This window comes from Sciurus vulgaris (genome assembly GCF_902686455.1).
Source record: "Sciurus vulgaris genome assembly, chromosome: 1".
Lineage (NCBI taxonomy): Eukaryota > Metazoa > Chordata > Mammalia > Rodentia > Sciuridae > Sciurus > Sciurus vulgaris.
The window spans coordinates 204506051-204650229 of record NC_136461.1 but is presented as its reverse complement, the minus strand read 5'-3'; the positions used below and the strand labels follow the sequence as shown (position 1 = coordinate 204650229).

Here is a 144179-nt window from a genome sequence, read left to right as displayed (position 1 = left end):
TATCAAGTCAAATATCCTTTAAAAGACAGCATTTGATTATCTGGCCCCAATTAACCTTTCCACATTTATTTCTCAAGTTCTGTGTTCCAGAAAAGACAAATTACTTACAACCCCATCCACACCAACCTCTTTATCTCTGAATCTTAGCTCTCCTGATTTTTGTCTGAAATGCTGATGTTACCTGATCTTTCTAGCAATGTCTGGTCATCTTGTTCAGATTACAGCCCAGCCTACGTCCACTTGCACAGGGCACTGCTTCCTGACTCTATGGGCACAAAAGGCCCCTTTGTGGTGCATGTTCCCACTGCTCTGGTAGAATCCCATCCCAGTCCTCGATTGCCATGTGTGGTCATCTTTTCCACTTGACTCTCTAGTTTTTGTATTCCTGTGTTTAGCTCAATGGAGTTCTTCAATGAATACTGGTCTAATGAATGCATAAATAAATAATGTATGGAGAAATATGAGAGGTTCACTATTTCCTTTTTCTTCCAACCCAGGCATTGGAAGGGGCTGGCTAGAAAATTATACTTGTCAACCTCATATATCCTCCTCACGTGTCCCTGGGCTCTGAATCCAGATTACAGCAATTACTCAGGCTCACTGCCCACTGGGCTTTTCTCCCTACCCACTTGCCACCCCTCATTTCCCTCTACATAATCCATCCTTCCCCCATTCTTCCTCTACCCACCTTCCCCATTATGTATCATCATCCACTTATTGGGAAAATCATTCAGCCTTTGGTTTTTGAGGGTTGGCTTATCTCACTTAGCATGATACTCTCCAACTCCATCCATTTACTTGCAAATGCCATAATTTTATCCTTTTATATGACTGAATAATATTCCACTGTGTACGTATACCACAGTTTCTTTATCCTTTCTTCTGTTGAAGGGCATCTAGGTTGGTTGTGCAATCTAGCTATTGTGAATTGAGCTGCTATAAACATTGATGTGGTTGCATCATGTAGTATGCTAATTTTAAGTCCTCTGGGTATAGGCCAAGGAATGGGATAGCTGGGTCAAATGGTGGTTCCATTCCAAGTTTTCTAAGGAATCTCCACACTGCTTTCCAGAGTAGCTGCACTAATTTGCAACCCCACCAGCAATGTATGAGTGTACCTTTTTCCCCACATCCTCACCAACACCTATTGTTGCTTGTGTTCTTGATAACAGCCATTCTGATTGGAGTGAGATGAAATCTTAGGGTAGTTTTGTTTGTATTTTTCTTATTACTAGTGATGTTGAACATTTTTTCATATATTGGTTGATTGCTTATAAATCTTCTTCCGTGATGTGTCTGCTCATTTCCTTAGCTCATTAATTGATTGGGTTATTTGTACTGGGTTACTCGTATAGTTTTTTTGAGTTCTTTGTAAATTCTGGAGATTAGTACTCTATCTCAAGTGCCTGTGGAAAAGATTTCTCCCACTCTGTAGGCTCTCTCTTCACATTGTTGATAGTTTCCTTTGCTGAGAAAAAGCTTTTTAGTTTGAATATATCCCATTTATTGATTCCTATTTTATTTCCTGTGCTTTGAGAGTCTTATTAAGGAAGTCTTGTCCTAAGCTGACATGATGGAAAATTTGGGCCTACTTTTTCTCCTGTTTGGTGCAGGGTCTCTGGTCTAATTCCTAGATCCCTGATCCATTTTGAGATGAGTTTTGTGCAGGGCAAGAGATAGGGGTTTAATTTCATTTTACTGCATATGGATTTTCAGTTTTGCCAGCACCATTTGTTGAACAGGTTATCTTTTCTCCATTGAATATTTTTAGCACCTTTGTCTAGTATGAGATGACTGTATTTATGTGGGTTTGTCTCTGAGTGCGTCCTCTATTCTGTACCAGTGGTCTATTTGGCTATTTTGGTGCCATTACCATACCATGTTTCTTACCTATTGGTCTATAGTATAGTTTAAGGTCTGGTATTGTTATACCTCCTGCTTCACTCTTCCTGCTAAGGATTGCTTTAGCTATTCTGTGTCTCTTATTCTTCCAAATGAATTTCATGATTTCTTTCTCTATTTCTATGAGTTACATTATTGACATTTTAATTGGAATTACATTGAATTTCTATAGCGTTTTGATAGTATGGCCATTTTGACAATATTAATTCTGCCTATCCAAGAGCATGGGAGATCTTTCCATCTTCTAAGGTTTTCTTTAATTTCTTTCTTTAGCATTCTGTAGTTTTCATTGTAAAGGTCTCTCCCCTCTTTTGTTAGATTGATTCCCAAGTATTTTATTTTTTGAGGCTATTGTGAATGGGGTAGTTTTCCTAATTTCTCTTTCAGAGGATTCATCATTTATGAAAAAAAAATGCATTAGGTTTGTAAGTGTTGACTTTATATCCTGCTACTTTACTGAATTCATTTTTTAGTTCTAGAAGTTTTCTGGTGGAATTTTTTGGATCCTCTAAATATAGAATCGTATCATTGGCAAATAATGATAGTTTGAGTTCTTCTTTTCCTATTTGTATCCCTTTAATTTCTTTGGTCTGTCTAATTGCTATGGCTAGAGTTTCATGGATGATGTTGAATAGAAGTGGTGAAAGAAGGCATCCCTGTCTTGTTCCAATTTTTAGGGGGAATTCTTTCAGTTTTTCTCCATTTAGAATGATGTTGGCCATGGGCTTAGCATGGATAGTCTTTACAATGTTGAGGTATGTTCCTACTATCCCTATATTTTCTAGTGTTTTAAGCAGGAAGGGGTGCTGTATTTTATTAAATGCTTTTTCTGCATCTATTGAAATAATCATGTGATTTTTAACTTTAAGTCTGTTGATGTGGTGAATTACATTTATTGATTTCCGGATGTTGAGCCAACCTTGCATCCCTGGGATAAAACCCACTTGATGGGTGATGTGCTATCTTCTTAATATGTTTTTCTATGTGATTTGTCAGAATTTTGTTAAGAAATTTTGCATCTATGTTCATCAGGGATATTGTTCTGAAGTTTTCTTTCCTTGATGTGTCTTTGTCTGGTTTTGGTATCAGGGTGATACTAGCTTCATAGAGTGAGTTTGGAAGCATTCCCCCCTTTTCTATTTCATGGAATACTTTGAGGAGCATTGAAATTAGTCCTTTGAAGGTCTTGTAGAACTTGGCTGAGAACCCATCTGGTCCTGGGCTTTTCTTGGTTGGTAGGCTTTTGATGGCTGCTTCTATTTGATTGCTTGAAATTGATCTGTTTAAATTGTTACGTCCTCCTGATTCAGTTTGAGTGGATTATATGTCTCTAGAAACCTGTGAATGTCTTCAAGATTTTCTGTTTTGTTGGAGTTTAGATTTTCAAAATAGCTTCTAATTATGTTTGTATTTCAATAGTGTCTGTCGTGATATTTCCTTTTTCATCACAAATTTTTGTGATTTTTCTCTACTCTTCATTAGTGTAGCCAAGGGTTTTTCAATATTGTTTATTTTTTCAAAGAACCAACTGTTTGTTTTGTTGATCTTTGGAATTGCTTCTTTTTTTTTTTTCAATTTCATCATTTTAGTTCTAATATTAATTATTTCCTGTCTTCTACTTTTGGTGTTGGTCTGTTCTTCTTTTTCTAGGGCTTTGAACTGTAATGTTAAATAATTTAGTTGTTGACTTTTTCTTCTTTTATTGGATGCACTCCATGCAATGAACTTTCCTCTTAGTACTGCTCTCACAGTGTCCCAGAGATTTTGGTATATTGTATCCTTATTCTCATTTACCTCTAAGAATTTGTTTATCTCCTCCCTGGTGTCTTCTGTTATTCATGCATCATTATTTAGTCTCCAGGTATTGAAGTAGTTTCTGTTTTTTATTTTATCATTGATTTCTAATTTCATTCCATTATGATCTGATAGAACACAAACTAGTATGGATAGATCTTCCAAACAAAAACTAAACAAAGAAAACATGGAACTCAATAACACAATAACTTCGACTTAACCCACATATATAGAACATTTAATCCATCAATGAGCAAATACACTTTGTTAGCAGCACATGGATCCGTCTCTAAAATAAACCATACGTTGTGCCACAAAGCTACTCTTAGCAAATACACAAAAAATAGAGATATTCCCTTGTATTCTATCTGATCATAATGGTTCATTTTCTTCCTCTGTACATATGGAGGTGAGATTTAGTTTTATAATTGTCTCTATAAGGTATACAATCCTCATGGATATTGGCTGTGGGCAGGTATCCTGATTGTCTTGGATGCCGAAACACATGTGCATGGGACATGCTACATTTCTCACTGAGGTTAAAATGAACTGAAACAGACTGAGATCTCTTTTTATCTAGTTTTTAGAAAATCTCTGTTTTTATTCCCACTGAATAATTTAAAAAATTAAAACTTGTATATTGTAAGCTTTATTGAGCACTCCATCTTCTTCTCCAAATCATATGATTCTAGATCCCTTTCCAAGTTGTTATGTACTGGCCCATTTTCTAAACAAGTCTGAAATGTAGCTGCGTTACCACATGGCAGAAGAGTACCAGATGACAGAGGCTGTAGCTCTGGGGCCCTGTCTCACTCTCTTGCCGGTGATCTCGATCTTATAAAACATTTGTTTATTTGTTTATTTTTTATGTGGTGCTGAGGATCGAACCCAGTGCCTCACACATGTGAGGTGAATGCTCTGAGTCCTCTGAGCCACAATCCCCCAGACCTTCATCTTACACATTTCTTTACCAATCAAATTAATTTTTCTCACTTCTTTTTAACAGGTCATGACTCTTCCCTCAGTATTGTGGTAACTCTTACATAAAATAATGTTTGTGATGTGTCTGGTTTTATACCTGACACAAAATAAGTGCCCAAAAATTATTGGTTCCCTGTGTGACAGGTATGCTTCTTTATGTATCCAATCTACCCCAGAGGAATTGGGGATCGCAGTCATAGAAGACTTCTAGTGATTACGATTATTTTCTATTTTGAAGAGCTCAGTACCTCTGATCATGACGAGAGTTTCGAGTGGTCTGACTTAACATTACTCGAAACAAGATAACCTAAGGATCTTAGGAAAATATGGAGTCCTGACATGAGATCTGTTTCTGCCTTTCTGAAAAGGTCCAGGTGTTGCCAGGACTGATAATCATGGTCCCTGCTTCGAGGCCAAGAGTTCTAACAAGGTGCCTTATTTGGGGCAGACTGGCCAGATGCTCAAGTACCCCATTCTCTCCTTTGGGATAGCAGGGGTGCCTGCCACATGGGCCATCCCTTTGGTGTCTGGTCAGTGGAATATGGGGGGCAGTGGTGGATGCCAGCCTGCAGCATCCTGTGATGCTCTTGGTTCCCTCTCCTTGCTTAGTAGCAGACTGTATGTGACTCATCTCCTGGGAGATTTCCAGCAGAGCTAGAGGAGGGCAAAGCCACAGGACAGCAGGAACCGTCACCCCTGAGCCACTCCTTAGGACACCACTTGCTACTTAGAATGCCTGGTTAGACAAGGACCCAAATAAGAAGCAAAGCCTGCTGGCATTAGTCTGCTGAGAGTTTGGCTGAGAGTCTGCTGAGATCCCTGACTGCAGCAGATGTGGGAGCTGTGCCTGAGGCCTCGGGCTGGGATTCCTGGGAAGCTGAACTTCTGGGCCACCCTCATTCGGCTTCAGGTAGTCTCAGCTAGTCATTCCATTGTGTTGGAGATTATTCATATTTTTTTGGGTCCATAACTTGGAAAGTTGAGAAACACTGAGAGAAATGGGAGTGACCTCGAGCATGGGAGCCAGTGGCTCTGTGAGTGCTCTTGATTTCCTTGGGTCCCTCCCCCGTTTTCATTGCCTTTCTTTGCCTGTTTTCTCCCACCTCCTGCTCCACATAACGTGACCCTGTTATAGCGAAATGATAGAAAGATTCAGTGAGCTTTGTGGTGTTAAGGGAGAGCAGATTGAGGTTCATCGTTTGACGGGAACAGAAGAAATTCAGCCATTGACAGAGCCTGCTGGATGGCAGAGGCCAAAGAACAACCCAAAGACTTCTCAGCTGGATTTACAAATGAGAAATGGAACTCATTTTGAGAAATCAATTGGGTGTCATGGAATATTTATGGGTCCCTGCTCCTGGCGAGCACTTCATTCAGCTAACGTGCCCTGGTTTACAACCCCGCTCGCTGGGCCTGCACACGCTCTCTGTCTCCGTCTCCTTCTTACAGTTACAAGCAAGGTTGCTGGCTACTTTCTGATGGAATTTTTCAATTCTCCTTGAATGTTCTGGGATAATGGATTTTTTTCTCGATTATCAGACACCCTGGCATTTAGCTAAAGTTGGGTGCTGTCCTTGTGGGTGGAATCATTCAGTTACTGAGCTTCAAAGGCAAAAACATATTTCATAGAAATCGTAGAATCATAGACTCACAGAACAGGAGGCTTAGTGCCTCTGTGCTTGACCTCTTCATTTTACAGATGAGGCTCGGAGGAGGAAGTCATCTGCCTGAATTAGCTTCAGAGTCGGGATGGGACCAACTCTGGGTAGTTACAGAATCTGATCATCATTACAGTTTGACCTCTTTTCATGGAGAACATTGGCTACCCATGATGGGCTTCTGTGCAGGGACATCTCTCTAATAACTGCCTCTGGGTCTCACCAGAACCGTGCACGGTAAATGCTGCCAAAGTTCAAATCACTGCCTTTATTTGGTTATACAGCAGGTTCATTCAAGTAGGTGTCCTGAAATATTTAGAAGGTTATAGAACGAAGGTCTATGGAACATTGAGTAGAAGAAGGGGAATAGCTCTTCGCTCCACTTTCTAGAACTAGGTTTTTAAAACATCAGTTCTTCTTCGAGAGCTTCCTCAACATCAGGAGAACAGCCAGAGAGCCTTGGTGAATGAACTTGGCCTGGGGCACTGCTGCCAGGTGTCAGGCCCCTCTGCACCTCACATATGAAGTCAGGGACTGTATCTTGGTGGTCTTGGATCTCCAGCACTGACCACAGGAACTGGCGCACAGTAAGTCCTCAACAAGGGTTTGCAGAGTGAATAAACAGAAGACGTCTCTGACTTCTCTGATCTGGAGTTAAGACATGGCACTTACATAGGACTGGTTACTCATCTGAATCCAGTGTACTTCAGGGATCAGGTGAGTCGTTCCAGAGAGATTCCTATTCTTGAAATGGCACATCTTTGCCCCCATCCAAATGTCAGGATCTTGCTTTGGCCTCCCACTCTGCCCATGCTGCTTGGTCAGGGGACCAGGACCTCAAGTCACTCCTGCACACTGGGATCCATGGAGGAAAAGTGACCCTCTCCAAGTCATTCTGAATTTCCCTGTCTGACTATTCATTACTTTAATAATGATCTCAGCTTGAGATGGGAAAGAATAATGAACCATTAATTCATTCGAGACACTAATTAAAAAGGTAGTTTTGTTCCCAAGAGTTGTGCTGACGACTTAAGGACAGCAAGACTGTGTGAACACAACTGCTCATTTCTGAGGATTAAAAGTGACTGTCACTTGAAAGCACACAGTCTCTGCCATGGGCATGTGGGAGGATAGGGAAGGAGCAGGAATCTAGAAGACAGGGACGAGAGGGGACCAGCTTCTAGTCCAGGTTCTTCTTGGAATTGGCTGGTTGATGGCAGGCAAGCTACTTCACCTCTCTGGTCTGGTTCCTACCTGAAGTGCAGATGTATGCAGCCGTTGGAACACTTCGCTCATTTTCTGGGAGGCGCATGTTGACCTCTGCAGTGTCATCCCTGGGGGAGCTAAACTCAGCCACATACTGACTTGTGGAACCTGGTCTGTCAGACAGACACATGAAGGCACTGTGGCTGTGCTCAACTCTGAGTGACTGCCCTTTGGAAGAGGACAAGAACATTCTTGGTTGGATCATAAGTTTGAACTGGAATAAATGGGTGCAAATGAGTTGGGACTGACAAATACTGAGTGCCTTCCTGAAGCCAGGAACTTCCTACAGCCTTATTTAACCTTTTCATAGTAACAGGCCTGATCTCCCCATTTTACAAATGAGGCATCCCAGGCTCTGTGGGTGGAAGCAACTTGCCTGGGAGATGCAGACCTGAGGTTAGGATCAGGGCGGTGCAACCCTGTGGTGGGCGCTCCTTTACCACAGCCGACGGCCGCAGGCTCATCCGACTGATAGTGAATCCAAAGCACTTCGTAATCACTCCACGCTCCTCAGGACAGAATGGAATGCCGCTCCTAGCAGCGTGCTGAATGTGCTTCAAGGTGCTCCGTCTAGGGTCAGCTTCCCTTCCTTAGGCCTTTGGGAGCACTGGGAAGCAAAATAGGCCAGACTACTCTCCGTCCATATTGTAAGTGGACTCTTTGCACCTTCCACCCAGCATCAGGGAGGAATTTCTTTTCAAACCTCCATTCATTGATAAATTCACTCATTTATTTAACACGTGTTGCATGGAAAGTTCAGGAAGTCTCTGCTCTCCATTCGTGGAAGAAGGAGATGAGTGATATAGTCACCACTCTCAAGAAGATGGCAAGCTATAGGCTTTGAAAGGACACCAGAGGACATTCTGTTTAACAGCCTTCCTCTCCCCTCCTGCTGTGGTCGAGCATCTTATCAGCAGCTATGAAGTCATTTACGAATTGCACCTCAGTGACTCCCACAGTTCTCTTTTTGTCCTTGAACTCTACTTTGATACGATAGCAAAAGGCGGCAGGAACAGAAAAGGACTTTTTAGCACCAAATTATAATTACAGAAATAGCAGGTGTTTGTTTTGATGGGGGAACCTTCCATTTTGCTCTTCAGCAAAATCAGCCTGGGACCTGCAACAATAGCCTAGGAACCGGGAGAGGGTGATGCTCAGGAACGGGATGAAGTCCGCGTGATGCAGCCATAGAGACTTAGGATAAGTGCTGGGCAGGAGGACGGGACGTCCCCCACGTCCCCATCTTAGACGTCATCTGTGGCTGTCACCTGTGCATGGTGACATTTGGCATGCAGGCACACGTACATACAGGGGCACAGCATGCCACTTCTACACAGTGACTAGTAGCATTACTTAGGATGGCGATGAACCGCTATTGAAGCATTTATCATTCCAGGTGGCGCTTCGAGAGCAGCCGCCTCAGCTTCTGCCATCATGGAGCCCTGCTCTCTCTCTTGGCCAGGCCATATGCCTTTCCTTCTTTTTGTAAAGTCAATATAATGGAAATCTCTTTATTCAAAAGGACACAGAACAATAGGAGGAACCAAACATCTGATTTTCCTTATGAAAAAAGTGTCCAGACATCACTTGCGAGGTTTCCAGCCTTCATCCTACAGATGGGGTTCCTCAGTGTCCAGATGTGCCTGTCACAGATCCTGCCATCCCTTCTTGGTGACTAGGGGTAGATGACAGAAGCGTTTCTTACATTCGAATCTCTGCAGGGTCGCCAAGGCTACCTCCCAGGGGGATCAGTTTGTTTTTTTTTAGGGTGTTTTTGTCCTAAGGCAGTATTTTTTTTTTTTAGGGTGTTTTTGTCCTAAGGCAGAAGCAAGGTTCTCTGGGTGACAGCTCATCCTGCTTCTTTGACCCCTCCCTTCTCCTGGTTCCCCCATTCTTATTTAGAAACAAATATCCCCTTGCATGTGGAATGTGCGTGAGTTAAGAAACAGCGATGAAGTGACACCAGGAACCGACGCAACAACTTCTCAGCTAGCGTGTCACCGGTGCCACCAGAATTGGCCACGTCCTCTCTCCTTGTCATGCCTATCCTTCTCTCTCCTGCTTAAAAATAACCTTAGACACCACAAAGTCATCCCTCCAATGACTTATCATTTTAGACTTGTTAAGTTTTATAAAAGATAACGTACTACAATGAACTTGGGTGGCTTGCTTTTCTTCCACTGAACATCTGTTTAGAAAATTCACTTTTTTATTGTCCATGATTCCATTTCATTCATTTTACATCTGTAAATGCTTTTTTTGATGAACAAGCCATTATTTATTCCTTCAACTGTTGATGGGCATTTGGATTGCTTCCAGGTTTGTGTTGGTGGGTATTTGGATGGTTTCCAGTCCTTATTGGTAAACATTTGGATTGTTATTGGTGGATATTTGGATCATTTAGGGTTTGCTATTAAAACAATGCTTTCATGAAAATACTTGTATTTATTTTCTGGTATGTATGTGTGTGTGTGTGTGTGTGTGTGTGTGTGTGTATATATATATATATATATATATATATATATATGACTTCCCTGGGTCTTTCAGGGTATCCAGGAAAGGAATTTCCAGTCTGATGATGTATTTATGCTCAGGTTTACAAAACATTCCAGAGACCTGCTGGGCGTTCACAAATCTCCTAATTTTGATGATACAAGATGACACTTCCCCCAGCCTTCTGCAGACAGGATGGAGTCATGTGACTTAAGTTTTGTTAATGTAGCCTGAGTGGAATAACCAAGCCCTTTGTACACCCAGCCACAGAGCATTCCAGACACTCTTTCAAACCTGAGTCTCTCAGTCTTCTGAGATGGCAGAACCATTGGTGGATAGAACCTGGATACTTGAGTCACCACCGGGAGGAGAGCTGTTTAATGAGAACGCTCACATCAAAGGCTGGAGACTTCGGCATGAGGCCTTCATTGTGGTAAGCCACTGAGACTGAGGAGTTGCTTCCTATAGTCATTGTCCTCGTTCATCTAAGGCACAGAATAATTCCACATTGTTTTCTAAATTATTCTGCTGTTTCTAAGAATCTTGCTGAGTTAGATCCTCAATACCATTTGTTATTTTAAGCCTTCTTAGTTTTTACCCATCAAATGAGCACTATACATCGTCTCATTCTGATCCCTATCTGCACTTTCTCGATTGCCCCTGAAGAATGTTCAGTGGTCGCTTATATTTCTTCCTTGGTGGAATATCCATGTGTGCCTCATGCCTATTTTTCTCTTGAGTTTCTTATTGATTGGTATGAGTTCTCTCTAAGTTATGGATATGGATCCTTTGTAGACCCTGTGGATCCGGGAGGCGGGGTCTGTGTGGCAGCCGGTGGAGGGCAGACCCCAGGTCTGGGTGGTGGGTCTGCTCTGCTTCACTCTTACCTCCTCTCACCACTTTCAGACCCACCCAAGGCTGCTTGTCTTTCTTCATTTCTTGCCTCTCTCATGTCCTGCAGTTCAAAAATGCTTATTTTTGTTAGCTCTTGACCTTCAGAGATTTAGGTTTCCTTTCTTATGGTCTGTTATGCCAGTCATTAGCAACATCTTCGATGCTTGTCTTTGAAACTGTGTTTACTGGTGTCATGTGCCCTACTTCCTTTTCCATTCTTTTTGTCCTAGGGGGCTTATGTATCATGTTTCTTCATTGATAATTTGTACTTTAGTAAAGGCTTCATGAGAAAGTGAAGAAAAGCACATTTGTTCTCATAATTTTACCAGAAGGTGTCCACACTTTTCACTTAGAAGAAAATGAATTGTTTGATACTTGGGATTGAGTTGATACAGATATTTTCACTTGACTCTACTTTCATTCTTGTGTCACAGAATACATACTGCATCAGCACTTAATTGATGTACCACAGGATATGCACAGGTATACGTTGGTATGTCATTAATTGGTTTACATATGAACTTGGACATGTTCCTGCTGGAAAGTGTTCGCTGATAGAAGGCATGAGCAGAGAGTCTCAGAGCCCCTCACTGTTCTAAGACTTTGCCTCACTAATTGCACTTGCTTCCAGGTCTCCTCAGGGTTAGGGTGGCAATTCCATTTACTTCTGTTTTGGTTTGTTTGGAGTAAACTGAGAACACAGGTAGAGGGGCCAGCCCCAAGTACACTGGTAATTTTTCCTAGTGTCTTGCAAATGGAAGCTGCAGCATCATCCTCTGACAAGCACATGCAAAGACAAATGTCAATCAAAGAGATTTGAAAGCTACTGGCCTAAAACCAAGGCACCAGGTGGATGCTGATAGTGGCCAGGTGGACACTGATGTGAAGATTAAGAGGCTGGAGATTGTGCTCAGCTCTGGGGACTTGGCCACTGAGGAGTCTTGATTTCATTATAGACATTTGAGGGCTTTGAGCTGAGGACTGGTGGGTGACCAGTTGTGCTCCTGTTGGGGACAGGTGTATAAAGAGGGACTAGAAAAATGCAGGCAGACAGCTCAGTCAGCCAGAAGGGAGGTCCCCCGACCAGTGTTCCATGGGAAGAGGAGGACAGGGCAGAGCCCCTGTGGCTGCAGACTGGAGGCCAGGTCGTTAATTGGGTGGTCTCACGGGACAGGCCGTGGAAGGTTGCGTGGTGGAAAATGGGTACAATCGTTATTTCAGGCAGGTTCCACTCTGGATGTGGTTGAAGTGATCACAGCATCTGCTCGGTCGGGAACAGATGGCAGGCAGGCAGTTGGACTATCAGCGGTGGCCAGCGTCAGGGACAGCTCCCAGCAGGTAGCAAGGACACAGCCAGGAAAACAAAATCATGGAAGAAAGCTGTTCCTCGGGAGGGAGGGAGCAGCATGGGGGAAGCAGGCAGATGTTGGCCCCAGGGGGTGTGCGAGGAGGAGCTGGGCTCCGGAGTCGAGCTCCCCAGAAAGTAGAGGGATCCTGTCTGGGATGCTGATTGGGCAGCGTTTCGTGATAAAGCCTTGAAAGGGAATAAAGCCGAGAGCCGGCAGTGCTCTCTCCTCCCGCCTCAGCTCCTTCCAGCAGCCCCAAGGCCAGCTCTGTCTCTGGTGGTGGTTCTGGTTCCCTCTTCCAGCTCGCTCTTCCCCTCATGTGGTGTCCAGTGTACAGTACTGCAGGCCTTGCTGACACGGCCACCAGCCAGCGGCCCACATCTTCCCTGCAACATTCATCTGGGTGCATACTCTCTCTCTCCCTCTCCCTCTGCGATGCTGGGGATAGAACACAGGACTTTCCATATTCCAGGCAAGTGCTCTGCCATTGATCTGTACCCCTAGCCCCAATTCCATTTACATTCTCTTCAGAGCTTGGTGCTTTCTCTCCAGCACGGCTGGCTGTGCACTTTGACTTGCCTGCACTGCTCTGCAGTGCAATACTAAGAAAGCAGTTTATTGTGGCCTTAGGGAAATTAGGTCTTGTGATCCAGCCCGGTTTTGCACTGGAGGATGGCAAACCCAAACTACAACTCATGCAATTAGGCTTGGCTTAGTGGGGTGGACTGTGTGCATGGATCTTTCTTAAGAACCTTGCAGGGTATGGGAAAATGTCCTGGCAGGATTACTGAGTTCCTGGGACTCTGAATAAGATATCATTTAGTAGGGCCTTTATGTACCTCAACTTGTGAGCCGAGTCTAGGGCCCAGTGACCACAGGGTCTCCCAGCTCTGTTCTTGTCACAAGGTTTCTAGGTCTTATGCTGCCCTTCTTAGGTTGCCCTGCTACCCAGTGTACTTGTCTGGAAAATGAGCATCAGATACCTTCTTGCCGATGTTATTGCTGTTGCTAATACCCTACGACAGAGATATGTATAAGAAAATCCTCCGTAAGCTCCACGTGTAGAATAAGGCTTCACACTGCGTTTCAGATTCGCCAACAATTAGAGGTCTTTTTATTTAAATCAAGACTTTTTTAGTGACCTACTGGGCAAATAATACAAGAAATTATAATAGGAAATTCAAAAAGCCAGATGTGTAACTGAGTTTTATTTTCATGTTTTTAATAGTCTGTGTTTACCACCAGGATCAGTATGAGGTGGAAAAGCAGAACAAAATACATTCATTTTAAGTTAAGTGTAATTATATCTGGAGTCACTGATGGGGAACAATTTATATAAATTCTATCTTTCCTGAGAGATACGTGTCATAACTTCACATGATTACCTAAAGCACATTTCACAATTTGAACTTCTATGCAGACACAGAGGGTAAAGGCAGCTGTGTAATGAACAGCTTGACAGCAAGGGACACCTTGTCTCTCTTCACACTGGATGGGGGGAAACCACACAGAAACCCTCTGTGAATGATAAGGGAGCCCTGCCATTATAGCTTTCTCTAAGAAGTTTGCTTTCATCTTTTTAGTTAGAAAATAAGTTTTTGTTTTAGGTCCTGGAGTCAAAACATCCAGGTATTACTCCCTTTCTCCCAAACAGCCTGCTGCGACAAACCAGAATCTAAACTTGCATGCCATTTTAGCTCCCAGTCCTCTGCTCTGTGGTTTATCTTTAATGAAGTCCTTCGCTTTTTAACTGAGAAATCCTGTAAGTGATTGTGTCTAGGCAGTGGGAGGGAGCCTCACCATAATGGCCATCAGTGATGATAATTGCCGTCCGTATCAGTTATCTACCGCTGCGTAACAAACTATCTCAAAACTTAGTGACTTAAAGTAACAATGAATATTGTTACTTATAATTTCTGTGAGTCAGCAGTTTAGAAATGGCTTCATGACATCGTTCTGACTTAGGGTCGCTTATAAATTTGCAGTTAAGCTGCAGTTTGGGGACACAGGCCTCTGAAAACCTGGGTGGGGCTGGTGGACCTGTTTCTGTAGTGGTCACTTGCATGGCTGCAAGTTGGCATGGGCTCTTGGCAGGAGCCTTGGTTCCTCTCCATAGGTTGTTTGAGAGTCCCCTTGACGTGGCAGCTGGCTTTCTGTGGAATGGGCAATCCAAGAGGACAAGCAGGAGTGGCAGTATCACTTTGCCCTGACCTTGGAAGTCCTGCACCAATGTTTCGTTGAATCCTCTTGGTCACACAGGTCACCCTTTCAGCAAGTGAGGGGTCTGAAAACCAGAGGCATGGCTTACTGCAGACCACCGTGGAAACGGTCTGCACGTCACCATCATCCGTGTTTGAATGAACGAATGGCCTAAGCAATAAGGAACGAACATTAAGTGCCCTCTAGACAGACTTTCTCCAAAGGAAGGATTTTATTTTTCATTCCTGACGTGCCATTCTTTAGTTTTTAGTTGGAAGGAGGCAACAATAATTTCTATCTAAACTTACTGTCAATTAACACAGTAATTACAAGACAGTAGCTAGTCTTACATGATAATTGATGATAATTGCTTCCTGCTTTAATTGGTATATAAACAAGACTATGCCATAGGAACCCAAACACTTCCTCAAAAGGGGGAAAAAATCAAGCAAGAGAATGTGTCGAAGTCGTTTGTAAGCTGATAAGGAGCTGACAATCCAGCCTATGTGTCTGCGAGCCATGGAAGCAGCTGCTGGCAATGTGGACCTCCTGGGAGCTGGCACGGGTTGCGTGGGAGTGAGAGCAGAGGGCTGGCTGCCAGCGGCGTCGGGGTGCTGCTGAGCCGAGTGCCGGGCCAGCCAGCCACAGCCGTGGGCCAGTGTTCTGAAGCACCGAAATGCTGCCAGCGTCCGAGACCACAGCGGGCCTGCGATGGATACCGGGAGGAAGCCCCTCCGCCATTGCTGCCTGTGCCCCCTGGAAAGACGGGCCCCAAACGGAGACTGGTGCTGTTTTCTAGTGAGACGCTCCACGAGTCTGGGTGTTACAGCACCCCCCTGCTTACCCTTAGTTTTTTGACGCCATAATGCACAAACTTCTAGAAGGAAGACACGCTCAGCTTCCTTCCTTGCCATCTTGTGTTGAGCCCATCTTTTCAAGAAAAAGAGCTTGGGGGAGCAGAGGAGAGGCAGCGCGGGAAGGGCACGTGGCAGAGGTCTTGGTCCTCCCTACTTCCCTGGGGACAGGAGCCTCAGCATACCCACAGCACTTTCTGTTATAAACAAATCCAAAGCTCGTTCCCCAGTGGGAGCCAGTGTGGGAACTAGGCGGGGAAATAGCCTGGGAAGCTTGTGTCTCAGATCTGAGCAATTCCAATCAGGAGGCAAGCCTGGCAACGGTGGGGACAGTCACATGAGTGGAGTCACGCTCCCGAGGCTGGAGCGATGGTACAGCAACACTGGAGCACGTGTCCACTCTAAACCAGGCTGCCGGATCCCAGGAAGGAAGGAGACCGCAAGAAGATTGATGACCCGGGATGTCACCATTGTCAAATCTGAAACTGTGCCAGGCAGGCAATGGCGCCTCAGATGCTGCTTTGGGCAGATGAGAAAGTGAGTGTAGGTGGATCAGGCTCCCTAACGTGGAAAATGGGGTGGTGACGTTGTTCTGAACTTCTCTGCCTTGGTGGCTGCTCCCAGCTGTGTTGGTTTCACAGATCTCGAACCCCAGCCACAAGCTCCCTGCTGTGTTTGGTTTTGTGGTCGCAAACACTCAGTAACCATCACTAGAGTGGGCAATGACTCGCTCAGGATGAATCTGGGGAAAACCCTTTCCTCTCCACCCTCTTCTCAGCTCCATCTTTGGTGGCTTTGATTCTTAGGTCCTGGCAACATCATTTTCTTGGTAAAATTCCCCTAAGAATTAGGAATTTACTTGTTTACTAAGTTTGACGAGTGTGGAACCAAGGCAGTGATAATCTTATGCATTCCCTTAAGTAAAGTTTAAAGTATTGAATTAATGAAGCTCAAAAGAGATTTGTTTGCTGAGGTTCTAAATGAACAGATGTCTGAATGAACAGCCCAGATGGAAGTCTCCTGAAGGGACCTCAGTCTTATCTGTACTTCCCCAGGCTCTCTGAATGAATGTCTAGGCTGAGCACAACGAAACAAAATCCAGAAGTGCCGAATTTTAGTCTTCTCTGTCTTTTAACTTTCTCTTGATCATGTTAATGCTAGTTGCTGTAACAAATAAACACTGGACTTTTCACATGAAATTCCATCTCTGGTGGTGATGTGTCTTTCGGGATGATGGAGATTTGGTTACCTGGGTGCATGGCCTTTAGGGTTATCCTTGGTGTCACTATTCAGTAGGCAGAGGACAGAAGGGAGAAGTGAGAGAAAATAGAAGGTCCTATCCAGACATTATTGAGCCTGGCCTGGATATGTGGGAACATATCACTTCTGCTCCATTTCACTGGCCAGAACTCAATTACTGGCCACACTTGGATGAAAGAGGGTCTGGACCACACAGTGCCCATCAGGTTCATATAACAACTCTCTATCATGAAAGCGGACCTTGAATCTCCCATGGAAAGCTCTGCCGTGCTCTCAGATTTAGCTAACAAAGGTGAGAGAATTTGATTGTGGCTTTCAATTCTTTTGGACAATAAATTCTCTAGGTTTTATCTTGCAAAAGAATTTTATCTTTAGAGTTTAATTTCTTTCTGAAAATATAACAGGGCTGGTGTTTTATTCAACATCAGGACATTTCTATGAGATTCATTTAAAGTTATCAGACTATCTTTCTGTCATTCTTAAATCTTATAACAGGAGGTCCAATGAGTTATATTAGACAATTTATCTGAAGATAACTGGAGGTGGGAAAAAGAATTAGAAGTACATTTTCAGTTTGCATATACAAGTTTGGGAGTTCATGTAATGAACTGATTCTTTCAAATTATTTCGGAAACCTGGGGAAAGTCTGAACTAAATCTGGATTCCAAATTTGAAAAATTCACCTGCAATACCAATTGGACCTCATACAGTGGTGGCATTGGAGGTGGGAAATCTATCTGAAGGGTATAGCCTCAGTCCTGCTTGGGGATCAGCAAATCAAGCCCTCAGGAATTAGGATAACCAAGTCCAGGGAATGTTTGGATTGATCATTTGTTTCTTGCTCTATTCTTTGGCTTTAGAACATCCTTATACAGTACTGTTGGCCCCTGGGGCCCTACTCACTGCACACTGGGTTGGAGAGGGCCTGGCCTTTGATCTCCTTTGTCTTTGGGGTACATTTTGAAATGTAAAGCAATCTAATGTGAACCCTCTGGTAAAGTGCCCTGGGCAGCAGAGGCCTACATTTTGAAGAGAGGGTGGCTTCAGTTTAGGAGGGCATGGTCAACTTGCTAGGTGGCACAAGGGAGCCATGTCCTCCTTCCTACTTCTTGTTTGTAATTAAACTGGCATTGTGATTTCTATTTGTCCAACTGGTTTTAACCCACAAACTACAACTCCAGACTGGGTAGTGATCCTGGCTGTCCTGTCCACTATCTGTGTAGGACTGAGGAATTGATTTGGTCTCCCTGAGCTTCTGTGTCCTGCCTACTAAGTAATAATGACTTCTTCACAGTACTGTTGTAAGAACTGTTCTCCACAGGGTTGTTATACAACCACTGGAGAGAGGGGAGGCCCGAGGAAGACTTCCAATTTTTTAGTTTGAGCAACTGCACGCCACCTGGCCTGTGATACGACAGTGGCTGACAATGTTTTGCACAACACAGGGCACAGAAGACTCAGCACTGTAGGCCTTTTTAAATCTCAGCTCGATTCCAGGGTGCTCTTACCATGTGTGCTTTGTACATGCACTTGGAAATGGCCAGCCTTTGCTATTTCTTGGGTTATTCACGGAGGCCTATTGCCTTAGTTCCATTTGCACTGCTATAACAAAATCTAGGTAATTCACAAACAACAGAAATCTGCTCTCACAGTACTGGAGAGTAGAAGTCCAAGGTCAAGGCACTGGTGAAGGTCTGTCTCTCATAGTTGGCATCATCTAGGTGTCCTCAGACCACCAAAGGGACAGAGGGCAAAGGGGACGGGTGCTGGGCCCTCGCCTGGGGGAGAGCAGAGGAATGAAATGGGACCTTGGTTAGCTTCTGCTGCAATGTCTTCTTTATGTTCAATTTCTTTTTGCAATTTCTTTTTCTTTTTCTTCTGCTGCAATGTCTTCTTCTTTTTGTGACACTGGGGATTGAAACCAGAGGACCTCCACCACCAAGCCACACCCCCAGTCCTCCCATATTTTAATCTTAGTGAGACAGGTTCTTACTAAATTGCTGAGGCTGGCCTTGAACTTGAAATTCTTCTGCTTCAGCCTCTGGAATTGCCAGGATCACATGAGTGCACTACCTTGCCTGGCCTTCTAGGCCTCTTAAGGTGCTGATCTTTCATCTTTTATAAGGCACTGATCCTTTCATAAGCACAGAGCCCTTACAACTTAATTGCTTCACCAAAGGCCCCACCTCTAAGTAACACCACAACAAGGATCAAGTTTTTCATAAATTTTAGAGGACGTTCTGATCATAGCACATATAAAAACTTACCTGTATTTTCTACAAGTGCTAGAAATAACAATGGAGAGGGAGGGGAGGGTGAGGAAGACTTTCGACATTTTAAGGTGCATGTGGGCTGAGCAGCTGCACCCCTCCCAGCCCAGTGAAAACTGCTCCCAGGTCCCACACCGGCGCTCTGTCCTGTTTTGCTCCCTCCCCTTTCTGGCGTTCCTGTTACAAGTTCGTGTGCCCTCGTCAACTCTGCTCCCCGTCAGGAATGGAGCTGTCATGGTCTGCGAGCCCTGGATGCCAGCAGGCAGCACTGGGGGCGAGGCAGACTCCGTGAGTGCCAGTCAAACTGCAGCAGCGACCTCCTGCCCTCTCAGAGCTCTGACACGATTCAGCCATCCATCTTCACATCCTGCCCATCATACCCACGGGCGGGATGCACCTCTACCCGTGCTTGGGGATGATTAGGGGAAGGGTACTTTCCTAAGGGCTATATGGAAAAACTAGAGCCCAGGCATGGTGGCAGGAAGGCGGTGGGTGGTCATCTGAGTCACAACTTCCTAAACAACTTAAAGTCGCTCTTCTATGCCCCAAAGAGAACTGCGATGCCTCATTTTTTCCTTCCCAGGTTCTGGAGCCTAGCACAGTTCTGCGACGTACCTTTATTGAATGAGTACGTTCTTTCCAAATACTGAAGGCCAGTGAAGGCATGGTGGGCTGTGGGGGGTAGCGGGAAGGCTGAGGAAGAGTGACCTAGGGGTCACTGCACAGGACGGCCCTTCTGCAAGCCATCTGCATACACCTTCTTGGCATTGCCCAAACATTTGTATTCCTGACTCTGGCCATTTTCTTTTTTCTTGCCCATCTTTATTCCATTCTCTGCTTCTATAAAACTTCACTCTCTATGCAGCATCCATGTGTAATAATTAATCTCATGAATTGTTTAAACTCAGAGGTTTATATTAAATAATCCCTTTATATAGATCATGTGAGAGATTGTGATGTCGACAGACGGAAACAAGGGTAGGAGCTGGAGTCTCCTCCTAAGCATTCAGAGTGCTCCTGGGGGGCCAGAGTAGGCACACAGACACCCACTGCACCTGTGTCAGCAGGACACCATGCAGGGACCTGAGAAAGAATAATCAGGAAAAACTAGACATGGTCCCTTCCGTCATGGGATACTGGGCATGAAGAAGATGGCCAGTTTGAAAAACACAACTCTGAGGGTGACCCCTGGTGCTAAGTGAGTGAATGATAAAAACTCGATTCAGAATTTGGGAGTCAAAGAAAAGGGTCCCTGAAGAAGCCGTGACTGAGATGGAAAGAAGGCGTAGGCGTTGACCCCGGGAAGAGCAGGTGTTGAAATACCTGAGCAGAGGTAAAGTCACTGGTGCGCTCCTCTTGTCGGAAGAAAGCCTGGCATAGTTACTGAGCTGGAGAAGAGAGATGTCGGGGGCAGGAGGCTGGAAATGCAGGTGGAGGATGACTGTGGAAGGCCAGGCTCTAAAGAGCTTGGTCTCGAACTTAAGGAAGAGGAGCAATATCTAAACAGAGGGGGCAGTGCCTGGCACGATCACAGTTGTCTGTGAGCTCACTCTGCAGCGTGGTGAGCAGGCCAGCGGGCGGCCGTGAGGGTGCATGGGAACGATGGGGCTACTTTGCAGGCCATCTTGGTGAATCACCATGGTTTATAGACAGTGTAGTTGGAAAGCCCACAGTATGAGCGAGGAACGTCAGGGAAGAAGCAGCTCACCTAGGCAGATCAATATTTCCCACATATGCACAATGACCAGTTCACAGACTGAATGAAGGAATGGTGAATTTAACCCAGGCGACATCCCAGGAGAAATGGTGAGAAGCAAACTGTTCTGAAGAGCTGTGCGAAGAAAACCAGAGGAGCTCAGCGATGCAGAGGACTGCTCGAGACCAAGAGATGCCCGCGTGCTCTTGAGTAGGAAGGTCACCATCGTGAGCACATGAGTTCTCCTTAGAAAAGTGGTGGAGGTTGTTCCCATCATGGTACAGAGGGGGGCTTTCCCTTGGCTTTGCACTTGCCAATTTGGAAGATCAAGTAGAGTAATTCTCAAGAAGAGAAAGCAAAATACTAAAGAGAGTACTGAGGGCCAACTACCCTTATCAGATAGGAGACCCACCGCCCGCCCTCCCTCCCCCCCTCCCTCCCTCCCTCCCTCCCTCCCTCCTTCCCTCCTTCCTTCCTTCCTTCCTTCCTTCCTTCCTTCCTTCCTTCCTTCCTTCCTTCCTTCCTTCCTTCCTTCCTTCCTCCTCCTTTTTCTTTCTTTTTGGGCAAGACCTTAAAACACTTGGGAAAAAATTAAAATGCAGATTTTGCAAATCTTTCCTCAAACTTTTACATTGCTACACCCACATTACATTGATGGTTTACTATTTATTTATTTCTGGTGGCCTTCCATCACGTTTCCAAGCATTTCATTATGATGGTGGTGATTTTTATTTAATTAGAATTACTATTCCACAAAAACAGGAATTCATCTCTCATTTACTGGTGTACACTAGTGCTTAAAACTGAGCTTAGGATATACTTAGAACTCAGTAATTATGGTGTAGTGCATACATGAGTTAAGAAAATAAAAAACAAGGACGTTGAATGAAATCCAAAGTTTGGAGAAAAACTGGAGTTTTTTCATTACAGGCTGGTTTTCAGTAGGATACAAGTGTCCAAGAATGAGGGAGAAGGAAGAAAAGGGCAGGGAACTAGGCCACAGAGGGGACGTGGCGGCCGGCCGGTGTCCTTGCCCAAGTCCCTCGGTGACTGGCTTCTTGGCTGAAGCTGGTGGTCCAAGCTCTGTGCAGCAGCCTCCCAGCTCACAGCCTTGCTCCCAGGCCTTTGCTTCATGGAGAAGTACAACACACCCCCGGGGGTGACCTTTCTTTGCTGCTTCCTTTGTGGGGTGGATGGCTGCGGGACAACTTGGCCACCAGGCGTCAGTAACGGACAGTATGCCCGGAAGGTCCGTAGTGAGCAGAGAGCCTGGCAGGTCAGGGGGAAGCAGACTCTTCCTCCTCCACAGCAGAGGGGTGGTACCCATCTTCTCTGTCTAAATTAAGGCTGGTCCTAAGGACACACTTGATCTAGAGAAGCTTCCGTGATTCTGAGGCCAGGTCAAAAGAGGACTTGCAATTTATACTCAGGAATATGATATTAATGTTATAGAATATATGATATAAACATATATTATAAAACCTATGTAATGTAATATTAACATTTTTGGAATGCTCACTCTGGTAAAAGAGAGCATCACGCAAAAGGTCTAACTCTGGTCTAACTCTGTGAAAAGGCAGTTGCTTCATTTCCTTAAAGACATTAGTGGGCACCTGTTGGCGCCAAGCCCTTTGATTCACGTCCTCTCAATGATCTGTCTTGACAAATCAGGCAACCCTAGGCATTTCCAGGTCCAGTGTGTGTGCAGGGAAACTGAGGCTCACTGAGTTGGTCTGAGCTGGGGTGCAAACCCAGTTCCTGCCCAAAGAAAGAAAAAAGCACAGCAAAGTCAGCCACTCCCTGACAAAGTGGGTCGAGTTGAGCTGCAGAGGAGAGGAGCCTGGGGGTACAGCAGCTGCAGAACCCCCCCAGGACTGCAGTGGAGCCCATGGACGCAGTGGGCCGCTGGCCCCAAGATGGCAAGCAGCAGGTCACACTGCAGATGCCGCTCCTCAGGGTCCTCTCTTAGGACTTTCTTTGGGCCAGGTGAGGTGCAGGAGATAAAGTGGCAAACAATTTTCATGAGAATGTTTGTAGCGATTATCTGGGGGGAAAATCTGTTTACTTGGAAATTCGCTAAACCCAAATCCGATTTTTATTCTGTGCGCAGGGAAGCCTGGTCTGTGCATTCACGCCTAGTAGACTTGGTCCTTGGGAGCAGCCCGAGGGAGAGGAAGTGGCCCCTCCTGGGCCAGCAGGTTGCCCAGGTTGTCACACCTCCTCACGTTGCCAAACCCTCATCAGGAGCCACGCAACGCCCCCTGCTCCAAAGTCCCAGTCTCCTGCCCTGGAACCCACAGCTGGTGCTGAGCCCCTCACCCCGTCTGTCTTCCTGGTGCTCCTTGCTTTACGCCCTCTTTGCCGACTAAAATTCCTCTTTTGCACTTACAACCCTGGTAATTCTAACAAAATGAAGTTCTCTGCACATGCTGTGAGGTTTTGTGTGGCCATGTGCTTTTCCCTGGCGACGATCACTGGTTCACTTTTACTAGCCCCTTAAGACCGCTGGGGTGTCTTCAGAGAGCTCCAGAGCGCCGGTCACATCCTCTCCTCTAATCAACTGGGGGGAATGTCAACACAGGATTCAGAGAGCGAGCCTGCGTCAGCATGTGGCTCGCACAGGGATTTCTTTGTGGGCGCCTTGGTTCTTGTCAGACGTGAGCAGCTGGAGCCTCCCCGGGCATCCAGTTGCTCTTGAGCCCCAATTCCCTCTTACGTTCACTCTGGGGTTCAGACTGGCTTTGACTATACAGATTCAAGCTGCATTACTTGGTACGGTTGGTTTTAGCAAACCCAAAAAACCAACCTCCTTCTTCTGGTTCTATTCCTAGGCATCTCTGTCTATCTCTTGACTCGTTCAAACAGGAAGGTAAACAGTACGCATGTTGCCTTGGAGACCACCACAGGAGGCAGGTGGAGCTGAGGGAGAGGCCGAGCACCTCTTTACCAACTTCCATCTTTCTTGAGGGTTCCATTAACTTCCACAGGCAGCCATGCTGGTCCTCTGCGACCTGCTGAGCCCCTGGAAAGCTGACTTGCCCCAGACATCCTGGTTTCTCCAGCATCTGGCAGGACCCATCAGGCAGGGCAGGTGCTCAGCAAGCACCTGTTTAACGTAGCTGAACAGTGCTGCTGTCCCACGGCCGCTCTTGGGCTATGGTGCTCTCGGCCTGATGCAGGAACTGTTGCTAATATGGCCCAGGATCCATCTGCCCCATCCCCAGTCGCTGCCTCTACCATTGGACCAACTTCTCTGAGAGACAAAGCCATGCCCAGGAAGTGCCCAGGAAGTGCCCAGGCAGTAGTCAATTGAGGAACATCTGCTCACTCCATTCCTTGACAAGCAAAGCATCTGTTCTGTTCCTGTACCAAAGGCGGAATATTCTCCCTGTTAAGAGGATGATGATACATAATGGGGGTGGGGGTGAGAGAAGAATGGAGGAATTTTAGATTATGTAGAGGAAAAAGGGGGGAGGGGAGTATGAAAGATGGTGGAATGAGACAGATATCACTACCCCATGTACATGTATGATTACATGAGTGGTATGGATCTACATTGTGCACAACCATAGAAACGAAAGTTGTACCCCATTTATGTACAATTTATGTACAATGAATCAAAATGCACTCTGTAAAAATAAAAAAAAATATATAAAAAAGTGCACCATGGTGTCCCATGGTGTCCTGGACCTTCACCTTGCTCCCCATTTCCTCAGACACCCAGGTCCACTGCCGGTTGGCAAGCACCGTCTGTGAGAAGTGCGCCATGCAGCTGTACCATTTTTTATCTTTGATGCCACACTTTCACTGTACCTCTCCTGGGTTTAGACACACAAATGCAATTCATTGCGTTACGATCACCTCCATGATTCTGTGCAGGGCGGTGCTACACAGGCGTGTAGCCCGGGCAACAGGTCCACCCTACAGCCTAGGTGCAAGCAGGTCCCCCACCTGGGCCTGTTAGATATGCTCCGTAGTGTGCACACAATGGCAGATCACTTAATCGTGCGTTTCTCAGAACACTTCCCAGTCATTAAGTGACACACGTCTGTATTTGGGATTTCTTTCACTGTCGTATTAGGTTCGTAGGGATATCTCATTGTTTCCTCTATTTGATGTCTCTGATGGCTGATGATGTTCAACATTTTTCATGTCCTTATTTGCCATGTATCTATCTTCTTCAGTGACATGTCTGTTTCTGACTCTTGTCCATTTTCTAATTAAACGTTCTTAATGTTGAGTTTGGAGAGTTTTTCATAAATTTTAGATTTCAGTCTCTTGTCAGATAGGTGATTTTCAAACACTTTCTTACAGTCTGTCGTTTTTTCTTTCATCTTCCTAACAGAATTTCAAGAGAGGAAATGTTCTCAATTTTGATGAAGTCCAGTTCATGACTATGCCTTTGGTGTCCTGTTGAAGAATACCTCCTCCAGTCCTGTATCCTAAAGATTTGCCTAAAGATGTCATCTTCTAAAAGCTTTTAGTTCTATGCTTCACATTTATGTCTAGGAGACCTTCTAGGTTGATTTTTTATAAGGCAGGAGATTTAGATGGACCTGTATCTTTTTTACTTCTGTTGTCCGACTGCTTGAGGACTATTAGTTGAAAACTGTGCTTCTCCACTGAATTGCTTTTGCAGTTTGTTGAAAATCAATTTTTCATACTTGTGTGGGGACTAATCCTCTGTCCTTATCTCTGTTACATTGATCTATGGTGTGTCCCTTGCCGATACTACAGATATCTTCATTAGTGGAGCTAGCTTTAGAAGCCTTGATATTGAATAGCATAGTTTCTTTCATTTTATTCTTTCTTTAAAAATTATCCTAGCTATTTGCATTAGTTTTCCAAGACTTCTATGACAAGCTACCACTAATAGAATAAACAGTGTTCAATTAATATCTTATACTTCTAGAGGTCAGAAATTAAAATCCAGGCGTCAGCAGGGCAGTGTCCCTGTCGGAAGCTCTAGAGGAGAATCCATTTTCCTGCCTTTTTCAGCTGTTAGAAGGTGCCCACAATCCTTGCCTCATGGCCTCTCATTCCTGTTTTCAAAGTCAGCACATTGGATTCAATTTCTCACAATGCCCTTTCTTCTTCCACTTTTAGGGATATTTGTGATTATACTGGGCCCACATGGATAATCCAGTATAAAATCCAGTATAACTCAATACTTTAAGGTCAGTTGCTTTCCACCCTTAACTCCATCTACCTTAATTCCCTGTGGCACATGGGCTAACATGCTTATAAATTCTTGGGATGAGGAGAAGAAAGAAAAATTGTGGGTAAGAAAGATGGAGGTCATCTTCTGCCTAACATGCTCTTCTAATTACTTTGTATTTTCATATAAACTTTAAAACAATCTTGTCTGAATCTACAAAGATTATTCTGAGATTTTGGAAAGAATTACTTTAAACACGTATGTGAATTTGGAGGGAATTGACATATTTACTATGTGCTTTCCTCCAATCCATGAACATGGTATTTCTCTCTATTAATTCAGATATTCTTTGATTTTATTCATCAGTGTGTTGTAGTAGTCAGCATGCCTAGCCTGTACATGTTTTATAAGATTGACACCAAAGTATTTAATTTTTTTAGTAATTGTGAAGAATATTGTATTTTTAATTCTGATGTCTATGTACATAGAAATGTGATTGACTTTTGTATGTTGATGTTGTATCCTTCAGTCTTACCAAAGTCACTTATTAGTTCTAGGAGACTATAGACTCGTTGGTATGATGATGTAATTCCTTGGTATGATGATGGTTATGCCCTTCATAAAAAGGAATATATTTTTTTCTAAACTGTATGCCTTTAATTTCTTTTTGCCACCCGATTATCACACCAGCTAAAACCTTCAACATCATGGTGGATAGCAGCATCAAAGCCCCCTTGCCTTTTTCCCACTCTTAGGGGAAAAGCATTCAGTCTTTCACCATTAAGTATGATATTGGCTATAATTTTTGTTGATATTTTTTTATCAAGTTGAGGAGATTTCTCTTTATTCTTATTTTCAAGAGTTTTTATTTTATATCATGAATAGGCATTAAATTATGTGAAAACATTTTTCACATAAATTGATAATGACCATTTGATTTTTCTTCGGCTGCCTGCTAATGTGTTGGATCATATTGATTTATTTTAAAAAATTCAGCTACCTTTGAATTCCTGGAATAAGTTCCATTTGGTCATGGTATGTAATTCTTTTTACATATACTGCTGGAGTCAATTGTCTGGTTTTGCTATGGATATCATACTGTAATACTGGCTTCGTGGAATGAGTTGCGACGTGTTTCTACTTCTTTTCTAGAAGAGATTGCATAGCACTTGTGTTATTTCTCTGTGTAACACCCGGTAGAAATCTCCAGTGGAACTCTTTAGGTCTGTGAATTTATTTTCATGTTTTCTTGTTATGAACTGAATCCATTCAATTCATGCTGGTGAGCTTCACTAGCGAGTCCTTTCTGAGGACTCAGCCACTTCACCCGAGTCGCTCAATGTGCGCAGACATGTTTGTAGCATTCCCTTGTTATCCTCTTTGTGTTTGTAGGGTCAGCGGTGATAGTCTCATTTTATTCTTGATGTTGATAAATTGTGTTTTCTCCCTCTCTTTTTTTCTTTGTCGATCTTGATAGAGGTTGGTCAATCTTATTGATCCTTTTAAGAGCTGTCCTTTTGTTTCACTGATTTTCTTACTGTTTTTGGTTCTAAATCTAACTTGCTTTGGCCCTTATCTTTATCATTTCATTCCTTCTGCTTCCTTAGAGTTTATTTTGTTCTTTTTCCTTTCTCATTTGTTGGGGTAGGAGCCTTGATTGAGGATTTGAGAATTCTTTTTTCCTAATGTAGGCATTTAATGTGACAGGTTGACATATTTGACTCCATGGAAATGCTATAGACTGGGCTTTATGGGCAATGACTGCACAGACTCCATTTCACCTTGAGACTCCATGTTATGTAGGAACTGCTTCTCCCATGGGAACACCTCGCCTCTGTACCTGTCAACGGTTGCTTAGCACGACCCGTTTGGCAAGACAAAATGACAAAATAACAATTCTTGTATAACGAAAAATTGTTCTCTTTTTGATTCCTAGTTTCCTAAACAATGTACCATGTCAACAATGATGTCAACAGCGATTGTCTCGATGTTAGTAACCATTTTTCAATTTGTACCTAAGTAAAGCCATTTTGAACCTCTTCCCCCTCTGCTAACGATTTCAGATCCCATGATGTTAGTTTGTAATTTTGAATCATAGCCACAGACACTTAACGATTGGTGTACTGATTTATGGTATAAAAACCCTGCAACCCTATGGTCGGGGCTGTTCTCCCAGTAGCCATTTTTGGGGCATTGTGTGAGACAGTCAGCCGGCCGGCTTAATAAAGACTCCCCAATTCGGACTTCTCAGTGGTGACCAGTCTGTTCTTAAGTTGCGCCCCACAGCATTAACGCTATGCATCTCTCTCAGCTCTGCTCCATTCCACCCATCCCCTCTTACCTGTCACGTTTTTATTCTCCTGCATTCCCATGTCCTTTTTCATTTCTGAGGCTTCCCTTGTGATCCATGGTCATTTAGAAGTGTGTTGTTTAAATTTCAAGCATGTAAAGAAATTTCTGTTGGTTTCAATTTTGATTTCTAGTTTGATTCTAGTTTGGTCTGAGAACATAACTTTGCATGATCTCCATTCTTTATGGCGTGTGGGTTTGTTTTGTGTTCAGGGTTTGGTTGCGTTTATGTTCCTAGGTTTCACCTATCAGAAGCTTGGTCCCTGGCGTGGCAGTGTTAGGAGGTGAGCTGGGGAACTTTCAAGAGGCCATGCCTACTGGGAAGTTATGGTGTTTTGGGGTCACTGAGGGCCCTGCTCTTGGAAGGAATCAGTGTAGTTCTTAGGAGGCCCTGAGTTAGTTCTTGTGAGTGCAAGTTATTATAAAAGACTGAACTTGACCCCTGAATCACTCTCTGGTTTCCTGACTTGTTATGTGATCTCTCCCTCTCATACACATTGCTACCATGATGCTGGAGACTATGATGCGACACAGTCAAAGGGGGCCCTCACTACGCAGCTGAAGACGTGCTGTTGGGACTTACTCTTTCCCAAACTGTGAGCAAAATAAACCTGTTTTCCTTACAAAGTACCAAACCTCAAGTATTTTATTATAGTAATGGAAAACACAGTAGTACATCCCTGATATCATCTATCTTGGCATGCATTCTGCAGACACATGAGAAGAATATGTATTCTGTGGTTATTGGCTGAATTGTTCTATAAATATCATGGTATATTGTAGACTGGTGGTTTTTTGGACTTTTTCTACATTCTTGGCAATTTCTCTAGTTATCCTATCAGTTGCTGTGAAATGGGTGTCAAGGTCTTTGAGTATAATTTTAGATTTGCCTATTTCTCCTTTCACTTCAACTAGTTTTTGCTTTCTATATTTTTTAAACTTTTGTTTAGTGTATACGTATTTAGTATTGCTGTCTTTTTAGTCAATTGGTCCTTTTATAATTGTATAACTGCCCTTATAAATCCGTGGTGATTTTCTTTATTACAAAGTCTAGTTCATGCAATATTAACATAGCCTTTACTACTTTATAAAAATCAGTGTTTCCAGGGTATATTCTTTTTAAATTTCCAATATACGTGTATCATTATATTCAAAGTGATATATTATAGACAGCATATTTGGGTCATATTTTTTCTTGCCCACTTTCCTGATCTCTGCATTTGGCTTGGTGTAATTAGACAGGTTGTATTTTGTAATTATTAACATGTGAAGGCTTATGTCTGTTTTCCTCTCCATGTGTTATGGTTTTTGTCATTTTTTTCATGATTATCTATGGGTCATTTGAACATTTTTTAGAATTCTATTTTGACTTATTTATAGTGTGTTTGAGTCTGTGTCTCAATTGGACACAATACCTTTATTTTATTTATTTATTTTTATGTGGTGCTAAGGACCGAGTCTGTGTCTTTTAATAGCTACTTTGGTGGTTACTCTAGGCCTTACACCGTATAAACACAGCTTATCAAAACCTACTGGTGTGGAACCTACCTCCTTTTATGTTCCTCTATCTTACCTCATTTATAATATGATTGTCTTTGATGTTCCTTCCACATACATTAAGAGCTACATTAGGCAGTGTTATCAGTTTTGCTTAAATCAGCAAACAATTTAAGAAACTCACGAAGGGAAAGTCTTCCTGTGTAGCTTCTTTCTTCCTGACCTCCAATGAGTCCTTCTTTTGCCATTACCTCTGTGTTGAGAGAATTTCTTTAGCTGCGGTTTATTTTTCAGTTCTAAAATTTCTGTCGTTTCTTTCTTCTACTTGTTCGCTGAGGGGTTCCACTTATTTGCTGAATCTTTTCACGTTAATTTTTGTTGTGTGTTCGTCATCGCGCACTACATCATTTTGTAGGAGTTGCTTTAAAATTCTCCTCAGATCATCCTAACATCATTGTCACCTCAGTGTTGGCATCTACTGGTTGTATCTTACCCGGTTTGAGCTTTTTCTCATTCACGGTATGGTAGATCATTTTCACTTGGAATCTGGACATTGTGGGCTTTGGGCTTTACTTTCTAAGGCCACCACCCCTTCCTTCTGTCTGAGCAGGCACCCCCTGAGCATAGCCCAATGGGCAAGGGGTGGGACTCTCCTTACTGCCAGCTGAGGTTGACTCACAGCCTCGCCTGCCAGCCTCCACTGACACAGGTAGGTGAAGGAGGCTCTTTGTTATTGCTGGGTGTGTGGGGGGAGGTCTGGCTCCCACTGGGGACTTCATCACTGTCCCCCATCTGGCTTCCCCTGACTCTGTGGTGAAGTGCCACCCATCAGCAGTGTCAAGGCCCCAGCTCTGACCCCACTGCAGTGGAGGCGGGGATTCCGCCTCTTGTTGCTAGTTGGTGGGGGTGGAAGGCTAGCCTCTACATGTATCCCCAGTGACACCTCAGAGGAGGGCAGGGGAGCAGGGAGAGAGGCCCCCTCATTACTGAGTAGTGATGAAGGCTGGCTCCCCACTCTGCCATTTCTGATGGTACCTCAGCAAGGGAGCCAGGGTGCGGCCTGGGAAGGGTAGAGTCGACGTTCTCTGCTGATAGGTGCTGGATGGGTCGCCAGCAAAGTGGTGCCGGGCTGGAGAAATCATTGCCTACAAGTTCTCTATACTGCCGGGCTGCTCCTTTCAGATACTTGGGCTAGAAAGAGTGGTCTTTCCTGTGGCTCGTTTCATGGGTGTTGGTTGGCATTTCTGGGTGTGCCCTCTTCTCCAGTAGCCCATCTGGGATATGTCAGGCCAAAACAAACAAGCAGCAGAAACAGCCAACAACCCATTAAACAAACACTAAGCAGGAAACTCATCTTGGGGTCCTCTGGAGGTCACGGGGTTCCTGGTTGTCTGTCTTCCTCCCGCTGCCCTTCAGAGTCTTTTTCTGTTGGTCTTACAGCTTGTCTGGGGGTTTTAATGACAGTTATGGAGAAATAGGATAAAGTCTGCCTGCTCCCTCTCCTTGAAAGTGGAAGCTCTGCCTTTACTGATGACTAAAAGTGGCTCCAGACTAAAACTCGAATCTGAACACGTCTTCACCTTTGTGTTGAGAGACCTGGAATCGGGAGGATGGTGGATCCTGCCGTTCACCCTGCCTCTTTGGAGTGGTGGGAGAGTGTGTGTGTGAGGGTGATGGGGGCTCGTGGCCCGCCTGTCACGGGAGACGCACGCCTCCCATACCCTCCCTCGGTCTCGCAAAGGTTCTCTTGGCACTTACCATATGCTGGGGAGACATTCCTGGTCCCCCTGGCTCCGTGTGGGTGGACCTGCTCTCAGCTCGTTTCCCTAGACAGCGGCCTCTGGGGACTGTGCCTGGAGGGGCTCAGCATCAGCCTGTCCGTCTTGGGGGACAGAACCACTCTTACTGAAAACACTGCTCTCCTCCAGGGTTTCCAGATTTAGAAAATAAAAATACACTCCAACCAGGCAAATGGGAATTTTGGTTGAACAACTAACAATGTTTTCAGTAAGAGTCTGTCCTGAGTAATGGACGGAACATGCTTACAGGACTTACTTCTAGTGATCTGAAGTTCAGATTCAACGCTGTGTGCTGAGTTTTATCTGGAAGCCCATCTGGAAGGTGAATTGCTCCTGCCCTCTCACTTCTTCTCTCATCCCTCCCTCTAACAGCAAGGGCACGTTCGAAGGCTCCTACGGGGCAGGCTCTTGCCTCTCAGTGAGCTCTCAGAGAGGCCAGGCCTAATTGCTTCCGGCTCTCTTTAGAATGGGGGGTAATTAGGGCTTCCTTGTTCTCAGTTCCACGTCTTAATTCTTAGGAGATAGGAAAGCTCTTATTCAGCACACCATTACAGAGAAAAGGATCAGACACCCTATAATCAAATGCTAAACTAAACGTAATCATGTTCCAAAAGAGGTAATTCAGGTAATGAATGTTGTGGACACTGAGAAGCGGAAACACCAGGGGGTCTGGATTTGCCTCTCGCACCCCTGGGTCTCCATCTCCCCATCAGAGGATGAAGAGGTCGAACCAGGAGACATCTGGGTGATGTGTGGCATAAGCAGGTGATTTTCTGCTGCTTCAGCGTTCCGGCTAAGGACCCACAGCTGTGGACAATAATGTAAACAATAGTTAACATTTATAATTGTGGACGAGACGCTGCTGTTGGAGCTTTGCATGTATTCAGTTGCTTACTCTGTACAGCATTCCCTGGCCAAGATCACTATGGATAACACTTGCTCCCTTGCAGTCTGAGGACATGTCCCCTTAGGCTTCACCAAGAGGGGCTCACACAGACCCCAAGGACATCAATCCTGCCTGGCTGAGGACTCTTTGAAGGCAGTTCCAGAAACAAAGTCTTGGCCATTGCTTCTTCCTCCAGAGAGAGAAGCGAGGTGCTGTCCCCCATGTAAGCCAGCGATGAGGGACCTAAGCAGACATAGGCTCGATGCTTGGTGAACTGTGGGCTCGCACTGTGGGGTGGGTTGAGCAGCTCCGGATCCTCCTACAGATCCTCCTACAGGAGGAGTCAGCCACTGCATTCTTGCCCTAACTGGACATTTAACAGTCAACAGAGGGCCTCACACCCTTAGGAAAAAGGTCTTGTCTTCCTTCTACTCTCATCCCGCGTGGATACCGCGAGCCCCTGGAGCCAGCTGAGCCCGCCCTGCGGCTCCTCCTGGCTCCCGCGCCCAGGACCAGCGGGAGTTTACCAAGAAGCCGAGATCAAAGGATTGATTAGTGAGATCAGATTTTCTGATACCTGAAAATGGAACTGTTCTTATGGCTGAAAATGACTAAAAATCTTTAGTTTCTGCTTGAGACGCTGCTAAAGGGATGATAAAGGAGATCCAACAGAAGAGGATAATCAGGGCTCAAATAACACAAGGAGCGACTAACCAAGCCGCTGTCCCCTGACGGCCCGCCCGAGTCACCTGCTGAAGTGCTCTGTGGACGTCTGGGTCTCCATTTCCTCATTTCCCAGTTCAAGTTTGTGAAGGAAAAGAAACCAGCTCAGTGTGAAGCCCAGAAATCTGCTTTCCAGAGGTTTCATTTTCACCTCCTAGGAACACAGCTTCCTTTAAGGCTTAAACACAATTCCCCGAGTCCACGCACCATGCAGCTGGTCCCTTGTCCAGGATTTCTGGGATTCCTGGACGGGGTGCTCTCACGTCCTGCTCGCCCTCAGCCCGGGGAATCACCGTCCTGCAGTCCCAGACGCAGAGGTGACCCTCCCAGCTGCCCTGTTGTCGGGTCTCCAATGCCACCACACCGACTTCTCTCTGCCTCTTTCTCTCTTCTCCTCTCTCCCCGTCTTCCTTCATTTCTCCTTCCTTCTTAATTTCCCAGGTTCTAAAGTCTTTCTCTCTACGTTTCCTGTTTTGAAACTCAAAATTCACTTCCACTTTGGAAGCTGGGTGATTCCTCTCTTCGCCTCCCCTTCACCTGTGGGCTCAGCTCACAGGGGACTCACTGTGTCAAAAAGACACCTGGAGGTGTTTCAGGAACAATGGCACCTTCCTCTCCTTGTGCCACTCCCTCGGCAGGGAGAGGCAGTTTCTGTCTTCAGTAGCATTTCTGTCCCTCTGCCCTTGCGTGTTGTATGAGACTGAGAAGGGACCGTAATGACGATGACAATGACAATGAGGAGAATAACAATGGCCACAACATCCCAGAGTCACTGCTTTCATTGATGGAAGCACTTACTACTTCTGGTGTCTTTAAGCTGATTCCAGCCAATGACCACTCATTACATATTTCAAAGAGGACTTGCAATTTCTGGAGATCTGGGTTCTTTGGAATAAGCATGCTATGAACATGGTGGCTCCGCTTCTTATCAGCCTGGATGCGCCTTAGCACAGCGCTGGACAGGCAGAGAAGCATCTCACAGTGCATCCTTGCCCCGAAGCACTCCCACGGCTGCTCTCTCATGTCTTTCTCAGTGCAATGCTGTGAGCTGCATTCCGCATTAGTGCCCAGTCCACATAGGAAACGGCTGAGGCACAGACCCTGGGGTCTGTAAGAGGCAGGTCCAGTTTGGGATCTGGGTCTCCGGTCTGCAAACCCCATGCCACTTCTGAGACAAAAATGCAAACAAATCTCTTTTGCATGTGGGGCAAGAGAGGTGGACCTACTTCTATGGGACTTCGCTTGAGAAGTCTACATGGCGGAGAGAACATTGGCTAGGTCTTGGGGGAGGGACATTTAGTATGCTGATTATCTCAGAGGGGGGCATATGTTACAAGCAGTCTGGGAGCCTCAACTTGCTGCAGAGCCTTGACAAAACATTTTATTGTCAAGCACCGTGGAACAGTGTCAACAGGCTTTTATCAGGTTAACACATTTCAACTGGAATGGGAAGGGCACTGTTTATCCAGTGCTGACCATGTGCTGAGTCCCTTCCATACGTTTTTCTTACTTACTCTCTGCACTTATTAATGACATTTTAAAGATAAGGGAACTTAAATAATAGGCTATATGACTTGTGGAAGTAAAATATCCATTAACGATTACAATAGCAAACATTTATTGAGCATGTAATATGTTCCAGACACTTCCTGCCTTTATTATCTCAGTAATCATTCCTGCAACGGTAGGAGGGAGGCACTGCTGTTACTGGGGCATGGGCACACTAGTGAGCAGTGCCAAGCGAGGAGCAGATAGAAATCAAGGACCAGCACAAGGATCAGATTCGGGGTGAAGCTGCACTCCTGGGTCCTCACACACAGCAGACTTTGGAAAAGCCCCCTCGGTGGATGTTTGGTCTGCAGGGCAGACACACGTAGGTGATGCCCTTGCACTTACCAGGTGAGCCAGGGCGTAGAGATGGCAGCTTTTGTACCTACCATCAAGTATCATTCAACAACCGGGAACGGGTTCCCTCACTCATTGGAAGGAGGGAGGCTGGAGCAGGAGACCAGGCATGCTCAGGGACACCGTCCTTTCTCCTGGAAACCAGAGGTGAAGGGAGAGGCCTCTCCCTGCACTCTTGATGATTTCCGGCATTTGACTGATTTAGGGAGAGAGGGGAAGTAACTTGCCTAAGGTCACAAGACTTTGGCAGAGCCAGGAAGTCTGACTAGGGCCAGCGACCCGGCCACACCAGCCTGCTGCACACGCACCCAGAGCTCTCTGGTCTGGATTCTTCCTCCACCGCGCATTTTCTGGCTTGGATAGCTAAGGCCACAGATGGAGGTGTGTTGGCTGCTGAGCCTTTGAAAGCATTCTGGAGCAACTCTGTCCAGAAAACTAGATGCCTCCAGCTCTCACCTGCTTAACCTTGAGATCAGTCTCTGCTGGCTGTGAGTGTGGCTGGCAGCCACCATCCCGCCTCGGACCCGACACTGCCTTCTCTCACTCCCTGGCCCCACTCAGGGCTTTCCAAACCCCCTGCCTGCCCAGGGGTCACGAGACTCTTTGCTTTAGTCAGCTTTTTTGCTGCTGTGACAGAAAGATCTGGCCAGAACAATTTTAGGGGAGGAAATGATGATTTGGGAGCTCATGGTGACAGAGGTGCCAGTCCATGGACAGCAGGCCCCTTTCCTCAGGGCTTGAGGTGAAGCTGAACATCGTGGTGGAGGAGTGTGGCAGAGGGAAGCAGCTCACATGGTGATCAGGAAGCAGAGAGTCTTCACTCGCCAGAGACAAATATATACCCCAAAGGCACACCCCAATGCCCACCCCCTCCAGCCACACCCCACCTGCCTCCAGTCACCACTCCCTTAACCCCATCAGGGATTAATCCACAGATTGGGCTCAGACTCTCACAACCCAATCATTTCTCCTCTGAACCTTCTTGCACTGTCTCACACATGAGCTTTTGGGGGACACCTCACCTCCAAACCCTAACACCCTTTCAGGTGCCCTGGCAAGTTCATGTCAGTCCCAACAACAGATGACACACACATACCACAAGGTAAAGATTTTGGTTTAAGAATAATCTGATTTCCATCTAGAAATCGTAAAGATATAGGCAATTTATGAAGTGCTAGCTAAATGAATGCTTTGCTGACACAGCTCCTTAGCACAGTGGCTCTATGGTCCTACCATACTGTTATTTTTCTCTGCACTGGGGTAATATGTCAGCGTGTGAGCTGATGCTTTTCTTTTCCTTATTGTTTCCATTGCAGAGACTTTCTGTCTTCCTAAGAGGAGACCTTGCTTACCTGTGGCCTGAGGAAAAGAAGGGATCATTCTAGAGGGATAGCAAAAGGGCACCTGGTGTCTGAAGCATCTAATCCAGACTCCAAAAGATCCCTCTGCAGTTAGGGAAGAGACTGAAGTGGGAAGGAGGGAGAAACCGGGGCTCCCTGAAAGCAAGCAAGAAGGATGATGGCAGAGATAACGCTCTTTGCCTTGTGAAATCCAAGTGCAGAGGCCGCTTTTCCCAGATGGGTCTGGGGGAAGTGACAGTAGGTCAATGAAGAGATGGCTTCAGGTGTGTGTAAGCAGGAGGGCCTGGGGAGGCCTCCTCTCAGCAGGTGCACAGCTCAGGATGGTGGGTGTAGGGATGCAGATTCTCCTTTGTCCTTAGAGGGTCCCCAAGAGCTGAGACAGAGTCCAGGCCCAAGTGGCCTTGATGCTGGAGAGAGGGAAAGAGCTGCATTACCCTTGGGCCAGCAGCCTGGGATGAGGCAGGGCTAGGTCTCTCCATCAGAAACTGGTATGGACAGTACTTCCTGCCAAGTCACAAAATGCAGGGGAGTTATCTCAACCTCCTCTCTCAGTGTTATGTAAAACCCGGGGATCATTTTTGTATCCGTAAGAGACAAGGTCAGAGACCTAAATGTAACACCTGACCCATGAAACTGCTGGAAGCAAGCATACGCTTCAAGACCTCAGGAGAGATAACAATTTTGTGGATAAGACCCCCAAAGCATGGGAACCCAAAGCAAAATTAGACAAATGGGATTATATTACATAAGAAGCTTCTGCATATCAAAGGAAACAACCCACAGTGAAGAGACAACCCAGAAAATGGGAAAAAAAAATCTACAACCTATTCATCTGACAAAGGCTTAATACCTAGCATATAGGAAACCTTCTAGAACTCAACAACAACAAAAATCAAATTAAAAGATTTGCAAAGGATATGAAAGACCTTTCTCAAAAGAAGACATTAAAATGGCCAAGAAGAATACTCAACTTCATTAGCCACTGGGGAAATGCAACTCAAAACCACAACAGCATACATATGGCTACTATCAAAAAGACAACCACAGCAAAAAGTACTAGTGAGGGTGTGGAGAAAAGGGAAGACTCATAGGCTGCTGATGGGATGTGAATTAGTCCAGTTACTACGAAGAGTAGGATAGGTGGGGGCTCCTCAGGACACTAAAAATAGAATTAGCATGTGATCAGCAAAATTCCACATTAACTACTCTGATTTGGACCTTCCATGCTATACATGTATATAGAACAATCACACTATAACCCATAAATGTGTATAAAATAGTAAGTAATGGAACAAAGAGAAAAATCCCCTCTCTTGTGCAGTTTTAGGAGATGCAGAAACTCCCTGAGGTCTCCCTGTGGACCCGAAGTGGAAAACCACACTCCACATTGTGTATTCCCATCTCATTCCTTCCTGTTTTCATTTTTTCCCCAGAGCAGGGAATTTAACCCGGGCTTCACAGGAGGTAGGCGGCTGCTGCCCCCGCTCTGCACCCCAGCACCACCTCTGTGCACGTCTTTCAGAGACCGTTTCCTCCCTCATCACTCCCACTACTGCTAGGGCGGAGGCACTGCTGGGGCTCCATGGTGAGGGAAAGCATGAACCGACCGTGGGGTGGCGCAGCAGAGCCCCAGAGATGGAACGCGCAGCTCCGTCTTGTTTTGACAGAATGATCTTGTTGCTTCCTCCAAACTCTTTTTGATTATGATGAAATATATATAATAAAATCTACCATTAAACCATGTTTCAGTATACAAAAAACAATGCAAAGAAACCAAGCAACCAGAAGGAAAATGAATGGCACAGTCTGAATTGAGCGAGAAGTTTCTCACACTACATGGAGCAGGAGCTTGAAATATTTAGGTTAAGTTAGAAGTAATAAATTAAAGAATTAGGTTATGGTGACAGAAGACAGAGTATTAATTTCTTGCAGGTGTAGGGATTGACTTGGAGTTCAGAGAACTTTCTGAAGGTGATACATATGTTGTGTGTCTTGTGAGGGGTTTCATTACATGGGTGTCTGTATTGATCAAACTGTTCGCTAAAGATCTGGGTATTTGCTGGGCATGGAGGCACACACCTGTAATCCCAGCAGCTCAGGAGGCTGAGGCAGGAGGATCGTGAGCCCAAAACCAGCCTCAGCAAAAGCTAGGGGCTAAGCAATTCAGAGAGACCCTGTCTCCAAATAACATACAGCATAGGGCTAGGGATGTGGCTCAGTGGTCGAGTGCCCCAGAGTTCAATCCCCAGTATCCCCCCCAAAAAGATCTATTTCAATGAATATAAATTGTGCTCCAACTTAAAAAAATTAATGTCACATTAAAAATTTTTCAAAAAATAAATGCCACATTTCTGGCATTCCTGAATTTGTGACACTGTTAAATGACCTTGTGCAGAGGGGTCCCTTTTGTCTGTCCCATGTGCTCCTGATTGAGGGGCAGCAGGGCCTAGAGTTGGAACCCAGGCCCAGTGCCTACTGCTGGGTGAGCAGGGGTGAGTCTTTAAGGACGAATGCCTCAGTTTTCCTATCTGTCCCAAGCAGAAGGTGACAGCTCCTACTTCAGAGGGGGCTGTTTTAATCACATCTGAGGTCCTGAGAAGGGTACTGGCAGCTCGTCAGAGCAGTTGACTCTTAGGACAGAGTCCTTGCCAATGAGCTGGAAAGCCTCAGACTGCGTGGGAGGGTTCCCAGGGGAGGGTTCTCAGCCAGGGTGCCAGGCAAGTGCAGGTCAGCTCGGGAGGACTCCTAGCCACTCCTTCGAGGGGAAGGCCAGCTTCAAACGCTTCACACTCCGTACCAGACAGGGAGACTGGAGGGGAGAACTTTCTCCTCACAAATCCGCAGCGATATTGTGGAACTTCTTGAAAGATAAGCTATACTGAGAGGAGTGTATGACCTTTAAAAGCCGGAAAAGAGTCCAAAGAAGGTTCTCAGGGAAGATGGAAAAGAAATGTTACAATTCTTTCAGGGTTTTTCAGGTTAGATCAATAATTCTGATAAGCTTTCAGAGGGCCTTCTTCTGCTGCTCTCTCTGGAGAGGTAAGCTATTCCCCTTTGGGAATGAAAGCCAGCAGCGCTCAGGTAACATTAAGTTACCATCTCCTCCATGTATTTATGGAGGGCCTATTATTTTCTAGAAATAGCCCAGGGAGTTGAGGACAATGTACAGAGTAGGAAGTGCTCTGAGTGTCTAGTTGGGGATGAGGAATTCTGAGTGGGGAGCTGAGTTGGCTCGGGGTGCACGCCTGGCGAAGGTCGAACATGAGGGTGCTACAGACACAGAGCCCAGGAGCCACTGCATCCTCCCTGTCCACCCTTCTGAGAGCTTCAACCAAGAGAGGAATGGACATGGCATGGGGCAGGAGTCACCCCTTTTTGCTGGGAGTGAGAGGCCTCCTTGGAGCTCCCCCCAAGGCTGAGTCCAGCGCACAGCCTGGGCTCGAGGCAGCCCTGTGGCTTCTGTCACGCCCTCCGTGCGGTCCTCTGTCTCCACCGCCGTGGCTGGTTCTTGGCACCCACACACTAGGTCTTTGTGGGGAAAGAGAGACCCATCATATTCAAGTGGACTCGTGGGTCCAATCACCCATCTACCTATATGAAAGCTGGAAGAGGGGGAGAGAATTCAGCCAGTCTGCCCTGAGGTGACCGGGACCTGAGGGTCACTGGCCACATTTGGGTAGCTCTCTCCCGGTGTGGGTTGCTGACTTCCTGGTTGTGCGTCCTTGTCCACCCAGCCCAGTGAAGGTCTCCATTGTTGACTGACAGGTGGCAAGCCCCGCCATAGCTGGACAAGGCTGGGCTGAAGCTCCACTTCTACTAAGAAGGGGCAGAAGGGAATCCCTCCACCCCTCCAGTGAGCAAGGGGGAGAAAGGCCACCCAACCTAGAGGAGGAATCTGTGCTTCATCCTGGGTGTCTGAGGGAGCCATTGATTCGGAGCCAAGTGACTCTCCTGGTACCAGAAGGACAGGAAGTACACTGGGTGGTGAGGGTGACGAATCTGGATGTGCAGAGCTAGCTGGGAAGCAAGACCGCTCCTGCTCATCAGCGTCTCTGCGGTGCAAAGGCTCTTTCAAACGCCTTGTGTTTCTTCGTTCATGTTTCACGTGTATTATAAAATATGGATTCTTTATTATGAATTGTATTATTATCATGAATTTTATAGGAATATATATCATAAAGTATGAGATAATCTATAAATAAGAGTCCTGGAGCTCAGAAAACCCGAGGGCTGTATCCCAGTGCACACAGCTGGAACGAGACATCAGGCCACCTTTCCCTGTCCAACGCTGTGTCCTTCATCCATTCCGCCTCTACATCAGAACACCCTAGTTCATTCAGTTTTAGGGGCACAAACATACAATACATGCAAACTCTTTTGACTAAGGATGATGGAGGTTGGCTGTGGTCACCCTACTTTCTGGGTCTTTCTTGAATTACACCTGCTGTCCCAATATTTCATCAGATTCACCATCAGTCCTGGAGTTTTTATTTTTAAGACTTTAATAGTTCCAATGAAGTAAGCTGGGGTATGCTTGATAACCTTCCATTTATATCCGCAGCATCTGCCGAAGCCTCCTGTGTGCCGCAAACAGGCCTCTCTCGATGTGTGGTTACATCTGAAAGACTCCGCTGTGGCTGTCCTTCCTGTCCTGACCTTCTGCAGGGGCAGGTGATGCTGAACACACTCCACTGGGGTCTGGCCAGGGGCAGGAATGGAAATAAATACTCGAGCTGTCTGACCTTCTGGCTCCACGAGGTACTGGTTCATGGTGCTGTGCCCACCCACGGAAGGCGCAGAGCTGCTCCTGCCAATAGGGAGGTCAGCGGGAGGCCGGGAGGACCTGGTTGGAAGGCAAGAGCTGCCCGCAAACCCTCCCAGAGAGAATGTGACAAGCATCCAATGCCATTGTTCCTTTGGCTCTCACTTCCTGTTTGTGTATAGCTGCAATTATTTTATTGTCTTGTGTTTGCCATTTACTTTATAATACACTTTTAATTCCAGAAAAATTTAAAACTAGAGGGTACATTCAAGGAAGTTTAATGTTATTTTCTCCCAAAGATGGTTAATAATAAATATGGACCATACACACAGACACGGGCCAATGCTTACCACCCACCTCAGGTTGATTATGGAATCATTCACCATGCAGAGTCCAAAAAGTACTGACTTGCAGAAGCTTCAAAATCCACTTTGGGGATTAGTGATCCTTTCGAAAAACCAGCTTCACCATGATGACTCTTCCTTTAGACCAAATGGATTCCAATTGTATTTGATGCTATGTTTTCCAGTGAGTGTATGAAAAGGGAAAATACTTTAAAAAGACGAAATTATATAGAAAGTCAGGCAAAAAAAAAAAAAAATCCCAATAAAATTTTATTTCTTTTCTAAATGCAAGTCAGAGGAAAGTTTTGGAAGTTCACTTCTTCAAAGATGAAACAATTAATACTGTGTATACTATTGCAAATTTCATAAACATTTAATACTGAAGACAAAAAATATTTTTTGTGATAACATTGGAAATATATTTTGTGAAAAACTGTTTTGAGTTAAAACAACATTAATAACTTTTAAAAGATGAATAAGGCAGCTATTTATTGCAGAACTACAAAATGAAAATGTCATTCAAAAAACAAGGTAGAATTCTCAGTACTTATGAATATGCTTTCATTCATTGCTGACTAAAATTGATCCCATTTAAAAACCTGTGGCACTTTGAAGAACTACTTTCTAAAGAAACCTAAATGTCTTAGAGGACTTTAGAATGATTATTATATACAAGCTCTCTAAATTACGGTATCATTTTGCTCAAAACCCTTCAGCATTTGAAGCTTAAAAGCAAATTGCAATTACTGAAAACAAAGCTTTGAGCATGGAAAGAACCAAAAAAATGAAATGATGAGAGCTCAGAGGGCATACAGTACTTCACTTTAAAGTGTTAGGATCATTCAATTTGGGAGCAAACTCTTTTGATGCAACTTCTATTTTTAATTGGATAAACTGATTTTGTGTATTAAGATGGAATTAGAGTAAAAAAAACCTATAATTTTACAGCTTCTAAATTTAGCAAATTATTAAAAAGAATAAAAATCCAAACAATTTCCGTGACAGATTTTGTCTTATGAAAATAGGCAGGCTGTAGAAAGGCACAGTATGGAGGCAAAATGACTGGACTGATAAAAATATGCCAATGCTTTTACATATTTCAGTATAAAAATGGAATGAAGAATATTCTTCATTGAGCAGAATTTCTGAGTTTAACTTGAATATCTTTTACCTGTAGCAAAAGTTTTCTCCATTGAAATTATAATGGTCTCCAGAAAGGAGTCCATTTTTAATTGCTTACCAGATTTATTATCCATAGGACACACCTTTGAAAAAGATTTCATGAAAACAAAACAAAACAAAAAACCCTTCAAAATTATGACATTCTTCAGAAAATATCAGTCATTTTGCAGTAAAAATTATATATGGCTATGCATCTGATTTAAGTTGTGAGTACATGCTAAGAGAAATGATTATGCTATTGTTACCTCTTAATATTTAGATAACATATAAATATATTTTGAATAACTACCTTAAATATATGGGCATGTGTTATGGAAATATTTTTAGAAGAGATTTATTTCTAAAAAGAGTTTTGATTTAAAATTCTTTGATTTAAAATTCTGTTTTACATCTACAAGATAGTACTCTCTCTCCTTATGTATACACACATAACATATGCATATACATGTGTATGCATATATGTAATATGGCTGTGTGTGCATATGTTTGTGTGCTTTTAAATGCAATTTCGTTTTCAAAAATTTTGTGGTATGGATGATAAAGTGTAAGAATTCCAAAATATTCTAAAAATATTTGTCCTCTGGCAATCTCTACAAAACTGGAAAATCTAATCCAGCATCTCTGCAGCTGTCCTTCTGTTATAGGCACAAGGAAGCATCTCGCACATCAGGCAAACTTGTGCCTCTTCTCCAAGAAGCAGTGGTGCCTTGAGTGAATCCCCTGGCCAGAGAAAGTGCCTCCTGATTAATTAATTAACGGACCTTCGAAGCCTTCCTCTTTTGGGGGCACTAAGTATGTAATAAAGTTTATTATAAATATATTAGTATAAATTTAACCAGTAGAGGGAAATTCAATCTTTTAATAAATAACAGAAAACTTAAGAGTGAGAAAGCAAATGCAATAATTTTACATAGTGAATTACGATGACTTGGTAGCCAGATAGGAGTCAAAATAATTGGTGGCATGTTGCTATTATTGCTCTGAGACTGTTGTTTGTATATTGGGGAGCGAGCAGATGAGTAAGTATGTAATACTCCAATACTCTTTTTTTTTTTTTAACTGATGTTATTGGAAATCTGGCTTCTTAGCATGTAAGAAAAGAGCTACTAATAAGTTAAGAATTTAAGTCCAAGTCCTGGAATCTGGAATATGAATCAGAACCAACACTAGGTGTTTACACAGTGTTCTATTTTGTGGACCATTCCCTACCTCAGATCTCTTAAAAGGCTTGGAAGTGATCGATCACCTGTCCAGTGGCCATGAGCATTCTTCATAATCAGGTAGCTGTTCCCAAATACCATTTCTTACTAGAAGGAAGCACAGCTCCTTGGAAATGTCCAGGACAAGCCCTGAGCATACTTCACGTGAGACACCCTCACTTGCAGTGTCTCCCACTGGCTAAAGACCTGGCGACTTGATCAACAGTCGAGGGAAGTGAGTGGAAGGAGAGAGTCAATGTGTTCAAATCCTTGAGTTTGCAGGACACAGAACAAAAGTCTTCATAGACTACGTGTTGGCAGACGCCAGGGAATCAATTCATTACTTGACCATGATAAAGGAAAAGAATCCAGAATTTATTTTTGCTTTTTCTCCATGATTATATCAACGAGTTACTAAATAGCCGACGAGAAGGAGTTTCTCTATTGGAAATAATTTCAGCTAATACATGTAGAATAAATGGCAAAATAGAATATGATCATTTTTCAAATGAGTTCGGGTGCTGAACATTTGTGTTTGTTAGCACATAAACGAGGCCACCAGACAGGATGGGCCCTTGATAGCAGAATACAGAGCCACCTGTGAAGTCGTCTTGCGGCAACCATGAACTCTTGAGTTCCAACAAGCTTTCAGATCCAACTACAATTTACAGAAAAGGCAGAGGGCAGAGAAAAAGATTAATGAACATTGTGGGGAGGTAGCCGTCCAAATCTATATTAGGTGAACCTCAACAGGATACCAGGTCTGGTGCCTTCAATAACCACTGTCCACGGTGGGAGATGGAGAGGAAGCCCGTGACTTGAGATATGCACCAACCTCTTGACATGCAGGGACATTGCTTATATCCTGATGGAGACAGGATCTTATTTATTTATTTATTTATTGGTGTTGGGGGTGGAGTACAAGGTCTTGCATGTGCTAAGCATGTGTCCAATCACTAAGCCCGTAATTGCTTACATGTGTGTCTGTGGGTGTGTAAATATATATATAAATATATACATACTATATGCCATATATATGTATACACAAAATTTGAAATAACTCTATATTTGATGATATTAAAGAGTTCTGTTAGTTTTTAATGAGTATGTTTCTTTAAACATTTACTCCTTAGCAAAATACATTCTAAAATACAGAGAAAATTGAAAAAGTTACATTTAGTCATATACATAAGCCATCATTTTTGAAAATAACTAAAACACATTAAATCAGAATAGTCTTGGAAAAAAATCAAGAGTCTGGGCTTTATGAGTAGGTTGGTACTTGGATTTCTAGACACATTTTGATACGTGATTGCTTTTCAATGTGGAGTCATTCGCTTATAGAAAAGATGTGTGAACGTTCTGAGTGGGAATGCAGTCACCACTTGAATCCCACTTTCGAACCTCAGTCCTGCTTCTGTGAGAGAAGGGGCTTTATGTGATTAACTCTAGATGTTTCCCTAAGTTGATGGCCCCTGGAACCAGGCAAAGACTTGCCACCCAGTAGAGGCTGGGCATAAAACAAATCTGTGCACAGCATTTCTTACTGTCTGAAACAGAACAGAACATTCATTGTCCTGATTCTCAGGAACCACGTATGGAATTGGTCCCTTCTCAAGAATGAAGAATCTGAGCACGGTGTCCCCACTTTCCCAGACTCACAGCTGGACCTACCTTTTTGGATCCTCTGTCCAGCCAACAGTTCTGAGGTTGAAATGGCCACCACAAACCACCACCAACATGTCTTCATCTCCCTCCTCTCCTTTGATTCCAAACTGGACCTTGAATCCAGGAGGAAATTCGCCAAGACCTTTCCTGGTCTATTGTAATCTTGTTTTTGATCTGGAAGGACAGGATCACTGTGAACAAAGAAATAACCTAACAAGGAAGAGAATAGGAAGGAAGGAGGAAGGAGGGGAGAAAAGAAGTGAGGGAGGGAGGGAGGAAACGTGCTGGGGCTGAGGAAGACATATTTACAAATATTGGAGATTTTCAAACATTGGCAGACTGGTGACCTGGGCATTGCTGTCCCCATTTTACAGATGATGGAATGGGGCTCAAGGGTAAAGGGTTGCCAAGCGCCCAACAGCCCAGAGACAGCAGGGTCTTAGGGTTCGAACACAAACTCCTTACGTCAGGTCTCTGCCTCCCACCACAGTTTTCTCAGGAACGCCCATCTTAGCTGTCCCCAGAGCCCTGCCGCTGGCCCCCGCACCATGAGATCCTCCGAGTGTGATCTTCACGCCCTCAGGAGTTGGCACTCTGATTCTAGTGTCCCTTCTGCTGCTCCTTGGAAACCACAAGTTCTGATTTTAGAAAAAGATCTGTCAAAGACGTGGTGTTGCTGGCTGACAGCAGGGAGAGCTTCTGTCGGCTTCCATCTGGGAGGCAAGCAGTTACAGATGGGAAGACTTGCTGCAACCTTGAAGATTAAAATAAGAAGGCTTCTGCTCACAAGGTTAATGATTAAAAAGGAAGGTATAGCTAGGACTGCCAGGCAGGGTCATACATCACAGCCACTTGAGATGAGGGCCGAGCTGGGCTAATGCGCTCCATATCTGCTCCCACCACACCACCCTCCACCAGTCCCCTCCATGTCCATGAGACACAGTGACTTCAATTTATAAGTTGCTAGCGGTGCTCGTAAAGCTATGGATTTGAGGAAAACATGCAGGAGGGCATTATAACAAGCCATCCCTTTCCTGATTGGAGAGATCTGGAAGGGATATAAAAACCATTCAGACATAATACAAAATCATCAACTTTGTTTAAAGTTTTAAATATTTCACAGATGCAAGAACTGAGATCAGGAGAACCGAGATGATGTGCACAGTGTTGCACGACAGGCAGATGACAGGCAGCTTGTTTCAGCCCAAAGAAGTCTGAGTCATAAGTCACAAGCACGAGTTCCCATTGCCTCTTGGATAACAATCATCAGAGTTTCTATCAGCAGAAAGGGATCCTACTTCAACTCAGTGTGCAAATGTGTGAACCTTCCTCACCAACTTTCTCCACCTGGCAGAGTTATCGAAAGTATAGATGATGAGATCCGGGTCTTCTGATTTCCACTACTGCATGGAGGGCGCTTGGGTCATCTTTTATGCTCATGCAAGGAGGAAAAGAGGGACAAATGAAGAGCCAACGATTCTTCTTGGATCCACTAGAGGACTGAGGTTATATGGCAAACCAGTACCCCCACAAACTGAAGGGACAGGTAAATGCAAAGAGTCCCAGCTCATTGGAGCAGAATCCCAGGGTCAGAAAATATAGGAACTAACTAGGAAAATGGAATCTATAATCGAGGAATGATTAGAAGTTTAGTGTGGACAAGTTTGAGAGTTAAAAACTCCAGGCATGTCAAGAGAATGAGAAGACAAGACACAAACTGGTAGAAAACATTTGGAAAAGACATATGATAAAGAAATAGCGTCTGAAATATACAAAGAACTCTTAAAACACAACAACAAAAAATTGAACAATCAAACTAAAACTAGGCAAAAATCCATGAATAAATGCCTCCTCAAAGGAAATATATAGATGACAAATAAATATTTGCTCAATATTATGTATCATTGCAGAAATGAATGATGCTGGTAAGTGGCTGGAGTTAGAGAATATCATGCTAAGTGAAATGAGCCAAACTCAAAAAAACAAAGGCCAAATGTTTTCTCTGATATGCGGAGGCTAATTCACAATAAGTGGGGTTGGGGGGGCTAGGGAAGAACAGAGTTTCTTCATATTAGGTAGAGGGGAGTGAAGGGAGGGGAAGGAGTATGGGATAGGAAGGATTGCAGAGTGAAACAGACATTATTACCTCATGTACATACGACTGCATGACCAACATGATTCTGCAATATGTATAATCAGAAAACATGACCAACATGATCCTGCAATATGTATAATCAGAAAAATGAGAGATTACACTCTATGTATGATCTAAATGTTTAAATGCATTCTACTGTCATGTACAACTAATTAGAACAAATAAAATTAAAGAATTAAAAAAGAACATCAACGCCCCCCCCAAAAAAACAACATTAAGTAGCTACTATGTAACTGCGTTCATAGCCCAGATCCAGAACATAGATGGCACTGAACACTGGTGAGCAGGTGGGGTAGCAGGGACTCCTGTCCTTGGTGGTGGTAATGCAAACAGGGCAGCCACTTTGTAACAACTAGGCAGTTACTTGAAAAATTAAATAGACCCTTACCATATGATCCAGAAATCATGCTTAGCCTTTTCCTAAAAGAACCAAAACATAAAGGCCCAACCAAACCTGCAGGTGAATGCTCACCACCACTCTGTTAGTGATTGCCAAAACGTGGGCACAACAAGCAAGGCCCTTCAATAGATGAGGGGAACGTCCAGACAATGGAATAGTATTCAGTGTCTAAAATGAATGACCAGTGACATGGAGACATGGAGAACCTTGAGTTCACATTGCTCAGTGAAGGATGCCAATCTAAAAAGGCTCCGTGCAACTCCCACCCTCTGACACTGCAAAAAGACAGAACGATGGATACAGTGGAAGGATTGTTGTTGCCAGGGTTGAGGGGGAGGAGGAACTCAGAGAAGGAGCACGGTGGATATTTAGGGAAGTGAACCGATTCTGTACAATACATGTCAAAACCCCTAGAATGGACTGCACCAAGAGAAAATCCGATGCAAACAGTGGGCCTTGGGTAGTAGCCATGTGTTCATTAACGTAGGTGCACAGATTTCAACCCTATCCAGGGATCACTCTACTGGGGGCTATTGAGAGCACAGGCAGTACTTTGAGTAGGCAGGGAGTACATGGATCTCTTTACTTTCTGCTCAATTTTGCTGTGAATCTAAAATTTCTCTAAAAAAACGTGAAGCAGACATTATTACCTCATGTACACGTATGACTGCGTGACCAATGTGATCCTGCAATAAGTACAATCAGAATAATGAGAGATTACACTCCATTTATGTATGATCTATCAAAATATATGAATGACTTCTACTGTCATGTACAACTAATTATAACAAATAAAAAATAATTTAAAAAAAGAAAACAGTTCCGGGACCCAAGCTTAGGAAGCCCCATAGTTCATAAGCATTACTATTTGGAGGTCCACTATCTTCTCATAGTGGAGGCTGGAAGAAAGAAGGAGAAGGGAAAGTGGCTATTTTTTTAATCCACCCAGAGCATCCTGATCTTAGCCTCCCTTAGAGAGCAGCCTCTATTTATTTAGAGCCGAAACCTAACTGACCTGGAAGAAGCGAATGCCCAACCTGACCAAGGACAACCCTGAGGACTTGTGAAGGCCACAGTCCCAGGGCACAGGTTCTCCCAGATACTGACCCTGAGTCACTGACACCTAGAACACTTCCCCTCCCTCATACCTCATCACCATATCAGTCAGGGAATGAGATCACACACACAGGTATAAACTGAGATTGTGAAGTGCATATAAATGAAAGTTCTGCCTTCAGGAAATTGAGCATGTAATATAAAATGCTCATTCTCCGCTGGACAATGACATTGAAAAGATGAGTAGGCAGTCGTGCAGGGTCCAGGGTTTCATCCTCAAGCGCTGGGGACCATGACGTTCACAGGAATCACGGTACAGTATGACAAATTGCACCTAGAGAGCTTATCTCGTAAGGGGAACTGTGTCGGGTGCTGTTCGCGTGTCTACTGCTCTTCCCAGTAACCTTAGGGCGCAGACACTAATATCCTCCCCATTGTACAGACAGGTTAGCTGGTTCAGAGAGGCCCCAAGGTCATAAAGCTAGCAAGTGGTAGGGCCAGACTGTGAGCCCACCTGGTCTCTCTCTGAAGCCGCAGCCCATAATGACCATCTAAAATATTTATCATAGAAGATGATGGGAAAGGATAGGCAGGAATGGTTAGCAGAGGTCCCAGGTGCCCCAAAGGAAGGACCAGCTGGGAAGAATCTTTAAGGATGAATCAATACTTGCTAAATGGCTGTTTTAAAAAATCATATCTTTTCATTCTAGACATTTCTAGGTTTATCTTAAGGTCTTTATTTATTCCACACATATTCACTGTGCCAGGCAAGAACTGGACATGAAGATGAAGCAGCACAGTCATAACTACAGCAGACCCAGCCTCTGGATGCCAAGGGCCCAGCCAGCATTTGTCCCCAGGGGACTCTGAATGAATCAGACAGGATGTGACACAAGGTGGCCCAGAGCCCACCATGTTGCCTGTACAGGGGGCACATTCCCAACTCTGTTCTCCATCTCCAGATTGCCCAGTGCTTTGGCTCTGACAGGCCATCAGTAGATGGGAGTGCCAACGGTGACGGATGGCACGGCTTTATCTGCCACACAGCACAGCAAGCCAGAGTATCCCATATTGGTACCATGTTGGCTATGCAAATTATTCCCACTAATTTATCTTTAATGGAAGAGTAAAGCTCCCAAATTAAACTTTCTTTCACTTAAAAGTTAAAGTCCAATGAAACTAAAAAGACCAACATTATTCCCTCTTAACCTCGTATTTCAGTTTATCTCTAAGCCAGACCTGCAAGATGGGATTAAGTATATCTACCTCATAGAAGTTGTTGTGAGAATTAAAATTCATCGGGCTTGAAATTGATTGTCTCTCTTGATGATATGCTTCGTGAATGGCAGGAATAGTGATAGCTCTACCTTCAAAAGGGATCCAGTGCCAAGTGATTTACCAACAGGTAGGGGACCCACGAACTGGAACCTAGTTCAGGGGTGGGACCCTGGATCGGAGGACTAGAATTCCACCCGCCTAGCAGTGAAAGCTGGTCAGACATGGCTGCTCAGAGACCAAGAACAAGGCAGCGAGACTTACGTTGAGATTCAGTTGTCCCCCCTTACCTGATGGATTCAGTTGTCCCCCCTTACCTGATGTTTCCCTTTCCATGGTTTCCATTACCGAAGAGCAATCACAGTTCGAAAATACCAAATAGAAGTTTTGAGAAGTAAACAGCTCATAAATTTTAAATTGCCTGCCATTCAGAATAATGTGAAGAAATCTCCCGTTGCCCCACTGCATTCTGCCGGGAACACGAGTCATCCATGGGTTCAGTGTATCCACACTGTATACACTACACACTTGGTAGTCACTTAGTAGCCTCTTGGCTATCAGATTGACTGCTATGGCCATCTTTGTGTTCAGGTAACCCTTACTATAGTTTAATGTGGTCAAAATTCCCAAGAGTAGTAATGCTGGCAATTTAGATGTGCCAAAGAAAAGCTGTAAATTACTGTTTTCAAGAGAAATGTAAAAGTTTTTTTTTTAATAAGGGGGAAATTGTGGAACCAACTTAGATGCCCTTCAATGGACGAATGGACAAAGAGACTGGTACCATGGAATGTTACTCAGCCTTAAAGAAGAATGAAATTATGGCATTTGCAGGCATATGGATGGAGTTGGAGAATATCATGCTAAGTGAAATAAGCCAATCCCCCAAAACCAAAGGCCAAATATTTTCCCTGATAAGAGGAAGATGATATATGATGTGGGGAGGGAAGAATGGAGAAACTTTGGATTGAGTCGAGGGGAGTGAGGGGAGGGGAGGAAGTGCAGTGGTGGGAAAGATGGTGGAATGAGACAGACATCATTACCCTGTGTACATGTATGCCTGCACAATGGTGTGACTCCGCACTGTGCACAACCAGAGATGAGAAACTGTGCTCCATGTGTGCACAATGAACCCAAATGCATTCTGCCGTCAGGTAAAACCAATGAGAGCAGACAATTAAAAAAGGGGGGGAGGAATTATCTCCTGAAGTTGCTGAGATCTACGCTAAGAAAAAAATTCACTGTGAAATTGTGAAGAAGGAAGAAATTCATGCACATTTTGCTGTTGCACCTTAAACTAAAAAAGTTATGACCACACTACATGATACGTGTTTGGTTGAGATGGAAAAGGCATTAAGATGCAGGGTTTGGTGGTGTCTGCATTTCTAGGCGTCCAGTGGATGTGCTGGACCACGCCTGACCCTGGGGAAAGGCGGCACAGATCTAACAGCCAGGTTCCAGAGCCCAAATATGACCGCAGGCAGGTACTGGGACTGAGTCTGGCACCTTAGATGCATTCTTCTTCAGCAGTGGGCTGGCCTGGAGACCTGTGGGCAGGGGAGAGCAGGAGCCAGGAGGCAAGTGGGCCTGAAAGCTTCCTCCCTCCTTTTACCTCTTGGGAACGAGCTGCTTGTTTCAAAAGGAAAGGCGGCCACCGTGGTCTGCCACTGCCTCAGACCTGGGGCCTCTGCACGGCCTCTCTTTCCATGAACAGCTGAAGGCGTGTCTGCGGCTCAGTGTAGGAGCCCTCCCCAGCTCAGAGGCAGGGGCCCAGAGGCGCTGGGAAGCAAAATCAAATTGCAAAAGCGGGAGGGGCTCCAGGGCACAGGCCCGGGGAGGGGCGGCCTGAGCCCCCTCAGCTTTCGTTTTCCCGTGGGCCTGAGCTTTCCAAGGGAAAAAGGTCGGTGCCCCCAGACCTGCTTTGCCTTTAAGACAACGCCTGCTCTTCCCGTGCCTGCCACCCACCGTATCTTGAGTGCTCTTCTCCTCACACCCAAGTCACGACTGCTTTTCTGCCTGCGTGCTTCTTTCTTTCCTTTTTCCGTACCTAGCACAGACGTCAGGCACTCCACGGAAAAAGTCCTTCTCTGAACCAGTGGCAGAAAAGAACTTCCCCATTTTTAAACTCGAAGGGTAGTCTTTGCCGCTCACTTTGACACCGATTGCAGTCCTAGACACTGTGCTTAGGGAGCAGGCTCCACGCACATCCCTGCCCCTGCTCAGCCACCTACCCCGGTTATAAAAGAGCCGGCAGACCCCGCGAGGGCAGTGCTATCCTGCTGTGCAAACGTGGTGACGCGGCTTGCACCACAGGTAGGGTATCCTTGTTGTGGACAGGACTGGCCCCGTGGGGCTGGCCCAGAATGACCCTGGGGTGTGCCTGTTCCAGCCAGTGCTGTGCCTGTGCTACCTGCGCGTGTTTCACGAGTGAGCCAATGAATGGCGCTGCTCCGCCCTTCAGCGGATAACCCAGGAGCCAACATGGGCTGGCAAACTTTGTGTTCCCCTTGTCACATGTATTTGGCATATCCAGGTGGATCCTCTCCTTCTTCCCATGTCACTTTAAAACACGATCTATCAAAATATAAATGCACTCTGCTGTCATGTACAACAAATTAGAACAGATTAAAAAAAAAAAAAAAAAAAAAAAAAAAAACATGTCCTACACAGTATCTCTTGGAGGACAGGAAGAGAAAGGAAAGAAAATTCCAAGCAAGCAAGGGAAGAAGATGAGCGTAGTAGGCAAGGAGCTTACCTTTCCCGGCGGTCATTCCTTCCTTCCTTCCTGTCTTCTCTCCCTCCCCTGCTCACCTGCCCAGCGGTAGCTGTGTACTGGGCCCACTCTGAGCATGCCATGTCTTCCAGGACTCAATTTTCTCCCCCAAATACCTCCAAGTGAAATGCCCAACAGTAGGATAAGGCAGGGAGAACGTCTGGCAACATCTCGGGAGGTGCATTTGTTAGTGGAAGGCTCAAAGCTGGCAGGGACTGCTGCTGAGCCAGGGCCAAGGCCCTCCCTCTGCCCCAAAGGCAAGACACACTGTTCCCTTCTGTCACTTCCCTCCCCTCCCACCTGCCAGTTCAGCACCTGGTCCTTGGGTCATCTGGAAAGCCTCTCTTTCCGCTGTGCTAGGGAGTCAGGCCCTCTGCGTCCCCTCGCTGTTGAAGCGCACTTTCATGCTGTGGCCTTCGCCCGAGTCCTTCCTCTCAGAAGACCTGTGGTCTCCAGAGCTCACCCCTACATTCTACTCAAATAGAGCCATTCTGACTGCGTTGACATTTTGCTTCTTTGCTGAGAGGCACTTTTTAGAAAGTACGTTCTAAGCCTTTGATGATCCAGAATCTTACTTGAGAAATTGATGAGCCATCTACTTATCAACTCTTTCTCTTAATTGGGTTCTTATCATTTAGCATTTTAATTACCTGAAATAAACGGGGACTTTACACATGATTGTGCTACTGTATACTGAGGTTAACTTAAATGCAGTGAGATGAACTTAAAAAGTATCATCCCCACCCCAACACACTACCTATAGAAACGTGTGTTCCTGGCCTGGAGATAAGGACTCCTCACGGTTCCCTGAACTAATGCTGCTGGCCATGGGTAGTTAGAAAGGGTAGGCAGGAATCGCCATGATTCCTGACTATTAAAACTGGTTCATTTTCTCTACAAGGCAGGACTGTGCAAGGCTCAAACAAACAAACAAATAAGAACTAGTAAGGAAGAAGTGACTTTGTAAGATGTAATCCCACAGTTAAAAACATCTATACATATCACAAGTACTATTTTCATGGATGATTTTATATATATATATATATATATATATATATATGTATGATTTGAAATTATGACTTTAATGGTTATAATATAAAGTTAACTTAATTCCTACAAATTAAGATAGCATACTATAGTGACACAGTCACATCAATGTTTATATCAGCTCAATTCACGATAGCCAGATTGTGGAACCAACCTAGATGCCCTTCAACAGAAGAATGGATAAAGAAACTGTGGTATATATACACAATGGAATATTATTCAGCCATAAAAAAGAAGAATATTATGGCATTTGCAGATAAATGGATGGGATTGGAGAATATCATGCTAAGTGAAATGAGCCAGTCCCAAAAAACCAAAGACTGAGTGTTTTCCCTGATAAGTGGAAGATGATATATAATGGGGGTGGGGGGCGGTGAGAGAAGGATGGAGAAATTTTAGATTACATAGAGGGAAATGAGAGGGAGGAGGTGGGTATGAAAAATGGTGGAATGGGACAGATATCATTACCCTATGTACATTACACAAACGGTATGAATCTACATTGTGCACAACCATAGAAACAAAAAGATGTACCCCATTTGTGTACAATGAATCAAAATGCAGTCTGTAAAAATAAAAAAATAATTTAAAAAGTATTCATATAAAGCTTTCTAGCCTATATTGTGCTATCACAAAACAATTCTTCTTACCTTTATTGAAACCATGATAATTTTCCAAATTCTCTTTTAAAACATGCATCTGTGGTTTAGAGAGACTGAGATGTGCTCAAGAGAGTGGAATTAGCGTAGGTGACAAGAGCGCAGTCAGTTGGCCTGATCCAGGGTCGTTTCTGCTGTGCAAGAGAATTCCAGTGTGCCTGTCAACTATCCAAGGGTACTTGGAGGCAAATGCTAAACCAGTTTCTTTAGAAGACTTTCTTATTTCCAGATTTCCCATTTGCCTGGAGAAGAGTCTGGAACACAGTGCCAGCAATTCTGTTCTCCACTCCATCCAAGGCTGCATCAGGGACCTTCTGGGCTTCCATACTGACATCTCATTTCACCTCCAGAGAGCCCCTGTGAGGTGAGGGTGGCAGGACACGCATGCTCGTTTTCTAGAGGGGCAGTAGAAAGAGGGGCAGGCTAACACTGACCCCAGAGTCACTCCTAGTTCACAGTAGAACCAAGAGGTGATGAGGCACTCCACTCCGTTCACAGGGCCAAGGTCAGGCCAGAACCCGGGCCTGTGGGGCTGTGGAGCAACCTGACTTCTGTGTGGACTTCCCCATCCTACACAGAGCCAAGGCAGGGATCTGACGTCAAACCCTAAAAGTCATAAAAGGAAGAACTGCCAATGTGTTGTCATAAAATAACACAAATCCAAGCAAAATAACCACAAATATATATTCTCTGATACAAGGTAGTCCAAAACGTTGACTAGGAGATACAATTTTCTTACAAAACATTGATAAGCACATGACCGATAGGTTTCCCTCACATCAACCAGAAAATGAGAATGAGCTCACTGGACAAGGAGCTCAGGAAATGCAGAACCAGGCACTAAATTTGGGTGTGATTTTCCGAGAGTAGAAGAGTGTTCAGCATTACTAATTCATTAATGATCACACCCGAAAAGAACTAAACAGATTGCTGCAACCACCTCTGGCGTTGAGTAAGAAAACAGGCAATCTTGTGGAGATTATGTCTTTTGAAGGAGCAAGTTGGCAACATCTATTAAGATTAAATGCTCAGCATTCAGCTGACCCAGCAGTTCTAGCCAGCTCATATATTCTTTCATTTAATCAAAAATTATTTGTATATGCTATGTAGATGTTGAAAATACAGATGTGAATAAAACAACGTGCCTGCCTCTCTTCAACCTTCTACTCTAGTCAGGGAAATAGTAAGGATGAAAATAAATAAGATAATGTTGGAAAGTAATAAATGCTCTGGCTAAGACAGAGCAGAAGAGCTGTAAGGAGGTGGAGGTATTTCACTGTAGATAATGAGGTCAGGAAAGCCCTCTGAGATCTCAGAGATGGAGAGTTAGGTAATTTCTTGGGAGAAGAACTTTCTAAGAAAGTGGAAGAATCTGACTGCATGGCCGATGTGATCCTACAATACATACAATCAGAAAAATGAGAGGTCACACTCTACTTATGTCTGAGCTGACAAAATGTAGACAGGCTTTCTACTGTCATGAACTAATTAGAACAAAAAAAAAAAAAAGAATTTTTAAACAGTGGAAGAATAATGGAAAAGTTCCTGAAATTGGAATTCATTGATGTGTTTGAGAAAAACCAGTGGGCCAGGGGGCTTGGGAGTGATGGTTGTTTATGTAAATATCTGTGTTAAGTGAGAAAAGCAGGCATCTGTGAAAATTTTCATTTGGTTGTTGTCTTGGTTCATTTTCTGCTGCTATAACCAGATACCTGAGTCTACGTAGTCTATAAGAGAAGGAGGATGGTTTAGCTCATGATTTGGGGACTGAACGTCTAAGGTCAGACCTCATGCCTTTACATTTGGCAGATGGCCTCACAGGCTGGGAGTGTGTGCAAGAGTGTGAATGGCAATGGGACAGGGTCATACAGTGATGGCCTCATTTGACAGCAGACCACTCTTGTGGTAACTGAGCTAGTCACATGGACCAGATCCACTCTCTAAGGGGAGAAAGGCTTCATCCTTTTCAAAGGTGGTGCCCCAATAATCTGATCATCCCCACCAGACCCCACCTGTTAGAGGTTTTATGATTTATCAATATACATGGCACTGGGGACCAAGCCTCCCACACATGAACTTTTGGGGGGAGAAATCATACCCAAAGCAGAGCCTCTGCAATTCCAAGCTACAAATGCCCATCAGTAAGAACTGTGTTGAGTAAACCACTTTGTATGCATCAGTGGAAAATTATGTGATGGTCGAAAAAAAGAGGTAAATCAAAGAGCATTGACATGCAAAGTCAATCACGGTGCTTTGCCAGGTGGGAGGGAGAGATGCTCAGCACAGTGTGCGGCTGCTCATATTAAAAGATGCATGTTCGGAAACAAAATTAAAGCTATGTGTGCATATCATAGAAATAAAAATTGTAAACTAAAATAATCATAAGTTAAGACTGAGTTATAAATAGCAGGAGCTGTGTTCTAATTTATTTTAAAAGTTTCTATAAGGGGAATGGACTGGTCAAAACTGGTCTCATAAGAATGCTGAGGGGCGAGTTAGTCAAGGTCATTTCAATGTCATTGCTTCTACCCTCTTGGCCTTCAAATGCATCTGCCTCTTCTCCTTTCTTTCTGGTGAACTTCTCCTTGTCCCACATCATGTTCTTTGAATCATTTTCCAACATCCAAATCAGACTCCTTTCCCCTGACCCTCCACCCCCTTTCTCTGTGTTCCAGGATCAGCTCCTTGCACGGTCTCCACGGTTTTCATAAACCCATTTTCCGATGAAGCAGGGTCTCCTACACATTCTGCAAGCTTTGAACCATGCCACGTGGCAGGGAGCCCGGGTGCTGAGTGCCTTGGTGCCCTCAGCAAGGTTCACAGCAGCAGAGCGAATGCGTAAGTGAACCAGCACATGGGTGCCCAGGTGGGTCTTGAGGTTGGCATTTAGGGGATGCTCATGTCAACTGCTCTGTGCATGAGATGGCGTGCACTCATTCCTCCTTTACCAGCAAGCAAACCAAGGCTTCCAGCAATTCCACGACGTTGATTCCACCAGCTTTCGGGATGTGCTCTGGAGGGACCCTGCTTCCTAACACTTCTACTCGTATCTGGATCCTTGAGAACAAGCTCAACTTTGAACGATCTCCTGATAGCACGACCCTTTCCAGAGCATCCTGGCTGAGCGTTCTTGAGTTTCACAATGATTAAATGAGCTCGTGGATGATGACTCTTCTGTGACATAAAAAGTGCCACAAGTTGAAGGTGTTACCATACAGGCCTACTCGTCTCACCTGCATGGGAGGCTGCTGTTTGTGGCAGAAAGAGCACTGGATTTGGAACCGAGGGATCGGGACACGTGCTTTGGAACTCGTTAGCCGGGGGCCTATCCTCCTCTTCCTTCCTCCTTATCTCAGAGCTTGAGTCCCGTAGGAGCAGGATGAAGATGCTGCCTGTAGTTGTCATACCACAGCTCATTTCCACGGCAAGCGTCCGCCTCCCTGTTTATTTCATCTTTGTTGATCGCTGATATTGCCAACATTTTCCTTTTGATAAGCTTCTGAATGTGAATGATTTCTCATTCTGTTTTCATCTCCGTTTCCCTAATCGTTATTGCAAAGAAATTCTGACTCAACTACCTGGAGTTAGACCAAACCTCACAGGTGAGGAGCACAGTCTTCCATAAGACCTGTTTCCAGTCACCAGCAACCAGCCTAGGGTCCTCAGGTCACTCGCAATTCTGCCCAACTGACTATAACAATGTGGGTTCCCCTTACTCCTTCAGGCTTAATAGAACCCAGGAAAATGAATGAAGAATGACTTACAGAACTCTGGAAAAGACTACATGATTACAACATTTTGTTAGCATCTGTTGATTTTTACTTATTTATTTATTTTTGTGTTTATAATTTTGTTATAGTAAGTGAGGATACAAATCAAAAGCATCCAAAATAGCATAAGATCTGGGAGGGTCTCAAATGAAAAGCTGCTTCTCCCATGGAATCAATATGTGTCACCCAATGTGTAAAAAATGTCAAAATTACCCAACTCTGGGGAGCTCCCTGCATTTCAGTGTCCAAAGATTTTATTGGGGTTTCATTATGTGAGCCACAGGCCAGCTCAGCTTCCACCAGCTCTGCGTTGTGCTGGGGTGAGGGGCTCACGTAGCTTAGTGCTCTACCTCTGTAATCCTGCATTTTATGGCAGCAAATGAATTGATTTCCTCCCCAATGTTATTTTTATCTCTTGTCTAAAAAATCATTTCCCATACCAAGATCACAAAGATACTTTTTGTTATCCTTTTTAAATATTTTCAAGTCTTAAAGTTTGACCGTTTTTCTGGTGTGAATAATAAATTTTTCTCATTGCTTTTCTGGGCCTCTGCATCCTATTCTGTGAAATCTAGTGGGTTGGATTAGTTCATCTTTAATATTCTGTCCAGCTTTAACTTCAGTGAGAAAAATATCTACGATTTACATATTGCTTTCTATGTGGTATGAGTTCTTCTGAGCACTGTACATTTATTACTTTATATAAGCCCATTATCACACTTTTAGAGGCACAGTGGGATTGAGCAGAGGGGGCAATGTTGGACAGTTACTAAGAAATGGACATGAATTTGAAGCCAGGATATCTGACTCCAGGACTTGCTCTTAACTGACTCATTATTATTCCTCCAAACAATAATATTGTACACTAAAGCCATAATCATAGTTTTTATCTTCAAATCTCAAGGGTTTAACCTGTACTCAGGGCATGAAAGATTCTTAATATAGTTTTGCACAATTTAATTGAGAATAAATCTCCCTGGATCTTCTCAATGTTTATATTCCTTTGTGGAATCGAGTACCAGATATATTTAGTTCAAAAATAAATATTGGGTTCTCACCCCCAGAGACTATACATCCAATGTCTCAGAGTCAGCAGGTGATGTACTTTTTTTTCTTATATCTTAGTGCATTTTGCAGAGAGACCAGGAATCATGGTGTGCTTGCCTGAGATCTGCCTGACCAATTTGTCCCTGGGTGAATTTTCTTATTATCATTATGTTCCCTATTCAGAAAACCAAGAGGCAAGGCAGTAATCAAAAGTTCAAGTGCTAAGAGGAATGGTGGTGCTTTTCTAGAACAGATTTACAGTTGCAATCCTAATTTTCCACCACAAACTCTAAGATGATCTGTACCCTCTGCAATAGAGATCTGTCTCCTTTTCTTACGTCTCTCACCCAACCCCAGGCAATCATATCATGGCTATTATGGTTTGGAGATGAGGTATCCTCCCAAAAGGTGATGTTAGCAATGCAGAAATTTTCAGAGGTGAAATGATAAGATTTAAAGGTAAAACCTTATCAGTGAATGGATCCATTTGATGGATTAATAATCTGAATGGATTATTGGGAGGTAAGAGGTGGGGTATGGCTGAAGGAAGTAGGTAACTGGGGGGGGGGGGCCCTCGGCTGCCACAAGCTGAGCATCTTTCCTACGCCACACCCTTCTATCACGATTCTCTGTTCCACCTTGGGCCCAGGGCAATGGAGTCAGCCAACTGTGGACGGAACCTCTGAAACTGTGAGCCCCAAATAAACTTTTCTTCCTCTGAGTTGTTCTTGTCAGGTCTTTTGGTCACAGTGACACAACACTGGCTAATACAATGACCTTTATTTTTCTCTCTGATGGAGTGTGCACCACAGCATGACTCAAGAGAAGACTGGGAGGATGTGGAAAAGGCGATAAGCAGAAATGGTGCCATCTCTAACTTGCCATGTGCTTTCTGTGTGCCCATGTTGTCCCCAGAGGTCCCCAGAGTTCTCATCCATGATCTCCTGCCACCACCGGACCCCCTGAATGAGAGTCATTCTTGTTTCACAGTAGGACACGAAGCTGAGGAAACACAACCAGCCCGGGGCTCATCAGCTGTGTTGCCTAGTTGTCGTCTGGGCGTTCTGTGTACCATGTCTGTCTGACTTCAGAACTTCCCTTCCTTCTCAGTGTTATGTTGCCCCATGGTCCGCTCTTTGCAGAACTTACTCATGTCTCAAGCTACCAAAAAAGCAAAGCAATTCCCGTTGTATCAAGTCAGTGGAAGCATATCTGGAGTAGGATGCTGTTTCGTGTGCTATCTTACCAGCACTTGGGAAGTCAGGAAGAAAACACTTTGGAATGGGAGGTAGACAGGACTCCAACCTTCTGAGCCTCAGCCCCCCTATGAGACCCAGTGTCTTTGTGGGAATCAAAAATGGAGCCATATGCTCAGAGATTTGTCAATTAGAGCTGAGGCAGGAGAGCAGACTGGTTAAGCATGGGTGATCTAGGACTGGACAGCCTGGGCCTGCCTTCCAGATCTGCACTCTGCTCACTGCCAATGACCCTGGACCATTACTCGACCTCTGAAAAATGTCCTGGGCTCCCGTTACATAAACTGGGGGAGACTATGGCACAGAGTTTAGTCACTAGGAGCAGAGAGCAGCAAAGGCAAGAGTCTGCCTCTGCGCCTCACTGCCTTTCTCTCCCACAGGACAGGTTCCAGGAGGCTGCAAAGGGCTGGGCCACCTGTGGGTCCTCATGCTGTCTGCATTAGGAGAATCCTTCCTAGCCTCCCAGGGTGGACTCCAGCCTGGCTGGGCTAGGCCTCCCCTCCTACTGGGGGAAAGGCTGAGTTAACCCTCCCCTGCCCCAGTGCATGTGAGCCTCTAGGCCTGATTCCCAGCTCCTGTGTGCTCATTAACTGTTTAATGTGTTCTCTTAACCTTATGCCTCATTAGGATGAGTGATTTTGTGAGGCAATAAACCAAATTTGGCTCTAATGGAACCAGATATCAGCAACTTTTTTTTTAAAGATCCTTACAAAGAAAGCTATTACAGGTTTGCAGAGATTGATTTTATTTAAAACCGAATATGTATGAAGGCATTCAGAGTGGTTCTGACATAAATTACTTTGATATATTGAGCGCAAAGGCAAATGCAATTTCTTTCTCCCTTTTAGCTTTCCGTGTTCAGCAGAGGGGTGTTGATTTATCTTTTTATCCATTTCTACCTGATGTAGGTTGCTTTTAACCCTTGGGAAGAAGGGACGGATGGCCTGTGTTGGAAGGATTTGCAGGGGAGAACAGGAAAGAAAAATGGAATGAAAGAAAATAGGAGACCCTTCTGCCAATTTCTGGGTCCTCAACTGATACTCTCTGGTTTGTCCCCGTCTTCCAGTTCAGCCTGGCCCCCTATGGAAGCAACATCTCAACTGGAAATCAATAAGCAGTTTACTAGGTAGTTATCTTAAGCTGAGTTTTATGAACTAAACTATACTTACACGTAATATTAAACCCTCTTCATTGAGAAACAGATGAAGAATACATTGTAAAATAATCTGCTTTTAATTTTTTCTCCAGGTTCTATGGATCCTCTTCTGGATGCTGCTATTTCCACCAAATAGGCACTGAAAAGTTCATTTTCTTACCTCAGAGTCCTCAGTCCCCTGTCTCCTGTTTGGCGAAGGTTCTTGACCTTGCTTATCAAGGTCCTGAGCATTTTCCGTGGGGTTGTGCTTCTAGCAGCCCACTGTCCAAGGTGCTCCGCCCTGACTGTCTGCTGCTGGTGAGCAGTTAACCCAACGCAGGCTGTGAGCTGACTTGAGAAAATAGAAGTCAAAAGGAACTTTAAGAAAGACAGAAGACAGGAAAATGGAGCAGCAGCTGGCTCCGGTGGGTGATCCAGCTCTGATGGAGACTGGATCTAACGCAGGGACAGGAATGAGCAGTAATGGGTTCCCTGTGAAACACTCCTTGAGGTGAATGGGATCAAGTTGGGAAGAACGACCTGGTCGGGGCTGAGCAGTTACGCCCACTCTCCTACCTCCTGGCAGATCCTCCCTATCAACAGGAGCCTTCTTGCAGATGGGTGTCCCCTGGCACTCTGGCACGGCAGGCTTCTCAGAGGCAGCCTCTCACCGTCCAGGGTTCACCTTGTTCAAAGCAATGAGTTGTGAACTGCTGGCCACCCTTGCCGAGGTGCTCTGCAGTTCCCCGACTTTCCGATTAGATTCCCAAACAATAAAATTGTGAAATTGTAGATTGAAGTGAGCTGAGATGTTTTGCCGCAGGACTTCCCAAAGCTCTGCTTTGCTGCTTTATTGTGTAGACTTCTAAGAAAGCGACCCGATGCTCCCCTCTCTGCACTTTGGACAGGGAACACGGTCTCCGCAGAGCTCCTCACCACAGTCACCTCTGTGAAGGGTGTGGGAGACCTGTCCATCTCCTACGAAGGCTTTACAAGTCCCCATCCAGCTGGGCTTTGGTGCTCTCTCCGGGCGCACCTCTCTGTGCACCTTCTGGGTTACAGGCACACAGAATTTCTTGTCATCCTTGAACATATTCCGCTTTCCCCCCATGCTCAACCACATGCTTTCTTTCTTCAAAGGCCATCTCTCTTCTGACTCCTCTGGGTGAATCCCGACATCTCCAAAACCCAGCTTTGCAGCCAATGACCCTGGACTAAAACTTTGGTACAACAGAATATTTTAAAAATCCAACCAAAACACAATTCTCATCAGTGAGAATACTTTCTGAGTTTGGAAAACCTTTTGGAAAGCCACTGCAGCATTTGGGGAGAACAGATAGACAGTAAGCTGTCTACAAAGGAAGTCCATGTGTCTTTTTGCTGTGGGACTTTGGCTGGAGGGGCATGATTGGGGTGAATTGCTCAAGGCAAGAGGGACTGGGCACTTCCTCTGAGGCAATTCCAAATCAACCCTCTCCAGAGACCAGTCATTCTTCCAAATGAAGGTTAACCCTTGCTAATATACAATGGTGTTAAATTTTTTGCCTACTACGTTCACCTTCCAGGACTGAGACACCTGGAACTCTCTAGCACCTCCCATTTGTTGATACCAACTAGAAGCCAACTATCCAAGAAGTCTAGGAGATGCGACCACAGAAATCAACCTTTAGAACCCACAGGAGCACCCAAAGCAAGAACAGAGAACGTACCAGAGGAGGGTGGTTAAAAAGTGGAGAAGAATCAGCCTGCCTTCCCTGGAGATGACATCAATGTACAGATCTATTAATTAATCCATTTCCTCTTCAAATCAGTATGTTATCAGACTATTCAATCTTTGTCCACCAAGTAGCTAAAAAATAGGTCGTTATACCCTTAATTGCTTTTCTCTGTTTATGTGTACAATTAATACCTATTTTTGAATGGCCTCTTTATATTTTCATTCTGCTTTGCTTTTGCTTTCCACCAGTAGTCTTTCTTCTCTGATTCGCAGTGCTTTTTATATATTAAGGAAATGAGTCTTTTAGTTTTTGCTCTTAATTTTACTACTTTTTCAATTTGTACTTTTCTTTTTTTCATTGTTTGTGCTTTTTCCCTCTGTAGATATGTCTCTGTGTTGTCAAATGTATCAAACTTTCAGAGGGAATCTGAATTTTATGCCCTACATATGCCTTCTGCACAGTGTGATTATACCCATACCCTCTACAGAGTATTTGTATGCTTGTAAAAAAATTTTTTCTTTAGATCATCTGTATTTATTTTGGTATAAATTTGGAAATATTCAACTCCAAATAACTCCACTTTTTCTGCTACCATTTTCTGAAAAATTACTTTTTCTCTGTTGATTTGTAGTTTCATTTTTATCAAATGCCCAAGTCTGACATGGAATTTGGTGTGATCTGGATTTTCTTCTCAATCCTTGTACAGGCACTAACTACTCTGCTTTAATGAGTTTTTGGTAGTGATTGGCGGCTCAAACGCAATAGTGTAAATTGATTCATTCTGTAGGGTTCGAGATTCAAATACTGATTTTGTGTTTAACAGCTGGTTAATTGTGGGAAAGCTTTTAATTTCCCTGTGTCCATTTCTTTAATAAAAAGGAGATGACACATGTAATTAAGAAGTTTGTTACATGCTGTAAAATTAGGCTCAAGTTCATACTTAGTCCTTAGTTGTTTATGACCTTGGACAAGTCCCTTAAACTCTCTCAATCTTTTCCCTCATCAATAAAACTGGAGGTAATAATCTGGAATAATAAATCCTTCCTCAGAAGTTGGTTTTAAATGATTCATATTTGCAAGTGCTCATTCTAATATACCCTATAAAATACAATTTATGAAAGTGCTAATGGAGCCGGTTCCTGAGGAAGAAGGCGAGATGGACGAAGGAAGAGGGTGTGTGTGGGGAGTGTTTTGTTTTGCATCCATTAAGGAGGGAGACACCTTTGGATACACCAAATGCTTGCTTTTACTCCAGCCACCTAACGTGGCAGACCAGTCCCACTTTGCTGCACAGGTATCATCCTGCTTAATTTGACCCAGTCACATCTTCAATCTTGTTAAACTACACACACAACAGAACCAACTCCAGCAAAGGTTAACTGAGGCCCTGGGATTGATGGCGAGTGCGTCCCTCACCATGTACGATGGGTTTTCATTAGGCTTTTGTGGCCTGCCTTGGAGTGTTTGAAAACATTCACATGATGGATTAATCAATTTCCAAGTTAATGCATTCACATGTGGTAATGACTTGCTCAGATGCCTCTCTGGCTGTCTGAATGGGCTTGAAGGAATTAAGTAGGACCTTGGAGGAACCAAACTTTCAATTAACAAAGAGAGTTGCAAAGTGTTCTTTTCTAACCTAGAAAATGAACCAAGGCTGATAATTTACTCTTTTTACCCCATGACATATTATGAGGTTACAAAAAAAAAAAGCAGCAAAACCTATAAAAAATATAACATCATTTACATCTTCCAATTTGCTGTGCTAGTGAATGCATCATTAAGTATAAATGGGTTGCAATAAAAATGCATTAATTAGCCTAAAAAAGGCAAAAAAAGCAAGATTTCATTTTGGCTCTCCTCAGAAGGATAGAAAGCAATATATTTATATATTTACATACAACTAGGAACAACTAAATCATTTATTTGTGCAGAATACAAGAGCAGGGTTTGGAGAAAGAACACGTCGAATGATCATTTCCATAAACCTCGACTGTGTCTTGGTCCCGGGCCGTCCTTCTCCTGGTTATTATACTCATAAAATGCCTATAAAAATGACTTCACGCAGTTCCAAATTTATTGTCTGTCAGTGTCCCACGGATCAAACTGTTTGAGTTTATAAGGCACGAGATGATTTTCTCTCCATTTTGCACCATGATTTTCCATGTCCTTGCGGCTCTAATGCCGACCTGCTCTTGGCACACCTTTTAAACCTGGGTAAGTCTGTGATGGCCACTGGGAAAGCCGTGGAGGACTCGTGGAGGCCCGGACCTCACCCTGTGTCTCGTCACATCGTTTTCTAGTCTAGTGACCAGCTGGGCTTGAGCCGGGGCAAGGGCTGCTGGCTATGTAAGTGACGTCTGAGAGTTTTCAGTTCCAGTTGTCGTTGGCCACCAAAGGCTTGATGTGTTGGCCTCAGCCACATGGAGACTCTGGCTCAGCACGTTGTGTCTACAGAAAGTTGTGGGTGCTGAAAACAAGAACCCATTGCCAAGTCAAAGTGCTCCATTCCTGGGCTTCACCTCCTTTGAGGAATAAAAAGAGACCCTTTTCTTTTAGAGAAGGAAGGGAAATTTGACCAAGCCACAACCATGTTCTCGAGGGAGGGAGGATGGGCCTCTCCCAGGATGCAACTCTACTCATGCTGCACGGGCTGGGCCCTAAAGGTTGGTAGGCAGCCTGCCTATTTTTGCCTCCTGAAGAACTTGCCCCTCGCACAGCTGAGTCCAAGACAGGCCGAGCTGTGGAGAGTGGAAAGAGGCTCGGGCCACCAGGGTCATATAAATCTACCAAGGTCTGTCCCGAAGTCCAGATCCAAATGTGCTTGCCCCTGGTAAATCACTGTGCAATGCATGAGCTGCTTCCTGAAAATGGGAGGCAGCATCTTAGTGTGTGAGGTGTCGGGATGCAGGAGAGCCACAGAGAGACGAAGCACTAGCTGTGCTGGAGGGAAACCTGCGGGAGACGGGGCAGGGGAGGCGAGGTCCCAGCAGGCGGGGTGAGAGGAAGCACGGCCTTGGGACCTCATTCTGGGCCACCTGGCTTTCACAGCAGGGCTCTTCAGAATGGTAAACACTTCACTTCACAATAAGACGGTGAGCAGGGAGAAGGTTTGCTCTTTTTCTTTCTACCCCAAAGGCATAAAATGGTGCCTGACTCAGTAGCAGCCCAGGGGATTGACTACTAAGAGCAAATGGATCACCAAGAGCATGGGCGGCGGGGCCGAGTCGTCCTGGATTCCAGTCTTAACCTCTGATCCACCCACAGGAGGGTCAGTTAATGGAGCATCATGACATCAATAATAAAATGCTGATTAACAATAATAATTCTTATTACCGGCAACCGTGAGACAGACATGGAGAAGTTTCACTCTCAGAATCTGACACATACAATTCTATCCCCATAGCTCAGTTGATGAGTAATTACGCACACATGAGGTAACTTATTTACATAGCAATATTAGTCATGCAATATTCATTGACAAAGAAAGTGACTTTGTGGTTGTTTGTATTCCATCTAAGTTTGGGCGGGAAAGGTAACGTTGAATCTAGTTAAGAAGAACCTCAATGATTCCTTGCATTAGTTTTCTGTTGCTGGGTAGGTGCCCCGGAACTTGGTGGCTTCAAACGGCAATCAGCATAGCGTAGCTCACATGGTTCTCTGGGTCAGGAGTCTAGAAGCAACTGGCTCGGGTGCCTCTGGCTTGGCATCGAGGACCCACTCGGAGACAGCGCCCTCTGACCTGTGAAAAGGCACCGCTGGCTGCTGGCAGGCGGCGTCAGGTTCCTGCTGTCTGATTTCTCCACGGGGAGGCTCGAACGTCCTCACAACAGGGCAGCTGGCGTCTGCCAGATTGAGTGATTACAGGAAGAACACGGAAAAAGCCACTTTTTATGGCTTTTATGACCTGTCCCTGAAAGTCATGCTCGGTCATTTGTGTACGGCTCCGGCTGTTCTGGGCCTGTTCAAGACATGGAAATCAGAAGGTAAGAGTCACTGGTGAGCACAGCTGGGTCATGAGGGAGGTGGGACCAGAAAGAGACAGGGACAAAGCCACACAAAGGTGAGTGAGGTTCGGGGTGGGTGGGGTGAGTGGATCAGGATATGAGCAATGTGAAAGCCACAGAGACCAGGACTTCTGTGGCTGTGGCTGTGTGACTTACGGCGGGAACCATTACGGAGGCCATGCGTCTCTGGAGGGACAGACTTCCTTTGAAACCTGGGAAGTGTGGGTGGGGACTGTGCACGGCACACATTGCTTTCTCTTCGGTGAGCAGAGGGGAAACGTGTAAGCCACACAGACCTTTCGGAACAGAGTCAAAATGTAAAGGTCTGGTCAGCAAAGATACGAAAGACCATGTATAGCAGAAAATGCCAAAAACTAACCTAATAGATGGTGTAACTGGATTCCTGTTTTTTCTTTCTTTTTTTTAAATTTATTTTTATTGTAAACAAATGGGATACATGTTGTTTCTTTTTGTACATGGAGTAACAGCATACCATTTGTGTAATCATACATTTACATAGGGTAATCGTGTTTGATTCATTCTGTTATTTTTTCCTTCCCCCACCCCTCCCACCCCTCTTTTCCCTCTGCACAGTCCCTCCTTCCTCCATTCTTGCCCCCCTCCAATCCCCCATTATGTGTCATCATCCACTTATCAGTGAGATCATTTGCCTTTTGGATTTTTGAGATTGGCTTATCTCAGCATGATATTCTCCAATTTCATCCATTTGCCTGCAAATGTCATGATTTTATTATTCTTTATAGCTGAGTAATATTCCATTGTATATATATGCCACAGTTTCTTTATCCATTCATCAATTGAGGGGCATCTAGGTTGGTTCCACAGTCTGGCTATTGTGAATTGAGCAGCTATGAACATTGATGTGGCTGTATCTCTGAAGTATGCTGATTTTAAGTCCTTTGGATATAGGCCAAGGAGTGGGATAGCTAGGTCAAATGGTGGGTCCATTCCAAGTTTTCTAAGGAAACTCCACACTGCTTTCCAGAGTGGCTGCACTAATGTGCAACCCCACCAACAATGTATGAGTGTACCTTTTTCCCCACATCCTCTCCAACACCTATTGTTGCTTGTATTCTTGATAATCGCCATTCTAATTGGGGTGAGATGGAATCTTAGGGTAGTTTTGATTTGCATTTCTCTTATTACTAAAGTTGGTGAACATTTTTTCATATGTTTGTTGATTGCTTGTAGATCTTCTTATGTGAAGCACCTGTTCATATCCTTAGCCCATTTGTTGATTGGGTTATTTGTATTCTTGGTGTAGAGTGTTTTGAGTTCTTTATATATTCTGGAAATTAGTGCTCTATCTGAAGTATGAGTGGCAAAGATATTCTCCCACTCTGTAGGCTCTCTCTTTGCATTGCTGATAGTTTCCTTTGCTGAGAGAAAGCTATTTAGTTTGAATCTGTACCAGTTATTGATTCTTGCTTTTATTTCTTGTGCTATGGGAGTCCTGTTAAGGAAGTCTGATCCTAAGCCAACAAGGTGAAGATTTGGACCTACTTTTTCTTCTATAAGATGCAAGGTCTCTGGTCTGATTTCGAGGTCCTTGATCCATTGTGAGTTGATTTTTGTGCAGGGTGAAAGATAGGGGTTTAGTTTAATTCTGTTGCATATGGATTTCCAGTTTTCCCAGCACCATTTGTTGAAGAGGCTATCTTTTCTCCATTGCATATTTTTGGCACCTTTGTCTAGTATGAGAAAACTGTATTTCTGTGGGTTTGTGTCTGTATCCTCTATTCTGTACCATTGATCTACCTGTCTATTTTGGTGCCAATACCATGCCATTTTTGTTACTATTGCTTTGTAGTATAGTTGAAGTTCTGGTATTGCGATACCCCCTGTTTCATTCTTCCTGCTAAGGATTGTTTTAGCTATTCTGGGTTTCTTATTCTTCCAGATGAATTTCATGATTGCTTGCTCTATTTCTGTAAGGTACGTCATTGGGATTTTAATTGGAATTGCATTGAATCTGTATAGCACTTTTGGTAGTATGGCCATTTTGACAATATTAATTCTGCCTATCCAAGAACATGGGAGATCTTTCCATCTTCTAAGGTCTTCCTCAATTTCTTTCTTCAATGTTTTGTAGTTTTCATTGTAGAGATCTTTTACCTCTTTGGTTAGATTGATGCCCAAGTATTTTATTTTATTTTTTAGGCAATTGCAAATGGAGTTGTTTTCCTCATTTCCCTTTCAGATGTTTCGTCGCTTGTGTATAAAAATGTTTTAGATGTATGCGTGTTGATTTTATAGCCTGCTATTTTGCTGAATTCATTGATGAGGTCTAGAAGTTTTCTGAAGGAGTTTTTTGGATCCTCTAAATATAGCGTCATGTCATCAACAAACAGTGACAGCTTAAGTTCCTCTTTTCCTACTCATAGCCCTTTAATTTCTTTAGTCTGCCTAATTGCTCTGGCTAGAGTTTTGAGGACAATGTTGAATAGAAGTGGTAAAAGAGGACATCTCTGTCTTGTTCCCGTTTTTAAAGAGAATGGTTTCAGCTTTTCTCCATTAAGAATGATGTTGGCCATGGGCTTAGCATAAATAGCCTTTACAATGTTCAGGTATCTTCCTACTATCCCTATTTTTTCTAGTGCTTTGAGCATGAAGAGGTGTTGTATTTTGTTGAATGCTTTTTCTGCATCAATTGAAATAACCATACGATTCTTATCCTTAAGTCCATTGACATGATGGATTACATTTATTGATTTATGGATGTTAAACCATCCTTGCATTCCAGGGATGAATCCCACTTGATCGTGATGCACGATTTTCTTAATTTGTTTTTGGATACAGTTGCCAATATTTTGTTAAGGATGTTTGCATCTATATTCATCAAGGATATTGGTCTAAAATTTTCTTTCCTTGATGTGTCTTTGCCTGGTTTGGGTATGAGGGTGATATTAGCTTCATAGAATGAGTTTGGTGGGGTACCCTCTTTTTCTATTTCCTGGAATACTTTGAGAAGTATTGGAATGAGTTCTTCTTTGAAGGTCTTTAGAACTCGGCTGAGAATCCATCTGGTCCTGGGCTTTTCTTGGATGGTAGGTTTTTAATGGCTTCTTCTATTTCATTGCTTGATGTTGATCTGTTTAAATTGTGTATGTTCTCTTGGTTCAGTCTAGGAGGAGCGTATGTCTCTAGAAATTTGTCAATGTCTTTGGTAGTTTCTATTTTGTTGGAATACAGATTTTCAAAGTAGCTTCTAATTATGTTATGTATCTCAGTGGTGTCTATTGTGATATTTCCTTTTTCATCACAAATTTTGGTAATTTGAGTTTTCTCTCTCCTTCTCTTTGTTAGTGTGGCTAAGGGTTTGTCTATTTTGTTTACTTTCTCAAAGAACCAACATTTTGTTTTGTCAATTTTTGAATTGTTTCTTTTGTTTCAATTTCATTGATTTCAGCTCTGATTTTAATTATTTCCTGTCTTCTACTACTTTTGCTGTTATTCTGTTCTTCTTTTTCTAGGGCTTTGAGCTGTAATGTTAGGTCATTTAGTTGTTGACTTTTCATTCTTTTCTGGAATGTGCTGCATGCAATGAATTTTCCTCTTAGTACTGCTTTCATAGTGTCCCAGAGATTTTGATATGTTGTATCGTCATTCTCATTGACCTCTAAGAATTTTTTTTTTATCTCCTCCCTGATGTTTTCTGTTATCCATGTTTCATTCAATAGCATATTATTTGGTATTTGAATCTCCCTTTATCTACTTTGCTCCTTCTATTATGGCCATGTAAGAGAATCTGAGTTGATCTGGTGTCTGAATAAGTCCCATTCAGTATTTTCTTATGTTCAGCAACACTTGTTTAATGTTAATGTCATCTCCTTTCTCCATCAGAACAAGACAGGTGTCCACCAGAGAAGAAGGTGCCAGAGCGCCCGGTGCCAGCACTACAGGGGATCACTGTGGGCCTGTGGTCAGGGTTCAGGGAGCCAGATTCTCTCACTTTAAATAAGAAATTGAGAAACAAAGCTGGTGACTCAGGGACTCCAAAGTCTGGCCAGATAGTATAATGAAAGTGAGAGATTGTTCTGGTCTTACCGCTATTGATATTTTCTAACTGTAGTAGGTGTACTGTATAATAAGACTTCACATCTTCGGACAAAAGCTTCACACTGAATCCTGTTTCTTTAAACAGCATCTCTCGGTCATCCATTGGCCAGTATTGTGCACATTTAACCAATTCTTTCTCCACAATTTGATTCAGCATGACAACTGCTTTGGACTTCTGCTGCCAAACCATGAGCCAGAAGTGGCAACACGTATTGGGAAGTGGACCCTGTGTCAGGACGGAACTCCTCCGTTCCTCTCCCATGTCAACCAAGCAGGGGTTGATGTAATCATTCTCTGCACTCTGCAGTTTAACACAACTGTGATCATATGGGCTTACATCTCTGTATCTGTTTTGATTTCTGTTTTCTCAAAACTTGGCCACTCTATGAGGATTGTCATGGGACTCATTTCGAATTTCCAGGTACAGTGATTGCCAGCAACACTATGGTGTCGCTGGATTCTATCTGCAATTTAAGTAGAAATAAAAGGAGAAAAGACTCTGTAATAATGAGGAAGTAATAAAGCCCTGGTTCCAAAATCCAAAATTGCTACCAGCAATATCTTCTGGAGGGAAAATTATGGTATGTGGATCAGCAAGTCTGGGTGAAATACATCCCAAAGAATTAATAAGCCTACATCTTTTTGTGAGCAGAAGAGAGTGGAGGAGAGAGAATAAAATGAGAGAGGTTTTAAGCAAGAAATGTTGCGCCAACAATGACGTTATAATATTGTTTTTATTTTCCAGCTCAGGTGGCTGACCTGTTTTCCCAGCAAAACAGAGGTAAGTTTCGCAGTGGCTGGTACAAGTCACGTGGGTTCGCTCCTCCACAGACAATTTTTTTTGTTTCAGTCATGCTGAGGAGCAAATCCTATTCTGCATTCCAGCATAATTTATTCTTCATTAGTCAAGGCTGGGACTTGCTCATGATTACATTCAATTTAAATGTTTACAGATTCATTTTCATAATATTTCCTCTGGGTTTATTATTTCCATTTTTAAAAATGCACTCAGTCCTGTAAGTCAGAATAAGCCAGTGGAATTTGCAAGGAGCTGTGGCTTTGCCTCACGCTAGGCCAGCAACGAGGCTCTAGTTGACAGCACATGAGTCCCAGGCCCTGTGGAGCGTTCCCCTGCCTTCCTCATCGTCTCCTTTCTTGTCAGGCCTCCTGTCCTATTGGATGTCCACAGTGATGAGAAGTCAGAGTGGACTTCGGGAAACAGGTGCAAGGTAGGTGTGGCCTTTATCCATCATGGATGGCTATTTGCTCTTCTCTTTGCCAGGGTACAGCCCCTCAAGACCATCCACGAGGTTGCCAGGAGGAGTAGTCATCTAAGCACAATACAGCACCCTCTCTCATGGAGGCTGTATGTAAGAAAATAGCCTATTCATTCTTCTACCTTTGAATATGTATCTATTCTGTAGATCCAGGTTTGGAAAAATGATCATTGGAAGGTAAAAATGATCAGTCATGTATCATTCATTTGACCTGCATTTCTAAGAGCACACTATGTGTTAGGTTCTAGGTTGGACTCCAAGGAGACAATGGTTTTATTTTTAGTTCTTGAGAGTCAGCACACAGTTGCCTCTATGTAGCTCCTTCAACTCTCCTGTACCGGCCCCATTGACAAAAGGAATGGAGAATTAGTGCCCAGTGTTCCCATGTCTATAGTAATGACATGTCCTGGAAGTTCTTCTGATGGGATCGACTTAGGTCTGGAGCCCATTGTGGAGGCACCTACTGGAACCTGCCAACAGGTATAGGTATGCTTCCATGCTCCTCCAGGCCTGGAGGCTGAACCCACTCAGACCATGGCATGAGAGTCAGGGGTGCACATCCCCAGATGTCAAGAGGGGCCTGGGTCCTGAGAGAGCAAACATTCACTACAGGGGCACAGATTCAATTTTACCCAGATTAAACATTAAAAGTATTTACTTAGAAATACTGAGAAATAAAGAAGATAGCAGTTGTGACCTGCTCTGAGCTGGTAGAACCTCTCTGGCCTGTTACATTTAACTGAGGCCCATTGTGGACGGAGAAGTCCATTTGAGGTGAGGTGGGAGCAAACTAAAAGATGTGCTATGCAAATAGAAGAACTGGGCAGGGTCAACGGAAGGGAGTTTTCAGTGCTTTGTAATAGGGCTGGAGAAGGATAGTATTACATCACTCATCTGAAGGACCTTAAAGCAGAAGAAACAACAGACTTGCTCTCTGGGTGCAGCAGGCAGGGATTTACAGTGATGAATAATAGCTGCCCAGTGCAGGAGCAAGAAAAATTGGTTAGGACTGTGTTTCCTATTACTGTCGCTGTTCAAGGAGAGTTTCATCAGACAACTTGTCAAGGATGGTGCAGACAAAAGTCAATCATCGGATGAGTGATTGTGCTAGGTAAACTTTTAATGCCCCTTTGATGCCTGAGATCCAATAATTTTCTAAGAACTGGAAGTTTAACACCAAGAATACCAAGATGGTGGATATTACTCTGGTTAAGTAAGAGGCAATTTTTTAGATTATAGATCAGCTGGCAAAAAGAAAATAGGCAGGTTGTCTCAAGAGGGTCCATGGGAAATGGAATAAGTCAATAAGAAAGCTTGGAGTTAGAATTTTGGTCTTGATCCAACAAAGAAGTATAAATGAGACAAAATGGAGAAAATAAGGAAGAAAGATGGAGTCAATGCCATATTTTTGCAATTACCTTTGAGCGTGCTGTTTACTGGCTTTCTCTCTCCGCTAAGACAATCATTAGAACAAGGAGCCCAGAGTGCGTTCCCAGTTGTCCATCTGCTTCCCCCTTGAGCAGTCCTGACGAGTGACTCTCCCCTGAGGAGTCCTCTTCGGGGCCTTCTTCCATTTTCTCGTGCAGTACATTTCAGTTCACCACGCACAATGTTCAACTCAGGAGTTCCTTGTCATGACTTACTCCATTTTCCCTTAGAATGTCTTATGAATTCTCTAAGTAGGCCTAACACCTGCACTCTTGTTCTGATGTAGAGCCCAGAAGTCACCGTTCTTTACAGGCAGAGGCTATGGTTTGAAAGTATCCCTCAAAAGTGCATGTGTTAAATTCATATGCTAATATTTGGAGGTTGAGTTTTGAGAGCAATTAGGATGAGGTGAGGTTATGAGAGTGAGGCTTCGTGATGCCATGAGTGGCTTTATAAGAAGAGGAACAGAGACTCAAGATAGCATGTTTGCTGTGTCTCACCATGTGATACCCTAGGCCTTGCTGTGATGCAGCGGGAAGGCCCTTACTAGATGGTCAGCAGATGCTGGCACTATGCCCTTGGACTTCCCAGTCTCAAGTACGTAAGCTGAATAAATCTCTAGTATTTATAAATTACCCATTCTTCTGGTATTTCGTTACAGCAGCAGAAAATGATCATCCTCGGTTCACTATTTTTATATATTTTTTTATTGTAAACAAATGGGATACAACTTGTTTCTCTGGTTGTACATGAAGTAGAGGCATACCATTTGTGTAATCATACATTTACATAGGGTAATCGTGTTTGATTCATTCTGTTATTTCCCCCCCCATCCCTCCCATCCCTCTTTTCCCTCTATACAGTCCCTTCTTCCTCCATGCTTGCCCCCCTCCCACCCCCCATTATGTATCATCATCTACTTATCAGTGAGATCATTCATCCTTTGGTTTTTTGAGATTGACTTATCTCACTTAGCATGATATTCTCCAATTTCATCCATTTGCCTGCAAATGCCATAATTTTATTATTCTTTATTGCTGAGTAATATTAAATTGTATATATATACCACAGTTTCTTTATCCATTTATCAATTGAGCGGCATCTAGGTTGGTTCCACAATCTGGCTATTGTGAATTGAGCAGCTATGAACATTGATGTGGCTGTATCTCTGTAGTATGCTGATTTTAAGTCCTTTGGGTATAGGCCAAGGAGTGGGATAGCTAGGTCAAATGGTGGGTCCATTCCAAGTTTTCTAAGGAAACTCCACATTGCTTTCCAGAGTGGCTGCACTAATTTGCAACCCCACCAGCAATGTATGAGTGTACCTTTTCCCCCACATCCTCTCCAACACCTATTGTTGCTTGTATTCTTGATAATTGCCATTCTAATTGGGGTGAGATGGAATCTTAGGGTAGTTTTGATTTGCATTTCTCTTATTACCAGAGATGTTGTACATTTTTTCCTGTATCTGTTGATTGCTTGTAGATCTTCTTATGTGAAGTGTCTGTTCATTTCCTTAGCCCATTTGTTGGTTGGGTTATTTGTATTCTTGGTGTAGAGTTTTTTGAGTTCTTTATATATTCTGGAAATTAGTGCTGTATCTGAAGTATGAGTGGCAAAGATTTTCTCCCACTCTGTAGGCTCTCTCTTTGCATTGCTGATAGTTTCCTTTGCTGAGAGAAAGCGTTTTAGTTTGAATCTATCCCAGTTACTGATTCTTGCTTTTATTTCTTGTGCTATGGGAGTCATGTTAAGGAAGTCTGATCCTGGGCTGACATGTGAAAGATTTGGACCTACTTTTTCTTCTATAAGATGCAGGGTCTCTCGGGTCTGATTCCAAGGTCGTTGATCCATTTTGAGTTGAGTTTTGTGCAGGGTAAGAGATAGGGGTTTAGTTTCATTCTGTTGCATAGTTTAATTCTGTTGCATATGGGTTTCCAGTATTCCCAGCACCATTTGTTGAAGACGCTATCTTTTCTCCACTGCATGTTTTTGGCTCCTTTGTCTAGTATGAGAAAACTGTATTTCTGTGGGTTTGTGTCTGTGTCCTCTATTCTGTACCATTGATCTACCTGTCTATTTTGGTGCCAATACCATGCCATTTTTGTTACTATTGCTTTGTAGTATACTTGGAGTTCTGGTATTGTGATACCCCCTGCTTCACTCTTTCTACCGAGGATTGCTTTAGCTATTCTGGGTTTCTTATTCTTCCAGATGAATTTCATGATTGCTTGCTCTATTTCTGTGAGGTACATCATTGGGATTTTAATTGGAATTGCATTGAATCTGTATAGCACTTTTGGTAGTATGGCCATTTTGACAATATTAATTCTGCCTATCCAAGAACATGGGAGATCTTTCCATCTTCTAAGATTTTCTTTAATTTCTTTCTTTAGTGCTCTGTAGTTGTCATTGTAGAGGTCTTTCACCTCTTTTGTTAGATTGATTCCCAAGTATTTTTTTTTTTTTGTGGCCATTATGAATGGGGTAGTTTTCCTAACTTCTTTTTCTGAGGATTCATCACTTATGTATAAAAATGCATTAGATTTATGAGCATTGATCTTATATCCTGCTACTTTACTGAATTCACTTATGAGTTCTAAAAGTTTTCTGGAAGAATTTCCCAGTTCCTCTAAATATATAATCATGTCATCAGCAAATAGGGATAGTTTGAGTTCTTCTTTTCCTATTCATATCCCTTTAATTTCTTTGGTCTGTCTAATTGCTCTGGCTAGATTTTTGAGGACAATGTTTGTTGGGGGCTGTGCCATGTTGGCGGCGCCGGGATGGTGCCTTATCACATCGGCAGCGAGGAGGTTAATTGACATAAGCACACTCAGGTGATTTTCCACGCACACAATGTATGCGCATGTGTTCTCGAGCACTAATTGCCTGCTCGGAGCGTCTCGCATAATCTTTGTGTAAGAGGCGTGGCCCTGCTCTCGCGTCCTGGAGGTGATATAAGCGTAGGCAGAGCGAGACACACACAGCAGCCATTAGAAGCAGCCAGAGGGAAAAACACAAGCAGCAGCCATTAGCAGAAGAAAAGCAGTAGCAGAAGACACTCGACGCGGCAGTAGCCAGAGAAGACATGCCACAGCAGCCATTAGCAAAAAAGCCAGAAGAAAGAACACAGCAGCGAGTAGGGGCAGCAGCAGAAGGCAGATCACGGAACGGAGAACTGAGACGCATCACTAGGGCACCTTGGGTGGACGTACCCTTAGTTCACAGGATGCAGGACTTTAAGGTGTAGCAAGTCTCTTCCTCTAAGCTCTAAGCAAAGCCTGTCTTTCAAAGTTTCTCTCTTAAGCAAAGTCTCTCTCTCTCTCTCTCTCCTCTCAAAGCAAGTAAACCTCATTTCCTCTATCCTCTATAAACAAGCAAGAAAGCAGTGCACTAAAGAGAAAGATAGAAGTGCCTCAGTTTCCACTCCACCACCCATAAGACCCGTGCAAGTTGTTGCTGTAGGCGGTGACAAATATCCACGGATTTTGGAACCACAAAGAGCCAGCAATAAATGTTGAATAGAAGTGGTGAAAGAGGGCATCCCTGCCTTGTTCCAGTTTTTAGGGGGAATGCTTTTAGTTTTTCACCATTTAGAATGATATTGGCCATGGGCTTAGCATAGATGGCCTTTACAATGTTAAGGAATGTTCCCACTATCCCTATTTTTTCTAGTGTTTTGAGCATGAAGGGGTGCTGTATTTTATCAAATGCTTTTTCTGCATCTATCAAAATAATCATGTGATTTTTAACTTTAAGTCTGTTGATATGGTGAATGACATTTATTGATTTCCGGATGTTGAACCAACCTTGCATCCCTGGGATAAAATCCACTTGATCTTGGTGCACTATCTTTTTAATATATTTTTGTATGAGATTTGCTAAATTTTTGTTGAGAATTTTTGTGTCAATGTTCATTAAGGATATTGGTCTGAAATTTTCTTTCCTCAATGTGTCTCTGTTTGGTTTAGGTTCTCTGGGTGATATTGGCTACATAGAATGTATTTGGAAGGGTTCCCTCCTCTTCTATTTCATGGAACTCTTTGAGGAGTATTGGATGAGCTTTTCTTTAAAGGTTTTGTAGAACTCGGCTGAAAATCCATCTGGTCCCGGACTTTTCTTTGTTGGTAGGCTTTTGATGACTTCTTCTATTTCATTACTTGAAATTGATCTATTTAAATTGTGTATGTCCTCCTGGTTCGGTTTAGGTAATTCATATGTGTCTAGAAACCTGTTGATGTCTTTGAGATTTTCTATTTTGTTGGAATATAGATTTTCAAAATACCTTCTAATTTTGTTTTGTATTTCAATTGTGTCTGTCATGATATTTCCTTGTTCATTCCGAATTGTAGTAATTTGAGTTTTCTCTCTCCTCTTTGTTAGTGTGGCTAAGGGTTTATCAATTTTGTTTATTTTTTCAAAGAACCAACTATTTATTTTGTCAATTTTTTGATTGTTTCTTTTGTTTCAGTTTCATTGATTTCAGCTCTGATTTTAACTATTTCCTGTCTTCTACTACTTTCGGTGTTGGTCTGCTCTTCTTTTTCTAGGGCTTTGAGCTGTAGTGTTAGGTTGTTTATTTGTTGATTTTTTTCTTCTTTTATTGAATGTGCTCCATGAAATAAATTTTCCTCTAAGTACTGCTTTCATAGCGTCTCAGAGATTTTGATATGATGTATCTTTGTTTTCATTTACTTCTAAGAATTTTTTTATTTCCCCCTGATGTCTTCTGTTATCCATTCATCATTCTATAGTGTATTATTTAATCTCCAGGTGTTAGAGTAGTTTCTGTTTTTTATTCTGTCGTTTATTTCTAATTTCAATCCATTATGATCTGATAGAATACAAGGTAGGATCTCTATCTTGTATTTGCTAACAGTAGCTTTGTGGCATAATAAATGGTCTCTTTTAGAGAAGGATCCATGTGCTGCTGAGAAGAAAGTGTATTCGCTCTTCGTTGGATGATATATTCTACATATGTCCATTAAGTCTAAATTATTGATTGTGTTATTGAGATCTATGGTTTCTTTGTTCAATTTTTGTTTGGAAGATCTGTCCAGTGGTGAGAGAGGTGTGTTAAAATCACCCAGTATTATTGTGCTGTAGTCTATTTGATTCCTGGAATTGAGAAAGATTTGTTTGACGTACATGGATGAGCCACTGTTTGGGGCATAGATATTTATAATTGTTATGTCTTGCTGATTTATGCTTCCCTTAAGCAGATGAAATGTCCTTCTTTATCCCTTCTGACTAACTTTGACTCGAAGTCCACATCATCTGATATGAGGATGGATACTCTGGTTTTTTTTGCTGTGTCCATGTGCATGGTATATTTTTTCCCATCCTTTCACCTTTAGTCTGTGGGTATCTCTTTCTATGAGATAAGTCTCTTGCAGGCAGCATACTGTTGGATGTTTCTTTTTAATCCAATCTGCCAGTCTGTGTCTTTTGATTGATGAGTTTAGGCCATTAACATTCAGAGTTATTATTGAGATATGATTTGTATTTCTGATCATTTGGCTCATTTTTGTTTTTTTGACATGACTTGGTTTTTCCTTTATTTGGCAATTCCTTTAGGTTAGTTCCTCCCTTTGCTGATTTACATCATTATTTTTAATCTCTTCCTAGTGGGATATTTTGCTGAGAATGTTCTGTAGTGCTGGCTTTCCTTTTGTAAATTCTTTTAGCTTTTGTTTATCATGGAAGGATTTTATTTCATCATCAAATCTGAAGGTAAGGTTTGCTGGGTATAAGATTCTTGGTTGGCATCCATTTTCTTTCAGAGCTTGAAAATTGTTGTTTCAGTCCCTTCTAGCTTTTAGGGTCTGGGTTGAAAAATCTGCTGATATCTGTATTGGTTTCCCCCTGAATGTAATTTGATTTTTTTTCTCTCACAGCCTTTAAAATTTTGTCTTTATTTTGTATGTTAGGTATTTTCATTATAATGTGCCTTGGTGTGGGTCTGTTGTATTTTTGTATATTTGGAGTTCTATAAGCCTCTTGTACTTGATTTTCCATTTCATTCTTCAGATTTGGGAAATTTTCTGATTTTATTTCATTGAATAGATTGTTGATTCCTTTGGTTTGTTTCTCTGTGCCTTCCTCAACCCCAATAATTCTTAAATTTGGTCTTTTCATGATATTCCATAATTCTTGTAGATTCTGTTCATGATTTCTTACCATCTTCTATGTTTGGTCAACTTTGTTTTTAAGATTAAATATTTTGTCTTCATTGTCTGAGGTTCTGTCTTCCAAGTGATCTAGCCTGTTGTTTATGCTTTCTATTGAGTTTTTAATTTGGTTTATTGTTTCCTTCCTTTCAAGGATTTTTCTTTGTTTTTTTCTTTTCCAGAATCTCTCTCTCTCTCTCTATTGAAATGATCTTTTGCTTCCTGCATTTGCTCTTTTAACTGTTTATTGGCATGATCATTCATTACCTGTATTTGCTCTCTTATCTCACTGTTTGCTTCTAGGATCATTTTAATCATGTACATTCTGAACTCCCTTTCTTCTGTCATGGCATTGAATTCTATTGCTGTAGCATTAGGTTTGTTTGAGACACTTTCTTCCCTTGTTTTCTCCAGTGGGGAAGACTCACCAGGTGTGGAAGTCTCACTGGGCAGAAGTTCCCTTCGGTCCAGAACTCCGGCTGGGCTGTGTAGCCCTCCTTTGCAATGTTCCCAGGGGTCCGGACCTACCTCCTTGGCCAGGGAGCCTCACCCTGAGAGTCAGTCTCTCACTGGGCAGCTCTCCTCTACAATGCTCCCAGTTGTCCATGTTCATGGCTCCAGCAGGGGAGTCTCACTGGGCCACTCTACTCCATGAAGTTCCCTGCGTTTCGGGACTACTGCCCCTTCTGGGGAGTCTCACCCAGTGGGAGAGACTCACGTGGCAGCTCTGAGTTGGTCTCAAGTCTCTCAATACCTCCTCTTCTTGAATCCTGAGTCCTGTCAAAGGGCCTCCAGTCTCTCATAGGTGTCTCAGGAAGGGAACTGCCCTTCCAATGATGATGGCCAAGGCCTCAGGAATAATTCAAAATGCCTGCACCAGCCTCCAAAGAAGCTGGAGAGCCCCAGCAAGGGTGTGCTGAGTCAGCACAGAGGCAAGTGTAGTGTTCCTCAGCAGTAAGGGGGCAGGCAGGCAGGCTCAGCCATGGTGTCCCAGGCTGGCTGACTGGCTCGCTTGCTCCGCGATGGCCTCAGACCCTCAGTTCACTTTTGACAGCAGCATTTTCAGCATAACCCAATCAACTTTAAGTTTCTAACTTCAACAATGTCCATACTATCAAGGTATATTACTATTTCCAGATGTACTGAGCAATTCAGATGAGTCTGGATTATGGTTTTACATGGCACTTGTAGTTAAATGGTGGGTGACTTGTTCTCACCTATAACTCGTTTGTGAAATGGGACAATGTTACATATCCCCCAGAGTAAGAGGTGATTAGATGTGGACAATTTTTGTAAAGTGAAGTTCAGTTTTTAAAGGGCACTGCTATTACTAGGAAGCCATTGTCAAATGAAATGAATAAGATCCAGCTTATTTCACCTGTACTGATCTGTTTCTGAATTAGTGCAACACATCTATGCTGTGTATGAGGCAATAAGAGGCAGTGGAGACAGACATTTCAAGACATACAGAAGCAGAGCAGAAAGAGACAAAAGAAGTTCTCTTTGTGTGTGTGTGTGCACACATACACTCACACACACGCAGGTGTATGCAGGTGCCTGTGCATGTGAGTGTGCCCACATGTGGAATGATATGTGTTGAATACCTTCCAGGTGCATTAGGTTTTTTATACCAAAGTTCCTAATCTTTACGATCTCATAAGGTATAACTTGGTCTTTTCATTTCACAGAGAAGGTAACAGTAAATCTGGAAAGTGAAGCCTTTTATTTGCCCAAGATCACCAGGCACAGTTTAGCCAGCAAACCCACCATCACTGGATTTGAAAGTCACACTCTTCATTAAGCCTCTTGACTCTCCCACCTGAATACGACTTGGTCCCCAGGTATTCTTCTTCCCTCCAGGTTTCCCTGGAAGCAGGGTCCTCCTTGCACTTCTTTCCTCTTTCCTCCACAACCCTATCGAGCCAGAGTTCTCCCCAGAATGTCCTTGTCTTGGCTAGCACAGCTTCCTGACGTGTGTGACTGCCGAAGTCGTCATGCTAGAAGATTACGCGTTCTGGCAAGAAAATGCCCACTGTAGCATCTTCAGTCAAGTCCCCTTATGCTCTGATGCTGACAGATCTGAAGACAAACACGAGGACGTTGGTGAGGCCTCTCTTCCTTAATGCAGCACCTTCCCCCCACCTCTGCTGCTACCCTGATATTTTAAGCAAGTGGTTTCTTCGTAGACCACACCCTTCAGTTCCCCAGCTTGTCTCAAGAAGACTAGAATCTGTGTCAGAAGATGAAGCGAGACAGGCCGTCCTTTGGCCCCTCAATTAAGGGTTTGCCAGTCTGTGGTTATGGAAATGTTTCCTGTCTCCTGGGAACAGAGAAGACCCAGGAGGAGAGCGCACTGAATCAGGAAGGCGGGCCTCTGAGCAACCGGCCTCCCCACCCCTCCTCTCCTCCCTCCCTCTCCTCCTTCCTCTCAGTTCATTTCTATATTTATCTTTGTTGAAGTGTGTGTTTAATTTACCAAGTCCTGCAGCTCCCCAAGGCCTGTTAGAGAAAATGAGGCCCCACAGACCACTCCTACCCGCCACCCCTCTGCAGCAGCTACCAGTGGCCTGTGTGCGCCTGGTTCTCACGTCTGCATGACCCGTGAGCACAGCTGCCTGCTCCTTCTCCTCACAACAGAAGGAGAGCAATTGCTTTCACATCCCTGACTTTGACCCTCCTGTCACGTGCTCAACTCCCATCCCAGGGCTGGCATGCGTATTTATGTGTCATTGCTATCCAGACATGAACAGCTGATGCCCCGGTACTTTATCATATACACCATGTCCTCTCTGAGATGATGTTTTCTTTTCCTATCTTTTATTTTATTTTCCTCTAATATTTTTTGTTTGGTTTGCCTGTTTGCAGACTTTAAAAATATTACTAATTCTGCCTTAGATTCTACCCTTGTAAAAATCTCTCAAAACGTTCAACCCATTAGGAAATCTGTCAATTTCATCTCCTTTGAAAGAATCTTTCTCACAGCCTTGATCTCTTTCCAATCTGCCTAGATGCTGTCCAGGTTCATCCATCAACTTGGATCTTCCCTGTCCTTCACCCTGGGGATTCCCTGTGCCCGACTCACAATAAATTCTCTCTCCTGAGCTTGGGCGCAAGTAACATTTCCTGTTACTTTCCTGATGATGGATGCACTGGATAAAAAGTATTTGAGATGGTCCATGATGATTTTTTCTCATCTGATTCTTAATCTGAAATAATTCTATCATTGGCATCGGAAAGTCACTGCTCCATGTCTCCTGGACTCCACCAATATTGGCACGAAGTCCAGTCTCGTGACGTTCTTGATCCTGTGCGTGGCCACTCTCCATCCCTTCTCTTTGGAAGCTGGCAAGCTCTTCTGTCTAGCTTCAGGGTCGTGGCACTCTTTCCCAAGACCTCACCACAAATTTCCATGAACTTAGGGGCTTCAAAGGAGAGCTGTTTGAATGTCAGGGCATTCCAGGTCAGGAGTCTCCCAGGGCTGGCTCTCTTCTCTGCTCACAGTATCAGAAGGCTGACATCCAAGTGCCAGCCAGCTGAGTTCTTATCTGGAGTTTATGGGGAGTGGGGCACTCTTCAAGGTCACTTGGATTTGGTGCCTTGTGGTCTTAGCACCCTTTCCTCTGGCTGTCGGTGACCTCAGTCCTCTTTCATCTTGAGGCCTGCCAGAGAACATTTGACTGTCAAAGGGCTCCTGCCCGTAGATCAAGCCCAGGAGATGCCCTCACTATTGCAGTGTTAACTTTGCCTGGTAACAACCTAATCGCAAGAGTAAAATCTGTTATATCTGTGAACTGGGGCATCATTGTAGAAGGAACAGAGGACTCTTTCTCTGTCTTATCTATCTGTCTATCTATCATCTACCTATTATTGGTGCATATTATTTATATAGAAGGGTGGGTTTCATGGTGGCGTATTTGTATATACATAGACTGTGATGTGATCCATGTCACTCCCGAGGCCTCCCCACCCGCCCCGGCCCCTCATCCCTTCCTCTGCCTAATAGTCTCCCCTCTACTCTCATGGCTTCCTTCTTGCCTTGTTTTTCCCCTCCAGCTTCCACATAGAAGAGAAAACATGATACTTTCCTGAGTCTGACTTACTTTTCTCAAATACATATCGTGTCCAGTTCCATCCATTTTCCTGCAAATATATAATTTTGTTGTTGTTCTTTCTTTCTTTCTTTTTTTTTTTTTTTCTTTGCACCAGGGATTGAACTCAGGGGCACTCAACCACTGAGCCACATCCCCAGCCCTATTTTGTATTTTATTTAGAGACAAGGTCTCACCAAATTGCGTAGCACCTCTCTTTCACTGAGACCGGTTTTGAACTCACCATCCTCCTGCCTCAGCCTCCTGAGTGGCTGGGATTACAGGAGTGTGCCACCACACCTGGCAATTTTGTTCTTCCTAGTGGCTGAATAAATCCTGTTGGGTGTATATGCCACGTTTTCTTTATCCATTCATCTCCTGACGAACATCTAGCCTGATCCGCTAATGTGGCTACGGTAAATTGTGCTGTGATAAATGTGGGTCTGCATGTATCTCTGAAGTAGGTTAACTCTTAATTTTTTGGACCAAGTACCAAGGAGTGGTACAGTTGGATAATACGGTAGCTCTGCTTTTAGCTTTTTGAGGAAACTTCATATTGATCTCGTACCAATTTTCTTTTCCGACGGCAGCATGTGAGAGTTCCTGTCTCTCTGCTTTCTCCCAGGATTGCTATTTGTATTCTTGATGGCTGCCCTTCTGACTGGGGGAGGTGGGCTTTCAGTGTAGTTTCGATTTGCATTTTCAAATAATTGTGGGTCCCTTCTCTTCCCAGTACTATACTACCTCTACCACTACCACCTCTCCTGGTCCTCCTCCTCCTCCTCCTCCCTCTCCTCTTCCAGCTTCATCTCTTCCTCCTGCTTTTCTTCTTCTCTTCTTTTTTTTTGGTATTGGAGATTGAACCCAGGGATGCTTCATCACTGAGCTACATCCCCAGACTCCCTTTTTAATTTTAATGTTTTTAAATTTTGTTTTGAGACAGAGTCTCACTAGGTTGCTCAGGGCCTTGTGGAATTGCTGAGGCTGACCTTGAAATCAAGATCCTCCTGCCTCAGCCTCCCAAACTGCTCGGATTACAGGCACGTGTCACCACACCTGTCTATATTTCTTCTCTTCAGACATTGTCTGTTCAGTTCATTTGCTCATTTATTGACTGGGTTATTTGATTTTTTCAATGTTGTCTTTTTTGAGTTCTTTATATATTTTAGATATCGATCCTCCATAAGAAGAGTAGCTGGCAAAGACCTGCTCTCATTCTGTGGGTTGTCTTCACTTTGTGGTTTCCTTGGCTGTGCTGAATCTTTTAAATTTGATGTTATTCCATTCATTGACACTTCTTCATATTTCCTGAGCTGTAGGGGTCCTACTTTATAGGAAGTTCTTTCCTGTGTCTGTGTGATGAACTCTTCCTAAATTTTTATTCTAGTAATTGAAACATTTCTGGTCTTAGATCTTTGATCCATTTTGTGTTGACTTTTGTACAGGGTGAGAGATAAGGATCTAGTTTCATTCTTCTACATGTGGATATCCAGTTTCCCCAGAACCATTTGTTAACCATTTTGTATTTTATTTAGAGACTCGGTGTCACTGATCAGTGATTGAGTGCCCCTGGGTTTAAACCCCGGTACCCCTCCCCACTCAAAACAAAACAAAACAAAACAAAAGAATAAAGAAACTAAGGATGCTGTCTTTCTTTCTCCAGTGCATGCTTTCGGTAACTTTGTCAGAGTCGGATGATTGTGTGGGTCTGCCTCTGTGTCTTCTATTGTGTTCTCTTGGTCTCCTTGTCTGCTTGCTGCCAGTGCTGTGAGGCTCCTTTGCTGTAGCTCTGTAGTATGATTTAAAACCGGGTGCTTCATGTCTTCAGCGTTGCTTTCTTACTTAGGGTTGCTTTTGCGAGTGTGTTGTTTTCTTTTCTTCTAAACGAATTTTAGGACTATTTTTTTTTTGTTTTTGTTTTCGATTTTGTTTTTTTTTTTTTAGTTTTGTGAATATAAATGTTGTTTTGGTAGGGATCACATTGAATTTATGTATGGTTTTTGAAATCCGGCCATTCTAGCAATATTAATTTTGCCTATCTGTGAGCGCATGAGGTCTTTCCATCTTGTGTCTTCTTCAGTCTCTTTCTTCAGCGTCCTGTGCTTTTCACTGTAGGGTATTTCACCTCCTTAGTAAGGTTTATTCCTTATACTTTATTTGTTTTTTGAAACTATTGTGAACGGAAGTACTTTCCTGGTTTCTTTCTCGGTAAATTCCCTATTTTTGTATAGAACAACTATTGATTTTGTATCCTAATACTTGCTGAATTTGCTTATCTGCTCCAATTTTCTGACAGACTGTAGCTCCTTCTATGAAAAGGATCATGTCATTGCAAATAGGGATGACTTGGAGCGAGGCGTCTTGGAGGTCCCCAGAATTCTGCCAGCCAGAGTGCAGACGTAGGTGTGTGGGTCTTGGCACCCACTGTCCACAGATTTAGGGGGGCTCTTTCTCTCTGAGAATTGAAGTCTTTCAGGTCTGTGCTTGGGATGTTTATTCAGGATTCCCACCAATTATTTTTTCTATTCCATTTTCTCTGTTCTTTTGCAACCTCTCGATTTGTTTTACTTTCTGGGAAAATGACTCAACTTTCCCTTCCAGTACTACGATAGGTTTTGTTTGTGCAATTATCCAGCCGTGGTTAGGAAAGAGCAGGGAACAGAGAATGGCAACTATTTTGTGCTTCAGTGGAATCATGCTATTTTTATTGACTGTCAGCAACATACTTCCAGCCAGGCAAACCTGCAATGCCAAAGGTCCTGCCTATCCACATCGCCAAAGGCTTCCTTTCTTGTCACCAAAATTTACATGGCAGCCTCTTAAAATTCAACTAGTTATTAAAATCTTAACATGGTTGAAAAGATCACAATAACATTGTCTTCATCCATTCATCTGTCGTATATCTATAAAGCACCAATTAAAAAACAATAAATAAATAGAAGGGTGATAGTAGAGGAAGGGGAAAGGGGCGGTGGGGGAAGAGGAAGCGCTGGGTAATGAAGTGAAGCAGATTACATTCCATGCACGTGCGATCATGTCAAAATGAACCCCACTATCATGTATAATTATCACATACTAATAAAAACCTTTTTAAAGAAAAAGCAAAATGACCAAAAAGAAACCCGGGGGTGGGTTGTCGATGGCGGCAGAGCCTCATCTATTTCAAATCTCTGGCACATAAGTGAAAACCTACCACGAAGTAAGTGCTCCATGATTTTTCCTTCCATTGCATCTGAAATGAAATTTCAAAATTAAGTGAAAAATCTAAAAATACAGCAACAAGAAAAGCAGCAATATACAAACAATGAAAAGCCCTTCATGGGGATCTGCTATATTACATAAAATCAGTACCATTTATTTATAATTTTCATAATAATCCCATTATTATTATTTTTTCTCATAAGGAAACTGAATTGCCCGACCACAGCAAGGATGAATATTTGCATAGAGCCTAAATTTATAGATTTTTGCGGTATAGTTTAGTCCTTTAGCCAAAAAGAAAAGAGTATAACAGAAGACTTTTAGAGTCTGGAGAATTAGGATTAGAATGACCCAGATTACAGATTGCATGCTCAGTTTTGAACATTGTGAGCTGAATTATCCTGAGCAAGTGAATGAACATCCTGAAGGTTCCGTTTAGCCATGAAATGTCACCTGTCACCTATAATGGGTGAGACCCACATGAAATGTCACATGCAGAATGCCGCACACATGGAAGGAGCTCTAGGAATGGAGGCCATCATTGTGATGGTCACTTACTACTTTAAGTTATGAATAATTAAAATATATGGTGCAGTGCTTGGCATATTATCAATGTTCACTACAGTTAAGTACGTTTGTTCTTAACTGTCTTCATTCCTGGATTCTCTACCCTGGAGGTGACGGACAGTGACGGAGTTAAGCCTGGGGATGTAGAGCCCTTAACACATTTCACTTTGCATCATTTCATTATAATTTATTTCATTTCACATGGTTTTGTTACACTTAACTTTACTTGATGATTTTTCTGTTTCATTAAAAATGAAATATTTCATGCATGCAAAGAAACTAGCGAAAGTATATAAACATCCATGTTTATATCAGCAGTAAGCATGCACTTTCTAATTGCCTGTATTTGCAGAAGAGTAAGCATTTCCTTGATGCTTAGTAGACTAATAGAATCTCTTGGGGTTAATATGGCAGTGGTAATTGAACCAAGTCTTAAAAGAAGAATTTGAAAGTGAAGATAAGGGTCAGTGATGTCACGGTGGGCATTTCCATGAAATATTTGTCCCGTCTAGGGGACGGCAAGCATGAAAACATCGCAGCTAATTCCTTACAGCCATCCTGTCACAGTGTCCAACGGGAAGGGTCAGAACTATTTTTATTATGTTCAAAGATAAATGCCTTGTAGAGCATGTGGCTTTGACTTCATTATTTAGTACTCAATTTCCCCTTTGGCTAAAGGATTAGTTACAAAGACTGGACAAAATATGGTAAAAATATGAATACTTGGTTTTCCTTCTAATGGTGGAATGATGGGTTTTGGTGCCACATAATTCGGTCATAATTTTATTGAATGACTGATCAAACAAAGGCATATGAAGTTCCAATTATGTGCCAAACATTGCACTCAGCAATGGAGATTCACTGGTGAATAATTCAAGTGTAGTCCTCCATCTCAAGGAATTTAATATGGTGGAGACAAGTAAACAGATCACCCAAATACAGTGCAACGAATGAAAATGACCTATTATGAAAAAGAATATTTTTCACAACAGTGACAAAACTATTAAAAGCTTAAATATAAACCAAATGTGGAGTTAAGAGGGAGACTGACAGAGTAGGAAGCACCAGGAAGCTACCTTCTCAGCAAGTCAGCTGCAGTAAGAAAAATCTCTCAGCTGGAATTATTTTGGAGCTCAAGTCTGTTGAAGGCTTGGAACTTCTGGGGGAAGGTTTGGATGGTAAATTGTGGTTAATTTTGGTCAATTCCAGATCTTAATATGGTGTTAGCTACACATCCTCCATCTCCAGCCCTACGCAGGCAGCTGTATACATATTCAAAGAGCAGTTTGCACACAGTTGGCAGGAGCCAGGAAGGGAATAAGAGGACTCCGTTCTCTGAAGGACAGGAAGGGCGCTCTGATCCCTGATTGCTGCTTCTGATCTCAGGTGCATCATTTTTACAAATCTGGATGTTGCAACTTCGGGGGACTTAAAGGACCCGCAGCCAGAGGGTCTTGTTTCTCCTTCATTTTTCTCATTTTCTCTTTTGAAATCCACACATTTGAGAGTAGGATGTTCACAGATAACCACACATATGAAATTTAAAGTTATTTTGCATGCTCAGGGCAAAGCCCAGGCCTAGGAAAGAACTGAGGGGAGCTTCAATTTGCATCTTGGTCTGCCTCTGGCATAGAGATGCTTTGTAACAATCAAAACAACAACAAAAGCAGAAAGCTCTGGCAAAAGGTGAAAAGTGGATCTACAGAACTACCACATTAGAGGACCCTAACAGCGAGTTTTCAATAAAAAAAAAGTCACAAGGCATACAAAGAAACAGGAAGACAGGGTCTACCCAAAGGAAAAAAAAATAAACTCATAGAAACTATCCCTGAGAAAGTCCATTTTAATAGACAGATTTTCAAACACTTGTCATGCAAATGCTTGACTCATTAAAAGAAAGCATAATGAAGTTAAGTAAACAATTTAGGAAAAAAGTTCAAATATCAGTAAAGAGAACATGAAAAGGAATAATAAAGAAATTCTGAAGCTGAGAATTATAATAACCAAAATGCAAAATTCAGTAAAGGAATTCAAAAGAAGATTTGAGAAAGCAGAAGTCAAAAAAGTTAACGAACTGGAGGATAGTACAACTGAAGGAACCCGTCTGAGACTCAGAAAGGAAGAGGACTAAGGCCACCAACCCTGCAGCACCCACCCACATCATCAAGCAGATGCATTGTGGGATCCGAGAGCGAGAAAGAGATGGAAAGATGATTTGAAGAAGTAAAGACCAAAAACTGCTTCCATTTTGTAAAGGATAAGACTGCCAATGTCTAAGAACCTCCACAAACTCCAAGCAGGGTAAACTCAGAGAAGCTCACATGCAGAAAGGCACATCATGGTTGAAGGGTTGAAAGCCAAAGACAAGAAATTGTTTAAAGCAGCAAGAAGGGAATATCCCTTCACGTACAATGGATCCCTAATACAATTATACACACTTCTATTGTCAGAAAACCTGGTTGCTGAAAAACAATGTAGGGATAACCTCAGAGTGCTGAAGGAAACAAAGTTTCAACCCTGGATCCCTGGCTGTCTTACAAAACTGTCCTTCAAAAGTGAAGGATAATATATGAAAAAGTATTCAACATCTCTAGTAATTAGAGAAATGCAAATTAAAACAACCCTAAGATTTCATCCTCCAATTAGAATGGCTATTATCAAGAACACAAGCAATAATAGATGTTGGCGTGGATATGGGGAGAAAGGCACGCTTTTACATTGCTGGTGGAGTTGCAAATTGGTGCAGCCACTCTGGAAAGCAGTGTGGAGAATCCTCAGAAAACTTGGAATGGACCCACCTTTTGACCCAGTTATCCCACTCCTTGGTTTATACCCAAAGGACTTAAAATTGGCATACTACAGTAACACAGCCACATCGATGTTTATAGCAGCTCAATTCACAATAGTTAAATTGTGGAACCAACCTAGATGCCCTTCAATAGAAGAATGGATAAAGAAACTGTGGTATATATACACAATAGAATTATTCAGCCATAAAGAAGAATAAAATTATGGCATTTGCAGGTAAATGGATGGAATTGGAGAATATCATACTAAGTGGAATAAACCAGTCCCCAAAAAACCAAAGACCGAATAAGTGATAAGTGGATGATGATACATAATGGGGGGGGGTGAGAGAAGAATGGAGGAACTTTAGATTACACAGAGGGAAATGAGAGAGAGGGGGGATATGAAAAATGGTGGAATGAGACAGACATCATTACCCTATGTACATATATGATTACATGAATGGTATGAATCTACATCTTGTACAACCATAGAAATAAAATGATGTACCCCAATTGTGTACAATGAAATCAAAATGCAGTCTGTAAAAATTTTTAAAAAAAAATTAAATTTTTAAAAAGTGAAGGATAGTAGAGTGAAACAGACATTATTGCTCATATACACATATGACTGCATGACTGATGTGATCCTACAACATGTAAAATCAGAAAAATGAGAGATTATCTCCATGATCTATGAAAATGTATAAATGCATTCTACTATCATGTACAACTAATTAGAATAAATAAAAATATTTTAAAAAGTGAGCATCACTGTTGTATAATCTACTCCTTTACTAGGCCCCACATGTTTTCTAAATTATGCTGAGATTTGACCTTAACTATGGACATAGATGCCAAAGAGGAGAGAGAAACTCCTCTAAAGGAGCTCTTACTGCCTGGTCAGGAGAAGTCTTGAAATATCTTTCTTTAATGGAGAATATTAATTCTTAATAGAGTAGGGTAAGCCACCTGTGAAACCTCTAATTATTTGAGGTCAAGGTTATCTGCAAAGTAAAAATTCTCAGGGTCCCCTGTGTAGATGTCTTTTTCTCATTTTCAGGGGGCCAGGTTTTCCATTTTCCCTGATGTGCACAAATGGAGCTTACGTTATTGAGCACTTAAAAGCCTTTGGACCTGTGACTGAGATTTTGAGACTGCTTCTCAGTGTGACTGCTCTTTTGCCTCAGAGTTAAGGGTTCCAGTGTGAGCGACTGAGAGCAAATTGGCTCTCACACTTAATCTTTAACTCTTGGTTAACCTTCTTAGTGTCTCATTCATTCTCTGTAGGACTTCAATACAGCAGCAATTATAAATCCACATTTATACTTATTTATTATTGGAGGACTTGTTCCCCTATGTTTCAAATTCTCAAATAATCACACCTACAAGGATGCAAGGACGCTTTTTTCCAGCATGAACTCTTCAGCAATCCAGGCTCCAGGTATTCCAGGCCTCTCTGCTCCTCAAACAACAGGTGGGCTCCTCCCTTCTTTGTTGGCCAGGTAGCGATGATCCTGTTCTCAGGCTACGTTCTATCCCTCAGACTATTCCCAGTGACATTCCTACCAAGTCTAAACCTCTAAGAAGCATAGACCATATAGGATCAGATATGAAAAAGTAAATTGAGGGAAAACCCTGTGACAGGTAAGGAGGAAGGAATGGCACTTGGCAGGCAGACCCTACAGGCCGTCATGTGGGTCCTGTATCTGTAGATGAGGGAAGAAAGTAAAAGTTGACTCTTGAGCACTGTACATTTGTGACTCTCGGTGAGACCCATGAGGATTTTTTGAGCACAGACCTCCCATTGAGGGTCCCCTATCAGGCAGAAATATTCTGGTTCTGATTTTCCAGCAGGTAGGGTGCTGGCAAACCCCACAGCAGAGTCTTTGATGGAGAATTTGATATTTCAAAAGTTGTTATATCAAATCAGTGAGAAATAGACGAGTAATTAAATTATTAGTGTTGGGACAGGCAGGTATTTGGGTAAGAGAACTTTTACTTCATATTGTACCACACAGTTCATATGGGTTTATAATCAATAGTGAAAGAAATATAGGAGAAATTCAGGGTAGACAAAGCTTACTAAGCAACTCATAAAATAATCAGAAAGAAAAATAATGATCTCTCTGCTACAGAAATATTAATGGCTTCAGGTTCACAAAAGACCCATAAACAAAATACAAAATCAAGTGGTGAACTTGAAGAATCCACTGATGTACCTTGAGAGAGATGGAGTTAGAAATAGATATTATAAATACTCAGAATATGTAAGTCATTCTCATGTAGCAATAAGGCAAAATGCCGTCCCATTTAAAGGGATATTGACAAGAAATTTCCAGAAGAGAAACTATAAATGAAAAAAAAAAATAATCAAATGAAAAGATGATCAGTTTCCCTAGTAATTAGGGAACTCCTATCATTTTTGACCTTTCGTAATGGTGAGGTTTTTTTTTTTTAAAGGATGGATAATATTAAAAGTACAAGTGACAATGTATAAAAATAATAGAAATAGGTACTTCCAGGCACTTTGACAGAGTGTAAATTCATAAATTCTCCTTGGAGGGTGTATTAATTAAAGGCATATATATGTATAGCCTTTCCGTGGTAGGGCCAACTCTGCCGCCACTGTCACCACAGAGGAGCATGGCATGTGGGGATCTGTCTCAGGGGCAAGAGATCTTGACTGAGTTCAGGATGCATGAGCCCTGGCTTCAAAGTCACTTACCCTAGAGGAAATGGTGAGGGGAATACGTTCATTCAGGGGTTTCACTTGGGAATCAGATAACGAGCTTTGGGAGCCATTGAGGGTTAAGGTGGACAGAGTGTTAGGAGGGACCCAAGTCACGGAGGAGCTCCAACACCTTGCACAGGAGGAGCTTATATTCGCCATGCCACGGGTCTGTGAGGCAGAACGAGACTGGTTTCATCAGCACCTTCACTGTGACCCTCCCTTTGGAGGCAGTCTGATGGGTGTAGGGCAGACTACGAAGGTCTAGGAAGGAACACTGAGCAGAACACAGGCAGGTGTCACAAGGGGCGTGGGCCCGGAGGAGGGGAGGCCCCTCAGGTCAGGCCTGTTGGCTCACCCAGTCTGATAAAAAGTCATTAGGAACAGAGTCACAAGAAGCAATTAAGTCTGGAGCATAATGAAGAATATGTAGGGAAAGAAAAAAAAAAAAAAAGCAGGTTCCTGTTCTGGAAATGGCTTAGGAAATGCTGGCTTTGTTTTCTGCGACCTCAGTTTATACACAGTGGAGCGGGGCCTGCACAAGGTCATTCAGTGGTGTGAAGTCGCTGCACGTCTGGGATGGGGGAAAGAAATGGGCTCACGAGAGATAAACTGGAAATTCAGGTACCGGACCGCTGCCTTCTAGTTAGGAAATTTTGAATGAGTCCCTTGACCCATCTAAATTTCAGTTTCCTTAACTACAACATGGAGAAGATAATAAGTATCTTGTTTTCATTATGGTGTGGTCTTGTGCTTTAAACAAAATAATATATGTGAAGGATACTTGTGAAATAAAATTTCAATTTTAGGTATGACTAAAAGTAATTAAGAAATAATGTATTGCCAGGTACAGTGGCTCACGCCTGTAATCCCAGCAGCTTGGGAGGCTGAGGCAGGAGATCACAAGTTCAAAGCAAGGCCTAAAGCAACTTAGTGAGACTCTGTCTCAAAATAAAAATGGCTGGGATGAGGCTCAGTGGTTAATCACCCCTGGGTTCAATCAAACAAAAAAGGGGGGAATAATATATCTGGGCTGCAAAGGTTTGTGGGCACATTCTAATAAGCTGTGATGAATCAAAATGCCTAAAATCTACACAACACACAGCCTGTCCATGATCCGTCTTAAATGTTACCTGATCATGGAGTGTTTCTGTCTCCCAAGTGAGTGCATATCTTTCGAGAGAAGCTTCTCTTTCTTTCCTTCTTTTGTTTCCTTGCCCAGAGCGAGCCTGAGCGAGGTGGTGCCCGAGGCACTGATCAGAGCCGCTGGTCAGGCATTAGAGCAGGCTTGGTCGCCGCAGATGCTTCTCGGCCGGCTGGGTATGGTTATTTCAGTTTTAACCTGAAAAAAACTGATGTTCAGAAAGTTGAAATAATTTACTCAAGGCATTCAGTTCTGAAGTAGTGAAAGAGGATATAAACGTTGATATTTCTGACGGAAAATCTCTTTCTCCACAAAGAACTAAATGTCACTGGATCTCATTCCTGAGCTGCACTTTCCTTGGGTTATAACCTGAATTTGGTCTCGTACCTTTCTCCTTGCAGTCCCCGGGTCTGTGCACTGTCCTCTAGCCCCACGCTCTGGAAGTACAGAGGGTCTTCTAGGTGGCCCACCCGATTAGAACTATCGTGCTGTGTGTTAACCTCAGAGGAGGGAGACCTCCTCCCCGCGTCTTCACAGCGCGATGCTGTCCTCATAACCCTGAACGTGAAACATCAAGAACATGCAGAGAGTCCTAATTACACTCTCCAGGCATCGGGGATCCAAAATGAGCGACTGGGCTTCAGTAAAACCAGAGAACACTAGGCCTGACGGGAAATCAGAGATTCTCCGCCACAGAGGCCCTGATATCAGATGAGAAAGCCGAGCCTGGGATGGGAGACAACACACGCAGGGTGACAGGCACTGGGCGGCGGCCGGTCCTCCAAAGGCGCGTGTGCCGAACGCGTGGTCCTGGTGTGTGGAGGTTGACGGGTGGTGAGCCTTTGGCAGTGTGGCCTGGTGGGGTGTGAGCGGGTCTTCAGGAGAGGTTCATGCTTCCCCACAGGCATCCTTTCAGGTCTCACAACATGCTCCACAGAGCCGGTTATAGCACTTCCTTTCCACTTCTCTGCCTTTTGTGACCCAGTTGGGGGCTCTCCCGGGGTGCTGGCACAATGCTGTTCCGACGCTCCATCCACCAGAACTGTGGGCAGATTAACCTGTACATACAAAGCACCCTGCCTTTTGTGTCTTATTATGACAGCACAAGATGGATGTTTTAGTCAGCTTTCCTCTACTGTGACTAAAGATCTGACAGGCACAATTATAGAGGAGGAAAGGTTTATTTGGGGGTTTATGGTTTCAGAGGTCTTAGACCATAGAAGGTCAGCTCCATTCCTTGGGGCTCCAGGTGAGGCTGAACATCATGGCGGGAGAGTGGTGGAGGGAAGCAGCTCACATCACGGTGATCAGGAAGCAGAGACTCCACTCTTCAGATACAAACATATACCCCTAGCCACGCCCCAATTCCCACCTCCAGCCACACCCTGCCACTTCAATGAACCCCATCAGGGACTGACTGGGTTAAGACTCTTACAACCCAATCATTTCTCCTCTGAACCTACCTGCATTGTCTCACATGTGAGTTTTTCAGGGACAACTCACATCCAAACCATAACAATGGACAAATAGGCCACTGTCCCATGAAAACATCTTTCTAACCGTATCTTGGCAGCCTCAGAAAAAATATTAAACTAACTCAGAAGAGGAAATCAAAGCAATAAAGTTTCTGTCATGTTTGAAGTTCTGGTCCCCTCATTCATAGCATTGTACTGTACATAAAAAAAAAAACTGGTTCAATAAATTGTTAATTAATGATTTGACTAAACCAATTGACTGGAATTTGCTTTATGCACTTACAGAAAAGAAAATTCAGAGATGGGGAATTTTTTGCTTACCATATAGCTAGGTAGTTCCTACCAACATTACCCTTTCATGGATAACTATCACAAATGATGGAACCGAAGCTAACCATGACCTCCAGTTATAGGAGGAGGAATTAGAGCAGACAGTCACCAGTGAGGGACTGGATGGCATGGAGTAAGGGGTGACAGTCAGGGCCAGGCTGGGCGGCTACAACCAAACAACGAAGCAAAACAAACACCCTGGAAAAAAAACACATGAAACCTCCTGTCAAGGAGAGAAGACAGAGCCTGGGGCAGTGTGGCAAATGGAAAGCAGGGAGGACTCCGGAAGAAGGGAGAGGGAGCAGGAAGCCCAAGATTCTAGGGGGGAACTCGGCCCAAATCTTGCGGTGCCTCGTGAGCTACAAAGTGTGGGACAGAGTCTAGCTATGGAGGGTAAGCAGAAGAAAGCCGAAGCTGGGTTTTCTCCAAGGGAGCCTGAGTTTGGGAAGTGAGTCCAATCAAACAAAGCACCTTAAAAGACAAAGCAAACAGAAAAGCAATAAAATAAAATCACATTTCACAAGAATATAACAGAATCTGGGGCCTCCAAATATAGCATTAACATGTCTAAGACATGATACAAAAAACCTTCTCAACAGATGAAGGCCCAGGAATGTCTCCATTATCAAGAGAAAAATAACAGACACCGACCAATCTTAAAATAACTCATGCTGGAAAGATTTTAAAGAAGTCATTGCAATTATGTGCAAAGAAGTAAATAAGATAAGCTTGCAAGATTTAAAAAGATAGGACATGCCAGCAGAGAAATACGAAGTTTAATTTTTTAGAACTCAATCCCATTTAATAAAATGAATCTATTCCAGTCTAAGGCTCTCAGGTATTGTAGGTCTTCATAAAGGGAGGTGGGAGGACACACATGGTGGAGACCCAGTGGAAGTGTCAAGGAACTATGGCAGAAGGTGTGCACTCTGGCAGAAGGCTGCCAGACTCGAGGAGGCTGCTGAGAATCTAGCATCTTCCCTTTGTCTCTAGTTCTATTTCCCAAGGCCCATTTCCTCAGATGTCCACAGGTGTTACCGAAAAAGAGTATGTGGAATTAATAAAAGAAAACTTTTAAAAATAAAATCTTTTACACTGCAGTGCTTCTTGGAGCTTTAAAAAAAATGCAAATGTGTTATATGAGTTTCCTTGAGGAGGGATGAACACCAGGTTCCAACCATATGCAGCCGCAGACCCTTTTGTATTCCAGGGGGTGTAGAGAAACTAGTGTTCTGTGGAACATATTTTGGGAAATGGTGAATAAAACTCAATATTCTGGTTGTAGAATATTCAAAACCCTTCACCTTCCCATCTTAGCTCTTCAAAATCATTGCCTTCCATGATTCCTCATAAAACTCCTATTAACACACAAGACAGTACTCCGGCAATTCTGATGTATTCCCTGTCCCCCGACACTAATCGTGTTTACCTGATGGCTCATGCTGCCTCCCTCTTCATTTCTGTTCTGCACATGTGTTTTTAAGTCATGACTCAGTGATGAGATTCCCCTCTGAGAAGTATGAGTTGGACAAAATCTGTTTCTTTACTGTGACTTCAGCCCTAAGGGAGGATTGTTATCATCACAGTGAGGAAAATGTGGATGGAATTAAAAGATGTGGCTTGACTTCTGACCAAAAAATGAACATTGACTGTCGGGGTTCTTGCAAGACTCCAGCTTTCCTGAATGGGCAACCAGTATGTGACCAGGGGCACAGCCTGGGGTGTGGTCAAGCAATGACTTATGAGTTTATTACCATGACATCTTTGAAGATGGAAGCTAGATTTGGGAGAGCTACGTGGTAGTCCTACCTTTTCTCCTGAAAGGCTGTGAAGAAGTTGGCAAGTCCTTTCCCTTCTCTGGAGCACTTTTGATTATATCCTTGAGTGGACTGGTGGGACTGGCAGGTGAGGCCCACACGGTGAAGGGGAGGGGGCTAAAGTAAGGAGGGAAGTCGACATTCCTGACTTCAACCAGAGCGTGTCCGTGTAGGATCCCCCAATTCCACTAACATATAATTTGGAACAGAAAGTGGGTGGTTTCTATCTCCAGCCTTCAGAGAGATTTCTATTCAATCTCCACCCTTGACAAGGATCACCAGAAAGTGTGGGTGTTTATCCCTGCTCTACAATTTGTAATCAAGGTTGGCAATTATGTAAGACAATGCTTCAGATTTTAATCTGTACTCAATTCACCCAGACTTTTTTGTTCAATTCTGTTTTGAGACGTATGGGATGGGACCCTGGAGTCTTTATGTCAAAGGATGTCCTGGTAAAGCTGATGCTGTTGGTTCACAAGTGGCATTTTAGCAGTGAGTTTCAGAGGGACATAGGTGTCTAGTAAAGCCACAAGGAGGTGGGGAAGCCACAAGACCAACAAGTGTGAAGGCTGCTGAATGCTGCAGCCACATTTATAGATTTACAAAGCACTTCTGACTGTCAAAGTCTCTCAGAATCCTATATAAAATCTACTGGAATTTTAACTAAGCATTTCCCCAAATTAATTTTAGTACGATTCTTTTGGAAATAAAGACCTATTACATAATTTTTAAAAGATGTTATGTGAAACACAATTTGGAGAAAATTTTATTATGAAGATTTTATCGTGTTTTTGCATGATTGTCCTTTTCTTGTATCTATGTTAAAAATAAATCACATTCTCAATTTTACCTGAAAATAAAACAAATAACAGTTGTCCCTTTGTTTTTGCAGTTTCCACATCCATGGACTCAACCAACTGTGGATCAAAAATATTCAAGGGAAAAAAATGAACTGAACGTGAATAGAATTTTTCTTGTTCTCATATCCTAAACAATATGGTGTAGCAGTAATTTACATACCATTTATATTGTATTAGGTATCTAGGTAGTCTAGAGAAGATTTAAAGAATATGGGTTGTAGGTAGGTTATGAACAAATTACTATACCATTTTATGAAACTTGAGCATCCACAAATTTTGGTATCCATGGTGTGTCCTGGAAGCACTCTCCAGTGGATGCTGAGGAATTGCAGTGTAAGGCTCCTGTTAGGATTTAGATGTTAGATGTCCTCCAAAGCTCATTTATGAAACAATGTAAGGAGGCCTAGAGGTGAAATTATTCAATTTGAGTCTTTGTACAATCAATCAATTAATCCCCTGACAGAGATTAATAGTGGTATCTGAAGGCAGATACAGTGTGGCTGGAAAAGGTGGGTCCCTAGGTGAATGCCTTTAGGGTATATATTTTGTTGTGGTGAGGAGAGCTCTCTCTTTGCTTCCTGGGTGCCATTTTACAAGTTGCTTTCTTCTGTCATGCTCTGCCATGATGTTCTACCTTACCTGGTGCCCTCTATACAGTCCTTCCTTCCTCCATTCTTACCACCCTCAATGTCCCTAATCCTAAATCTAACCCTAACCCTAACACTAACCCCTACTACCCCCCCTTATATGTCCTCATCCACTTATCAGTGAGATCATTCGTCCTTTAGCTTTTTGAGATTGGCTTATCTCACTTAGCATGATATCCTCCAATTTCATCCATTTGCCTGCAAATGCCATAAGCAACATGCTAACTATTCCCCTTCTAAGTTCTTCTTGAATTGTCTTTTGATCACAGCAGGGCAAAACTAACTAAAACAGAAATTAGGAGCAAGAAGTTGGGTTGTTGCTATGACTAACCTGACTATGTGATTCAGAAGTATTTGCAACTAGTTTGTAGGAGGAATTGGAAAAGTCTGGAGATGTAGCCTGAAGAAGGCTTAGAATGTTGTAAGCAGAGCTAAATGAGTGATTCTGATGGGAGCTCAGAAGACCAGAATGCTAATAGGGCTGTGGACAGTAAAGACTGAGTTCATGAATTTTCAGAGGAGAAGGGGGACTCTCTTGAAGATTGGACAAGAGGGCACTCAGGTTATATTCTATCAAAGAAGTTGTCTACACTTTCCCCATATGCTGAGATTTTCTATGAGGCTAAATATAAAAGTGATAGACTAATTAATTTAGTGCAGGACTTTTCAAGTCGGCACAGATTTCAGTAGGTGGCATGAATATTGCTGGTGACTTTGAAGCAAATTTTTCTCAGATAATCAGGAGCAGAAAGCAATGAAGAAAGATTTAAAAACTTGCAGTTTGGTCACAAATGTGCAAGAAAAAGTGTGACTAAGGAAGATGTGATTGGTAAAGAGATTACAACCACTAAAGAGATACTAAGTATTTTACCCAGATACACCAACAGGAAAGATGGCCTGAGGGCATTGCAGAAATAGGCAAGATCACACACATCTCAGTCTCAAGGATTAAAAGTAAAAATTCCTTTGAGAAGAGACCATAAGGCCCCCTTCTTGCAATGGCAGTGGAGAGGGTTAGAAAATAGTTTCACTATGCTCAACTGCCCAGACACTCAGAAGCTGCTGTACCCATGGTGCCAGGAGGCTTGGCTACTTCTCAGAATGGTGGCAGGAGTTGGCATCAACCACATGGTGATGATTCTGCAGAAATACAAGATTCTGGAATTAAGAAGTCATGGAGTCTTCCGCTAAGATTTTAAAAGAAGGCCTGAGAGGCCAGGAAAAGTGTGGCATGGTGGCAATTCCTGAGGACAGTCCCTAATAGGACAATACATGAAGATATGAGAAGGATGCCAAAGCTGTGGTGAAATTCTCCAAGTTTAAGAGATGAGACTAATGTAGAATGTCTGCCAAGGAAAGGTGCAGGAATGGAGCAGAGATAAGCCAAGAGAGAGGCCATATGGGCTTCAGCCAGCAAGGCCATAGGGGCAGAACTACACAAGTCATTTGGAGGGAACATCATGATGTTATGGGCCCCAGATCCTGGATGTGGAGCTATAAAACTTGTGTTCCCAGAAGTTGTTCGGTTTGCTTTTGCCCTATGCCTTCTTTTCATGCCCATTTTTCTCCCTTGTGGAATACAAATGTTTATTCTATGCTATTAAATATTGGGTATATGTAACTTGTATTTGGTCTTTGTTCTCACAGCTATAAATTTGCCTTAAGTCTCAGATAAGACTTTGAATTTAGACTTTTGGCAATACTGTTATTGTTAAGACTCTGGGGACTCTTGGAAATGGATTAAATTTATTTTACATTGTGAGATGAGCATGAGCTTTTGTTGGCCAGGAGCAAAATGTTATGGTTTGGGTATGAGGTGTCCCCCAAATCTTGTGAGGCAATATAAAAATGTTCAAAGGTGAATTGGGTTAGATTATGAGAGCTGTAACCTCAGTGGATTAATCAACTGATATGGATCAACTCAGTGATAATTATAGGTAGGTAAGTTGTGGTGGGAGGAAGTTGGTCACTGGGATTTCATCTTTCGGATTTACATTTTTTCCCTGGTGAATTCAGCTCTCTTTCTGCTTCCTAATTTCTATATCCTGAGCTGCCTTCTTCCATCATACCCTTCCACCATGATGTTCTGCCTCACCCTTGAGACTAGAGGTATAGAGTTGGTTGACCATAGACTGAACCTCTAAAACCACGAGACAAAATAAAATTTTCCTCCTCTAGGTTGTCTTGTATCTTTGGTCATAGCAATGCAAAGCTTACTAAAATACTGGAAAAGGCTGCAAAGATATCAATGGCACTGGTCTAAAGTTGATTTGAAGATGGTAAGAATGCCTTAGCATAGAAAAGTTCATTCTGCTGAAACTTAAGTGCAGAATTGTTCCCCCTGGTTATCCTTTTCCCTGTCTCCTGTTCTCAAGAAAGAGTGCTGAACATGGGCGCACTAGTACTTAGTAGGATGCTGGGGAGAAGTGTGGGATTCCTTGCTTCGCACAGGGCTATGGCAATCCATTAACAAAACAGATGGTGCCATTGACTACCATGTTCATGACCAGCCCTTTTCAAAGCAAATCCATACATCCATTGACCTTCCCAAGAATCCAGTTAGGCATGGGTAATCTCCCCAGTTGACTAGATGAAAGAATCACAGCAGAGAGGATAAGTAAGTCATTTGTTTGAAGACATTTATCTATTGAAAGAGCCAAAGGCAATTAAAGAGGCCTAGGATTCAGTGAACTTCTCCTTTGTGTAAGACACTTCATATATTAGATTATTTAACCCCAATTTCAGATTGGAAAACAGATTTGTCCACATCTCTTCCTATTAGTAAGTGGTGCAACTGGGATGCAAAGCTGCTGTTTGATTCCAGTGCCTCCATTGCTGAGGCTTCCAACACTTCTTCATGTGTTAGCATTATTAGTAGCTATTGGACCTTGACAATGTGGGAAGAAGCTTTCTAGAGGATAATGAGGTAGAGATCAGACACTCATCACAGAGGCGTTTTCTCTACTGTAGAAGTTTGCCGAAGGCCAACCTAGCATTTCATTACATGGTTTCCTTTTTTTCTCTCCCTTTTAAATATATTGTACAATATCTTGTACGGGATGGTGTTATTTCCATCTCATGATTCCTTAATGTCTTTTAATGAAGCACTTTTTTCATAGGGTACATTTTCACATCATTCATCTAACAGAAATTCTAAAGATTTTAAAGAGGCATATGATGCAAAATCTCTATCTTAAGATTCATCAAGCTTACATCCCTACCACAACTTTGATTTCTGGAGTCTTAGAAATGTACTTTCTAAGCAAAAACAGTAGTCAGCACAGAAAGGGAAAAAAATCCTTATAATGTTTTATATAGACTCCTGGGTGGATAGGCTTCTTTATAGTTCATGTACACAGATCTAGAGGAATTTAAGGTGATCAGACCAAAGACATGCACTGACCAAATTTGCCCCAAATTCATTCTGTTGCAATGACATCCAACAGATCAGAACAAATATTCTGTTTCTCAGCTCAAAATGTCTTTCTAGGAAGGGAGACTTTCAACCATCTGCCTAGGAGCCATTTACACCACATCCTCACAAAGTCATCTTGGTATTTTTCATAGAATTTCACACTCCATATGTTTAGTATGTCTTATAGATCATTTAAAATGCTACTTAATTTTCGTGTGTGTGTGTGTGTTTGTGTGTGTGTGTGTGTGTGTGTGTATGTGTTATCAGCTAAAGCGGAAGTCTGTGTGCTGCCAATCAGTCTAGCTCAGAGTCCTTTCTATTGGTGGAATCTTGGACTGTCAGACCGGGAGGAAATTCAGGCCAGGCATGGGGCTAGGTGTTTTCGTATGCATCATCTCTTTTATAGGTAAATTAAAGTAATGGTACCAATAGCCACCCAGCTGTTTATCTTATGCACCAGGCAGCCTGCTACGTTGTTTGCATGATGCCTGGTTTAAAATCATCATAATCCCATGAGACATAAAATTTCCCATACCTAGTTGCCATTGAGAATCAATTTAGATTCTTTATGAAAATGAGTTCCAATCAAGACCTGTTGTGTCAGAATGTCTGTGATAGAAACAAGAAATCTCTGTTTTTCAGTAGCTCTCCAGGGAATTTGAGGCAGTGTGAGGTTAACTGACATCTGGGAAAAATAAGATGATGCTGTTATTTCAGTTTTATTCCTTAGGAAACTGAAGCTCTGGGAGAATTCACATCAAAGATGACTATGGGTTGCCCTTGACTTTCTACTCCAGGAGTGCACTTCACAGCAACTCCTGAGGCTACCTTTGTACCTCAAAGCGTGACTGGAGACCCAGCCGCATTAGTCCCACCTGGCAGCTGGTTAGAAGTGCAAACTCCCAGCACCTTCTCCAGATGGGCTGAGTCAGAATCCACAGTTTAACCAGGTTCCCAAGGAGACAGCTTGAGAACTGCTGGAACCAAAAATGGCATCTCTCAGACTCCACAACCCGTAAGCTTCCTTTATTTTTTTGGCAGTGGGAGGCACAGAAGAGGATGAAAAGGGAGAAGGAAGGAAGAGCCCCCCCCATGCAGCACCTTCCCATAGAGGTGGTAGTGGGGGCAGGGAATTTGAGGAAATAATGTGGCTGCAATCACTTGGTCACACTGTGATGAGCTCAGAACAGATGGGTGTTTCTGGATTGTGCTCACTGTACTGGTGCAATTCAGTAAGGAGAGCATGGCTGGGGCACAGGTGTGTGCATGGGCTCCTGCTCAGAGGCTTTGGGGCAACAAACCCTTCTCTCCTCTCCTCTCCTCTCCTCTCCTCTCCTCTCCTCTCCTCTCCTCTCCTCTCCTCTCCTCTCCTCTCCTCTTCTCTCCTCTCCTCTTCTCTCCTCTCCTCTCCTCTCCTCTCCTCTCCCTTTCTTCAGCCCTTCCACTGCTATTATAAACAATTCTTGACATTGCAACCCTCTCTGCTTGAAAAAATAATGATATTCTTTCCCTGACTTGTTATTAACTATGAAAACTATCATATGGTGACCGTGTTCTAATCAAAGGATCAGCAAAAGGAGTGTCAGCCCCAGAGCCTGTGACTTCAAGGTCCATGTTCTTCACTGACATCAAATATGCCAAAAGCACTGTACATTGATCTATTCACTTATGAAGGTCAAACGAGGTGGCTTTTTACTTTTCATTCTTTTTCTTATGTAAAAATATATGCTAAGAGTTCATTCTGTGCCAAGCACTGCCAGAAGTACTGGGGATCCAGAGTTGAATAAAACAGACCCACTATCATGAAAGGAAGACTCACAGGTCATTAGGTAAAAGAAAAAGTGCTAAGTCCATCATCTGATTAGCTGCTATGGAAGGGCCAGTTTTAACATAATTCTTGCTCTAAGAATGAAGACAAAGCCAAGCAGGATGTCTCTGTGGGCTGGTGCGCCTGTGCGCAAGAAGTCCTTGTGAGAACAGAGGTAGAGAAGTGGACAGGCATGGCCTACCCTCCCCGCTGTGTCCACTCCACTCATTCACTTACTCATCCCTCCATCCACTCACCCACCAATAGCATGGACTTCATTCTAGCAATTCTTCTCTATGCCTCAGGAATAAAGCTCTTGAATAAGAGAGGGCCTCTGGTCTCATGGGGTTCTATTTTTAGGGGAGACATTCAGTAAGAAAGTAAACAAGTATCATTCCATTTTGCAAAATGTGCTGCACAGGAAACAGTCAGGGGAAGGGAGGGACAGCACGGGGCAGGGTGTCTGCATCCTCTTTCATCACAGAGGATACGGGTATAGAAGCCACCTCTCTTGTCCTCAGGCAGACAGCGGAGGAGGGCACCAGGACTCTGACGGGAGTGCTGGGGAGTGAAGCTCAGGCGGCCGCTCTGTGTGAGCAGGCGGCTCGTGGGAGCTCTGCAGAGCTGGCACCCGCTTCCAGGCAGCATTCCGAGGCAGCACTCAGGATGCAGGCTCTTCAGGGAAGGGCCTGGGTTTCCCTTTTCTCCCCCTTGCTCACAGCTCACGGAATCAGCGTGGCACAGTGCGGTGGTCACAGGCATCGGAGGCTCCAATCTGGGTCTAAAAACTGTTCCCATGATTCCTTTGTGTCTCAGCTTAACCACGCACGAAGTGGTGTAATAATGCCCAACCCACAACATTATTGTGAGAATTGAATTCCGTATTTGTTGTCTATTGCTAGCACATTATCTGGTGGGTCAACAGTAAATATTCAATGAATGATATAAGTGGGATATCCAACCACATTAATGTCAGACATTTCTTGCAAAATAGAGGCTTTCTCTCACAGGATGGTGGAATGGAGCACGAAACAGCCTCCAATCCCTTCATCTTCTTTTTACTTGATGAGAAATGATGGAAGAAATGGATGGGTCTTCCTCATGGAATTCTAGGCTTCAAGATTTAATAATTACCTCACTAAGGTAACCTTCAAAGGCTCTCTTTTAGTCAAGCTTCATTTAGACATCCAAGAATAAAGATAACGGTTGTCGAAGTTGGTTAGTTCCTGACTGCGCACTTCAGTGTTTAAAATAGGACACTGCACAAACAGTAAGAAAAAGAAAAGATTAATCAGAGATACCCAGAGCTGGAAAACCTTTGGATGTCTGAAAATCTAAATGGCTAGTGCATTTCTTCCATACAGGATGTGATGGTTAATTCTACATGCAACTTGGCGAGGCTGGAGGACCCGCTGTTCAAACAGCGTTCTAGTTGTTGCTATCGAGGTATTTTATAGATGTGGTTGATGACTAAGCCAGTTGTCTTTAAGAAAAGGAGATTGTCTTGGATAATATGGCTGGACCTTATCCTACTAGGGGGTGGAAGAGTGAAAGAGCAAACCCTGAAGTTTCCTGGAAAAGAAGAAATTCTGTCTCAGTGCTTTAACATCAGTCTCTGCCTCAGTTTCTGGTCTTCTGACTTGCTGTACAGATTTAGGACAGGCCAGTCTCCAGAATTATGTGAATCAATCTGCTCTCTGTCTCTGTCTATCTGCTTGTCTCTGACATTCATGTGTGTATGTATATATATATATATATATATATATATATGGAGAGAGAGAGAGAGAGAGAGAGAGAGAGAGAGAGAGAATCTCTGGCTCTGGAGATCACTGACTTTGATTGATACATGGGATATCTTGACTCCTATGGAGGCAACTTGTGGGGGGCTCTTCCTTCCATTGTTGGGCAGCTCTCAGTATTAGAAACCAATATGGAGTTGATGCCTCTGCAAGCAGAGTTGGAAACTGGACACACCCAACAACACCCAGCAGGTTCTCCTTGCTCTGAATCCTCCCATTGGCTTCTACTCTTATTTTCATATTTCTATTGGTACATTATAGTTATATGTCATGATAGGATTTGCTGTTATACATTTGTGCATACACATGATATAACAGAGTTTGAACAATATCATTCTTCAGTCCTTTCCCTTCCCCTCCCCCGTCCCTCCCCCTGGTCTCTTTCCTCAACTGATGATTTCCCTTTTATTGTCAAGATATCCCCTTTATTCTCTTTTTCATTTTCTTCTGGCTTCTACATATGAGGGAACACACACAAACCTTGACTTTTCCGAGTTTGCTTTACTTTGTTCTCAAGTTCCATGCATTTTCCTGCAAATTACATAATTTGTGGCCGAATAAAAAGTCATTGTATATACACCTTCATCCTTTTATCTATTAACTGACATCTAGTTGATTCCATAGTTTGGTTATTGTGAGTTGTGCAGCTATAAACATGGGTATGCATGCATCACTGTAGTATAATGACTTTAATTCTTTAAAATAAATGCTGAAAGGTGGTATAGCTGTGTCATTCTTAGTTTTTTGAGGAAACTCCATACCGGTTTCTATAGTGGTTATGCTAATTTATAATTCCAATAACAGTATAAAATTGTTCCTTTTTCTCCACCTCCTCTCCAACATTTATTATTTGTATTCTGGATAGCTGTCATTTTAACTGGAGTGAAATAAAATTTCAGTGCAATTCTGACTTGCATTTCTCTAATTAATAATTATGTTGAACATATTTTCATTTATTTGTTGTCATTTCTATTTCTTCTTTCGAGAAGTTTCTGTTAATTTGCCAATTTATTAATTGGGTTATTTGGATTTTTCTGGTGTTAAGAATTTTGCATTCTTAGTTCTGGATATTAATCTTCTGTCAGAGTAGAAAAAAATTTTCTCCCATGCTGTAATCTATTTGTTCACATTCTTTTTCCTGGGGTGGGGTACCCCAACTGAGGGCACTCAACTACTGAGTCACATCCCCAGCCCTTTTTTGTATTTATTTAGAGATAGGGTCTCACCAATTTGCTTAGTGCCTTGCTGTTACTAAGGCTGGCTTTGAACTTGCGCAATCCTTCTGCCTCAGCCTCCCAAGCTCCTGGGATTGCAGGCATGTACCAATGCACTCAGCTCTCTTCCCATTCTTGTTTCCTTTGTGGATCAGAGGAGTGTTGAAATAATTTAGCATTATTGTACTGAAGTCCATCTGAATCTTTGAGTAGTGTCTGTTTTATGAATTAGGTACACCAACAATTGGGGCATAAATATTGGGGCATAGATATTATTAGAACTTTTTTCTGGATTGTACACTTTACTGATATGAAGTAACTTTCTTTGTCTCTTCTGATTAATTTTGGCTTGAAGTCTTGTTCATTGGGCATGATAGTAGCTATTCCTACTTGTTTTCAGGATCCATATGTGTGGTATATTAATTTCCATTCTTTCGTTTTCATTCTATAGATCTCTTTGCCAGCAATGTGAATCTCTTAAAAACAACATATAGCCAGATCTTGTTTTTTAAATTCATCTACCAGTCTACATTGTTTATTTGGAGAATCAAGAGCATTTGTGTTCAATGGTATTACAGAGAAATGATTATTCATTCCTGGCATTTTGAATTATTTCTAATGCATAATTTGATTGTGTTTCTCATTTGTTTACCTACTCTTCAAATGAGATCTGTCCATGTGCGAGCTCTGGAGTTTGTTTTTTTATTTCTTCTGAGTGAAGTATTTCTCTAAGTATTTTCTGTAGTGCTAGGTTAGACTTATGAATCTTTTACTTCTTGCATATCTTGTCTAGTTATTGTTTGTTTGTTTTATACTAGGGATTGAACTAGAGGTACTTAACTAGTGATCCACATCCCTAGCCCTTTTTAATTCTTTTTTTTTTTTTTTTTTTTTTTTTTTTTGAGACAGGGTCTTACAGAGTTGTTTAGGGCCTCACTAAATTGCTGAGGCTGGCTTTGAACCTGAAATTTTCCTGGTTCAGTCTTTTGAGCCACTGGGATTAAAGGCTTATGCCCCAGCAACTGGTCAAAGTTTTTATTTCTTATTCAATTTTGATGGATAGTTTTATTGGATATAGTAATGTTGACACTTGTTTTCTTTCAGGGTTTGGAATACATTATTCCAAGTCCTCTTGGATTCTAGAGTTTGTGCTGAGAAATTGGAAGTAGTTCTGATTGCCTTGTCTCTAAATGTTACCTGATGTTTTTCCCTTAGGATATTTAAAATTCTTTCCTTTTTTTTTAATATGTTAAGAAATTTAATTATAGTTTGTCGAGGAGAGGTTCTTTTTTGATTTTGTCTGTTTGGGGTTCTGAATGCATTCTGTATCTGGATATTCATCTCATTCTCAAAGTTTGGAAATTTTTCCACTATTATTTTTCTGAAGATGTTATCCATGCCATTAACCTGCACCTCTCAGTCCTTGTCAACTCTTATGATTCTTAAATTTGGTCTTTTAATGTTGTTCCAGAGTTCTTGTGAATTCTGAACATGGTTACTTATTTTTAAACTTAATACTATCTGAAAGTTCAATGTCAGTCACTTTGTCTTAAAGCTCTGAGTCTCTGCTTTAGCATGGTCTACTTTATCAGACTTTCAACTGAATATTTTATTTGACTTACTGCATCTTTCATTTCCAGGATTGATTTTGGTTCTTTTTCAATATCTGTATTCCCTTGTTGAATTTCTCATTCATATCCTGTACTTATTTTTTTAATTCATTCAGTTTTTTCTGCTTTCTCTTGAAATTCATTAATAACTTCTATAATCATTCTTTCAAATACTTTATCTGATATTTCATCCACTTCGATAACTTTCGAGGCAGATGACTTATGAACTTTAGGAGGTATGTATTACCTTTTTCATATTTCTTATATTTCTGTGTTGAGAGTTTTTGTATCTGTTGGGATAAATTTTTCTTCTACTCTTATGTGTGGGCCTTTTGAGGACACAGCCTTCTCTTGCCAATGTGTTCCTAGAGTGATTTAGATTGAGACTCCTTTTAAGTGTTGTATCCACCGACTTTATGTTAATTATGCTTTTCTTGTATGTGTGGTGTTCATGAGTGGGATCTGAGAGTTTCCCTATCTGTTCTTACTTCAACCTCATCATTAGTTTAGGGATTTTGTCTCTTTTATTCTTGGAATTAAAGTGTTGCTAAAGTTCAAGTGTTGTTAATGTGTGTGTGGAGCAAGATGCACTATCTTTTGGTGAGTTTAGTTGAACACCAGAGTCTCTACCCTGTGAATTTGGAGTGTCCAAGTAGATTCCCAGCATCTTACAGGAAAGGGGAAAATAAACAACAGTAGCAACTGAAGCAAACTATATATAACATTAAAATAAATAGCCAATATTTATGACATCTGCAACAGTAACTACCATGAAATAGGAATGGAGGTGTCAATATAATTGCCATAAGCCAAAACAGTGAATGGTTTAGGATCATAAGGCAGAAGTGAGAGAAGTTGAAGTGGTCCATGATGAAGAGTGACAGGAGAGAGGTTACCTTTGGATTCAGTGACCAGTGAAGGAGGGAGGAGGGATTTGAGCTCAGGGTGGAATGGTGGTCTCAAGGTTGTATGACTTTGAGATGTTGCTCTAATGCAATGATCAGTCATTGGAGAGTAACTTTTAATTTGGTTTTCAAGTCAGATAAGAGAATTTGGAGGAAAGTGTAAAAGGAAGAATGGCCGTTGGCAAGTTCTGTGAAACACCCAGTATACTATCTGCATATCTCAATGAAGCCTGCTCTTCTCTCATGATGCCTACAGAAAAATACATTCTGTCTCCTACAGATCCCAGGCCTACTGATGACCAACTCTCCCTGGTTGCCTTAGATATTTCCCTTAGGACCTGTAATGACTAATTTGAATTATCAACTTGATTAGATTATGAGATTCCAATGATTAAGAGGCCTCTGGGTGTGTCCGTGAGGGCATGTCTAGAAATGATTGGAATGTGGGATAGGACCCTCCTTAAGCATGGGCAGCACTTCCCAAAAGGATGGAATAAAAGTTGAAAGAACAAGGAAACAGATGCAGACGCAAGCTCTGCTCTTCTTGAACAGGTTCTTGATCACTGCTTCAATTGACTGAGGATATCAGACCTTGCTTCTTCACTCTGCCAAAGTGGACTCTGCCAGTGATTCTCCACAGAGTTTCCAGAAGCCATGGTCTTGGACTAGGGTTGCAGTGTTGATCTTTCTTGTTCTGGGGCTTCTGCATCTTGGACCATGCAACTTCTGGTTCTTCCATCTCTCCAGCTACAGAAGGCCATTGTGGACTATCCAGCTTCTGATTGTGTAAGCCAATCTAATAAATCCCCTTTTATAATCACACTTCCTGTTGACTCTGTTCCTCTCAAGAACCTTCACTAATTCAGGGCCATATCTATGAAGGACTCTAATTTGCTAATGTTCTTCTGAAACCATCCTCAGAACTAACCAGTCTTTGAGTTTGGTCATAGACCCAAAGAGCCAAATCATCCATCCCTTGATCTGGATGATGGACTTGGAGATATTCAGCTTCAGATGACATTGCGATTTCAGAATGCACTTCACCTTTCCATACAGATTTCTAAAAATTTCCTCTAGACTCAAAGAAGATTCTGGAGGAAACATGGGGTTTATCCAAAGAATCATTTCCAGAAATTTGCACATGAAGTAGAACATGGAGTGCACATTAGTTAAATAGATAACTGGTATGCACTTATAAGTGAATAAATGTTTTAATTAGTGCAGAAGGGAAAAAACACATAGTTTTATTTAAAAAAGCAAGCAATTTAATTCAGTCAAAAGAAAACAAAAATGATTCATAATTCCACACAGTTATATATTCATCCCAAATATTAGCAACTTATTCATATTTTTAGGAATCTTGAATTGTTTTACTTAATGTATTATTAACATTATATATTGCAACAGACAATTTTCCAGCATGATTTGAATGGTTATAAAATAATCCATGACATTGTAGTTTAGTGAACAGGATTTATTTAAGCAAATGAAAATTTGGCCCCTCCCTAATCTCAGGGGAAACTGGACTACCTTTCTTCCCCACTGTAGGCAGATTTATCTGTACTTGGGTACATACCCACCAGAGGAATGAAGTCATCTAGGCTTTGTGGATGGCACCAGAAGATCTCAGAAATGGCTATCTCCCAGATTAACAAGTGAATTCCAACTCCAACAGGGAACCCTTTGAATCACCTTTTTAAAAGCCCCCTTTCCTGCTGATGGGGCAGAATCACAGTCTCTGGGACACGAGTTCCTTGTGTTTCTCCTTTGCTAGCAAAGCAATAAATCTTCTTTTTCCTTTTTCTCAAAAAAACAAAAACAAAAATCAAACAAAAAAACAAATTGGGGGACTTTAGATTGCTCCCAGGTTTTTCTGCTTTTGGTTTGTTTTGTTTTTTGCCATTTTAAAAATCTCTGTATATATATTCTATTACACACCTGATTAATTGCTGAGTATAAAGTCCTAGAAATGGAAGTAAAAGTTAAAGGTGATACTTATTTTAAAGATCTTTGTCAATATTTGCGGTCACGTGACCCTCCAAAATCAATGTTCTTTCCCTAGTATCCTTCCAAAGAGTGGGTAAAAAAAAGAGGAAAATAGGATCTGCATCATAGAGAACCAACTGCATCAATCCACGTTGAGTGTGTTCCATGCTTAGACAGTGATTGTATTTATTAATCATCTCAGAGCCTGGACATACCAAGTGACCACTGACCGCAGGTTGCTCATATGTTTCTCTTACCACATCTTTTTTTCTTGAGAGCTGACAATGATGTGCCTTTTAAACTCCCTGCCCCTCATGAGCAATCATGGTTTTCATTTGCTTTCCAAAACCTAGCTCCTGACATCAGGAAGGGGGAGGTGGTGTGTACAAAGGGCGTGGTGGCTGCCAGGCTGTAACCTTGGTGAGCCACAGTCCTCTTGGAGTCCTATGCTCCCCCACAGCGTGAGATGGGTACTTCATTGGGCTGTTTTGAGTGACCAGTGAGAGAATGCACATAGAACTCCAGGACTCCTCAGGAGCACGACAGGGGTCAAAAGTGTGTCTTCTTTGTGTCTTGGGGTTAGTTATTGTCTCCTCATTGCCATAGACCTTCTTAACTTCACTTTCCTCCTCTATAACATGGGCTGTGTTACAGATGCAGTTCAACTTCTCTCCCGTCCACCAAGGGAAGGCACCTTTTGCTACAAACGTCCTGACCACGTGGAAAATGTGCTGCACCTTCCTTCCAGTGGACAGCAGTGGAAGGGAGGGGGCCACTTCCACTTTGGCAAGATGAGAACATGGAGTTCCAGTCTCCCCACCGTGGTGACTACTTGGAAAATTAAAGAAAGAAATATGAGTTCCTTCTGGGCTGGTTGCTCATGGTCAGAAGACTAACTTTTCTGAGTCACACATTCATTCAAAACTGACATCTGTTGAGCACCTATGAATGGACCCGGCTCTGCACTAGGTAGGAAGGAACTAGGGCTGAATTAGTTCTTTTCTAAGGAATTGGAATTAAGTTGAGAAACACACCGGAAAACAAGGTTTGTGAAAATTTCTTGCTTGGTGGTGTCGATATGGTTCATCTTAATTTTTTGGAGGAATCGAGGACATGTTTGGAGAGTCACCAAATGATAAAATGCTTTCTTCTGTCTTCTAATAAGAACTACTACCTTTGCCCTGTCTCCCCATCTGAAATGTTGCTCATCGGAGGCAGTGATTTCTCACTTCTGGGTCCAGAGGTTGAATGTGCCTCCACATTTCTAAATCACACGATAAAACACTTTCTTCACTGAGCAACTTTATAGTGAAGCTCTTCTTCCCTTCTGGACTCTGCGTGACTCTCAGAGCACTAAGCATGGTGACCAAGGACCTGGGCTTGGGGTCTGCTTCCTGGGCCCCAGATCTGAGCTCTATCACTTGTGAGCTGTGTGGGCTTTGGCAAGCTACTTTACTGCCATGGTTTCTAAGACAGCGAGAACACAGGGAGAATAGAACCTTCATCCCAGGATTGTCTGGAAAGTGAGGTAGGCCCAGTATGTTGAGTGGTTACATCACCATGGGTACATGGCAGCCACTTGAGAAACGCGGCTATTGTTTTATTGTCACTTGCAAAACTCGCTTAGCTTCCCTGCTCCAGCTAGGTTTCCCCCCTAGTTTAGCTCATCCACTGTGACAGTCAGACCTGTATTTCTCATCCTATTAGTGTGTATGTGTGTGTATGTGTGTGTGTGGGCACCTCAGAGAGAGAGGAGAGACAGAGACAGAGACACGCACAACATGCTTTGATTGCTCTTCCTCTTGTCACAGGGACACCAATCCCATTGTGGGGTCCTACCATGAACACCTCATCTAAATCTAACGACCAATTGTGGGCCTCACCTGGGGGACATGGCTTCAGTACGTAGATTTGGGGGGCAACCCCAACATGCAGTACATAACAGAGCGTGCAGGTTTGGTGAGGATGTGGTGCACTGGAACCTTTGCACGTTGCTGGTGAGAATGTGAAATGGTGCAACCGCTTTGGAAATCAGCTTGGCCACTAAAACATTCAATTTTTCTATATATCTATATCTATATCTACCTCTCTATATAAATCACAAAAATTTTCCTCTTTGGAGTCTCCCCAGAGAAATAAAGATGCGCGTTCACAAAAACACATATATGAATATACAAAGCAGCATAGTCATAAGAAACCCAAACTACAAACACCTAAACTCCATGAACACTTAGTTGAATGACTATAAAATGTGCTATGCCACATGCCCAGGAGTACTGTTCACCATAAAAACTGGTAACTGGATGAACTTCCAACATGCTGTGCTAAGTGAAAGAAGCCACACAGAGACACATGTTTTCACTTTTATGAAATGGTCATAAATGGCAGAGTCATACAGACAGAGGATCTGCACTTGTCTAGCTCTGGTTTGGGGGTATTTAACTATAAAGGAACATAAAGGGAAAGTTTGGAAATCCCAAGAGTGTCTTAAAACTGGGTTGTGTTGATGGTTGTAACTATAAACTTTTACCAGAAATTATAGAACTACATGTTTATAATTGGTGACATGTATAAATTATATGTCGGTAAAGCAATTAAACAACACATGGATTAATTTCTATCACAAAGGAAGTGACTGGCAAATTTATTTTAATATTTTGTTCCAAGTAAATCTTTATAATGAAAAAAATGCATCCAGGCTTCATGGCATGGGATGCTGCCACCCACAGCTCCATCTCTGACTTGGGTCACTTGAGTTCACCTCTGTGATTCTCAGTTTTTCATGTGTGGATGGAGAAGGTCAAACTAGTCTAAATCCTCTTCCACCTCTGATTTTGTAAAATTCTTCAAGCAGATTTAATTCATTCCTCGATTTGCCTGTTAGACCCAGTCTTCCAGAATGTCCTATGGCTTGCTTTGTTGTGAAGTCAGGGATTGTAAGAAAGCATCTGTGATTCTCTCCTTGACGGAGGACCAGCGGGCAGTGCCCTGCATCTGATTATCTCCCTCCGAAGAAGTTGGATGCAGCTGTCTGAAAATCAAGTGGTATTTGGCCAACATTTTAAGTGAGGATGCTTATTTTTTGACTTATTTTTATATGAGAGACAATTTAATTGTGCAAATTGAGCTCATCACACATAAACAGAAGCATTAAAATTAAAATAAAAATTATTTTTGCCTACCAGGGCTTGTTGGTCTAATTTACTGAACACAGTATAATATCAGAAGTCCAGAGACTGTTTTGCCAGAATGGATTTTAAAAGCGTAGACTTACTCTTTTTCCTTTCTCTGATCCTGATGTCTTTTGACACTGACACGATGCCCTTGTGAAGAGCTGATGGGGTAATTTGATGTATTTACACATTGCTATGAAACTGAAGCTTTGGTGACCAAAGGCAGGATGATGACTGGACTTCTACCTGCAGAAAAAGTGCTCATTTTCTGACTGCAGCAAGGTTCCCTGACAAGAGGGGTCAGTGAGCTTCTGCCTGATCGGTCCGTGGATTCTGCCAGGAACTTTGCATGCCTGTTAAACTGTGCATTTTGTAACTGGGGAAATAATCACAGGATAAGATTGGGGACCCCCTAGGCTCACTAGGATCTGGGCTAAAACTCCATTGTTCACATCACTCTATGTACCTTCTGCTCTGCCTCGTGGGCTGCAGTGACATTTGGGATCTCCTAGAATCAGTAGCAGTTCAGAGCCTGTGCTCAATACTTCCCAAGAGGTCTGATTATTTCTGTTCCTCCATGGCACAGTCACCCTGGGTTATGGTCTGGATATGACATGACCCTTGAAAGCTCTTGTGCTAGTTCAGGAATATTCAGAGTTGAAATGAATGGATGGGAAGAGCCATAACCTAATCGGTCCCTCCCAGTTTGAATGAACTGACTGGGTGTTTACTGTAGGCAGGTGGGGTGTGGCTAGAGGATGTGGGTCACTCGGCCTGTCCTGGAAGGTGCGTCTTCCCTGTGGCCCCTTCCCCTCCCTCTCTGCTTCCTGGCTGCCATGGACAGATGTTCTTCTGCCATGGTGTTCCATCTCACCTTGAGTCTGGAGTAATGACTCTGCCAACAACAGACTAAACCTCAGGAATTGTGAGCCAGAATAAACTTTCCCTCCTCTAAGTTGTTCTTGTCAGGTATTTGGACACAGTGTTGCTAAAACTGACTACACCATCCCAGTAACAAGCCATAAGAAGAGGTCATTCTCAGTGTGCAGAGGAAAAAATGGCCCTCTTTGGTACATTGAGGGAATTTCCCCAGGGTCCTCCCATAAGGCTGGTCCTCCCCACTTCCTGCGTCCTAACAAAACTGATAAGAGTGTCCCTCTCTGCCTCCTGGAATCTCTGCCTGGAAATTTCCAGTCTTAGATGCCTGGGTGAGGCCTTCCTCAATCCTCAAGTGGGAACTGCTTCTACACCAACGGCTGCTTGCTCTCATGTTTAGTCACCCCTATAAGGATTTTGGGTAAAGTGAGAATCATAGCCATCATCACCCATTCACTTGACAAATACAGGTTGGACACCTATTGTTGCCAGACACTAATGCATTGCAGGAAGATTCTGATGAACAGGACAAACTTGGCCCCTGCCTTCAAGGAGCTGGTAGCTTTGTGGAAGTGAGAGTTTTCGACCAAGCATGAGAAGTGCTAAGAAGGGTGAAGTTAGCGCTCCTGGGAGAAGCTGCTGATGGGACTTGAAGGCACTGGAGAAGGCATCTAGGAGAGGTGCGGCTAACCTGAGATGTGGGAGAATATCCAGACTAGAAAGGGGAGAGAAGAGGGACCATGGGAGGAGCTCACTGAGAACCCAGGCCTGGGAGAAGAGGGAGCACCAGATTTCAGTCCAACGGGAAGCGGGTGGTATAACCAGAATGTAGGTCTGGACAGGTGGACTGTCTGGGCAGACTCTTTCCTGGACCAAAGTTTATTCGGGTCCTCTGAGTCTTCTTCTTGACTCAGCATTGGCCGTGCCCTTGCGGGGCCTGTGTAGTGTACTTGTAGCAAGAACCTGCTACGTCAGCGTGACAAGGATCCCCACCATTGATATCTGATCATGGTTGATATCTTATCAAACTCCTTGTCCCCTGCACTCCTAATACATGATAACCTGGACTGTCCTCAGCAAGAATCCCGTTAGGCTGGTTTAGGGAGACTCCCCCCCAATGTCTCTCCTTAGTGATTTCTGTCCTCAGGATGCCTGAACTGAGCTCAATTCTAGGTTGAAGTATTTGTCCCCTATTAAAATGGTGCGTGAATAAAATTTATCTTTATTATTTCTGTGTCTGGCACTGGTTATCTTTGATGAAAGGAAGAGATTGAAGCTTAAGAGATAAATAATAGGCTGACTGAGGAGAGTTTTGAATCCATAGGGAACTATTGTAGTTTTCTTTTTAAAAAATTTTTGTTGGTGCAGCATAATTATACACATTAGTGGGATTCATTGTTACATATTCATTTGTGCACAAACCATAATTGAAAATTGACCAAATTATGTTGTAGAGTTTTAAGAATTCTGGTGTTACAGTTTATTTACATGGTAAAAATAATCGGTCTCACGGAATAATAGGATGAGTGGTAGATGAATACAGAATATTCAGAAACCTAAGGTAAATTAATACAAATAAAATTATTTTATTGTTGAGTAGCCAAAAGATGGTCATGCCTCCTTAAGAGTCCTTGTTTTTTAAATTACAATCTAAAAATAAACTTGGGCAAACAAAAAGCTTAAAAAGCAAAGCTGAACGACAAAGAGTTCTCTAGGCTCAGTGATGACTGAGCAAAACTCCAAGTCTACGTAAAAGGCAGAGTCAAGTTTGGAGCCTGGTGAGTGATGGGCATTAAGCTCTGGGTCCTGGGAGCTGTGAAGCATGAAGAGGGTGTGAGGTGTGCACACAGGAAGGGACATCTGCAAGACCCAGTGAAGTGTGACAAATGTCAGCCGCCCCGCAGAGCCCTGGTGAGTCCCCAGCACAGACCCAGCACACCCACCCTGTGATCCTAGTGGTCACTGACCCTGTACTGTGCCTCCACCCAGGTAACGTAGGCATTCAGGGCAAACTGTCCTTCATGCCCTTCTGGAATGCTCTCCCTCCACCTGCGGCGGGTCAGCTCCCACCAGCAAGCAGTGGAAGAGCGCCCTTCGAGGCCCTCAGATGTGAGCAACAGCTGCCTTTGGTCACGGCTGATGCTTGCTTCTCGGCAGCGTCCTACCTATTTCAGGGCAGAGCCAGCATCTTAAACTAGATTCTCCAACATCTGTGAAGCCCCTGCTGGGTCAAAGCAAAAAACAAGAATGTGTGCTTTCAAAAATTCCTCCCGCTAGAGTGGGAGCTCAGCTCGGAGGGCTGAGTTTCCAATCCAGCTGGTGTGCAGCTCGTGTAGTATGGACTTGAGACTTGATAGCAGGGAACAGAAAGCACGTCCCCTCCCTGACTTTCAGAGAAACATATTTCCCCACAGCAGCTGGCACCCTCTGCAAGTTAGCAGCCGTTTTAAGGTCTGTAATTTCTTTTTCTATATTTGATCACTTCTCAATCTCCCCTGCTTTGGAGAGGAAAAAAAGGTTTATCAAGACAAGAATAAAACAATTTGGAGCCATTGATGCTGAGTTTATGTTTAAAGAACCCTGTTCCAAATAATTTAACAACTCCCTGAATGCAAAAATAAATTAGATTTGAAAAGTTCAATGCTGGGACTGCAGAGAGACTTAATAAGGAGCTAGAAATTCTCCTATTTGAGGAAATGGAATTAGCTTTCTATATTTTCTTTTATACTGCCGTTCTTATGTTGTAGACATATTGCATTATATAGTACAACATTTTTATTGTTTTAAATGTTCTCTAATTTGTATCATTTCTCAGTTTTCCAAGCATTTTCTAACCCCTTAGTTTGTTTTAGCCTCATAATTTGTGAGTTTGTAGGCAAGCTTTTAAATTCAAGTTTATAAAAAAAAAAATTTAAAACATTTCTGACTATCACTTCAGTACTCAGATTTCATGAACTTCATCCTAGAGATTTTTCTTTGGTGATAAGTTAGAAATGAATTTGGGGTTATATTAGACCCAAGAAACATGCTCAGAGAAAGGGAAACACATTTTTTAAATACCACACCCTTATTGTTTATAAAAACAATTTCCTTTTTAAAAATTTTTAAAATTTTATTTTTGTCCTAATTAGTTGTAAATGACAGTAGAATGCATCTATACATTTTCATAGATCATACATAAATGGAGAGTAATCTCTCATTTTTCTTATTGTACATATTGCAGGATCACATGGGTCATGCAGGCATATATGTACCTGAGGTAATAATTTCTTTTAAGTCTGATGGATTTCCACTCTCAAGATCTTAGAATGCTTGATAATGTTAATTGTTATACTAACACTATTGTGTGGAGAATCCTGGAATCCTGTATTTATTCTATATTTATTATTTATTTGTTCTCCCTGTGCAAAAGTGCCAACTGTAGCTTCTACTTGACCTGGATTCTGTGTGTCTGCCCAGAGCACGTGGCCTGTGTTCAAAGCCTAATGGGGTCTCCACTGCTCTGGTTGAGCCCTAACCAGAGTCTATTGTATCACCTTCCAGCCAATATCATGGAGGGAAAGAAGATCAGATAGTGACAGAACAGCCACACAGGAAAGGTGAGGACATGGCACAGGTGTGTGTCTCCTCCTTGTGACACGCTGAAGGAGGAAGAGGAAGAGAGTGGACCAAAGGTGCTGTGAGAAGGCAGGCCTCAGTCTGCCACTTCTGAGCTGCAGGTGAGGAGAGAAGGGGGAGACTGCTGGCCTCCAGCGTCAGGAGGAAGGCCGCATGTGGCCTTGAGGTCCCCGTCTCCTGGATGGCAGAGAAAGCGAGAGACCCAAACCTGGGAGGCCCTTAGTCCCTGCTGGATGTTGGCCTTGGCCCCATTCACACCCTGGAGTCTGGTCAATCAAAGGTGCACCCTCCCCCTGGAGAGGAAGACCCCTTCCTCTTCCAAGGAAAGGTGAGCGAGTGTCCTCACAGGCCTGGAGTCTAGTTCTGAGAGGCCAGGTGGGCAGAGGGGAATCGGGGTGAGGCTCTTCCTTGTTTCCCATGCCTGGCACCCAGTTCATGGTACTCATGAGACAGTCATATCCCATTCCCTGAAAACTAGCAGCAGCTAGAAATATACTTACTTATCTGCCTCTCAGTCACCAAGAAATCTGTGGTCAGTATTTTAATATGGTCCTTTCTGGTATCAAAAAGAAATGTGGGCTTGGAATCATGGAATTCCAAGATCTGGATTCAGATCTGCTTCCTTGGGCACAGGACCTCTGCTACCACCACCAACCTGAAGGGTTTTCCATGCTTCTAGACCTAATGATGTTTGCACTGAACCTTTCTAGCAATTAACACCCTGGGGAGCAAGAAGAGTTGAGGGAAAAATACACATGGTGAAACTTATTTCAGGATGCATACTGTCATCCATTTGAGGAGAAAAGGAAATGCTCCTCTTACCTTCAGTACTGCATCGCTGACCTTGTAAAGAGAGGGAGGTCTCTACCCCATCTCTTGCTAGAGAGAAAAGAGTAGGAAAACCAAGAATACCACTTCAATTTGCGTGTTTCTTCCTTCTGCTGCAAAGGTAATAGTCTTTCTATCTGAAGATGATTTTTGTTTTCCTTTATTAATTCAGTATAGACAGTATTCTTCAATCCTGGATCTAGATATGAAAGACTAAGCATTTTAGATAGCTCTCCAAACATTTGACATTGGAAATTTGCTTTTCTTAGTAATAAGCAGCAGGGTTGTTTTTTCCTCCAATGACTTCAGAATTTACTGCAATTTTCCTACTCAGCTGTGATTGCTACCATGACATTTGGATTTCTTACTGGTTTCCTACCCCTAATTTTCCCAACCAGGATGGTTCACCCATGGACTGGGGTTTCCTCCAGAACGAGGACAGCCTGCCCTGTCCTGTCCATTGCTCATGGTGCCTTCCTGTCCTTCCATAATCAGATGGACCCAAGGTTGGTACAATGGCCCAGGGGCCAGGTTTGGTCCACTGTTTGTTTTCACAAACAAGCTGCAAGCCGATGGCAGCTTTTACACATTAAATGGATAAAAGGAATGAAATCGAGAATCATATTTTGAGACACATGAAAATTATTTGATATTCAAACTTCAGTGTCCATAACCAAACTTTTTGGAAACAACTGGCTTTTTGACTTCAAGCACAGAGGTTAGCAATTGTGACAGGGATCTTAAGGCATGCAAAAGACTGAAATATCTACAATCAGGTCCCTTGTAGAAAAGTGTGCCTGCCTTTGATGTAGGAAAATGGATCACACTTAGAAACACCAACTGCCAGTCCCACCTGCCACTTGCTTACCCTCTGACCTTGTAAGAGTGACTTTTAATTTTCTTCTGTCAAAGAAAACACATTTTGTCATGAAAAAGTGAAATTTGGAAGATCACAGGGAAGGTTTCAGAAACTTTTAAGAAGAAAAATCAGATCACTTGCAAAAGGAGAAATGAGTTGGTGTCTTGCTTTCGACGGCAACGCTGCGTGGCTATTTGGATGCCGGAGCCAGATTCCTGTTTTAAAGGAATCGTATGTTCAGCTTACAAGGGAGGAAAGTATTAAGATATCCTAGAACCTACAGGCCCCTGTCCCTCTCGCGGCCTCCTGTGATCATGTTACAACCTGGTTTTCAAGCCTATTCCTTTGTCATCTATATCAAGAAATTTTATTTGGAATTACAAGTAAAAAATTTCACACTCTGTCCTCCAGCATGGTAGTTGTCCACTACGAGGGTAGTGAGTTTAGAAAGCCTGTATTCTGTCAGAATGGCTGGCAAACGGCTACTGGAAATACAGAAAAATGAACCTGCTGTAACATAAACAGGTACTCTGAGGAGGAAAGCAACGAGGAGAGGCCCAGGCCCCAGGCCGCTGCGGGTTGTGTTGCTTCAGTATAAGGGCGGCAGGACCTGAGTTGTTAAAGAACCCGCCTCCTCATGTTTTAATAGCATGGTGCAAGATGCCCAGTTTCTCCTCCCTCTTCCTAATCAGCAATGTCTTCAAAGTCAAGAGGAGTTGTACGCATTGCCCTGTGAGCTTATTTTTAATTTTTAGTGCATAAGCAAGGAGGCTCCCTTCAGCTCCGTAGTCAGGGGTCCAGGTGTAGAAAGGCAGTCTGCCCAGGAGCTGCGTTTCACACTCATCAAGTCTTCATTCCATCTCTACCCGTGTTTCCAAACTGTATTGCAATGTTCACCATAGGGAACTATTTTAACTTTACATCTTTGCTGTACTCGCCCTTTGTGCATTTTTAGATTGGCTGAAGTGGACTCAGTTATGTGTTCTTTCTAGTTTCGATTTTCAAAACATGTTTTTCTAACTTGTGAGAAGTGTATTCAATAGGTCCGCACAGGTATGATCATAGTAGAAGTAGCCGCCAATTTCACACCATGTGTGCAGACAGGCAAAATGCATGCAGTTATATAACTTAATCTTTGCAAACAACCCTGTGACGTGATTCTAATTATCATCTCCATTGTATGTATAAGGATATTAGGGTTCAGTGAAATGAATCACTTTATCACACCTGATAGAAAGTGGTGCAGATGAGTATGGACTCAGGTCTCTTTGATTTGGAAGCCTTGACTCTGAATGCTATTTTGCGTGCTCATAGCAAGATATTATTACTTTCAGTATCATCATCTTCATCATCATCCTGTAGCCAGGGAATAGCTCTGGTACCTGGAGGCTGGCTGCTAATATCTGGGCTCTCGATGCTGACTCTTCGGTTGGTTTCATCTATGTTCGCACTTGGGTGAACACATTAAGGTTGACTTGCACTATGGTCACATGGGACATTTTTGTGAAGGTTTTCCAAGGCACCTGAGTGAATAAACCATCAATGTACAGGTGGGGAAACTGAGGCTGAAGAAGACTTATACATGGCTTCAGTCAAGTTAGTGGTTGTTCTGGGTTCTAAAATGAAGTCTTCTGAAACTAAATAATTTGGAAGTTTTGTAGAATATCCTATTGCCTACCTACTGCAAGTACTCAATGCGTGCAGGTCAAATGATGGGTGAATCAATGAAGTAGTTTTTTTCCCTTTCTGAGCAGAGAGCATTCCTTGTGTTTTCTTTCTTATTCTGGTAAATTCTCCAGTGCTTAGGGGAGCTGCTGTAGGAAGGTACTTACTAGATGTGGCTCTGTCAGCTGCATAGACACGTGCAAGTGAATGAAGGGGAGACTGGAGTGAGTTTCCTGAAGATGGGCTGGTATTGTTTCTCTTTTTATTGTTAGTGAGTCCTGTGCCTGAATCCCAGCAGGAGCCCAGTGGAGGTCACCGGATGTTTGTGGAATGGGTGTCACCACACCACCGACTCACACGCCTGCCACCACTGATGCTACCAGCACTCACGGGGATTCCCACTGTCCTAACTCTTACTTCCCATGGTGGCCTCTAACTCTAAGGGCACCGTTATTTTGGAGAAGGAGCACAGATGCTAAGTTACCACCCCACGTTTTCACAAGACAGGAAACCAGGCATTCTAGGTTTAGAGACTAAGAAACTTGGGTCTGAGATATGTTTTGTTGTTTGTTTAAGTAAGACACGGTGCAGAAACTGTCCATTTTCATCAGTAGGATGCCCACGCACTAAACCCTGGAGTTCTAAACCCCAACCCCCCTCTCTCAATGCTAACTCCATCTCAGATTCTGTCTGAGGCCTGTACCTTCTGCTTCTGGTTCTATAACCCTCTATGAGCGGGGATCAAATTGGCAATGGCAGAGAGGCCAGACTCACCTCCCTTCCTACCGACTTCCTGCTGTCGCATTACGCTCCTACGTTTCCATCCTTACAGGTGGATATGTGAAGAACGCCAGAGAGAAGAATCGGCCCCGCTCTACCCATTAAGTTAATGAAGGTGGCGCAGCTAATTCCCCTAAGCTCAGCGATGAAAATGAAGTTCCAGTCGTAGCAGAATAATAATCACCACGTAACACACCAATTTTCATCCTCAACGAGCTTTATGAGCATTAAAATATGAGCCCTAACTACCCCGCTGGGGCTGAGAAGCACACATTCCCCCAGTGTGAATGGACGCCAAGAGGTGGAATTAGAAAACATATCTTTTCCCTCCCTCTCTCTCTTCTCTTACTAAGCAAACAGAAGGGAAGGAGGGGGGATCTGATTTCACGCAGAACTGCAAGGCAACCCAAGTGCTGACATTTCAGCTCCATGTCATCAGTGCTGACCAAAATAGATGCAGCTAGGTGGTGCTCCCAGCTGTCGAGGCTCTGCCCTTCCTCCAGCCCCTTGGCCAGCCATCCCCAAATTCCCTCATCTGGGAGCCGCCCTCCATTCTTGCTGACCTCTAGTCTCCCAAGCTCCACCGATTCTGTCTCTTCCTCTCACAGCCCACTCTTGCTCTTCATCAGAGCTGCCCTCCTCTCTTAGGGTTGAAAGTCTCCCTAACTGGACTTGCTGATTCCAGTTCCACACCCCTCCTGTCCATGCCCTGCACTGCTGGTACAGTGATCTGGCACCATTGTTCTCCCGCTCGTCACTCTGCTGACTGTAGGGATAATGTACAGGTGTCAATTTGCACATTAGCAGAATAAAGATATCAGAATGTTTATTGACATTATCCCAATGAAACATGGGTCTCGTTCTCCCATTGAATCTAGGCTGGTCTATGCTACTGAGGTCAGAAGAGTATGGCAGAAGCCAAGCTTCCCCAATCCTGGGTCTAGATTTAAGAAGAGCTGTCAGCTGCAGCCTTGTTCTCTTGGATCCATGGGTCAACCTGTGAGATATGCAAATGCCCTACTGAAGAGACCACCTGGGGAAGTCCTGAGATTACACCAAGAAAGAAAGGGGCTCAATTGAGCCCAACCTTGTCATAACTCCTCAATACCAGGCACAACTTGGACTCTCCAGATTTCCAGTCATAATGAGTAACCCTGATCCACCCCACATGGAGTGGTCAGGCTCACTGGAAGAAGACAGGGTGTAGAGTGGGCCACTGTGCTTCCAACAGAGAGGGTGAGAGAGCCGCTGGAGCACAGCACAGCAGGGTGCATGGTACTAGGGGTGTGGAAGGGCTATTCTTTCAGGGGAAGTTTCCTATAGGAAATGAAAATGTACAAGCCCAGGTCTAAAGTAAGAGCAGTGCTTTCACATGTCTTGCTTCCACGTGCGAGGTTTCATGACGCACACTGAGAGCTGGAACCTCTTCGTAGTCAAGGGCATTCTAGTCTTGCTTTTGGTGATGTATCTGGGTTCCCACTGGAGCAAATCCTATCCAGAGATCAGACAGCAGGCTCCCCAATTTGATCCAGCCATCAGTTCCAATCATTCTACATGCCACTTAGATACTTGGCTTCAGTTCCAAATAGCCTCACTGGGGAAGCAGGACTTTCTTGTTTGCTACAAATTTAGGTGCATTTCAACTCTTCAGTGAATGCCTGCAGAGCACACATCAGAAATCCAACTCTCAGTTAGACATAGATGGACTGGAGGGGATATGAAATATGTGATCCTATATTCCAAGAACTTGCTAGAAAATGTTGCAGCAGAAAGGACCCTGAACCTGAAATCAGAAGTGCACTCTAATCCTGGTCCCACCATGAACACTCAGCCCATCAGAATAACTGGAGGGGCATGACAGAGAGGAGGGGGGGCCAGGGAAGTGCCCTGTTTAACTATCCAGGAGATGGGCTCAGTATCAAGAGCTGTAGGCAAAATGCATGTATTTTGCCCGTTTAGTGATTTTTTTTTTTAAATTGTGCAAACATTTAAACATCCAAAGATGCTACATAAAAATAAAGATTGATATGTTATCTTGAAAACTCAGGAGCAATATAAAACTCAGATTTTCACATGGCAAAAATAAGGTGCAGCTCCCTGATTTTGTCACAGTCCCCATTTCCTTTCGTCTCTGAGCTAGTGGTCCCCTCTGCGTATTTATTTTATTTAGTGGTTTGACCCATGTGAGCATTTGTTCCAGTTGTCTGTTGGAACATGACAACTATTTCTCCAAATTATGTCTCAATACAACCACCATTTTATTTTACATCAACATTTTGTGAATCAAAATTGCAGGCATGACTCAGTTGGGCAAATCTTATGTTCTACTTTGACCCATGTGTTACGGCAGAACAGTGATCACCTTCCAACTGATTTGCTGCCTCTGTCCTCAATTCCTTGTACGTGAGTCCTTCTACTACCCATCCCAGAGTGACTGCTCTTATGTCTTTGGTGGCATCATGTCGCGTCATGATCACTCAGTGTTATTAATTACTATTCACTACTCCCTGCTACCCACAATACCCAAGCCACTCCCTGTGATAGCAGTTGAGTGGCGGTATCTGGGTCCAGGGATGTTTTCTGAGTCATCATTTTGTTAGACTAATTCCAGTCTACTGGAACAACCATGATGTTTTCTATGCCTGTCCAGTTCTGTCTTTCCTTGAGTTTTCCTTGAGTTCTTACACATGAAATCATACATGATCGGGAGCACCTCTGTTTCCATCAAGTAGAATTGAGATGGATCATGGCTCGCCACTTCCTAGTATAATGATGGAACAGGACCATTCATGTCTTTAGGCCTCACTTTCCTCATTCTGAACTGGAGTGACATTAAATGCTAGGGCTTTGAGTTCACCAATCAGCACAACACTCAAGAGTCTTTACTGTGACCTACTCAACCCCTCATGATCTGGTTTTTGTCTATCTTTTCTGGTTCATTTTCTTACTCTTGTGCTTGGCAGATGCCTTCAAGATTCCCCATGAGCAAATTAAGGGTAAATGGGTCAGGGGGAAGTTTAGATATCATATAGGGAAGATCCACAGAGTAGAAGAAGGAGATCGAGAGTGACAGAGGAGTGACAGAAAAGGGGAGGAGGGAATGCAGAATGAATTAACTACGTCACTCTATGTGCATATATAAATACAGCACAGTGAATTCCATCCTATGTATATTTATAAAGCACCAATAAAATAAATAAATAAGTGAGTGAAAGGAAACCAAGTAGAGTAGAAGAAGGAGACTTCAAATTCCATGGGTGTATGTTTTTGTCAAAATGAACCCAACTATTATGTATAACTACAATGCTCTTTAAAAAACCAACCAACCAACAAACAAACAAAAAAAACCCAGAAACAAAACACACGTTCCCATTTCCGTAGGAAGAACAGTGATTTATAAAGGTGAAAGGTGATTCTACATGAATTCTGTGGAGTCAGAGCTGGATCCTGTGCCTCAGCTTTCTCATCTGTGAATTGAAGATAATGATTATAATATTTTCCATATGGGTTTGTTATAAGAACCAAAGTAGTTACTACATGCTATTCCCATAGCATCCAGTAAATAGTATTAGGTCATTTTATTATTTTAAGCCATATAAGACTAGAATTATAATATTCATCAATATATTACCATGTAGACAAATTTGAGAATTTAAGTGTGAAGTACGAAATAACAGTTTCAAACACATTTTCAAAGTTCTTTGACATTATTACTATCTGGATTGGATGGAATTTTATCTTAAAAATTTGTCTTTGACTATTAATAATATTGAATCCTAATCATGATTCTTTCCACTCAGAGGATAGTGGTTGAATTTCTGGTTAATGATGGCATGAGTGTCTTCCACGTGACTGTCATTGTGCTGGATTTGTTCCAAGTTGATTGAACATTACTTATATGTGATCACATCGAATCCCACTAACAGCACCATCAGGTAGTCTGGGTAGGACTGGGATCACCTTTCCCCATTTGCAGACTAGGAAAGAGTCTTATGTGATTTCCCAAATGTCACAGATTATGGATGTGTGTGTGGGGCCCTGGAGCTAGGAAAAACCAAAAAATCGAATCAAAAGAAAACTCAGAATCTGTGTCTTGTCTCATGGGTGATGGTAGATGTTATTTGATATAAAGGAAAGTCAATAACCACAGTTCCAAAGGCCCGCAGCAGGCCTTCGTTGACTGTCGTCTTTCATATTCCTTAGCTCCCCATGAACTATTTTAATCTGTAGTTATTTGTTAAACCAAGTCCTTCAGGTGCTTTGGTGTGCCCGGCCTCAGGTCTACCTGTAGAGCTGCGTTCCAGACTTCTTCCTGGGGTAAGACCGTGGCGCGGCCTCACCTCAAACTGCAAGTGCCTTGAAATCTCACCAGGCTCATGTATCACTCAGGCTGTTTACGTCTTGGCGTTGTTGATTAAGTCCTGGATTTGTTAGGCTTGTCATGCATACTCTGGGATTTCCTTCCTGGAAAAAGGACTGAGTGGGCATAGCCATACAGCTTTGGCAAGTGAGATGCTAGCGAAAAGCGTCATGTGTCATTGCAGAAAAATGCTTCCAGAACTAAAGAACCTTCCTAACATCTTATGAATAACAACAATGCACGGAACCTCCCTATCTGATTTTTAAAAACTTTTTTTATTTGTTCTGATTAGTTGTCCATGACAGTAGAACGCATTTATACATTTTGATAGATCATACGTAAATGGAGTGTAATCTCTCATTTTTCTGATTACACATATCGTAGGATCACATGGGTCATGCAGTCGAGGTAATAATGTCTGTTTCATTCTATCCTTCCTGCCCCCAGACCCCTTCCCGTCCCTTCACTCCCCTCTACCTAATATAAAGTGACTCTATTCTTCCCTATCCCCCCTCCACCTTACTGTGAATTAGCATCCACATATCAGAGAAAACATTCAGTCTTTGTTTTTTGGGTTATTTTTTTTCCACTTAGCATGATACTCCCCAGCTCCATCCTTATGCAAAGCAGCATGAACAAACAAAAGATTTTGGTGGTTTTAATGTGGGGATTTGGGGGTTTTTTGTTATCATAGTGCTATGTATTTTGACTGATACAGAAACTGACACCTAAAAGTTTAGGTGCTTGCATTACAGAAACCAAAAATCAAAATGTTTGATTGCTGGGCAGACAGACAAAAAGGTTGTCTGCTGGGCAGAAGTTATTATTGGAGGTTGAAAATGGAGATCTATTGTACACAGTGTTGACTCTGACAAATTTTTACTGGTGGAAACTTGGGATGCAGATTATAACTAGTTCATCTGCACTTCTGGAGGAAGAGGTTAAATACAGAAGGTGTTCTATCCTTGGGAAATCATAGGGAATAGGAATGACCGAGGGGTGACTGAGGTAAGCCTTTCTTCTTTAATTCCTAAATTATTGCAAGAGCCAAGGGACTTCAGAAGAGGTCCCCTTCAAGAGGGAGGTGATCATGGTGCACACTTACAGATCTCTAGTGAAGATGTGCATAATCCCAGTGGGCAAAAGCCCAAGATTTCAGCAAGTGTTTGTTGAGTACCAGCAATTTTCCTGACTTGAGAACAGAGTTGGCTGCTCTCTAGGACCTGAGAGTTCCTGGAGGGAAGAACAGGGATATTCATTCACAGCTTGACATTGGAGCTAGGTCTGTTCTTCACAGACCACCAGCTGTGTGGCCTTGAGCTATTCCCTTTATCCCTGTGAAATTCAGTTTCCTCAGTCATCAAATGGAAATAACAGTGTGGATCACAGTAGATTGATGTGAAGAAGAGGAGAAGTCATTACTATTACAATTATTTTTAAATTATGATTATAGGGAATAATAACTACAATAAGGAAGAAGCAGTCAGTCATGGTGAGTGAAATCAAGTAAGAGCTCTCTGTGTGCTGTAGGAGCCAGGGAATCATTTGTCCCAAGGTTTCCAGGTGGGGACGTGTCTGGAAAGATGGCGCTCCAGGGCCGCACTACTAATTCATGGGATTACAAGGAGGTTCTGTGGCTGGACAAAGTGAGTGACCACCTGGGCAGAAGTGGAGAGAGAGCTAAACACATCTGCCACGTTGGAAGTCATCTCTTTCTCTTTTTCTTTTCAAGTAATGCTTCTTGAGGTAAGCTAAGAGAGAAAAAATTATATAGAATTCCATTTTATTCCTAACACTGTATTTTTCCATTAAGTTCAGATCCATTTTTTTTTTTTTTATCCAAATTTATGCTCTCTTGGGCAGGAGGGAGCAAGCTCTGTGACTTTGGATGGCAGTCAGTTCTTTGTACTCAATGGAAAGATCTTTTCAAATGAAAATTATGAGAAAAATCCCATACTCTAGGCTTAGAAGGCTTCTACATTCGACTCCTTATCTCACCCATGAAAAATGCTTCCAATTATCTGCCTGCCTCTATTATTTGAAATAGTTCCTTATCAACCATTCAACCCAGATAATTGAGCTAAACCTTTAAAATGGGTTTTTAATGGGAGAACCAGGCAGTGGGGAATAAGTGGTCTTAGTAAGTAAAGTTTCTCACAATCGAAGGCAGACTAATGAAAGCTTGACAGCATATGTGAATACGCACATTTGGAAAATCCAGCTCTCCAGAGAGAGAACACTACCGGGGTCATTTTAGCCAGAGTCTCTGCCCTTTCTCCAAGGTGTCAGAACACGGTATTCTAGAGAGGTGTGCAGTGCTGCTTGTTTCCAAACTATCCAATCCATTCCCTCCCCAGATAAAGCCTTTGGGACAACATCAATATATTGCAAGTGTTGCTTCAGAGCCAGCCTAGGGTTCCAGGCCAAGGCGTGTCCCCTTGGAATCCCTCTAGATCCATTCCTGTGCTGCCAGTCTTCCACGTCAAGTCCCAAGACTTCGGAGCAGACAGGAATAGTGAGGTGAACACTAGGAAAGGAGTCCTTTCTCTGATTTGGATGCCTGACTTCAGGCAAAGCATGGTAGATTCAGTTTCATCATCTGCTGATTTAAGCACGCTTGACTAAAGGATCTTGGAAATCCCTTGTTACTGCACCGCCCTATGAATTCAAATTGATGCCTTACTGCAAATAAGGATTGTGCTCAGAGTTAATATTAACAGCTTCTTCTCAAGGTCCTGAGTCTGTGCTTTATTTAACTAATCTCTAATTTTCATTGTAGCACAGATCTTTAGATTCTATTTTCCTATTATATAGATAAGGGATATGAGAATGGATGACGTTCAACACTTGACAAAATTTGCATAGCTGGGAAGTGAGGCAGCATTTGCTGTAACCCAGTTCTCTCTGACCCCAAAGCCAGGTGGGCTCTTTCTATCATGTCAGTGAAGACAAAACTACCTGCTGCTGGGTTTTAGGACTTCCATTTATATCCATAAGGTGAGCTTATGATGGCAGTTGATTTAATTCTCATATTATTGATCAATAATAAACGCAAATTTTTGGAGGAAAATAATCGTTCCCCTTGATTTAACCAGAGAACAACTGGGAATTGATGAGAACCATCTTGAAATATGTACATATGGTCATCCGTAGGGAACTGCACAGACATTTGTTAAATAGCATATTCTTATAGACTTTAAGAGTTGATCAAAGACAGTGGGTGAAAAGTCAATCCAGCCCAATTTGAAGAATACATTTCTAAGGACTGTCTACTGGCAGGATTATTGTTGAGAAAATTCAGACACAGACTGGGGGAAAGAGTCTCTGAGGTCCATCCTTACAGTGGGAGATTTCTTTGGTGAAGCTCTGCTAGATCTCAGTACCTTCTGGAAAGAGGGATGGTGGGTCCTTACTCCCTGCAGAAGTTTAATGTGAGTGGAGCCGATTGAAATGGGATAAAGATGGGAAGCTGCTCCAGTTCCTGCAATGTGAAGCAGGGGATGGGTGCGAGGGAGACCTGCGCTCTGCAGCACCAGACAGCACAATTTGGCTCCCTTTCTGCCTCCTAGCTCTTGAGGAAAGCATTGTTCGTTTATTTTATTTACATATCTACTTGCTCATTTTCTGACTGTGTTATCTGACTACAGGGACCATTTCCATCTTATTCCTCATTGTAACCGGTGATAAGAGCATGACGAACACATAAAGTAAATGCTCAATAAACATACTTAAATGCATGGTGGGTTCCCTAAACCAAGGCAAAACTCAAAACAGGTGAGACAGCTGTGCCAAGCGAACGGAATGGCACTGAATCGCCAAGTCGAGGCCTTGCACTATTACCGTCAGCATTCGCTTGCTTCATTGGCCCCTCGGAAAGTCTCTGAAGGCCCTTCCCCCAATTTCCCAGACCTCGGAACACCAAAGGCCTGTCTCACTGAGCTAGAACGCACCCTTTCTCACTCACAGGAGGTCTGGGAGTCTGTCTCCTCTTGTCTGGCTGGTTGACTCTATGGTTTTAACAGTCACCCTGCAGGAACCTCACATTGCACACTGCCCCCTCTCACCCTCCCAAGAATTGCTTTGTCTGTCTGGCAAAAAATCATTCTGGGTCCTGAATCCCACATTAGCTTATTGTGAGACTGATCCCGGACCCTAACTTCTGTACCTTGGTGGCATTGAAGCTAGGGGATTTCATGAATCGATTCCAGTATACTGATCCCTACCATGATACTTGGCTAGGGGCATTGATTTGTAGGAAAGAAGGAAGGAGAGAGGGAGGGAAGAAAGAAAGGAAGAGAGAGGCAGGTGGTTATGGTCTGGATAGGAGGTGTTCTATAGAAGCTCCCGAGTTAATGCAGGAAGCAAAATGATGAGATCATGGGAGCCATAACAGCATCAGTGGATTAGTCCATTTGATGGGTTGATAATCCGAATGATGACTGTGTGGTAATGCAGGCAGACGGGGTGTGGCTGGAGGAAGTGGGTCACTGGGGATTATGTAGTTTTTGCTATCTCCTCAGCTCTCTCTCTGCTTCCTGGCTGCCCTGAGCTGAGTAGCCTTCCTCTGCCATGCCCTCCCACCATGATGCTCTGCCTCACCTCAGGCCCAGAGAAATGGATTGGCTCACCATGAACCGAACCTCTGAAACCATGAGTCCAGATGGACTTTCCGTCTCTGAGTTGTTCTGGTCAGGGTATATTTTGGTCACAGCAATGAACAGCTGACCAACATATGTTCTTCCCCCAGCCTAACAGTTTCTGTGTCTCGGATTTTTCTGGATTTATCTTCTTCTCTCCAAACTGCTGAACTACAGGAAGGAATGTCCTTCTATCCCACTGTGTCCTTCTGGAGTTTGGACACCAGATCCTGCCTGACTGAGGGATGTCTTCTTCATCTTAACATGTGTGTCCTTTCCTGTCCCTAGATAATGTCCTCAGGACATGCAGGTGGTGAAGTCCCTGCTTGCCCTTCCCTGGCTGTGTACACTCAAGCAGGAAACTTCAACTTGCTCAGCTTTCTTTTCTGCATCTTCACGTTAGGGGTTGAAATTTATCTCCTGAGGGCCATGGAGCAGATTAAAGAAATAACAGCCAGGTGGTCCTTGTTACATGGTAAGCACTCAATAAATTCTCCATTGTTTCCCTTCCCCTGAGGATGCCCTTCTTTTATACTCAAGGCAAGTTGACATGGAGGGTGTCTCCTCTGGAGGAAGGCAAAGAAGCTTACGGGCATGGAGGGCAGAGGCAGGAAGTGGTTCCGTTAACTGAGGCGGCCGCTGGTGGCAGAGACATTTTCTACTTGGCGTCACTGCTAGTTTTCTTTGCTGAGCAAAGATTTGAGCCCCAGATAGCATTTGATTTGCATGCTTGAGGGAATAATAAAAGAACCCTATTATGAGAGGCAATGGCCTGTGATCTCATTGAGGAGCTGTAGATTGCTGCAGGGAGAAGGTTACCGTCCAGTGTAGGAAATCACCCTTGGCAAAGAAGAAAATATAGCTATTTCCAAGAAAAAGCTCAAATGTAGCTTCTAGGGCAGAGATCTTGTGTGTTATCATGGAGCAACGGACAGGGAGCAACAACTTGTTTTGTGATTAGTTGAGGTCACAAGAAAAGTGACAGAGTCTCCCCCCAAGTTTGGCAAATTTTGAGAAAAGCTCCTCATGGATACATTGCTCTCTGACCAGAATGAATCAAGGTGAAACAAGCTTTCTCTAATCCTGAGCATGAACTTTGTTCAAACCACAAAATAACAAGCGTCCCCGTCTTGGCTAGCATGAGTGATGGCACTGTTTTTCCAGTTGCTTCTCTCTCTTGCTCTAGTGTGAGCTGGTCATACAGTCCCCCTTACTACCTGACAGCACCCAATCCAGGACACACCTCACATCTCTAACATTCCTCAAGATCACCCAGCCAAAGCTCAAGTCTTATAATAGTTTCTTTCCAACACTTCCTACTGAGATGCCTGGTAGTTCCCCAAAAACACCCAATTTGTTTGCATACAGGTGTGCTCCTGGTAGTCTTGGGCTGGAGGACGTTGATCCTGGTATCCATCTGCTTGATTTTCCTCTGCCTCAAAACCAGCTCAAGTTGAGCTTTCGGAATTTGCCATCAAGGGAGTCCTAATGTGACTCAGTATAATCTCGATATGAAGCACATGCATGTGTGTTCTTCCCGGAGTTAGCCAAACGGGCCCACCTCTCCACACCTTGCTTGTGGAGACTTTGTGCGCTCCACCTATTGAGTTTTGCTGTGCACCAGGCATTTTCTTCAGTACCGAGGACTCAGCCATGAGTGACACGCACCAGCATCCCACACCGTGAGCATTGCATTCAATGCTGTGTGGCTCGTTCCATCTGGAGTAGTGCTCCTCAATCTGCTGAAATGTTTCTCATCCTTAGAGGCGACTCCTATGTGCCCCGGACTTAGGGAGTGTTTACAAATGATGTGGTAAAAAGTCTATGATATGATATAAGTGGCAAGAGAGGTGGCAAATGACTTCAGTGAGAGTGTCATGCAGTGCAAATGGTTGGATCTGGGTATAATTTGAAGACAGAGTTAGACCAGTTTGCTGGAAAATTGGATATGGGTTTTGAGAAAAGGAGAGGGTCAGGTTGGTTCCAAGAATCATGGCCTCTTCTTGGCCAAAGTGGAGCTCCCTTTCCTAAATTGGAAGAGAAAAGAAGGGTCTTTGGGGCAGTGAAAAGGGCAGAGAACTCAAGAAAAGCATTTGGATGGGAATGGGGTGGCTTGAGCTGCCCGAGAGACACGCACGTTTGATTCCAGATGATCCGTGCCAAGTGTCACTTTGTCCTGTCTTAAGGAGCCTAAGTCCCCTGCCATCTGATGCCCTTTCATCAAGCACAAACATCTTTTGGGTCCTTCCTCTCCACTTAACCCCTACCCATTCTTCCAAGATCCTCTGCAGCCTCCCTTGTCCACAGCTTCCACTCGATTGATATTTACTGTCTGCCCAGAACCAGGCAGTGAGGGTCACTAGGAGAGCACAGATCCCCACATCTGTAAGGGACTCGGCTCCTCCCCCAAGGTAGCCCCACCAACCTCGAGGTCCTGGAGCATTCTGCCCAACATGGTCCAGCTGCCAGTAGCACACATCAGGAAGCAGATGAGAGGGAGGAACCAGAACTGTGACAAAGGTGGCCGTGTCATTGTCACTTCCATTCTGCCTCTGAGACCTGGACATGTGATCTTTGCTCACTGCAGGTGAGACAGGGAAACCTAGGTTAGTCCTGTGTAGGGTGGGGTGGATTCTGGTGAGTCTTGGGCTCTCTGGTGCTGACCTACCACCACCAAGTTCAGGGTAGCTTTCTGCCCACTTCTCTTCCACGTGTAGATCTGTCCTATGCAAAGTCTAAAGCGGAGGAGCAAAGTCCATGTGGGAGCTGTCCTGAAATCATGCCCAATAAATACATCTTCCAATTGGGCCTTTTGGATTTACAAGCTTTAATTCTTCTGCTTCTCTGGAATCCCTTGTGGGTAATTGTGGTTGACAGGTTTACGCCTCATGACGGGCGTTTTGTCACTCAGCTCCAGCTCTTGCAAACGACTTTACAGTCTGTCAAGCCTAAACCTCTTTAAGCTGTGGCAATTGATGTCAGATAGCATTGGCTGTCGTGATTCAAGGCTGAAGCTCACTCTGGCATGAAATAAACTGCATCTTCACCAAGGAAGGAAATGGAAACTAAAGAAGGAGGAAGTTTCTTCCAGGAGAGGAATGGAGGCTGGCAGACAAAGACCCACATGGTGCTGGTGCTTCGCCCGCTGTGGGAGCAGAGCAGTTGAAGGTTGTCCTGAACCCATGGTGCAGGCCTGGATTCAAACGCAGACACCTCAGTTGATAAGTCAGCAAACGTATGCAGGCACCCACCCTTCCCTGGTGCTGAGGGAAAGAGCCAAGTCCACTTTAGGTGTGAGATTTGGGGTCAACCTCTTAATTCCTGAGAGCCCCATGGCCATCTCCCATGGCAGTGGTGTCGCCTGCCTCAGGGGGTTCCTGGGAGGACATGATACATCAATTACTCATTCAGTTAAATATTTACTGAGCAGCAGTCATAGACCCTTGACTCTTCTAGAACTGTAGATAAAGTCATGGAAAAATGGGGCCTGCTCCTGTGAGCTCAGATGCTGGTGAAGAGGGGAGGCTGGTGAGGGTGACCCTAAAGAAAATGCACAAGAGGGCAGTCGTGGAAAGTGTCACAGAGAAAGGGAAAGCCAGGTGAGGAGGAGAGATGGGCTTCCGTGCCTGTAGGCAAGCAGCTGGTCTCTGCTCTCGCAGGGACCCACATTCCTTCTCGCACTTTCCATGGGCCTTTGAAGCCTCTCTCAGTCCTTGCATGTGGGTCCTTGCACCTGGGACCCTGAATCTCAGAGCCAGCAGTAGCACGTACAGCAAGTCACTGCTTCAAATCCCCGGACTTCCTCCTCTTCTGCATCTATCTTGTCTCCAGTCAGAGAAAGTCCTGTAGGTTAGATTTGGGTCCCCTGGATCACCCTGGATGATCTCCCTGCCTTAAGTTCTGTACCCTTAAGTTGATCTGCAAAGCCTCTTTCGCTGTGCGGGTGACACATCACAGAGTTTTAGGAAGGGGTGTTGATGTCTTGGTGGGAAGCCGCCATTCTGCCTCCCACAGCTGAGAGGCGGTGAGTGGGGGGTCTGCAGATGCCTGGCATCCTGTCCAGATCCACTGGACTGGGCATGAGTGTTTCTCGAGGGCACCTGCAAGAAGCTGCTCCCCTCTCACAGCATAGCCCTTCCGACCTTCCCACCTCCATTTCCGACCTCGATGGCCGATGGTCCTCATTGCCATTCCTCTGCCCCAGGAGGCCGTCCAATGCCTACCGCCCACCAGGACACGCTGCACATCATACCCCCAGCAAACATTTACTGAACGCTTAGCACGTGCCAAGCCGTCCAGGTTCTGGGGTTTGGTAGGGAGCAGGTCAGACAGTTTCGCTTCAGTTGTGGGCCTTCGGGTGGTGCCCCTCTCTGCTGTTGGGACCCAGTTCAAAGGCTCCCTTATGAATGCTGCCTTGTCCAAACTGCTCCACAAAACACTCAGCAGTCCTTTGTGTAAATAACGCAGAAGAAGTTCGCTCTAGAACCCTTAACAAAGCAGAGGACAGCATCCCACTATCCTTGGCTATGAAGAAAAGCCTCGATTGCCTCTGTCTCCTACCAGCTGCACCTGCCACTCACTCCTGGCCTCTGAAAGTCAAGCGACTGGGCTGGTCCCTGTTTTCTCAGTGTTTCCTGGACTCATCATCCATCAAAGCAGGGGATCCAGCTCAGAGTCCGACAGGGACACTGGGCTCCCTTGTTTGGTTCTGTGCCTCTAGTTCTGTGATGTTCAGCAGATACACCCAGCTCAGATCCAGCACAGAGCCGACTCTCACAGGGACACGGAAGGGCCCCCACTTTACCTCCACACCCATGATGACCGTCATTTTCTTTCACAACTGCCCTTCATCCACCTGAGTGGACAGCAGGCCACACTGCCTGCCCACTGGTCCATTAATGTCACTCAAGCCCCTCCAGGCTGCCCCTTAATGTGCTCTTTGCTGGCCTGGACAGCCCTCCCAGCACAGCAGACTAATGAGATGGGGAGAATCCAAAGGGCACATTTCCATGCAGATGGAAGCGTCTTCATATCCCCCCTCTCCTTTTTAAAGGGCATTTGTGTGTGTGTAGGGGGGGTAGGCAAGACCTCTGATGAGACCAAATCTTGAAGATTCGAATTAGAATGATAACATTTATTTCAGAATCATCCTGCTTGTGACAAAGACAACAAAAACTGAAGACGGGAGGTGACAGGAACATTCAGGGCTCTCCTGACAGCACACCTGAGGGTGCAGTCCTGTTAGGTGGGGACAGTGCAGGGACCCCATGTCCCTGGAGTCAAGCAGAGGCCCAGGGAGGGGGGCAGGTGAGCGCAGGCCTGCTCCCCACCTGCCTTCCTGGGCTGGCTCTGTCCCAGGACCTCCCCACCGTCCCTGCACCAGGGGTGATTGCTTTGAAGATTCCTCCTCTGCTCTCAGGAATGTGGTGGCCCATGTAAAGACAGTGAACAGCCTCAGCCATCTGGGGAGTACCGTGGCCTCTGTATACAGTTGGCTTTGCCACTCGGGGAACTCCCCTGCATTCATAGCCTGCCCCCAGCGAGGGAAGGCTTTGACTCAAAGTCAAGTCCCAGTTGCCACACCAGAAGCAGAATCTGTTTCTGGGTTTTAAAATAGAAATTTCCTTCTACAAAATAAGCCTGGGACTCCCTCATTCTATGTGTAGATGTGTTTATACCCATGTGCATTTATCTCATATGTTAATAAACATGCATGTAACATGTGCAGTGTGCATGTGTGCACCATGCCTGTATATCTACAACATGCACAGACATGCGCAGATGGGCTTGTCACATATGGGCTCTAGAGTCACACCACCAATGATACTCAGCATCACGCAGGGCCACTAAATCATGACACTTTATTTCCTTGTGTTCTTTCACCTACAGTTTCTAGCCCAGTCCTTATTCTCAATGCCTTTGTCCTTGTGTGTGACCCTGAACAATTCACTTGAGGTCCTGAAGATTTTGTTTCCTCTCATGCTTATATGTGTATGGTTTCCACACGTTGCAAAATGTGTCTCCAGGCTATATCTTTTTTTGCTATACAGAACAACCTGTAAAGGTGCGTAACTCTGTCATTCTTGTTTTGAAGATGAAAAAACTGAGGATCAGAGAGGTTAAGCAACCTGTCCTCATCCCCCAGCTGGTGAATGATAGAAGCTGCACAGAGTCGGGAGTTCTGACTCCTGTCCCTTTGCCACATGGTGCAGAGAGCCAGGGCAGTAGGAGGGAGAAAGGCAGAGGGCAGATTTACAGGGCAGCAAGCCAAGAGGGCTTAGGGTCTCTTTCTGTGCTGACACAGTTCACTGAGAATAGAATAATGGGAGTTTTACATGCTGAGTATGGACAGTCCATTTGTTTTCCATAGCATCACTGTCTGGTGGGCATTAGGAAGCCAGTCTAGAGAGACCCAGCAGGGAAAGCTGAAGGCTGTCTGCCCAAGGCTGCACAGCCGGTAGTGACAGTGAGATCTGAACCCAGGACTGCCTGAAGTCTGGCCGAGGCTCCTCGAGTATCCACGTCATAGACAGACGCGCGTAGGGAGCAACGCTGGTCGCTGTGTTTTAGGAGGTCTGTTTGCAGCAGGAGTTGACCACCATTGAGCTCCCTTCTGCTCTGCTCCAGCCACCTGGCAGGTAGCCCTGCTGCAGAAGGTGAGTCAAAACCATCCTCTTCCCAGGCGCTTACTTTAATCTCTAGCAGAGCCTCCACTTCCAATTTCAAAAATTTCCCATCTCATTACCTCTTAGGGAGCTTTGTGCTGAAATCTCTCAAGGCAAGCTTCATCTTTTGTTGCTGCTCCTCTGCTTTTCTGTGATTAGTTCTTTGCGTCACATGGCTGAGGTTGTTTCTTCCCTCCATAGCTTGCACCATGCAAAAGCAAACTCCCTTCACTTTCACCCAGAGCTGAAGCCTTTACAATGCAAGATAGGCATTTTACCTGCAGCTGACGGTGCAGAGCCTAAGGGGGCATTGGGTTTAGGCATGGGCTGGTCTTGCAGGACTTCACAGGAGTGTAGCTAGGGATGCAGACTCAGAAGAAGCTCAGTCAACACTAAGTGGGTGCAGAGTTGTGTATCTACAATTGCTTCAGGAAGCTTCCCAGAGCAAAACGTTTGGAAGGAATTGTTCTTTTGTGCGCCAAGACAGAATTTACTTACAGGGAATTAAGAGCAAATGAAGTCTCAGTCAATACAGAAGTTAAAGTATCTGCAAGTCTACTAACTACTGTAGTGTAGGCATTCATAGGCTGCTCAGCTAAGATCATCAACTATTCGGATGATCACATACTGAGCCACAGGAGGGGAACTGACCTCACAAAATTCCACGGCACACACAGGAAATTATTTTACACTTTATTTTCTCCTCCCTAGGATTCATTAAGCTTCTATTACATTATGGGCATTTCATACATAGAATCTCATGGAATTTTCCCAGTGTGTCGCATATTATCCACTCTCACTCCTGGATGAGCACACGGAGGCACACTTGGCCATGGCAGCAGCACAGGGTTCAAGCCCGGGTCTCTCTTGGAGAGGTCTTCGCAAGCCCTCCCCCTGCTGCGTGGAAGCTCTCAGCCGTGAAGGTCCTTCTGGCAGCTCTTAAGACTCTTCTTGCCCAGGCTCCCTGCTCTGGGTGGTCCCAGCTGGTGTGTAGCGGGTGATGTCAAAGACCGGTGGTCAAGGGAGTGGCCACTGGCCCTGGGGTGACTTTTCCCAGTGTTGAAGACCTTGTGAGACACTGCTGCCCAGAGTGGTATGGCCGTTCTCTCTGCTTCACCTTCTCCTTCAAGTAACCTCAGCTTTTCCAGGGCTTGTGTTCCCTCCTAGATGGCTCAACTCTGCAACTAGTCCCTGCATATCAGCCACGTTACCAGAAGAAGAGGAGTCAATATTTTTAGGTCTAGTCAATCACTTTGTAATTAAGATGACATTTCTTCACCTGCCTGAGTCTCAGTTCTCCTAGTTAAAAGATTCAGCGAAGGAGCGATCTGACTTACCTCCAGATTTCTATTTAATCAAGGGTGAGAAGAGAGGTCATGCAAGTCTGTGTGAACACTGACCATTGGTGTGAAAGACACTGCTGGTGTCTTTTAATCCTAAAACTGTCATCTTTGAAACTCATCAGTTTTCTTCTTTCTCATAACCATAAAGTCAAGGCAGGTAGAATGTTTTTTCTCTATAATGTAGACTGTAGATAATTGTATAGATTCCAACTACTTTCCACATCTCAAAAGACATCTTGCCCTCACTTTATTTTTTGCATTCCCTTCTCTCTCTCTGATTTCTCTTTCTCTCTCCCCATGTTTTAGAGAGGATTTGGGTAGAGAAATGTACTCATATGACAGGCACTGTGTGAGAGAAAGGGAGATCATTCTTTCTGGCTCTGACAGAGGTGGGAGAGCACATTCCCACAAAGGAGAGCCCAGGAAGGATCTCAAAAGGAGATGGCGGTCCCACTGATTTGGTGAGAGCAGGAAGATGTTTTTAGGCATCAAATGGGCCTGGGGAAACAATTTTTAAGGAAGATGAAACAGAATCGATCAAAGACACAAAACTGTACGTGAGAGCCCTGGGAGAATTTTAACATACGCCTCCGCCTGTGCTCTAAGGTGGGGAGGTGAGCTGAGGTCCTCCTGAGCACTCCCTCTCTCCCCAGCTCCCTCGGTCCTGTGCACACGGCCTGGAGTAAATAACTTCCTTTGGGAAAAATACTCTGATGTGTGTGTTTGTCTACTCATCGGAGAGGGTGCAGAGGAGCCATCCTCAGTGAAGTCAGTGACCCTCTGTAAGTAATGCAGCCCCAGCAACGTGCTGGCAGCAGGGATGGGATGTGTTTTCTCTAGGAGAAACTAAGCTGTGTTGCTTTTCAAGAGAAATTAAAACTGTGATGGAAATTTTCTCTTCTGGGTAGCTCAGGGCAAAGGGCTCCAGCATTTCTTTCTTCTGTCCCAAGAATGAACCATGCCTGACCCTACAGAGCTAAAACTTGTGAAAAAGAGGGTTTCCAGTAAAGACTGTTATTTGGAGGGAGCCACAGGAGGGTGCTAGTGTGGGCTGCTTCTTGCAGATGCCAGAGCAGTTAAGAAGCTCCTGGAGCTAGGGTGTTGGGGAGGACTGGAGCGGGAGGCAGTTTGGATGGGCTGGGGGACTTCTCTTTCTGACAATGTGGTGGATCTCAACTAACCTAGAAATGTTCCTGTGGCATCAGGGATAATTTTTCAATAGAAGAATACATTCCATGGAATGCACACAAAAGCTTATAATAAAGAGAACAAAATGCTCAGATGTCGGAAAAGAAGCAGGAATTGAGAACTGAATGGGGAACACGTGTGGATGCCTGAGCTGCTGGGAAGGGTGTTGGAGGTCCACATCAGGCAGGTTGGGTAGAGCCGCAGAGCCCCTCGGGCGAGGGAATAGGAGCTTGTCTCAGGCTCTGACCTTATGCAAGCGCAGGAGCTGGTGCAACTGCAGTGAGCAGAGTCTCTTCACTGGATGCTGAGTGGAAGTGATTAGGATGGGCAACCAGGAAGGAAGGAAGGACAGGAAGTGGGCCCGGAAGTGCGCCCACTGAGAATGAATGGCACCTGCACCGGACTCTGGCTGCCTTCATCCAGGACTCCACTGGCCGTGATGGAGGGGCCTGAGGAAGAAGCTGGTGTGCTCTGGCAGGGGCTGGGGGAGACTTCAAGGGTGTCTGGAGAGGGCTGGAAGAAGGCTGGCCCACATCCACACAGCCAGCCGGCAGCGCAGGACACAGGTCACAGCGCATGCAGGGTCTGCCTCACCCCCACCTTCCAAGTCTTGAACAAAGTGTTTCTCGAGGGCAGCGTTAACCAAGAACCATCCAGGGAAGGAGTTCTGGGAGATGCCGTTCCAGCTGAATGGAGCCGGTGGGGTGCAAAGCCGCCATGGAAACGTGTGGCTTGAGTCTTAGAAGGAGGGTGGCCAGGGCAGGAGGCTCAGGGTCCAGCCTGCCTGAGTTAGGGCTCTGACCTTTATGCAGAGCTCCCGACCTCTGTGGAGGGGTTGCCAGGGCCAGCCTGAGATTTCATTTTATATATTCAAGTAAATCTGGGTCTCTGGCTTTCACTTGTAAATATTTTACAAGCGAGCTATGATTTTAGCTGCCCGCCTCCTCCTAAGACTTACTTTAAGTCTTTTTACAAAGACCAAGTGGATCAGGGCTGGATCAGAGATGCATACTGGGTCCATCATAATGAGTCCATTTGTCAGCAATAGGTACAACCAGGCTTTTATGACAGACATAATTTGTACAGTGAGGCTATGAATATAGTGC

General features: G+C 43.5%; 1 pseudogene across 1 annotated transcript; it reads right to left on the bottom strand.

Moving 5' to 3' along the window:
• Positions 1-71473: 71473 nt before the first annotated feature.
• Positions 71474-72259, bottom strand: LOC306665346 (tyrosine-protein phosphatase non-receptor type 2-like; annotated as a pseudogene). The gene has a single exon. The product of its transcript is annotated as a tyrosine-protein phosphatase non-receptor type 2-like (transcript).
• Between the last annotated feature and the right edge of the window lie 71920 nt (positions 72260-144179).